Source organism: Girardinichthys multiradiatus, chromosome 19 (assembly GCF_021462225.1).
Source record: "Girardinichthys multiradiatus isolate DD_20200921_A chromosome 19, DD_fGirMul_XY1, whole genome shotgun sequence".
NCBI lineage: Eukaryota > Metazoa > Chordata > Actinopteri > Cyprinodontiformes > Goodeidae > Girardinichthys > Girardinichthys multiradiatus.
In genome coordinates, this window is record NC_061811.1 from 9,404,133 (window position 1) to 9,545,350 (window position 141,218).

Here is a 141,218-nt window from a genome sequence, read left to right on the forward strand (position 1 = left end):
CAACCTTATAGGCACAGTAGGAATCATAAAGGGAACAGAAATTAGATCTATGACTAACCCATGAGGAGTGGCACAGGAATGGATCTGCCTATGAATGAGAGAAACTGAGACATATGAAGGCTTGGAAGGTGATTAGTGGAACCAGGACCAGGCGAGTCAACACATTGAATGGCAACGGTGAGCAGGACCAGGTAATAACTGATAGTAAAACATAGTGGTGGTAGCATTGTGCTTTGGGGATTGTTATCAGAAGATGACCCGAGCTGGTCGGAGTTGATGGGAAGATGGATGGAGGTAAAAAACAGTCTACTACTGAAAGAAAACCTGCTAGAGGCTGCAAAAGACATAAGACTGGGTCAAAACGTCATCTTCACAGTAGGACAATTACCCCAAACATACAGCAAGAGATACAATAGAATGGTTCATATGCTTATTCTTGTGTTTGAATCCAGAAGTCAAAGCCCAGACCTAAATATGTCATAGTTTTTTAAGGCCGATTTGGCGCACATGCAGAGAACACTCAAAGAGAGAAACGTTTAAAGAATTTATTAACAATTTGTGAAATGTACAAGGAGCGAAGTTTCCAGGAAGGCCGTCTGACTGGAAGGGAAAACAACAAGGTGAGTTCAGATCGGGATACAGACTTGCATGCTAATTCTGTGGATAGGCTTACTATTCGGGTGGGGCGATCCGCCAGAGGGAAATGGTTGCGAGTCTGGGACAGTGAGCTAGTGCTAATTCTGTTGGGGCTTCTTGATGATCCAGGAGGAACTGTAGGAGGGTGGACAGGGTTCGCTTAACCAGACAGAGAGGCATGGAATGAATCCAGAGTCCAGACTGTGATCAGAGGTTTTCTTGAGATCTCCAACAAGGAGCAAGGCTGAGGTGCCTAAGACAAGGTAAACAGACTGTTAGTAAAAATCCTCATAAAACAATCACAAGATACAAGGTATATGGACAGGGAGTACTACCACAAAGGGCAAAAACACTCAGGCGCAGAAGTGCAGGTGAGCCGTCCTCATAGAGTCCTCTGAACTGATGACTCAATGAAGAACACCTGTCACACCTTTGGTCCTCCAGCTCCGCGGCCCCTAGAGGTGGAAAAAGGAAGCAGCAGGCACGGAGACAACCAGACTCTGACAAAATACAATTGATAATCTGTGGAACTTGATGTTCATAGAAGTAACCCATCCAATCTGACTAATCTTGAGATAGATTTGCCTAGATTTACAAAGCTACACAGAGCCCAAAACACTTGCAGCTGTATAACTGAAGCAAATGGTTTTTCCAACTGAAACATTTTTGTCTATCACACGAAATCCAAATAAAACACATTAAAGTTGTACCAAATGTGGAAAAAGTGCAAGGGGCATGAATACTTTTGCAAGGTAATGTAAGTACAGATGGAAAACAGTCTGTAACATTTGGCTGGTGGGTTATTGGTGCCCGCGGCCCCAGAGAGTCTCTTTCTGCCCCTGCAAAGGTTGAGAATGTTGCAACCCTCCCCGTTTTGATGATGTTGAGGAGCCATAATCTGAATAATCCCAGAGTGGGCGTGTGCGCCAGCTCTGGTGTGTGTTCACAGATGCTGAGAGACATCACACCGTGACGGAGACCATGACGGGGTCCGAGTGCGGAGGAGGATGATGTTCCTGCAGGGATTCACCTGTGGATGGACGCCGTCAGGATGCCTTACCTGAACAGAACTCTTCTCCTCCTCCTCTTCCTGCTGCTGTTCCTGCTGCTGGGTCAGATCCGAACCGCGGAGGCGCGCAAACACGGACAGCGAGTGCGCAGATGGACGGGAACCGAAGAGACCCAGAAGCACGGCGCGTAAGTGCGGAGAACTGATGTTGATGAATGATGGAGATGAATGAGAGATGGAGCGCTGCCAGGTTTTAATCAGCTATTAAAGAGAAAATGTTTACCTAAAAATCACTATATAAATCTGATGCATTCGGTTTAACTAGATTTTGAGCATTATTGTTATTACATTTATTAAGTTATCCTATCATGTTTGAAGATGCATAATAAATTAATTACTAAAAAAGAATACATTTTTTTTTTTCTGTTTTTGGAAGTGATCAGCTTGCTTGAGATATAATTAGCTCCCTAACTTCCTAACCTTAAACATCTGGTTGGCGGCAGATCGGAACATCAGGAATTCTTGCATCAGACTCTAGACTTTTGGACTCTAGAGGAAATTAGATGTTTAGACTTTGAGTTTTTCGAGACGACGTCTCAGTGAATGTGATGCATTTCAGTTGCATATGTGGTGTGCTCATACTCGTTCCGACCAAATGATCCAGAACCTCTGAACGATTCTGTCAGAAGCTTTTACAAATCTGCTATAGGGAGGAAAATGCACCTGTTCTCCCGGATTAAAACATCAACCAGTTAGCTGAGTGGGAGAAACGCCCTGCAGCCTTGTGCAGGTGACACAGTGGACTCAGTCAGCTTCCCTTTCCTCAGATAAAATAGCTTCTTATGTATTTAAACCAGAACTTTTCTGGATGCATACATTTACATCACAGAGTTTCAGAATAAAAAACCTGATGAGCCTGAACAACATCAACCAAAACGTCAGCATCTCAGATAAATGTGCACCCAAATATATAAACCTATTGATTGGTAATAATAAAGACAAACCCAGAGTCATTGAAAAATCTCAAATAAAGTATACCTGATTTTAACATTATAAAATGCTCTGTTGAGAACACAGTTTGGTTTTTACTGTACTGATAAAAACGGTTTGATCTGCCCAGTTTGAAATGAAATGTTGCATTTAATATTTGTATGATTTTTTTGCAGCATTTTCTGTTTTATGTTGCAACAGGTTTTACACAGGTCTGTCTTGAAACTGACCTCATGTGTAAATAAGGAATATGAACGAATGAATGAATGAGTGAATGAATGCATGAATGAATGAATGAATGAATGAATGAATGAATGAATGAATTAATTAATTAATTAATTAATGGTACAGTTCATGAACCCATCATTTTCTTGATCAGGTGCACATCTTAAGGTGAGAGAAGCTGGATCGAGCAGTTTGAATCACAGCCTTTGATTTTGTAGTGTAATGTTCATTTTCACATCTTATACTTTGATAAGATGTGAAACCAACATGGCCGTCTGTTTCTCCCATTGCTGAATGTTGAATTAATTGTGAAAGCCTGCAGTTTTGGGACAGCTGTGTTCAGTTTCACAACTCTCACCCAGGCCTGATTACTGCCTGACCTGTGAAATCAAGAAATCACTTAAATAGAACATGTCTGACAACATGAAGTAGGCTCAGAGATGTCAAAAAGCAAAACTTCATGCGCTGATTGAAAGACATTCAAGGACAGATGTCTCGAAAGGGTTACAAAGCCATTTCTAAAAATTTGGGACTCCAGTGAACCAATCAGATTCTGAGGGCCATGATCCATAAATGGAGAAAACATGGAACAGGGGTGAACCTTGCCAGGAGTGGTAGCTTAATTTCTCAAATTATCCATGATGTACTCCATCTTTCTGTAAAAACCTTTGTGGACTCTCAACCCACAAGTTGAACTTCTTGCAACGTTTGCATCATGTTAAACTTAGAAAAATAACATAACACTGGCAATCAAATATGGTGGTGGAAGTGTGATGGTATGGGGCTGCTTTACTGCAGACCTGCAAACCTGAAGTTATATAAACAGAACCATGAATTCTGTGCTCTATCAGAAAAACCTGAAAGACAATGTTCAGTTGTTTAACCTGTAGCAGAAACATGTCATATCAGCATTAAACTTGTTGGAAAGTGAATAAATCCATGAAGTGGTGGAAGCTACTTTCCAGGTCTCATAACATAAAAAACAATAAAAATCATCCAGACAGACTTACAGTCAGTTGACTCAACAGATCAGCTGTTAATTGATACAGGATATATCTATCTAGCTTGTTAGCTTCCACCACTCAGAGGACCTGAGTGGTTTGATCTGAGAATTTATTTCACACAGATTTCATATCTCAAACAGATTCTGGACTACAGAGTCCAGACCATGAAAATATGGGATCCTTTCCACACATCTGATCCTGTAAAGGTTAAACAACATATTTCTAACAAAATAAAATAAAAATGTTTTTTTGTTGTTTCTTTTAATCATTTGGATATTACAGCACGTGTGGGAAAAACAACCGGTGCTTGAGCTCATTTAAAATCTGTAATCTTCAGAGATTATTTCAGAGGAACTTTCCAGAGTTGATGTTTATGCTGAAATACTTTGAGGCATTGATGTTTTGAACTTGCTGCTTCAACTCTTCGGGGAATCTTTAGTTGTTTTCTGTTTTTCAAACCAGCAGCTCCAGCAGAGGTTCTGGTTTCCTGCTGATAAACTATTTGCTGACTGCATATGATGTGTGAAACAGTAACCTTATTTATGAGGAAACTCTGTATAAATCTGATGTAATTTTACAATGAAGTAGTTCACCCTGCTGGAGATTGGGCTTCCTGTGATTTCCTCTGAGCCCAGAACTGCTGAATGTGAGCTGGAGATCCATCCTGAGAGAAAACAGTTGGTGTTTTTGTTGGGATCAGAGTAGCTGTAATAGCAGCAGATTTTGTTTCCTGAACATCTTTGTTGTTTTTTCAGCTCTTTGATTCTGATGTTTTCTTCCTGCAGCTCTCTGCCAAAGAAACCTCCAGATGTGACCAAGTCCAGAAAAACCAAGACGGAGCATCTTCTCAAAGTAGATGATCATGACTTCACCATGAGGCCAGCATTTGGAGGTAAGAGGGTCTGCAGCACCTGGAGATGTACCTGATGGTGCACTGCAAGTTTTTTTTAAATCATATTTGGATCTTTGAACCACCTGCCTAGCATTGTGAGCAGATCCTTCAGAGGTTCGAGACCCTGTACGTGGGAAATACCAGATTAAGTAGATTATGTTTTCCGAAACTAAGGTTAGACTTCACAGGGACTATCAAACGACCATACAGGCCAAAAAGCAACAACACAGAACAGATGGGCTCAATTAAACACAAGTCGCTGTAATATAAAAAAAAATCCTGACTTTTAAAACAAACTTTTGTCAGATCACAACCACAAAACTTCGGTGGATTTTACTGCGATCTTGTGCAATACGGCAATACAAAGTAGAGCATAACTCTGAGGTGGAAATTAAGGTATACATGGTTTTCAAATTATTTTACAGCTAAAAATCTGAAAAGTTTAGTTTAGTATTCATTCCCCCTGGATCAATACCTTGTGGTGTCACCTGTTACTGCAGTTACAGCTGTGATTTAGGGCATGTCTCTGCAGGCTCTGCAGTAGGACCAAAATGCAGGCAGAAACTTGGGATGAGCATGGTTGAGGTTTAATAATTTAAACTGAAAAATGAACAATGACAACCAGAGAGCTTATTTCCAGAGGGAAGGGTGGAGAATGACATTGGACGCAGGTGAGCTAATCAGGGGGGTTTGGAACAGATGGGGAGGAGAGCAAAACAAGGAAACTGAGGAAAGGTGAATAATTACCACAAATGAAACTACAAACCAAGGGGGGAAACACTGTTCTAGAGGATGAACTAAAATACACAGAGAGCAGAACACCAGAAATAAGAATCTAAACATAAAAGAATGAAATTTTATGGCAACATCTTCCTAACAATAATGAACAAAGAGAAATGAACTAAATATGCCAAGATCTTTTGAATATAAACAAGGAAATTATCAAACAAACACAAACACCCGAGGATAACATCTATAGACTGCTAAAGAGTTTTTTTTTTGCCTATTCTTCACTGCAGAAAGCTCAGACCCTATCAGATTAAAAGGCTGTATGTTTGGGGTCGTTCCTATTAGAAGATAAAACCTTCACCACAGTTTCAAGTCTTTTGAAGCTAAGATTGCCCTCTTTTTAGGTCCACCTATCTTCAGATCAGTTCTGATCTGCTTCTCTGTCCCAGTTTATAAGATGTCTATGGGGTAAGAACGCTGTCAAAAACAATGTGTATGTAAAGACGGAAATGTGTACATATTACTCAATAGTTGTGCATAAGTAAAATCCAAAAGAGGTATTGTATATTTTCTCTATAAGAATACAAAATAAAATGTTACAGCTTCAAGAAATTACAAACACAAAGTTCAAGTTTACAGTCGTGGTTTATTCTTTATGAATACAATATGCTATAACAGTTTGTGAATACGATTTCTTTTCTTTGAGAATACGAATTTACATCAGCGACTTGGCGTCACGTGATCTCAGGCTGGTTAGTGGAGCACAGTTAGTCGATTCGCGTTGTGCATGCGCTGTCACACTCCTCACCGCCAGTAAACGTAGTGCCGGAATGGGAGATAATTCAGTCTAAAAGAAATATTAGGAACAGAGGGGAGATAGGGGGGGATCAAGAGTATTATAAATAAAGCGTTGTTCTTATTTTTATGAAATACAAAACTAAAACATAGAATATAGTGGGTGGAGTTATACAATAATGTACAGTAGGTTGCAGAACGGACCAAGAAACTACGGTACAAAGCCAGGTAATGTTAAAAAGTTTATATATGTCTTAATGTCGTTAATATATGCTCTTGGTCCGTCATCTTGGCGCTAGTGCTGCTGCTTCTTCTTCTTCTGCTGGCGGTTCGCAACAAATTCAGAGGTGCATACTGCCACCTACTGTACATCATTGTATAACTCCACCCACTATATTCTATGTTTTAGTTTTGTATTTCATAAAAATAAGAACAATGCTTTATTTATAATACTCTTGATCCCCCCCTATCTCCCCTCTGTTCCTAATATTTCTTTTAGACTGAATTGTCTCCCATTCCGGCACTACGTTTACTGGCGGTGAAGAGTGTGACAGCGCATGCGCAATGCGAATTGACTATCTCTGTGCTCCACTAACCAGCCTGAGATCACGTGACACCAAGTCGCTGATGTAAATTAATATTCTCAGAGAAAATAAATTGTATTCATAAACTGTTATAGCATATTGTATTCATAAAGAATAAACCACAACTGTAAACTTGAACTTTGTGTTTGTAATTTCTTGAAGCTGTAACATTTTATTTTGTATTCTTATAGAGAAAATATACAATACCTCTTTTGGATTTTACTTATGCACAACTATTGACTAATATGCACACATTTCCGTCTTTACATACACATTGTTTTTGACAGCGTTCTTACCCCATGGACGTCTTCCCATAGCATGTTTTAACCAAACCGGAGGTTGGCTTGGTCCCAGACAGTCCAAACGAACATCTATGTAGGACAGAACCAGCAGATCCACATGGTGAACACAAAAGCACAGCAAAGACTTAGGCTGAATTGATCCTAATGAATCCCAGCTATTTCAAAGAGCAAATTGAATATATAACAGCTGGAGCGACTGGTAATTGATCATGTTTGACTGTTGGACAGAAATTAGATGCTGATCCAGTCAGAAGTTCTGGCTGGTAGGAAGGAAGGCAAACGTGACTCCTGTCAAGACTCTGCATGTATTCATGTTTATGCAGAAAAACATGAATAAAATAAACCATTTTGGGAGACATATATGGCATTGTTTTGATTCGATTTGACCCCCTACTCAGATACTATCAACTGCTCGGCAGGAGTTCTGATGGTTCGAACCTAAACTGACCCGTTCTCAGCCTCTCAGATTACTATGTGCTACTCCGACCTTTTCCCTGATGCTAATCCGCCATCTGTCTGCGCCGCTGCAGCTGATCTCAGTTTTATGTTCAGCTCTGATGATCCAAATCACATCTAAGCCGGTCTGCAATGAAACAGCGACAGTCCTGTTGCTCACACAGAAACAAAGTAAATGCTTTATTTCCAGCTCATGACAGAACCTGATTTCTGTCCTAGAGAACTGTGGACAGTTTTTATCGTAAATAAATAGAATTCAAACCTGATAGTTACAAAAACTATATAATTCAATTCAATTCAATTCAAAGATACTTTATTGATCCCTGAACGGAAATTAGAATTCCAGTACAACCCATCCAAACATACATCAAAGGGGGGGACGGGTCACCGAGGCTTTGCTGCCAACTCACAGGAGCTGCCCTTGCTAGATGAGAAAAGAGGCCACATTAGGTAAATAGAGGGAAAAAAATTATATTTCACACTTTATCCTTAGCAGGATTCAGTTTGAAATTGCAAAAAACCTCAGAACAAAGAAGGAACAAGTTTACAAAACAACATTATGTCGGGAACGGTGAAGGTGGTGTGAGGGGCTGCATACAGGTCCTTCTCAAAATATTAGCATATTGTGATAAAGTTCATTATTTTCCATAATGTAATGATGAAAATTTAACATTCATATATTTTAGATTCATTGCACACTAACTGAAATATTTCAGGTCTTTTATTGTCTTAATACGGATGATTTTGGCATACAGCTCATGAAAACCCAAAATTCCTATCTCACAAAATTAGCATATTTCATCCGACCAATAAAAGAAAAGTGTTTTTAATACAAAAAACGTCAACCTTCAAATAATCATGTACAGTTATGCACTCAATACTTGGTCGGGAATCCTTTTGCAGAAATGACTGCTTCAATGCAGCGTGGCGTGGAGGCAATCAGCCTGTGGCACTGCTGAGGTCTTATGGAGGCCCAGGATGCTTCGATAGCGGCCTTTAGCTCATCCAGAGTGTTGGGTCTTGAGTCTCTCAACGTTCTCTTCACAATATCCCAAAGATTCTCTATGGGGTTCAGGTCAGAAGAGTTGGCAGGCCAATTGAGCACAGTGATACCATGGTCAGTAAACCATTTACCAGTGGTTTTGGCACTGTGAGCAGGTGCCAGGTCGTGCTGAAAAATGAAATCTTCATCTCCATAAAGCTTTTCAGCAGATGGAAGCATGAAGTGCTCCAAAATCTCCTGATAGCTAGCTGCATTGACCCTGCCCTTGATAAAACACAGTGGACCAACACCAGCAGCTGACACGGCACCCCAGACCATCACTGACTGTGGGTACTTGACACTGGACTTCTGGCATTTTGGCATTTCCTTCTCCCCAGTCTTCCTCCAGACTCTGGCACCTTGATTTCCGAATGACATGCAGAATTTGCTTTCATCCGAAAAAAGGACTTTGGACCACTGAGCAACAGTCCAGTGCTGCTTCTCTGTAGCCCAGGTCAGGCGCTTCTGCCACTGTTTCTGGTTCAAAAGTGGCTTGACCTGGGGAATGCGGCACCACGGAGTCTGGAGTAGAAACATCCAGAGCCACCGTGCACAGGCGTGTGCAGGAAATGGGCTACAGGTGCCGCATTCCCCAGGTCAAGCCACTTTTGAACCAGAAACAGTGGCAGAAGCGCCTGACCTGGGCTACAGAGAAGCAGCACTGGACTGTTGCTCAGTGGTCCAAAGTCCTTTTTTCGGATGAAAGCAAATTCTGCATGTCATTCGGAAATCAAGGTGCCAGAGTCTGGAGGAAGACTGGGGAGGAGGAAATGCCAAAATGCCAGAAGTCCAGTGTCAAGTACCCACAGTCAGTGATGGTCTGGGGTGCCGTGTCAGCTGCTGGTGTTGGTCCACTGTGTTTTATCAAGGGCAGGGTCAATGCAGCTAGCTATCAGGAGATTTTGGAGCACTTCATGCTTCCATCTGCTGAAAAGCTTTATGGAAATGAAGATTTCATTTTTCAGCACGACCTGACACCTGCTCACAGTGCCAAAACCACTGGTAAATGGTTTACTGACCATGGTATCACTGTGCTCAATTGGCCTGCCAACTCTCCTGACCTGAACCCCATAGAGAATCTGTGGGATATTGTGAAGAGAACGTTGAGAGACTCAAGACCCAACACTCTGGATGAGCTAAAGGCCGCTATCGAAGCATCCTGGGCCTCCATAAGACCTCAGCAGTGCCACAGGCTGATTGCCTCCATGCCACGCCGCATTGAAGCAGTCATTTCTGCCAAAGGATTCCCGACCAAGTATTGAGTGCATAACTGTACATGATTATTTGAAGGTTGACGTTTTTTGTATTAAGAACACTTTTCTTTTATTGGTCAGATGAAATGTGCTAATTTTGTGAAATAGGAATTTTGGGTTTTCATGAGCTGTATGCCAAAATCATCCGTATTAAGACAATAAAAGACCTGAAATATTTCAGTTAGTGTGCAATGAATCCAAAATATATTAATGTTAAATTTTCATCATGACATTATGGAAAATAATGAACTTTAACACAATATGCTAATATTTTGAGAAGGACCTGTATGTTTATTTTGAGCATGTGTGTGTGTGCAAGTGAGTGTGTGCAAGTAAGTCCATGAAGCACTGTCCCAGAGGCCATTGTCTTTGATGGTACGTTGGAATGTTCATCAACCGGCCACAAAGTTCTGAGCAGGTCAACAGATGTCCTCAGGGAAGGGAGGGGGCAGAGGGAGCAGAGCGTCATGTTTACATAACTTCCAGGAGAAGTTGAAGATGGCCGGCCATCAAGGCCGTGCAGGGGAGCCAGATTCAGAAAAACAATAATTATTCGAGTTAGGCTGACTCTTAATTTTCTGTCAGCCTTGAGAGTCTCGCTTGTGCTTCTCAAAGGCAAATCCAAACAGCCAAATTTCTGGTCTTTCGCCAGATCCGAGCGAACAACTTTCTCCAAGATTTATCCTATTTCACCCCTGAGTCCAGGAACCGCAACCTGCCTGCGATCCTGTGTAAGGATCACATCCAGTCTGTGATTCAGCTCACGTAACATCTCAGTCTGAGTGTTGATCGCTCTGAAGATCCCATCATACATGCCAGGCAGCCTTACAATGGCCAGAACAGCTGCTGACATTCTCCGAATTTCTCGATATGCCAGGTAACCGCTGACTCCAAAAAGCAGAAATCCTGATATCAAACATCCAATTATATACACATCTTCCACATCCTCGACTGACATTATCGACAAACACACAATCCTCCACTTCTGTCAGGAGTCCATTGTGTATCCAGAGAAAAACGTCCTGTCCGGACAAGTTGGGCTCTCCTTCACCCTGTCTTCTCGTCGAGAAAAATTGATCAATTGCATTGAGAGACCAGCTGACCAAATCCATAACTAAGAATTTGGAAGATATGCAAAAAGAGGCTCCTAAAAGAAGACAAGACAGAGCTGAAGCTGGGCAGATATGAGAGGGGTGCGGGAAACAGAGAAAAAACATCCTCCTCCACCGAGTGTCAAGATGTGAGATTTTGGACTTTGTTTGTGGTTTGGTGTTTTTGTTTTACTAGATGCTCTTGTTTGAAGTTTTGTATTCTTGTACCGTTAGGAAAGAGATGGGTTCTGTTTCCCAGAGAACGATGTGTTTTGGTGTGACTTTCATGGATTTACACCAGGACAAAAGAAAAGGTCCTCATGAATGTGGTAAGAAAATATCATTATATACAGAGAAACAAGTCCTGTATTGACATGGACAGGTAAGCCACTTGGTGAGGAAGAAGCTGTCCGAGCTACCGCACCCTGTTGGCGGTCAGATGCCTCGGAGCCCCTCCGGTCCTTTGGAACCCCGGAAACAGTCACCACTTCTATCTAAAGACTCTTAAAGGAACAACTCTCAACCAGTTTCTAACTTTTACCTCTTTTAATCTAAATTAAGGCAGAGGAATTATTCCAGAGATCAGCGCTGAGGCTCCCGTCTCGGACCGTCGCAGTCTGTTAGAGGATGACAAAGAGCCTCGATAGAAGGTCACATGTAGTTTTATATCTGGCACTCCAATGCAATGGATGTGCCCTCCCTCAGTGATTATCAGTAGACTATGTGTCACCATTGTGGTGTCTATCTGTTAGATTGTGTAGTAGCGGGTGTCCAAACTTAATCTAAGTGTGCTGTAGGTTTCTAATCAACCCAGTTATACCAGCTGCTCCATTATCAAACCCAGTGCCCCAGCTTCAGGTCATTTATGACAATCCTTGGGCCATTTATCCTCGTACTGTATGTCTATGAGCATTCTTATCCTATTGTAACAAAAGGGAAACATTAGAACTTATACTTTACTTCACTATTGTATAAAAGGGAAACACAGCTATGAGCATATTAATAAAGGTTATTCCTAACAAAGCCATTACTCCAAAAGCAGCATCAAAACCCAGATTACAGTTTACAAATCTACTCTCAGAGTAAGACCTCATTTTTGGAGACATAATCTGTGTTCTGATAAAACTAAAATTAAAGCTTTTGTTGGTAATGACCTTAATTACATTTGGAGAAAAAAGAGGAAAGGCTTGAAACACCATCCCAACTGAGAAGTATGGAGGCAGCATCATGCCGTGCCTTGTTTTTCAACTGGAGGGTCTGGTGTACTTCACAAAACAGATGGCAACATGAAGAAAGAACATGAAATAGGAATAATGATGCAACATCTGTAGACATAAGCCAGGAAGTTAAAGCTTGGAAACAAATGGTTCTTCTAGAAGGTTAATGACCTAAAACATGCCTCCAAGTTAGTTACTAAGTGGCTTAAGGACAGCAACATCAATATTTTAGAGCAGGGGCTACTGAACATTTCAGCTTGTGACCCCCAAAATAACATTACCAGAGACTGGTGACCCCCTATTGGAGAACTGGAAACCCCCTAAAAACACATATAACTATTTCACTAATTTGTTTCACTAAATATTAAAAAATTATTAAAATATTATAAAGTTATTAAATAAATAAATGGTATAATTAAATTATTTTATGGGATATATAATGGTACATTTATTTATTTATTAAATGTTGTCCCTTTTGGCCCTCCTAACTACTCAGGGGTCACATCACAATGATTCTGAAAATCATCTCACGCCCCCCACTTGGTGTCTCGCAACCCCTGGTGGAGTCCTGACCCCCACTTTTGGATTCCTTGCTTTAGTGTGGCCATCACAAAGCTCTGATCTCAGTCCTATCGAAAAATTGTGGGCAGTGCTAAAAAGGTGTGTGAGGAAGGAGGCCTACAAACCTGAGTCACTCACATCAGTTCTATCAGAAGGAATGCCCCCAATTTCCCAGGATACTATGTGAGAAGCTTGTGGGAAGATCCCCGAAATGTTCAGCCTAAGTCATACAGTTCAAAATGCCTTTCTGCTAAAAACTAAGAAAATGAGTCTAAACTTCTGACTTGGAAAGAATAAAAATAATCTAAAAAAGGAAAAATACCTGTCATTATTTTGGCAATTATCAAAAAGAAAAGAAAACGTTATTCCTAGCTGACTTAATGGTAATGTAATGTAATGTCATGAAGTGAGAAAAAATGGTTGGCATCTTTTTTACAGTTTGTGGAAATATCTGGTTTCAATGGTATGATGATATGAAAAAATCATGTCTGAGAGTTTAGAGAACATTTCTGCTCCTCAGTCTAAACTCTGCAAAGTCTCCAGAGCTTCAATAAAAAACAGCTCCATAATTCTTCCATAAAGAAGATTAATCAAACCTTAAATTGAACCCATCACATAGCCCTTTAGCCCTTCAGCTGCATCAGAGAAGACCAGCATGAAGGAGTGACTTTTAAACTGGGTTAGGACTCGTGGTGACCTGCAGGTGTCAATAAACCACAACCTGATGTAAGGCGGCCCGCGGGTCCTCTCTTCCCAGAACCTATGATATGTTGGCCTCTTTGATGTTTCCACGTCTCTCTCCTTCTCCTGGTCTTTCCTCTCTCCCTCCCGTCAGTGTTGTTGTTGTTATCACCAGGAAAACAGACTCGGAGCTTCTTTTTCCAGCTGAAACTGTCACTAACCTCGATCCGTTGCGCCTTTAAACTCCAGTTTCAGACGCTTTCAGAACATCCCACTGGTGTTGTTCTGAGTGTGATCTGAAGATGCATCATGCACTCCAGTTTAATCTGCGTTTCTTTAGATTTAAAGGGCTGAGTTGAATCTAAACATAGTTCATCTTTGAGGAACTTCAGAGGACTTGTTCAGTGTTTTTCAGCTCAGAAGTCAGCGCCTCTTGTCAGTCTGCGGAGCAATCAAAGGAGGCTTGTTTGATCTGCTCCGAGGAAAAAGTTTGGACTCTTAGACACGCCCACATGTCGGACAAGCAAAGTGTAGTCCTCCTTCTGAAGTGTGTGAACCTTGGTGATGAAGGAAACCTTCTCATTGCTGATACAGATGCTTCAAAGCATAAAAAAGGAGGTAACAGAGAAAATGGGCCTATAATAACTCAGAACTCCATTAGAATCCATTAGAAGACCCAAACCTTCACAACTGCATTACTACAAAGAAATGCTTTTACAGATCAGCCCTGCATCTCTGCTGCAGTTTATCACCAGAAAAGGTTCTCTTTATGATAATTTTGTTTTGCTGCTGTGTCTCACCAAACACAGATTAAACAAAATCAAATCTTGGGCTTCAGGGTTTAGGGGTGCAGAAGGACAAGGTGCTTGCCGACATTCACACAGGAACTGCTACAGCGGAACAGATTTCTGAATCTGAACAGATTATTTACTGTAAAACAATTAAATGCGTTCTTCAGACTTCTGATCCTAAGCAGATTCCCACCTCTGAATGGATTGCAGATGTTGAACATGTTCTAGACTCTCAACAAAGGTGTCATTATGATCAGATACCAACCAGACTCTCAGATTTATTATTTTAGCATATTGCATTATTTTTGTTAAACTCTGACCTCTGAATAATTCAGAGAGGAAAGGTTCATGACCTCAAGAGATGAACCAGTCTACACATATCATATGGCTTTGCACACTGTAGTGAGATGTCCCATTATGCAAGTGAAGAGATAATCCTCATCATCTCTGCATGTAACTCAGGACTGTTGCACATGTATGTAGGTGGACACAGACGGACATATTTAACGAGCTCTGCGTCTCATGGACGGTACATGTGGGAGGTATTACTGCTCTTAATCCTGAGTAAAATAACACATTAAGCTTGTTGTTAATCCCAGTTGAAAGGAACCAGATGAAACCCCCTCAGCTATGTCTCTCCATGTCTGTCCTTGTCCAAACTCGAATTCTGTTAAGTGACTGCAGAGTTTCAGATGTCTGCTGCTCAGTGTCGAGGATTTACTGGAGGTTAGAGGTGGATTCATGTTTCCTGTTAGTTTAATGGATCTGTCTATTATCAAACGACATTTATCCATCATCCATCGTATCTATGCACGTCCACCGTCTATGAATTCATTACTTTTACCCATCCTAACTTTCGATACAATACCTATCTATCCATCAGTTTATGACCTTCAGTCCTCTGCCATACATTTACTTCCATCTACCATAGATATGAACATCTATCAACTATTTGTCATACACAGGATGGCAGACATGGGTGGAAAGGAGGTTAAAGGAATAAAAGGCAGAGACCAAACTAAACATACTAAACCACAACAGCAGATACTAATAGGAACAAACAAATAAACTGAAAACCAGAAGGTTGACACACTCTGAGGGTAACATTACTAACAGAGGACAGAAGACAAGTGTAATGGTTTGCAAACAAGAACCAGTAGAAGCAGGTACAAAATACACTGCCTGGCCAAAACGAAAGGTCACACACTCTAATATTTCATTGGACCGCCTTTAGCTTTGATTACGACACGCATTCGCTGTGGCATTGTTTTGATAAGCTTCTGCAATGTCACAAGATTTATTTTCACCCAGGTTTGCATTCATTTTTCACCAAGATCTTGCATTGATGATGGTAGAGTCTGACCGCTGCGCAATGCCTTCTCCAGCACATCCCAACGATTCTCAATGGGGTTAAGGTCTGGACTCTTTGGTGGCCATCCATGTGTGAGAATGATGTGTCATGCTCCCTGAACCACTCTTTCACAATTTGAGCCCGATGAATCCTCGCATTGTCATCTTGGAATATGTGCGGGCCATCAGGGAAGAAAAACTCCATTGATGGAATAACCTGGTCATTCAGTATATTCAGGTAGTCAGCTGACCTCATTCTTTAAACACATACTGTTGCTGAACCCAGACCTGACCAACTGCAACAACCCCAGATCATAGCACTGCCCCCACAGGCTGGTACAGTAGACACTTGGCATGATGGGTGCATCACTTCACCTGCCTTTCTTCTTACCCTGATGCTACCATCACTCTGGAACAGGGTAAATCTGGACTCATCAGACCATATGACCTTCTTCCATTGCTCCAGAGTCCAATCTTTATGCTCCCTAGCCAATTGAAGCCTTTTTTTCCGGTTAGCCTCACTGATTAGTGGTTTTCTTAAGGCTACACAGCTGTTCACTCCCAATCCCTTGAGTTCCCTTCACATTGTGCATGTGGATATGCTCTTACTTTCACTATTAAACATAGCCCGGAGTACTACTGTTGTTTTTCTTCGATTTGATTTCACCAAACGTTTAAGTGATCACCGATCACAATCATTCAGGATTTTTTTCCGGCCACATTTCTTCCTCAAAGATGATGGGTCGCCACTATCCTTCCAGTTTTTAATAATGCGTTCCACAGTTCTTAACCCAGTTTTGATAGTTTCTGCAATCTCCTTAGATGTTTTCTCTGCTTGATGCATGCCAATTATTTGCCCCTTCTGAAAAAGACTGACATCTCTCCCATGACCACGGGATGTGTCTTTTGACATGGTTGTTTACGAAATGAGAAGCAACTCATTCTCCTAATTACACAAAATCATCCATCCATCCATCCATCAGATCCATCCATCCATCCATCCATCCATCCACTGTGGGATAACCCTCAGATAATCTTTGGGTTTAAATCAATTGTCTTTGTCCGTTTTGTGTAACTGGCTCACCAACGACCACTTTGGCACTCTGATGTCTTATTGTTGTCCAATAATGAGCGCTTCCTCAACTGCCTCCTTTTTCTTCTTCTTATTTGTAGCGTCTGAGTCTAATAATTGGAGCATTAACGTCTGTACTTGCTTGCTATTCATTGTTGGACTGATGTCTCTGTTACAGTACGAAACTGTGCAGTGTGACCTTTGTTAAATCTTAAATCAGATAGCGTGGAACTGGTTACTATCAATATTTTATAGTATTGAGCTCACACAGTGCGAAATGTAGTGACATGTCCTTTTGTCTCTTTTTTGTCTTTCTGGTGTGGATGAAAATATTTGTGGTGGAGGAAAATTCTGCCTGGTTTTACTCCTACTCTGTTATTTTCTCATTCTTGTTGGAAACTAGTCCAACAGCAGCACAGCTTCTGTTGGTGTTTTAAGCAGCTTAGTGTTCAGGTTTGGGGGATGCATACAGACAAAGGTTTAGATATCAGTTTTGTGTTTGGGTTTGTGCAGCATTTTATTGAATTAAGAGACCATAAAATATATTTTTGAGCAAGGAAACCTATGAATTCTGAAAGTGTTAAGCACAAATAAATCATAATTGGGTCTCCATTGTTTTCCAAAGCACCTCAGTAATCGTAAATCATTCTACTTAATGGAAAATGCATTGTCATATGTCAGACAGATTTGTGGCCACCTTCAGCAACAGTAAAAAGGATGACATGAGCAGTCATATTTTCCCCAAAGGTCCTTGACTCATAAGACATAGCTTCAAGAAAGTAAAAACATGATTCCCTCCCACCTACCAAAAACATTTGCTCCTTGTAAAACAGTTTTTACGTCGGGATTATAAAACCATTGTAATTTATGCTTTAATGGAAGTAACAACTTCAAGCATAGGGAAGAGGACAAAAAACTGTTTGTGCAACAATTACAACAGATAACCCTAAGGGAATCAGCAGCCAGGCCATTGATGTGACCGTGACTGTTTGTGAGCATAAAGTTTTTCAGAAAACATAGTGTTTGTTTTTTGCCCCCCCTGTCAGTACAAAATGTCTGCTGATGTTCACAGCTTGTTCTGTTGAATTAAATAAATACTGACTCTGTGTTGTTTTACCTAGAATAATTAACCAGAGCAGAAATGCGTGCAGCATTAGTTTGAAGTGACTTTTTAGGACCAAATATGTTGTGAGAAAGCTAAATGCAAACAAACTTATAGAGTTTGAGCTGCTGGACCGATGTGACCTTAGAATGACTTTTATAAACTACAATTCTACTGTGCAAGTAAACACTCATAAGTAAAACACCGACTGATTGTATGTGGAAAAGTGAAACTTTCAGTTGCTACCATTCACTGTCTCTATGTTTTAAATAGCTGCAGCACTGCTGACTCAAATAAGTGTTCTTGTGACACTTATTTAAAGAAATCGGACTGTTGATGGTCATGCTTATCCGAGCAACGATGGTGGTCCTCCTCTTCAGGTGACGAATCACCTCAAGAACTCACATCGGAGCTGAAGATTTTTCTGCCACTAATTTGTTCTTGTTTGGACTTTTTCTTCCACACTGATTCCTGACTTTGTAGTCCGGCACATAACTTCCCCACTTCTTCAAAAACTTTCAGCTGCTTTCTCGCCTGCCTTGAGTTTGCTTTCTCATTCACACTTCTTTTTTTTTACTTATTTCCAGATTTCAGACATGGACATGAATATAACTATTGTGAGCAACACAGCGAAATCTGACTGAAAAGGAAAGTTTAGAAAAATACTGTCCTTTAATTAAGTCCGTCTCCAGTAGTTAACGTTGGCCAGCTGGTAGAAACTGCAATCAGGTTTGAAGTTTCTTAGCTTTGGCATTCCTCCTATGGATGAAAGGGAGATTTTGTTGCGTCACAACTGAAGTTGTAGTTTCTGATATTCTGTTTCCGTTTTGTCAGCTCAGGTTTCTAATTATCTCGGCTGATGATACAACAGTAACATATATCTCCTGGAGGAGTGGCCAGCTGCTGCGCCACCATCCTAATCTGGGGAGCTGGAGGTTAGCCATGGTTCTAGTTGAGCTGCAGTTGTTCCACATCAGTAATCACATGCGCCAATAGGAAGGTGGAGATTCCTGTTCACACTATGACTTGTGCTTTTACAGAGAGAAGATGGGAGTCTGACTGTCGAGAAGGCTGCTGAAAGTGTTAAACAATTTGCTGTGTAACATAAAAAAAAATCATCCAGAAAGGAGGACACTGTGACAATCGATGGCTGCAGTCATGATGCTACGTAATGCTGCTGTTCTCTCTAACCAGGCGGTTAAATGAGATGAGCTCAGGCGGGAACTTTACTGGCAGTAAAACTGCTGTTAATTCTAAAAGTTTGGATTAAAATCTACTGTAGATAAAGGTTAAAATTACCTGGATGATGAGAATTTACACCAACGATCCCCTATTTTCCAATTCTCATTTTAGTTTGTTCTGTAATGTCAGAATCTCCAAGTTCCAAATCGCAGAAATAATCAGGAATGTCTTCTAAAGGAAGACTTAGAAAGTTGGAGGTTTCCCACTAACTCTGACATCAAAATCCAGCATAGCTAAAACATAATGATAACTGCAGGTTCTTTATCCTTATCACCAACTGTATCTAAATAAATTGTTCCCACAAATGTTCTCATTTAATCTTTAGTTCATCAGCATAAAGTCCCATTGGGATTAAAAATCTCCTTTTCAAGGGAGTCCTGGCCAAGAAGCAGCAACAAGTAAAACACAATTATTGTTACACTGTTAAATAGAAACAGCAAACTATAAAAACAGGTACATGGTATTGAATCAGCCTCAAGATGCTTAAGCCTTAATTTGGATTTAAAAGCACTGGGTGAAATAAATTAATTTAGTTTCCAGGACTTCTGTAGCAAGTTGCAAGTGAAGGCCTTTTTACCTAATTCAGTCAGAGTATCAGGGACAGAAAGAAACAGCAGATTATGTGAGCCAAAATAATCCCGCCTAGCCTGTCTAAGTGAACACGTTGCTGTAGTGCTTGGGTAGATTAAAGTTTTTTATGATTTCTAAGGTAAAATATAGCATTTTCTTTAAGGAAACACCTCATCCAATCAACAGAACACCCTGAGAGTGAACACATCTTTAAAAAGATATACCCTAATTTATAGTAAACCATTTTTTGCCATCACATACACATTGTTCACATAAAGTAACTCTAACTCAAAAGGTTTTGGAGTGCCCTAGTCAAAGTGCAGACTTAAATCTGATTGATGTGCTGCAGTATGACTTCAAATAGAGCTTTCATGCTCAATAAACCCTCCAAAGTGGCTGAATTAAAACTATGCTGCAAAGAAGATTGAGACACAATTCTTCTAGAGTGATTTAATAGACTCAAGGCCAGTTGTAACAAATGCTTTCTGATAGTTGTTGCTGCCAAGGGTGCCGCAATCAGTTAAAAGGTTTTTGGGACAAACACTTTCTTTACATATTGTCAGGTTGTTTTGGATAACTATTTTACTATTTTGTATTTACTCAGGTTATGCTTCCATTGCAGTAGTTTGATGATCTGAAACATTTAAGTTTGACAAAGAAGCAAGAGCAGAAGGAATCTGTAAGGGGGCAAAAACCTTTTCGCAACAGTGTTTATTCAGTCAACATGAGTGTGAAAGAGGAAAATATTCCGATTATCTTACTGCTAACAAAAAACTACTACATCCAATAATCTTACTATAACTGCCCAAAAAATAAATGTAATTATTATTATTTTTTTATTTACTGAATTCCTGTCAAGTTGATTGTTTTTTAACTGATGCCGTTTAAGGGCTTTTGGTAGTGTTACCAGAGAGACCAGGGCCCCGCTTCCGGAGCGGAGTTAACAAGCTCTGAATGGAAAGCAGATCCTCTGAGTAGACCTGCTCAGCTCTATCATACCCAGGGTTTTCAGTTTCAGAGCAGATGGTAACAATTAGAATTTTGACTCTGAGTCAAAGTCAACGAGAGCGAGTAAATAAGAAGCCCTCATCAATGGAAAGCAGATAACATGAATCACCATGGCAACGGGAGGAAATAAAGAAGCCTCGAAGTGTTTATTTCTTGCAGATGGAATTATAAATATTAATGACGGCATATGAAGAATATCATCACATATTTAAGAAAAAAAGTGATACTGTTACATCTGCAAAATAGTGAGAGTTTGACAGAAAATTATTGTTGCATCCTCGATACTACACTTATTCAACGTCCAAAGAAATAATAAAGCGTGTGTGTAATAAATATGTATCTAGGTGCAACCCAGCAGGCACAAAAAAGACGTGGCAGCAAAAAAATATGAAATATAAAAATCCAGTTAAATCAGGTAAGGTTCAGTTAGCAGCTATTGTTGTTTAACCTTTACCAACTGAAATACACAGCATTCATTGGCTATATTCAACACATGCAATTAATGATGTGTAAGAAGTTAAAGATTGGCTCATGACTTAATATGAAAAAGAGTAGACCTGCAACTGAAACTGATATTTTTCTGTCCCTAAAGCTCCAGCTGTACAAGGTGTACTTTCAACAAAACATAGAAGCATGGAATCAGAAAGGAATACCAAAAAATGGAGTTGCAGAAAACACAGATTGAAATTCAACTGCTGAAGTATCACTTAAATGTGGATTAGGTGCCGGCAGAGGTGGATGCTTTTATTTGTGTTTAGAAAATATCAATAACTACTGGATTTTCACTTGCACGCAATAAATAAATGAAAGGACTGTTGTTTTTAGTTTGAGAAAAAAAACATTTATTGTCCCACAATGTGGAAATTCAAGTGTGTCAGCAACAGAGCAAAAGGCATTAAAAGCATACAGATTCATACAGCACTAAAACCATAGAAGAAGATACCAGATTAAAGACTATAAGAACCAATCAGGAAAAACACAGTAAAGGAGAATAAAACCCAGAATAAATGACATTTATTTATGTTGAACATACTGTGTGGCTATCAACAAGGCATACTCACATAAATTAAATTAGAGGTGCTGCACAGTCAGGTGACATTGGTGACAGCATCAGTGTAAACACTTGTATAATACTTGTATAATATAAAACATAAAACAAATAAAACATAATCTCCTTTATTTAGTGAAAGAGCAGTGAATGTTAACTGTCATGTATGCAACCAATTAAGCCTGGAAACCCAGATATATGTGAATAGATAATGCTTGATCATGAAAACGTGATACTGACTAAATTATTGCTTTCACTGATACCAGCAATTCTGTGAAATTCTTCTTTTATTACTTGCCCACAGTTTTTAAGATTGCAAAACTACTTATAAATGTCCATGTCACAAAGGTTTACTGTCAGATGAGGGTGGGGGGCTTTGGGAGTGCTGGCGAATCCTGTTTAAAATACAATTTAACTAAACCTAAGCTATTTGTGCCTGATGAGAATAAAATAAAACAGAATTACACTATAATTTCTGTCAGGGATTGAACACCAGTGTCCTGCATAACAGGCAGGGACATGAACCTCTCCGCTAAAGAGGGCAATCTGACTTCACCAGATGTTTGCAATCTACATCATGGGCTGTTTAGGTGCAATAGTAACATTCCTGACAGCAAGACATACAGTTGCCTTTGAACGATTTTCTGTGCCACCTGTTATACAAAAAGCTGCTGTTGGCATAAAAATTAACTACTGTTGTCATGTCATTATGACATTACTCTGGAACTTACTCTTAGTTTTCACCAGCCCCATTTTCTGAAACGGAGTCCAGATGGATGTTATTGGAAACAAGGAGATAATTGACAATACTGGCTTAAACGTCAATCAGTCAATAATTATATTATGACTGGGTCCAGAGACCACAACAAGAAGGGAGAACCCCCATTTGTTCTGCAATATAAATTTGTTAAACACAAACCAAGGTCCTGTCCAGGGTGAACCCCGCCTTTTGCCCATAGACTGCTGGAGATAGGCACCAGCTTCCCAGTGACCCACTATGGAATAAGGGTAGAAAATGACTGACTGACTGACAAACCAAGGTTAAAATCAAAATTTTCAATATGAAAGTGAAAGTCAGTGAAATCAGTGGAGGATGTGTAAGTGTTGTAATGTGCAAGTAAAATAATCTTCAAAGCAAAAGGTGGCAGCATACCTGTGGAGGAGAGCAGAGACAAGTTAGTCACCAATCTTAAAAATCAACATTATGGGCAAAATCATGTTTAGAAGTGCCACCTCTCCTTCCCAAGTGGATATTGGCTGCTGTGTTATAGGAATGGGCAAAGATAGTGATAAAATCAGTTATTGATTACTGAACTGGAAGAAGAAACCAAAGGAGTTTTGACAGAATTTTCAATCACCTATTTCTACTACTGAGGTTTGCCTGAACTCTCAGCCTAGCCCTTTAACATCTCTCCATGGTTTTCGATTAGTGAGTCACAGATTTCCTTTGAAGTTAGTCATGTTTTCTCTGCACGACTCTCTATACCTCAGGTCTCGGTATCATAGTCTTCAAGCCCTTTCTGTCTTTATTCATAATACTTATACAAGACCGGTGTGTCTTAAACTAGGCTCTGGTCCATAGGAATGGTCTTTTGAAAAGCAAAGGAAGAAACATTGAGATATGTTGCATGCTTAAAGAAGATAAATGTGCAGATCTGTGTTGCTGTTTTGATGCTTGAGTGTAAGGTTTAGCTATTTGAGGAAAGCTTTCTGTTTTAGCGTGTGAGCAATCATTAAAAGAAAAAAAGTGGAATGGAGAGAAATACTTTGCCAGATCCCTGAGCCCATCAAGTCCCGCTGGTTTTACAACATGCAACTGAAACACAGTTAAGTGGGAATGACGTCATTCCCAGATCAGTCATGACTTGTCTGTTTAATGGAATGCATCATTTGTGCTCTGATTGATCCATTAAATGTGTTTCGCACGTCATTAATGTTCCTTTTTTATTGCATAAAAACAGAGACATGCATCAGAATGTTTATATTTTAAATGAAGTTAAGTAATGAAAGATCTGCTGTTCTTCTGTATTAATCCGTTTGGTGTTAAAATCTGATATTCAGCTTCTAATCTTGTTTTACATCAGTTTCTTTGAGTTGAGCTTCGTGATGCGGTGCTTTATCCTGCAGTGTTAGCCATCAGAAGATGTGTAGACTGTTGTCATAAAGAAACAGACAGGATCAGCAGCTATACTCAGGTAGGCGTTAGCATGCAGGTGATGGTCAATTTGTATATTTAGTGAAGCAACAATATATCCCGGCTACCATTTTTAACCACTGATGAAATCAAAGATGAATCCATGCTTTCATATTCTTCAAGCTAAATTCAGACACTAACATCTAAATGTTGCGGTTAAAATCAAAGGTCATCAGACCCCATAACATTTTTCCAACCTCTAATTTTCCAATATTGGAGAGCCTGTGTGAATCGTAGCCTCAATTTCCTTTCTTTTCCATTTTCATAGCTGACAGGAGTGGCACCTGTTGTGCTCTACGGCTGCTGTTGCCCATACGCTTCAAGGTTTAACTTATTGTGTGTGCAGAAAATGGTTTTCAGGATGTTGTCTTTGTTTTAATGAGTAGTTATTGAAGCTACTGATGTCTTTCTTTCATTTCAACCGGGTCCGCCCATTTTCTCTGTTGTCCTGCTTTTAGTTATTCAGAAACACTCAGCAGAGCCCATCAGTCACAGTCGCTGTGGGAGCGATGCCACTGAACACTTTCTAATCTCTTAGTCTTCATAAAAAGGTTAGAGGGCCATGAATGCATCACTGAAATGCACAAATTCCCACCTATTTTTATCTGCTCTTGGAGGCTCATTTTAGAAATGATGCAAGGGAATGAGACAGCTGCAGCTTCACCCTGAAGACTTAATTACATCAAACATCAAATAAAACAATCATTTTGTAATCAATTATTTCAGTACAGATTAACACTCATTAACAGTGTGAATACAGACTGGAGAGTTTGAGCTAAAAGCTGCCAGAAGAGCTCTTTGGTGAGGTTGTAAAACCCATTACCTACAATCAGTTCTGTCTTCCCTCTCCTGTTTGTGCAGCTGAAACAGTGGTTTTCAGTGATGCATGTCAACGAGTCTTTTTCATCGAAAAACATTCTGCAGAGGTCTGTTTTGCAGAGACTGTCAGCTTCAGTCGGTGTGGCTGATCGCAGCTCTGCCAGGCTACATGCAAGGCCCAGCGGCTGCAGATTAAAGCTGGAGGCGGTTCGTTCTGTTTACAGCTCAGATTAGCACCAATCTGTTCCGCCATCCCACAGCTGTCACCCCACAAACTCCAGAGCAGACGGAAAAATGAGACTGGGACCCAGAAACTGTCTGTAACACAACATCCAGTCTGTCTGAGGGAGATTTAAGCTCAGCGTAATCAGACTGAATGTTTCTCATTGTTCAAAGGACTGCCCTTTTTACACTCATTGTTCATTCGGTAATCTATTGTTTCAGCTACATGAGGATTTCTGGAACCAACTCTGACTGAGGCTCTGAGACTTTCTAAATGAAATGGGCTGGAGAGCTTGAGCAGGAGTATAAGGTGGTTAAATCATCTAAAAGACATACATGTCTGCTACGATTACCCTGCTTTTTTCCAATGTTTTGTAACCTCTTTGTCTGTTATAAAATGCAGTGACAAAGCCACTGACTGCTAGTCATTGGAAGAAACTTCCCTGACTAGTACACTGCCCTGAACCCCAAGTTGTCTACCAGTTGCAAATGGGCAAATGTAAGTCGGAGTGTACAAGTGCTTTGTGCAGTCACTACGACTAACAAACACTAAGAGACTTCAGTCTATTTAACCATTTAAAATGTCAGAGTCTACAGAATAATTCTACAAATACTGGAGGTTTCTTTGCCTCGACCCTCACGTCCGGTCTTATTGTGGAGGAGGAAACATCATGAATATATTTATCAGTTTAGCAGCAGAATAATCAAGGGGTTTCCTGTACTGAATGAAGCATTGCCAACCAAGGAGTAGCACTCAGTGTGCATATCTCAGTAAGCACAGTAAAAGGAATCATGTACACAAAATTCAAAAGCTGCATGTTTTTCAATTATCACTGATCACACTGAGGCTGTGAAGTCTAAGGTCGGTTTATATGAGTCAAGCCACAACTTTTGTAAAATATCATAAACCCTGTCACCCTCTTGGTGGTCACATGTGTTTGGATCCCATCAATTAGAACATTTTTCATGTACCATGGTTTGATTACATTGCTAACTTTGGTCCTTTGCAGGTCCTCCAATCCCTGTTGGTGTGGACGTTCAGGTGGAGAGCTTAGACAGCATCTCGGAGGTTGACATGGTAAGAAACTTTTAACCTTCTAAAGGGTTGCTTACTGGATTACACAGATTATCAGGAATGTTTGTGAATGTTAGATGGATTTGTAAACAGGATGATAGTGTTTGAATAACAGACTGAAGGAAGTAGAAGTTAGAATTCAGGGACTGGACCGTTGGGGACATAAATCTCTAATCTCCACCATGGTCCCTCATGTTGGCTCTGTAATCCCACTCTGTGATCCCAATAGGACTTCACCATGACACTGTACCTCAGACACTACTGGAAGGACGAGCGTCTGTCGTTCTCCAGCAGCACCAACAAAAGCATGACCTTTGATGGCCGCCTGGTGAAGAAGATCTGGGTCCCTGACGTCTTCTTCGTCCACTCCAAGAGGTCCTTCATCCACGATACAACAACGGACAACATTATGCTTCGTGTCTTTCCTGACGGACATGTCCTCTATAGTCTAAGGTCAGTAAAGTCACAATTTGGAGAACAGAAAGTGGTTCTGTTGAGGAGGAGGTCTGCTTAAGATTTGCAGATGTTCAGCTTTTATCAGAACTAGTTTTAAGTTTAGTTAACACAGACTAAAGCTAAATTATTTCATACGTTGACATCTACAGAGGACTGTGTCACTGCATTACTGCATTTTTACTTACAGTTATTTCTCTCATGTGCTAATTATTTTTATATTCTAAACGGTTGTTTTAACTTTAACTTTTTAATTGTTTCTGGACTGAGCTATTTTAAATTCAAGTTCTTCGGTAGTTCATCAATATAAAACATTTCATTTCTGCATGACACAGTGCCATTTTCTGGATTTTTATTTTAGATTGTGTTACTCACAGTTGAAGAGTACCTGTGATAAAAATGAAAGACTTGTTCATGCTTTGCAAGTTTGAAAACCTGCAAAATCAGCAGGGTATCAAATACTTGTTCTCCCCACTGTAAATAGAAAATAAAATTCAATAATCCCTTTTTCTGCATATAAATCTTCCTGCTCCGTATATTTGTTTTGCTATTGTAGCTTGGCAAAGCTGTGTTCAGGACTTTGTGGTCTGAGTGTTTAAAATGATTTCTGGTACCCAAACTTTACAACTTCTGACCCATAGAATACCAGTGAAAGAAAACCAGACCCAGATTACTGGTAATTCAGTTAAACAGGGATATAATAACAGCATCAACAGCAAATATTTTGCTTTTATCTAGTCGTAGGCAAGGGTTTTTTATTGTTTCTAACATTTACAACATACATCTGCTATATTTACTGTTATATGTTTTTATTTAGGCTTCTTTGATTTCAGAAAAGCATTTGTAGACTCTTCAGTGATTGATTCACACCCCTTCAGGGCATCACAAACCCAGCTTTGGGAACCATGTTTCTAAATGTTTAATACAAATACAATGTGATGTGATACAGATAGTTAAATATTTTCAGTTCAGAATATTTATTTACAAGTCAGATTTCCTTAACTATTGGCTAGCTCTGTGTAGACCCCCGGTACGCCTTCATGACCCATATGACCCATCAGAATGAGGTTGGATTATTAAGAAAACCATCTCCAATTTTAGGGCAATCATGATGTTGCTATGCTTTTAGTGCTCACTGAACAGGTTTTTCCAGCTGTTTTCCTAATTTCTGAGACTCTCATGTGCACTCTCACTACATCCCACAGAAATTGTGCTAGATAGGCTGCTGGTTGCATTACCACCATGGAAACTACCATGCTGCAGAAATAAAAATTAATCTCCGAACCTTTACTGCAGAAATGTATTTGTATTCTATAACCTTCCCACCACTGATCGTATCCATCAGGCCAGCTCACAGCCTTGCCTGGGCTCGGGAAAAGATTATCTTAGATGGGCCTTCACCCATGACATTCTGTAACTAGTAGAAAATTATCTAATATTTACCATTTCAAAACAGATACTGCATTTTAACTCATCTTCCATCTTCTCTGTTACTTTCTTCTTCCCCTTTTCCCCCTCATATCTGCTCCATACTTATGATTTATTAGTTTTCCTCTTTTGAACAGATGATATTCCTGCCATACAAGTCTAACAGTGACACAAATTCCCCCAAATTAAAAAGTTATTAAATACACTGCTGCAATGCCTCACTTAAGAAGAACCCTAACATCTGATTGGTTAGCCTGGACAGCAACTATCTGCAGACCAATCACGCTTTCTATAGTAATGTTAGCCCTGCTAATTGATTTGATTTGTTATGTGGAGAGATAAAGTAATATCTTTATTTATTTAAGATAAAGATAGATCAGATTTTTTAAGTTTTTATTTATTTCCCATGTATGAATATCAATTTCGAGACATTGTAATATATTGAATTGTGGCACCTTTGGCTTTCCATACAGGTTGGGTGGTCCAAATGGTTCTTATTTTAAGCTTCTGCATGACTTGTTTATGTTTAAGCTCCAAATGTAATGGTCTGAACCTTCCTTTGTTGAGGTTCTACAGCAGTATCTTCATGACATTCAGAGCCGCTCACCTCCAGCCACAAATCCTTCCTGTGTGCAGGTACAGTGGTGAGAACATGCCTGGTGGTAACCTCGATCTGGAGCAAGTTACAGAGCAGCCATTAACATTTACCAGCATCCAAGCATTCTCCATCAGACCTGTTCTGATTATAACTTCTACTGGCAGAGATACAGAGCAGGTTCCTGACAGAAACTGCTGAGCCCTGTTAGAGCAGAGGACACAGAGATGAGAGGTCCAGCCTCTACGCTGTACCTGCACCGTAAGGTGTGTTCCTCAGGTGACAGACCCGGTATTGTTTCCGTATATCAAAGTGATGGAGAAGCTGCCTGACCCAGAGAAAAGGTTTTATGTAACTTTAATATAAGGTTGAAATTGTTTTTCACAGAGTTATTTCGGAAAAAGGTTCTTGACCACAATTTGATGGTCCCCATGATCCCCGCTTGTCTGCAGTTGTGATCTCTATCAGAAATTATGACCATCCATGATTTGGCAACATCATAGTTTCCATCCAGTGTAAAGTGGTTTAAATCAAAGAGATAGTTCTAAACCTCAAAGAGAGAAGAATTTGACCATTTAACATTCAGATTTAATGTTTTTTAAGGGAAGCCCAATCGAACTGAACTCTTAATGTTCAGTAAGTCTTCCCAACTTCTTGTTTAATCATATTTGAGATGTTCTGGAACTTATCTTTAGGCATCATCAGAAGAGTTTTGTGCATGAGCTGTCTCTCATTCTCAACTTTCCAAATAAAATAATAAAATAATCAGGAGATGGGAGCGTAACAAAGCCCTGCAACATGATTAAGACCCACTTCTTCACTGGGAACTTGTTGCAGAAGCAAACTGTAACACGTCTCAGAAATCAGAGCTGATGGAGTGCAAACGATTTCACTTTAATCTGAGAACGTGCTGTAACCAACATCTGTCTCCTTAACTCTGGCGGAAAACTTTAGATCTGAGAGCAGCTGTGGGTGTTTTTAGTGCAACTGGATCCACCTACATGAACCAGGGCTGTAGCTGGTGCTGAACATTAATATTCACAATTTAATGAATTAAATAATACGGCAGATGTCACAACAAAACAGGTTGTTAGAAAGTATTATAAATTGGCTGTAACCCTGAAAAGATTACCTGCTCACTCAGCAGCAACCAAAACTTTTATTTAATATTTCACCGACATAAAACATCTGCAGACGAGGAGGTGAGTCACGTCCAGACTCAGATGTATGAGGAGTTATAGCCTCAGATTCTCCCACCAGGCTATAATGAGCTGTGGATGTTAACATTGTCAAGCTCCAGCAGTGCACAGTGCATGTCTAATAATTTATGTAAAAATCCTAAGAACTGTGATTTTCTGGTGCATGAATGGCTTTTACGCATAAAAAAACAGTCTTCTGAGGGAGGAGTTCATACTTGTTGTTCTGAGATCCTGTGAATATACACTCACCGGCCACTTTATCCTAGACATACCCGTTGAATTGCTCGTTAACACAAACAGCAAATCAGCCAATCACATTGCAGCAACTCAGTACATTCAGGCACTTAGAATTGGTGAAGATGACTTGCTAAACTTCAAAATGAGCCTCACAATGGGGAAGAATGAAGGTTTAAGAGACTTTGATCCTATAATTGTTTAAGGTGCCAGACAGGCTGGTCAGAGTATTTCAGAAACAGTTGACCTGCATAATTAACCACTTGTTACAACCAAGATTTCCAGAAGACCATCTCTGAATTAAATCAAGTATTGATTTCTGGTGCAACATTCACATTGGTCTGGTCAGAATTAGTTAAAAACAGCATTTAAGTATTGATTCATCATTCATTAACTGGACAAGTGTCTTTAACGAATTTCAGGGTGTCACAAATTGGACCACAAAATGAGCAAAATTCAAAGAATCATCACGAATCCTAAAATTTAGCATTTTGTATTATTTGTGCTCTGTGTGGAAAAGTGGCTATAACAGGAGTTAAAATATGCTGATATCTTGGAGTTTTGTCTGCAGTAATTAGGGTGTTGCTCTGGTCTTTTATTTTAAAAAAGGAGCTGAGCTGAAGGTGATCTATAGCTTTATAGGCTTATCTAAATTTAAACATTCATCTATGCTTTTAGAACATTATTATGATTGAAAGAACAAGATCCCAGATGCAAGAAACTGAACAAGTTTTCTCTGAGAAGTGGCAAAAATAAGCCTTAGAGATAAAGAAAAAGGTGCTTTGTAATCTGGAGGTGTTTGGAGTAGATCTGCTGCTCCTCTACGAGGTACTTCATATGATCAAGGTGTCTTCCTTTGTTTGTTTTCAAGACACTTTCCACCGGGACGAGACCTAGAACTGAGTCAAGGGACAATATATGACAATAAAGGAAGTCTTGTATGAACTCACAACTTTCTGGACACAAACTAATCTCAAGTGGAGATGTCTTCTGTAGAGAGATTATTCAGCTGAATATCTGGAGCTCAGTGTTTATCTCAGACCTCATTCTGCAGGACCTCCAGCAGAAGAACTGTTTGGAGACTCTGGAGTAGTTTTCATCTGTTGATGGTCCTGCATGGCTCTGCTCCACAGACTTTCTTTAACAACCTACCAAACGTATTAAACTTGCTGAAGTTTCTACTGACAATAACTCAGAAAGACAGCTGCTCCAGGTTCAGCAGGAGAAAAGAGCCAGTATTCAGCTTTACAGTTGCCATCGTAACAGTTGCCATGGGAACAGATCCACAGGTTAATCACCTATGAGGAGTGGAGATATGTGACTGATTCATGGGAAAACTGAGTTGTAAATGGAAGCTCTGATGATGTTGATGGCTTCAGAAGAGCTGCCCAGCTTCGTTTCAGATCCCTCAGCAGCTCGGGCCTCAGAAACTCCATGCCTCCACCATTTCAGATTCATTGAAATCTTCCAGTTTCCCCGCTGCGTATCGGGAAATCTGCCCCAGTTTCACTCTGACCCTATCGGGTCCCGAAAGGCAACAGAAATCAGATGAGTTAAAAATCAATAAATGGCAACGTGATGATCTGAGTGTGTTTACAGTCTGCAGAAGAAATCTGTTGAATATTTATTTCATCCTGTTAGGATTTAACTTCAGAGAAACGGGCCGCAGGACTCCATCAGAGAGTCCGTTAACTGTTATTCTGTCTGAATGTTGCTGCTGAGAGTTTTATTAACTGAACTTGTTTCCTGCTGAGAGGGATCTGCTGCGTAGTAAATGACTGGGAGGAAGCGCCCCCTATAGGACGATGGGAATATTGCAATAAATGGTTTTGAAAGTATCATATATTAAGTAAAAACAAATATTCGTATCATTTCACATCAGTTCATATGGACTCAGTTCTTTCCAATAGTGTTCATACCCGTTTTAAAGATAAAATCCAATTTTTTTGGATTTTAGGTGATAGACCATCATAAGGTTGCATAGAAATGTCAATTGGAAGGAGAATAATATAAGAAGTCCAGTGCACTCAAGTGATTTCTGATGCAATTAAATTAGGAAATGCAGTCCACCTGTGTGTAATTTGATATCACTGTAAATACATCTGTTCTCTGAAGGCCTCAGAGGTTTGATAGAGAACATTATTGAACAGTCTCATTAGGAGTCAAAGTCCAAACCAAAATTAATTTGTGCCAAAACTTGCAAATTGACGTTCACAGACACTATCCATCCAAATTTTCTGAATTTTGCATAAAAGAATGGGCAAGAATCTTAATCTTTATGTGCAAACCTGGTAGAGACCAAAAGACCTGCTGCTGGAACTGCAGCCAAATAGTTGGGAACTGAATACCAGCACACTTTGTCTTGGAATATCACAAATAATCATAACAAACATAAAATGTGTGGTTGGGATGTGACAAAATATAAAACAAAACTACAACAATATGAATGTTTTGTGTATGGTAGTGTATATTCTGACATCTGCAGCTGAAAATAAAGTTTCTCAGTGACTTTGTCTCCTAAGTGACTTTCTCCTGCTTTTTGTGTCTGAACAGAGTGACGGTGACGGCGGCCTGCAACATGGACTTCAGCCGGTTCCCGCTGGACTCTCAGACCTGCTCGCTGGAACTGGAGAGCTGTGAGTAAACTGGTTAAGCTTCTGTCACTCTGAAGATAAAAACATGTCTTAAGTAATTTAGAACGCAGTGATGATGCGAGGGTGCTAGAGGAAAAATGTCCTTCATTTCATGATCAACAACACAGTTTAAAACTGCTGAACTACTGCTGAATTACTGAGACAGAAAACTGTGGAACCTCTGATTACAGGTTTAATTTGTTCCAACAGGTAATTTATATTTCCAATATGCACATGGAAACGGTTCTCTCCATTAAAAACAAACAGAAATTGATAAGATTTATTCCAACTCCTCACCCACTCACCTTCAAAACATGCACAAGAATCAAAATTTGTCACTTTTAGCACAATAGAGGCATTGTTTTTTATAATAACATTGCTGTGAGTGTTTTGGTGAAATGTTATTGAAACAATAAATAATAAAGACAATGAGATTTGAATCGCTCACCTGTTAGTGGCCAAGATGATGGAGATGATTGAGAGGTGGAAGGGGTTTGTTTGTGGAAGGAGAAACTATATTCATTTTGACCACCCAGGTTTAGAAGGTGTAGAGGTGCTTCTGGTGCTATATTAAGAGCCTTTTGTTTCTAATCACTTTCTAATTAAAGTGCTGCTTTAACGAACCTTTTTGTTATTTTTTTCCAACTCCTGCTCAGCTTTCCTAAAGTTTCATAAGATTCTTGCTTCGAGTAAAATGTCAAAGTCAATAAAAATCAACCTTCCTTTTAATGAGACCGTGTGACTTAACGAACTTTGACTTGTCGTTGTTCTGCCACTATCTAACCACGGGAGCAGATCTAAACCATTTTGCTCTGAAAGCAAAGTGATACCCTCATCACACTGGTGACACATGCATGCACAAATCCCTGTGTGTGCACATTCTCACAAATGATTTATTGCTTTTACTTGGCTGGTGTGAATTATACCAGTCTGTTTTTTTGAAAATGTTGTGCTGTATGACTGCCTTCTAAATTTCTAGCACCTGCCTCTCAGCACATCTCTGATTAAGACTTCAGGGATTCATCTTGGCTTTTCTCCATATTAGGGGATTTTGCTCTGAGCCCTTCGCCCAACACAACGGCCACAAATTTCAGCAGCACTGGCATCCCTCTCATCGCTGTGGATAGAAGAACCGGCAGATCTTGTGTCACAGTCTCTAGGCTTCCAATTAGGAAGAAATCTGTTCATAGACATTTCTGCCTGCGTTTCAGAATGTCATCGAAATGTGCCATAACATTGTCATTGTACAGAGTAATGTGTGGGACAACAGCTTTGTTTTGCTGATGCTTCTCACTGAAGCTGTGCACCTTTCACCTGCATTGCACACACCTCTCCAGAGGTGAACACCTACAATGATGTAAAAAAGTGTTTGCTCCCTTACATATTTCCTGTTTAGGTTTACTTTTTATCACACCTGAATAATTTTTATTTCAGGCAAAAAGAACCTGAGTTGATACAAACCTTTTTCAGTAGATTTAATTTATTAAAGAATAAAAGCTAAACCCTCATCCTATGAAAAAAGTAATTGCCCCTTAAACCTTATAATGGGTTGTGCCCCTTTTGGTGGAAACATCGTCCATCAAGCTTTTACAAGAACTGATACATTCTTTTACATCTCTGTGGAGAAAACTGGAGGGTTGAAGCATGGACAACCCGTTCAAGTTCATTATCCTCCATCCCAATCATATATATTTCCAGACTTTGACTAGGCCACTTCAAAATCTTGTTTATTGAAGTGTTAGTGTGCTCTGGATCATAATAAACCAGTTGTGTTTAAATTTAGGATCACAAACCAGTGGCCAGGATTCAGGATTTTCTGCTAAAGAGCAGAATTCATGGGTCCAGGTAGTCACGGAAGGTCGTCCAGGTCCTGAAGCTGCAAGAGAGCCCAGACCATCACACTACCTCTATTATGTTTGACTGATAGAATGATGTTCTCTTTCCTAGGATGCTATGTTAGATTGACATAGATGTTACGGGAAAAACACCTTCCAAAATTCCACTTTTACCTTGTCAATCCACAGAATATTTGACCAAAACTCTCGGGGAAGATGTTTCAATGCGGGACTGGTCTTTGTGTTGTTTTTTGGTCAGCAATAATATTGGTCTTTAACTCTCACGGATGCCATTTTTGGCTAGTCTCTTTCACATTGCTGAATCATGATCTTATCTGAGACAGATGAGACCTGCAGATGTTCTTCTGGATTTTTTGTGACCATTTGGATGTGTCATCAGTCTGCTCTTGGAGTAATTTTTGGTAGGTCAGCCCCTGCTGTTAAGGTTCCTGACTATACCATGTTTTCTGCATTTGTGGATAATGACTCTTTCTGTGGTCTAAACGCATTAGAAATGACTTTGTAACCTTTTCCAGACTAATAGGTGTGAATTACTTATCTTTAATCTTTTCATACATTTCTTTAAATTGGAACATAATTGTTTTTGATATCTTGTGCTTGCTTCATGTTGTCAGACAGGTTCTATCTCACTGATGTGTCAATTCTCCAGGTCCGAATTCAGCTTTCCAACAAAATGTGCTTCCTCACAATTATTCCAAAATGGGGGATCCACCAGGGTGGATCTATGGGGTTGAAAGTCAAACTGAAGCTGATCTGCAGTTCTGAACTGATGCTAATGAAGGGTGTAGTCAATCTAACGGAGTTTCAACGAGATAAACTCTCCATCTTTATCTCCCAGTATTTATTTCCAACCATTAGACTGATTCAGTCAGAAAGAGGAAGGTGGCAGGTACTTTACACCTGAAAACTGAACACGAAGCACAAACTTTCATGAGTTTCATGTCTTTATTTCTGAGACATCAAAACTTTCCCAGCAGCCACCAGGGGCCGTTTCACTGAGGACCCCCACCCCACCCTTATTCTCCCCTCCTCCAGTCTAAGCTCTTTGCAGCATCAGAACATCAACAGAAGTTGGAAAGCTGTAAAATTAGCAGAAGCAGAGATAAAAGCCCAAATTCACAGAGTGTCTGCAGCAGCTGGGGTTCAGAGCAGCTCACAGCAGGAGGCACACTCTCACGCTCCTAATGAGTTCCAGAGCAGAGAAGAAGAAGATGGCTGCAGGAGCATATTTATTACTAACAAACAAGCTTTTGAGAACATCACTGTCACTGCGGTGAGCTGCTGGAGACCCTGCAGTTCATCTCTGCTGGACCTACAGCATGTAACATGAATGGGCCTGCGGGCTGTGGGGCCGAGGGTTGAAGCTGTTCCTAACATCTCAGTGGGTCTGTAACAGTCTGAACTATGGAGATCAGAGCATACACAGCTCTGCTCATGTCATCACATCATGTTAGACAGTCTGAACTGTCAGAGACATTCTAGACCAAACAGCTGCATGTTCATGTAGAGTGGACAGCTGAAGTTACATAATGCTCAGCAGGTGGTCGATGATTTATAATCAGATCCTCAGCTTCCTCGGCCTCATTAATCTCTGGGTTTTACTGTCTTCAGTCCTAAAAACTCAAGCTCAGTCTGTCCCTCCCTCTTTCATCAGATATGTAAGCGGCAGCCGATAAAAGATTGAGAAGACGAGTGTTTGGCTGCAAGAATGATCTCTAATGAATCATTTATGAACGGTCTGTAGAATTTGGTCGACTTTTTGTTTGGTTGTTTAAATTCCTTGGTTAAAGTTTGAATGAAAGAAAAAGCTGAAAACTCTTGGAAAAATTCCCAAAGCAGCACAATCTCCTCTATTCTTTGCAGCTGTTTTGCTATCTGCTGTATTTCTGCACCGGATTCAGGACTCAGATCGCACCAAATGCATGCAAACTCAGACACGCCCATCAAGCACTAGATAGAAGCAGTTTGCATCTATTTTTCCATCAGCTCAGCCACAAACAAAGCACATTGTGATTTTAACAACCAGAGAACTCCAGGTCCTGACCTTTTGAGGACTTCCAGCAACATCTGACTGCATGGAGGAATCACATTGAGAACAACATTTCTAAATAAAAACGGTGTTGGTGCTTATTGCAAAATACAGTGGAGTGATGCAGACCTTTAACGGATTCATCGGGAGACAAAAATCTTTGGCTGAAGTAAATAATGTATTAAACATGTAGCCTGTACAAATAATTATTAGATCTTGTTTACTATTTCACCAAGTAAAGAAAATAAAGGTCATAACAGCTGGTCATGGATTTGTCTCACGTACAAAAAACAGTTTGGAATTTTTTTGTGGTAATTGTAAAAAAGAAAACAATAGGCAAACCTCACTAAAACAGCAAATAACCTTACCTTCTGAAATCTTTTATCTTTTTGTAAAGCTCGCAGTGCAACCACTTCCTGTTGTCTCTTTTTCAGTCTGCTTTATACAAATGGCTCTGGTCTTTTAAGCTATTTATTATGGTATTATGCTAAGTTTATGCTTAAATGAATAACTTAATAGAGCTACTTAAGGAGCATTTAAGTGCTGATTCAGTGGATGCATAGATGGATTCGTAAAATCCTGTTGTTCTTTTTTTTTAATTCTTTATTAAGACCTTTTTACTGTAGAGCATTGAAGCAAATAGTGCTTTACATCCAGTACTGAGTAAACTGAAGTCAAATAAGACAGATGCTTTAAAGTCCAGTGGGCCTTGGATACACTGAAGGTGAGGGAAGACCTGCAGATCCTTGCAGGGGGAGATAATTTTTCCATAAGAGAAACTAAATACAGGTCCTTCTCAAAATATTAGCATATTGTGATAAAGTTCATTATTTTCCATAATGTAATGATGAAAATTTAACATTCATATATTTTAGATTCATTGCACACTAACTGAAATATTTCGGGTCTTTTATTGTCTTAATACGGATGATTTTGGCATACAGCTCATGAAAACCCAAAATTCCTATCTCACAAAATTAGCATATCATTAAAAGGGTCTCTAAACGAGCTATGAACCTAATCATCTGAATCAACGAGTTAACTCTAAACACCTGCAAAAGATTCCTGAGGCCTTTAAAACTCCCAGCCTGGTTCATCACTCAAAACCCCAATCATGGGTAAGACGAATAGGCTGTTCCCAGAGTGCTGTATCAAGGCACCTCAGTGGGAAGTCTGTGGGAAGGAAAAAGTGTGGCAGAAAACGCTGCACAACGAGAAGAGGTGACCGGACCCTGAGGAAGATTGTGGAGAAGGGCCGATTCCAGACCTTGGGGGACCTGCGGAAGCAGTGGACTGAGTCTGGAGTAGAAACATCCAGAGCCACCGTGCACAGGCGTGTGCAGGAAATGGGCTACAGGTGCCGCATTCCCCAGGTCAAGCCACTTTTGAACCAGAAACAGTGGCAGAAGCGCCTGACCTGGGCTACAGAGAAGCAGCACTGGACTGTTGCTCAGTGGTCCAAAGTCCTTTTTTCGGATGAAAGCAAATTCTGCATGTCATTCGGAAATCAAGGTGCCAGAGTCTGGAGGAAGACTGGGGAGGAGGAAATGCCAAAATGCCAGAAGTCCAGTGTCAAGTACCCACAGTCAGTGATGGTCTGGGGTACCGTGTCAGCTGCTGGTGTTGGTCCACTGTGTTTTATCAAGGGCAGGGTCAATGCAGCTAGCTATCAGAAGATTTTGGAGCACTTCATGCTTCCATCTGCTGAAAAGCTTTATGGAGATGAAGATTTCATTTTTCAGCACGACCTGACACCTGCTCACAGTGCCAAAACCACTGGTAAATGGTTTACTGACCATGGTATCACTGTGCTCAATTGGCCTGCCAACTCTCCTGACCTGAACCCCATAGAGAATCTGTGGGATATTGTGAAGAGAACGTTGAGAGACTCAAGACCCAACACTCTGGATGAGCTAAAGGCCGCTATCGAAGCATCCTGGGCCTCCATAAGACCTCAGCAGTGCCACAGGCTGATTGCCTCCATGCCACGCCGCATTGAAGCAGTCATTTCTGCAAAAGGATTCCTGACCAAGTATTGAGTGCATAACTGTACATGATTATTTGAAGGTTGACGTTTTTTGTATTAAAAACACTTTTCTTTTATTGGTCGGATGAAATATGCTAATTTTGTGAGATAGGAATTTTGGGGTTTCATGAGCTGTATGCCAAAATCATCCGTATTAAGACAATAAAAGACCTGAAATATTTCAGTTAGTGTGCAATGAATCTAAAATATATGAATGTTAAATTTTCATCATAACATTATGGAAAATAATGAACTTTATCACAATATGCTAATATTTTGAGAAGGACCTGTATTCTTTTTAATTTAACTTTCATTTGATTCAGGCGTGCTGGAGAAGGGGCGCTTCTTAAAGTTGCAGGATGGTAGCTTTTGAGGAATAAACTTTGGCACCCCTGGTGTACATGCTGTATAAATTCCTATTAATGGCAGAATCTGATGCTTTTTTATGTTGGATTGATTACGTTTCACAGTTTTAAACAGCTTCCTGGTTATAACAAGAGCTCACTGACAAATTTACCTGCTGTGTTTGTAGGAGAAAGTCACGTTTATATATTTTTAAGGAGGGTCGCTGTAGCCTGATGCAAAGCAAGCATGAATTATTCTCAGCTGTTAAAATAATTGACATGCTTGCACCAGTGTGTAATCAGTGTGGTTTGCTTTGTGAATCTGAGCTGATACCATGTCTAGGTGGATTCTGACCTGAACCATAGAGCAAAATCATCCTTGAACCAAAGTGGAGATGAAGTTTGGAGTAAACTTCTAACTTTTACATTGGAGAATGAACAACAGCTTATCCAGAGAGTGGGTACTAACTCTTTGTTTGCACAGGAAACAGTTTGTTTCTGTTTTCAGACATAATAAAATTACTACAGACAAGAGTCCGAGAATTGTCACAAACCGAATCTTCTTAAAGTTCAATACCCTTTGAATTTAGCTGTTGTATTGTTTTTCTGACACAGTTTATAATTTCTGTCTGATCTGTAGCTTCATTGTTTTTACCGCTGCAGATAAATGCTGTCTAATGTGCCTGAAGAGAAATGTTCTGTACGTGTTGTTTTCCAGACGCGTACACGGACGAGGACCTGATGCTTTACTGGAAGAGCGGGGATGAGTCTCTGAGCACCGATGACAGGATCTCTTTGTCTCAGTTCCTCATCCAGAAGTTCCACACCACGTCCCGTCTGGCCTTCTACAGCAGCACGGGTACGGCTCTAATTATCACCTCTGCTGGATCTCTCCTGGCGATGATAGCTCAGTCCTGGGAGGAATCACATGAAAATTACTTTTATCACATTCTGCATGCATGTTTAATCTTGAAACTAGAACAGCTAGAGCTGATTTTTCTTTATTACCTGCTGTTAAAGTGGCTGACAATGACAAAGATGCTGTTGAAAGAAGAAGGATTTTGTTCTTTCTCTAAAGTTAAGGAGATTATAGCTTGCATGTGTGAAAGATCTTGTTCAAATTATAATTACTTAGCAGGATTTTCTGTGTGCACCTTAGTTAGTTTTCCTTCCTGTTGGTTTCCCTTCCTTGTTTCTCACCTGAGCTCTGTTCTGTTTATCCTTGTGTACCCTTTGTTGGATCATGCTGTTTGCAGTAATATTCCCTATTTCTACAATTCTATTTCTTGCCAAACAGCATCTTTACTTATTAAAGTTGTTATTTTAGCTTCACCTTTCTGTTTTAGTTTATTTTTCAGTTTGACAGAGTCCTTCAGCAGGACGAGTTCTGCCAGTTAGACTGTGCAATGGGAAAGAGGAGTGTTAAAAGAAACGAATAAATTTTTTTATTGCTGTTAGATAATCAGGTTTTAATCCCATCTGAAAACCTTCCTCGACCCAACTTGCAGAAATAAAAACTAAGGTTTAAGAACAAAACGTATAAAAATCTTAAATTATTGATCTGTGGTCCTGATTCTGACACCATCACATCAGTAAGAGCAGACACATGTCAAACTTTAACACATGGTAAAGTTTCAGTAACTAAAACTAACCTAGTTGGAGTCACATCCGGTCAAGAAATTCAGATTTAAACAATGTAAACTGATGCAGAGACGTTCAGCTGAGAAAAACAGAAAGTTCCAGTCAGTCAGTGATGAAGAGCAGGGCAGACAGCTTCTGATAGGTTGCGATGAATATTTAATCATTTCGTGTCATGCTGAGGATAAAACAGAACAAGGTAAATTAAAGCTCCTGACATCTTTCAAAACAAACTCTGAGGATTGGAGTCAATGTGTTGTTAACACATGTGTAGAAAGAGGTTTATTGTCAGGAAACAAATGGACCGGCCTGACCTGTAACCTATCACTGTGTGTTTGCAGGCTGGTACAACCGTCTCTACATCAACTTCACGCTGCGGCGCCACATCTTCTTTTTCCTTCTGCAAACATATTTCCCCGCCACGCTAATGGTGATGCTGTCCTGGGTTTCATTCTGGATCGACAGACGGGCTGTGCCAGCTAGAGTCTCGTTAGGTAAAAACGCACTTTCTGACAGAACCCTGCAGATCTGAGAAGTTGTCTGAGAATTTTTTCTGGGAATACTCTCTGTTCAGAAGCTGTTGGTGGTGTCATTGTTTGTGTCTCCTCTGAGATCTTCCTTAGTTGTTTGGTGGTCAGATTGAACAGGTGCGCATGTGTGCAGGTATCACCACGGTGCTGACCATGTCCACCATCATCACCGGGGTCAACGCCTCCATGCCACGAGTGTCCTACATTAAAGCCGTGGACATCTACCTGTGGGTCAGCTTCGTCTTTGTCTTCCTCTCCGTGCTGGAGTACGCCGCCGTCAACTACCTGTCCACCGTCCAGGACCGCCGCGAGCGCAAGATGAGGGAGAGGGCCCGCTCTCAGGTGAGTTATACCTGCTCTAACGTCGGTTTTACCTGTTCTAAGATCAGTTTTAACCATTGTCAGATGGGCTACAGCTGCTCTCTGGTTAGTTTGACCTGCTATTAAGTAGGTCACACTTCTCAGGTGAGTTATACCTGCTCTTATGTCAGTTTTATCTGTTCTCAGATAGGTTACAGCTGCTCTCTAATCAGTTTGACCTTCCCCGAGTTCAGTTATACTTGTTCTCAGGTGGATTACTCTTGTTGTCAGGTTAGTTTTACCTGCCCTATAAGTGTCAGGTTTAAGAGGAATTATACCTGCATTCAGATCAGTTTCTACTTCTCAGAGGTCAGTTTTACTTGCTTTCAGGTGGGCTTAACCCTCCCCCAGATCAGTTTTTACCCACTGTCATTTCAGTTCTACTTGCTCTAAGGCCAGTTTTACCTACTTTCAGTTATACCTGCTTGTGGGTCAGTTTTATCTGCTCTCAGGTCCTTTCTATTTGACTTCATGAGTAAGATGTATCAGTGTGTGTAATGTAAAGTAGATTTTGTTGGCAGTTGTCCTAATGTTCTGTGTGTCTGTCCTCTCCCAGTCATTACCATGCACCTGCAGCATCTCCCAAACACAGACCATGACCATGATGGATGGCACCTACAGTGAGGCGGACACCAACAGCCTGGCTGGTTACACCGAGGAGCCCATGGTTCCCGAGGACGAGCCCGAGGAGAAGCAGAAGGCGCCAGAGAAGTCAGAGCACATGGTGGTCCACCTGTCCATGAGCAGCGAGTCTGCCGGCATCAAGAAGAGGAAGAGTCTGCGCGCCCTAAACATCATTCAGAATACACATGCCATTGATAAATATTCCCGGATGATTTTCCCCGGATCATACATCTTCTTCAACCTCATCTACTGGTCGGTTTACTGCTGATTGGCAGCTGGGTATCAGGGTGAGGCGGACAGGGTGGAAACCAACCGTTGTGATGAACCTGAGGAGGATGAGGAGTCCTTCAACAGTTAATGTTAGTGTGAGCATCTTACATGAAACACAAGGAATCCAGCAGTACCTGAGGAGATTCAAAGGTTCTGAAATGATCTCTAGAGTTCTGCTTCCAGGTTTAATTTTTCTCCTACAGAAGCTTGAATGTTCATAAATAATCTACAGTTAAAGCAAGGAAACCCATAAGCGGTGTCTGATGTTACCTCTTATGGTCAATTATGAATGTTTGGGTTCAGAAGTTTTAAACCAGTACAGCTACAATCTGAACCTGAAATTTAATTTACAGGAAAAAAAAAAAACATATCAGGTCAGAACAAAGAAAATTAACTGGTTATATTCAAATTCCAAGTTTTAATTCAACTGAATGTAATACACTCAGATTAAGTTTGTGGGCTTTGGTTTCCGTGAACATGTTGTGTTCAACAGATGTCATCTCAGGAAATTTAAACATCTTAGTCTAATTACTTGTTAAAAAAATCAGATATGAAGCAGCAGGTACAGAGCACCTGGTGAAGTTTGTCATGGTAACATGTTTATTCTGATGGAAGTGATGGAGATGTTGTTTTTTGTTAGTTCCCCACAGCTGATGGTATTTATAACAGAAGATATTTAACTAAAAACAGAACTTGACATTTAATGACATTTAACCCTGAAGAGATTTTCACACGTCATTAGATGTAATGGGCCATTAAGGAAACAGATGCAGTAACAAGTTTAATATGTTTCTAAATAAATGTTTTCACAGATTGCAAATATTTGCAGCAATCATGACGTTTTGCTGCTTGTGTAAAAGCTCAACTCTCATCTTTATAACTGGAGAACATGCCAGCCAATCATCACGCAGGTGTGCATGAAGCCTGAGCACTGAAACCAGCTCACAGAAAGGCTTGGGTTCAGATGAGGTTCAGTAAAACCTGACCTGGTCCACAACCCTCTGGTGGCTGCAGCAGACTTGTTTCTGAAAAGATGTCTCTTTCAAACCTGACAAAACATTATTGTGTTTATTTAATAAAATACAGTTGGCCTGATTTACTCAACTGAAACTCTGTGTATTATAAAATAACAAACTTTGTATTTGTATAGATTAAAGATTAATTGTGAGCGTGTTTTGAAAGTTTGTATTTGATCAGAAATGACTGTTAATGAAATGATGGCAGCACAAACAAAGAGAGCACGAGGAGCTTCTTGATGAGAAGAAGATAATGTTTTATCTCTGACATCTGCAGCTCTGCCTCCATCTGCAGAGACTGCACATCTGTATCTGTTTGTGCATCTGTCTAACTCTGGACCTGTCTGCAGAAGCTGCACGTTTCTGCAGCTTCAAATCAGTCTACAATTCAACATCTATCGCAGTTCTACACCCATCTGCAGCTTCACCTCCGTCTGCAGATGCTGCAGATCTGTCATCATCTGTTTGCTGCTGCACGTGTTACTGCATCTGTCTGCGGGTTTGCACCTGTCTGCAGCAGCTGCGGATATTACTTTGGCTACACATCTGGTTGCATCTGTCAACAATACACCTCTCGGCAGTGGTAGCACATGTTTCTGCAGCTCTACATCTAGCTGCCCATCTGTCTGGCGCTTACACTCATCTGGGGCTGGACATCGGGGTGCATTTGTCTGCAGCAGCTGCACATCGGGTGTCTCTGACTACAATGCCACACCTGTCTGCGGTGGATGCACATCTGTGCGCAGCTTCACATCTCTCAGCTGTGAGTAAAGCTGCTGGCAGGTTGTCTTGTTTCACTCTCTGACTTGGCTGCTTTTCCACCAAATGTATGAGTCTACTGTTGGAGGGTGCTTAAGCATGAAACAAGAATATTTTTGGTTTATCATCTCCATAGATGATAAAATGTGTTTGAATTGTTCAGATGATGTGTGGACACTGTCAGAGGACATAGTTTATTGAAATTCATCCTGTTGCAGAGCCTCAGATCACCAGCTGATGAAGTGTTTAGGTTTTATGCTCTGCTCTGTCTTTAGGTTTGTTGGTGAAATGTTTCTGCTGGGTAAATCTGACATAAAGAATGTTTCTGTGTTGGTTAAGATGTATTAAATATAACTGTAATAAACTGACTCTGTCTCTGATTCATCGAGATTAGAACCTTCTGTGCTTACTTTAACTTGGGGTCGATGACACTGAGGCTGACAGGCTCTCAGTTTGCCTCTTAGTCTGAATCTGTCTCCACAGAGAAACATGACAATTTCATAATAGTTTGTCAGATATCAGACCTTTGAGGCTGCCAGTGATCAGCTCTAGGAACATGATAAACTGCTCTATTTTTAAATAAAACATTTTTTATTTTTAAATAAAAAATACTTTTTTCCTAAATCATACTGATTTCTACAGAACAGTTATATTTCAACCTAAAATTAACATTGTCAACCTTTACAATATTCATGTATCCAGTTAAAAAAGGAAGTTAACATAGCAAATGTATTAGTCTACATTTCTGAGACAAAGTGCTTGCCCATTTGCTGATCTCTGCTGTTTTTGCTTTTTTGACATACTTAAATGTTTCAGATCACAAAAAACAATTTTATTGGATTTGAAATGATAAATTGATCTATTAAGAGAATCAAGTTTCTAGACATGGTCCTATGTAGAAAAGCAATAGCTCCCTAAATCTAAGGGGTTGTGATGTCAGTCAGTTTTTTACATTGCTGTGGAGGATTTTTAAAATTTAGCCACACTGGATGGTGGATTTTCGTGCATGAATTGCCTGTTTAAGATCATACCACAAAATATTAATCTTAATCTATTTGTTGACAGTAGTTGTTCAGTGCAGCATAAAATAATTTAGAAAGTAGCCTAAGTGGTGGTAATGTGGTACCGTCATTTAGAAACTACATCTTACTTATGTCAATACCAAAACAGCAGAAGTGGGCCAGAAATATGTTTTTTATGGTGGAGACCTAATGTACATACACTGCTCAAAAAAATAAAGGGAACACTCAAATAACAAATCCTAGATCTGAATGAAAGAAATATTCTCATTAAATACTTTGTTCTGTACAAAGTTGAATCTGCTGACAATAAAATCCCACAAAAAACATCAATGGAAATCAAATTTATTAACCAATGGAGGCCTGGATTTGGAGTCACACACAAAATTAAAGTGGAAAAACACACTACAGGCTGATCCAACGTTGATGTAATGTCCTTAAAACAAGTCAAAATGAGGCTCAGTATTGTGTGTGGCCTCCATGTGTCTGTATGACCTCCCTACAACGCCTGGACATGCTCCTGATGAGATGGCGGATGGTCTCCTAAGGGATCTCCTCCCAGACCTGGACTAAAGCATCCACCAACTCCTGGACAGTCTGTGATGCAACATGATGTTGGTGGATGGAGCGAGACATGATGTCCCAGATGTGCTCAATCAGATTCAGGTCTGGGGAACGGGCGGGCCAGTCCATAGCTTCAATGTCTTCATCTTGCAGGAACTGCTGACACACTCCAGCCACATGAGGTCTAGCATTGTCCTGCATTAGGAGGAACCCAGGGCCAACCACACCAGCATATGGTCTCACAAGGGGTCTGAGGATCTCATCTCTGTACCTAATGGCAGTCAGGCTACCTCTGGCGAGCACATGGAGGGCCAAATGCCACCCCACACCAATACTGACCCACTGCCAAACCTGTCATGCTGAAGGATGTTGCAGGCAGCAGATCGCTCTCCATGGTGTCTCCAGACTCTGTCACGTCTGTCACATGTGCTCAGTGTGAACCTGCTTTCATCTGTGAAGAGCACAGGGCACCAGTGGTGAATTTGCAAATCCTGTTGTTCTCTGGCAAATGCCAAGCGTCCTGCACGGTGTTGGGCTGTGAGCACAACCCCCATTTGTGGACGTTGGGCCCTCATACCATCCTCATAGGGTCAGTTTCTAACCGTTTGTGCAGACACATGCACATTTGTGGCCTGCTGGAGGTCATTGTGCAGGGCTCTGGCAGTGCTCCTCCTGTTCCTCCGTGCACAAAGGCGGAGGTAGCGGTGCTGCTGCTGGGTTGTTGTCCTCCTACGGCCTCCTTCACGTCTCCTGGTGTACTGGCCTGTCTCCTGGTAGCGCCTCCAGGCTCTGGACACTACGCTGACAGACACAGCAAACCTTCTTGCCACAGCTCGCATTGATGTGCCATCCTGGATGATCTGCACTACCTCAGCCACTTGTGTGGGTTGTAGAGTCCGTCTCATGCTACCACAAGTGTGAAAGCACCACCAACATTCAAAAGTGACCAAAACATCAGCCAGAAAGCATCGGTACTGAGAAGTGGTCTGTGGTCTCCACCTGCAGAACCACTCCTTTATTGAGTGTGTCTTGTTAATCGTCAAAGATTTCCCCCTGTTGTCTTTTCCATTTGCACAACAGCTGTGAAATTGATTGTTAATCAGTGTTGCTTCCTAAGTGCACAGTTTGATTTCACAGAAGTTTGATTTACTTGAAGTTATATTGGGTTGTTTAAGTGTTCCCTTTATTTTTTTGAGCGGTGTATAATAGAAACTGCCGTCGATAAAAAAACAAAACAGAAGGTGTGTGTACATAAATGATGAAAAATAATTGAAAACATTTCTAAATTCCACATTCAGCGCTTTGAGTACCTTGTTGCTGAAAAGCGCTATATAAATAAATTTGACTTGACTTAAAACGGATCATTATTCTTTAATTTCCTTATTTATTGATTGATGTTGCTATCTATCATAAACTTTATTTTTTTATTTAGCCGTTTAATCTTTGAGGAGCATAATCAAATCATCAACATTGTTTTGTTCCACTTTAATTACTCTGTGTTTAATAACACCTGATGCATTTATGAACCACGGCTTCCTCCGTGAATCAGAATCTGAATTATATTTGTCTTTCTTAAATGAACAGCGAAGTGAAGTTGTTTCCCTACATATTTTTTTTAGATTTTTAAACATTTTTGCTGGCAACTATCTTTAAATTTTTAGTAAGTATTTGTGTAATTATCAGTAAGAACGACAGCTTCTCTGTAATTTCCGCGTGGTCGGTGAACGCAGCGCAGAGCTCCACTTCCTGTCAGCAGGAAGTTTTCCGTCCTCACCGACCCAGAGTGATTTTATAACTCTGCACCAACCGGACAGAACCGCTCGGAACCTGAAGCTGTGAGTGTCTGTGGTTTGTTTGGACCTGTTTACACACTGTTTGTTTATTGTTCGTTTACCAAACAGATAGAGTTCCGGCTACAGCGGCAGCAGCTGCTTGTTGTGTTCCGGGTCTCTAGAGAGAAATCAGCGCTTTGTTTCCTGTCAGAGTCTCTGTTGCACCCGATCAGCTGAGATCAGAGCTCACCTGTCCGTCAGGCTCAGCTGGCTTAATGTCAAAACACACCTGACGTCACAGAGCTGCGTCACTCTAACGGTTGGCCGACAAACTATGGTTTCCAGATGGACTTCCGGTTCTTCCTGCAAACCGAGGAAGGTCAAGATAGAGCTGATGTGCTTCCTGCACAGTTCACTGTTTCCTCTGATCTTCTGGACAGCTCAGGTAACTCTGTTCCGACCTTTCGGTAACAGAACCGGTCCTCATGTAGTCTCCACAGAGAACGGAGGAGGTCAGGATGGGTCTGATTTGCCCCAGGAGGTCCGACAGGCCCTGGAATCAGGAGGAGTGACCAGATACAGAACCTGAACAAAGTTCCTGCTTTTTGTCCTTAGACTGCGTCACACATAGATAACAGTTCAGAGCAGTCATAAAGATTCCGAGTTATAACTCCTTGTCAGATATGGACCCTGCTTCATCTGATTTCAGCAGTTTAGAAATAAATTAAGCTGAAAATGTTCAACCTGGTATGAATCAATACGATATTGAAGGATATTAACGGTCCACACCAGTGGTTTAAGTTTCTCAAACAGCTAAATGAGGTCAAAGGTTCAGCTCAGTTTTTCCATAAATACATGTAACAATAAACTGTAAATGATTTACTGATTTGGCTGCTGCTATCACTAGTGAATACAACTGAACAATAAAATTCAACAAAGTTTGCTGACAGCTAAAACGTCATCTTAAAAACAAATAATTACCCTTTCAGAAAAAGTTGAAAACATTAAAAATGTCCAACTTTTTGTTTTTCACTGTATTAGTCTGTTAATGTTAATTCGAGCTGCAGTCCCGTAGAACAGCCATGTGTTCTCCACAAACAACCACTGTACCTTTTTAATATTAAGTTATTTGACTCAGCCAGAGATTAAATACTTTCATCTGCCCTGATCAGTGATCTGTTAGTCAAAATAGTATTTCTTTTATTTGTTTTTATTTAATGTATTATAACTCCCACTATTTTTGGGCCATAAACACATGAACTAGTGTACTTTGATGCGTTTGTTTGAATTTAATATTGTAATTCCGATTGGATTTAAAACTGCTCCCTAAATAAAAATACATGCAACTTATGTTTTTTATTTGGATTAGATTTGTTAGAAGAAAAAAAAACAACAAGTTGAAATCAGCAAATAAGAGCTCAAAAAATATGAAAATCAGGAAAAGAAGTGTTAATGGATGTAAGTCCTTTAGTCGTTTCACCTAGAAAGAAAGAACAGATAAACTCTGAGCCAGTTTTCAAGGTTAGAGTCTAAAAGAGACCACATAGAGTTAGTCACAGTAAAAGCTCAGCCATGTCTAGGCTGAGGTAGGAGAGAGAAAGGGTTAAACACTAAAATACAGGGCTATGTGGATCATCGGTAGAGGGTGAGCATTAAGTTGTTGCCAGCAGAAGCTCGGACGATGCCCCTCTCCAGAAAGGTGTCACAAGTAGACACAGAGTCAGGCCAGGTGCAGCTTCTGGGAAGAGAAAAGAGAGAACATAAAGTTAAAAACTGAAATAACAGCAAATAATGCAATATTGGAGAGTAGTGTGAGAATGTAGCAAAGAGGGTGAAAGTGGTCATTATGTCCTCCAGCAGCCTAAGCCTATAGCAGCATAACTACACAGATAGTTTCAGTTCAGATTATTTAGTTAAACGGAGCTTATTTACAACAATGTCGTCTCAAGGAACCCCACAAAGGGTCCCACTGATGGTCATTGTTATACTAAAAACCACAAGGATTAGGATACCTCCCTCTGTCAGACTGATTATAACCATTGGAAAAGAGAAGGGGTCATACAGGTAGCAGAAATGGAGGGTGTGTTTGCACCTCAACCATAACTGAGCCGGTTTAGGCTAAACCTGACTCCCCCTTACTCCAACCAACAGGGAGGGAGGAAGGCGGAGGTAAAAAATAAGGAAGATAGCTCAGGATAACCTAAGCCACTCTAACTATAAGCTTTATCAAAAAGGAAAGTTTTAAGCCTAGCCTTAAAAGTCGACAGGGTGTCTGCCTCACGGACCAAAACTGAGAGCTGGTTCCACAGGAGAGGAGCCTGATAACTAAAGGATCTGCCTCCCATTCTACTTCTAGAGACTCTAGGAACCACCAGTAAACCTGCAGTCTGAGAACGAAGTGCTCTGTTAGGAACATATGGAACAATCAGATCTCTGATGTATGATGGAGCTAGATCATTAAGGGCTTTATATGTGAGGAGGAGAATTTTAAATTTTATTCTGGATTTAACAGGGAGCCAATGAAGGGAAGCTAAAGTAGGAGAAATATGATCTCTCTTTTTAATTTTCATCAGAACTCTTGCTGCAGCATTTTGAATCAGCTGAAGGCTTTTAACTGCATTTTGTGGACATCCTGATAGTAAAGAATTACAATAGTCCTGCTTTGAAGTAACAAATACATGGACTAGTTTTTCAGCGTCACTCCTCGACAGGATATTTCTAATTTTGGCAATGTTCCGGAGATGAAAGAAAGAAATCCTAGAAACCTGTTTAATATGGGATTTAAATGACATGTCCTGGTCAAAAATAACACCAAGGTTTTTTACTTTATTATCGGAGGTCAATTTAATGCCATCCAGCTTAAGTGATTGACTAAGCAGTTTCTTTTTTAAAGACTCCGGTCCAAAGACAACAACTTCTGTCTCGTCTGAATTTAGAAGAGAAAAATGTAAAGTCATCCATGTTTTTATGTCTTCAAAACATGCTTGTAGTCTATCTAACTGGTTGGGCTCATCAGGATTTATGGATAAGTAAAGCTGAGTATCATCAGCGTAACAGTGAAAATTGATCCTATGCTGCCTGATAATTTTACCTATTTTAAGCATATATATAGTAAAGAGAATTGGCCCAAGTACTGAACCCTGTGGTACTCCACAATTAACCCTGGAGTTTAAAGATGATTTATCATTTACATGAACAAACTGGAATCTGTCAGACAGATAAGATTTAAACCAGCCTAGCACTGTTCCCCTGATCCCTACAGCATATTCCAGCCTTTCTAAGAGAATATTATGGTCGACTGGATCAAATGCAGCACTGAGATCTAACAGAACCAGAACAGACACAAGTCCATTATCTGAGGCCATAAGAATATCATTAGTGACTTTCAGCAGAGCTGTTTCAGTGCTATGATGAGCTATGAAGCCTGACTGAAACTCTTCAAACAGGTCATTGCTGTATAAATGTTCACACATTTGATTAACAACTATTTTCTCAAGAATGTTAGATAAGAATGGAAGATTGGATATAGGTCTGTAATTTTTCAAGTCATCTCGATCAAGCGAAGGTTTCTTAAGTAAAGGTTTAATTACAACTACCTTAAAAGCCTGTGGTACATATCCATTTACTAAGGATAGATTAATCATATCTAAAATGGAGCTGGTAATCAGAGGGAACACTTCCTTAAATAATTTGGTTGGGATTGGGTCTAACATACAAGTTGAAGGTTTAGATGAAGCTAATATTTCTGATAACTCAGGAAGCTCCACAGGATCAAAACAGTCCAAACACAAATCAGGTTCTACAGTTATTTCCAATGTTGTCTCACTTGCTGAGGATGAAGTAATCATCTTCGGGAGTATGTCAAAGATTTTCAGGTTCTCTTTTTAGCACGAGAAATAAGATGCCAGAGAGAGGCTGACTTGACTGCAGCTTTCCCCAGATGAGTGAAGCATAGAGTCGCATGGTGCATCCCCTCCCTCACCTGTTGCTGCACACTGCCAGTCAGCTGGCTGAAAGACGGCTTCCACTCAAGAAAGTCAAATTCAGGTGTTTGGAAACATTTCCAGCAATGAAAAACAAAGACCTTAAAAAAGCGTAACCCATCACTCTAATGTAGGTAACACTGTTTTAAAACTACAGTTAGAAAGCTACAAACGGCATGTCTGTTAAACAGCCGACTGCAGACAGATAGCCCAACTAAACATCCAGCTAATATCCATTCAGTGTCACTAAGAAGAGCAACACACCAAAAACTGTTTAATATTATGAGAAATTAAAATAAAAGACAAAAACAAATCATTTTAGCAAATGATTCATTTTATCTGTGCTTACGTCTATATCAGAATAATGTAAATAATAACATACAAGAATATGTAACATTTTATCTGTAATATACAGTTTGGTCTCATAATTTTGCAGTAGTTGGAATATTTGTTGCTATTTTGTTTGAAATAAAGCAATTAGATCATGGTATAAATTTGAATTTACATTCTTATTTTGTAACACACCAGATTATCACACCATGAGAATCTCAAACTGGTATAAACCTTCTTAAAGGTTTGATTTAACTGGAGAAGCAGGTTAATATTTAGGTTTGAAAGCATTTTCTTGTGGTGAAGATATAAACATTTTATTTTATTAGTTTGATTCGGTTTGACAGATTTGAATCTGAAAGTACGGTGGCTCTGGAAGGACAAATGTCTGTCAAAGTGCATTTGATGGATGAATTTTTTTCTGTGATGATTCAGAAATACCTGAAGACCAAAATAAACTTTGAGCGGAAACTTTTAGATTGTTTTTAAAGAGTTAAAACACATTTCCATCCTGTGATGTTTAACTGTGAGGTAGCAACAATAAAACAGCTGAATTAATAAGAAGCAGCTGAGTTCAGAAACTGATCTGGTTGGTTTTTTAGAGCCACAGAAGATGATGTTCGGTGTGTTGGAGCTCTGACTGAAACAGATTGACCATCTGAACCATATTTAAGTCTTAGACTGAGAAACTCTACAGTTGTGGAGTGAAAATGGGCAGGAGGAATGCTGCTGGGGTTAAAATGAGTCATTCAGTAAACCCGCTAACAGTCTGTTCCCTCTGAAAGGAGAAGTAGTTTTGTTGGCTCCTCCCAGCTTCGTGTTTCACTGCAGTTTAACTTTTAACGTTCGAGCTGCAGCTCCTGAGGGAACAACGAGTTCCTCAACAGATCTTAACGTCTCTCAGAGCATTCCTGGGATATTTTTTCATCCCAGCTCAACAAACTGCAGGAGAATTAATTAAGTTTTTACTCGGAAACAAACAAAAAGAAGAAGAAGAACAATGCAGCCCTCTGGCTCAAAACCTGAAGGTCTCATCTTCCTGCTTTCACTGCTGCAGCAGCACCACAGCTTCATGTTCTTACTGAATCTAATCTGTTCCCTTTCTGCAGGTTCTGGTCCGGCCATGACCCAGCAGGAGCAGCAGAAGTTCGTAGACCGCTTCCGGGAGGCCCTTGCTTGGATGCAGGACATCCAGGAGCAGCTGAGGGCCAACGACAACACGGCAGGGCCCCGAGATGCCCTGGAGGCCCGACTCAGGGAGACTGAGGTGAGATGGGTTTTCTTTGATGGGGTTATGCTTTCTGAGTTTATTCCGGAGGATTTATTTGGATATGTGAGAAGAGAAACATGTTTATTTATCAAACCCGACCTGTTCTCAGTCATTAAAGGGGGTAGAGATGCAGTTTCATCTGTGTTAATTAGAAATCTCAACTCAGTTTGAATCAGTATTCCTAAATCAGCCATAGAAACAGTCTGACAGCTTGTTGCATCGCTGCATGCAGCCACTCCCGCTGTGGGCGGTGTTCTAGTTGGTGCTGTAGTTAGTAGACGTGTTGCTGCTCCTGCATATTTCAAGTTTCTGATGATGAGCTGCAGGCTGTGGATAATCACCATACAGATCTGCTCCTGCAGCTGAGGAGAACATCAACACTATTTTTGTTGTTGAGTCACGGCACCTCCTGTTTTCTGCTCCCGCTGTCACTTCAAGGCCTCGCCCTGCTGAAAACTGCAGTCAGTCGGCTGTTCTACAGAAACCAGGCAGCAGAACCAGTTTTAATGGCAGAGATGTTCTTGTGTCTGAAGAGAGATTATCACAAAGAACTCTTCTTTCTCTATGTTCATCTCAGCAAACATCCAACACACACAGGGATGAAACCTCTTCCCTAAACTTGCTGCAGATGATCTTCCTTTTCTTTACCTTTAAAGTAAACTCAAAAAATAATTTAAATAATTCTCCGGGCCTCCTGAAGTTCTGTCAATGTTTTTCGTTGCACTTAATGAATCCGAGGAAGGACATAGAGGGCAGAATAATTGTGAAGTCTAAAAAGCTCTCCAGCAGATGCACCTTAAGTTTGCGTTTACAGATTGCTCATCCAGCTGCCCTCTGCTGCAGACGTCCCTTATCTCTAATTGTATCTAAACAAAACTCTGCATGTGTTCTGTTGTGCTCAGGTCCACTATTATCTCAGCAGAATCACCGGTTTAATTTCTGGATCTTTATTATACAGGAATATACCAGCATTACAGAGCTGTTATTCCTGAATGTCGTGATGCATCCCAGCATCACCATAATCCCACCACTGCGTTTCACGGTGTAGTTTATGTCCTGGATCCATGTGAGCTGAACTTATGTATCTGGTTTAAGCAGAAAAGGTTCTCCACCTCTAATCAGGAATAAGAAACTGAATGTCATCACTGAGGTTTATATAGTTTCAAGTTCTTGAAGCTGTCTGAAAAATCGGACGTTTTATGGATCTTTCAGGGTGATGAATCCTGAACATCTGATCAGGTCATGGCTGAAGTTCAGTTTCTGTCATGCTTTCTAACAGCTCTGTTTAAGGTGGATGGTTGGTGGATGACCGATATACGGTGAAAAGTAGTAGTGTGGCTTCTAGTGTGTTGTGTTTTATCACCTTTTAGAGGAGATGTCATAGCTATAGCAACATAAAAACAGGAAGAAGGTGGTTAGCTTTCTGTAATACATGAAGAAGATCTGTTGCTCTTGCAAAGAAAACTTAGTGTAGAAAGGTGTTTGGATTTTAACATTTTCTCCTGTTTTATATGTAGAAAATCTATCATTCGAAGGATGAAGGTCAGATGATTGTGGACCAGGTGGTGATGGCAGCAGAGAAGCTTCTGCAGACTGGAGATAAGGAGCTGAGGAACAGCACTAACAGTAAACTGAAGGAGCTAAAGAGCCAGTGGGAGGAGACCACCACTTCAATCGTCTACTGTCACAGGTAACCTTTGGTGCTTTAGAGGCTACCTTCACTGTGTGATAACATTTTTTTGTAATTCATCTTCAGTGTGTTGGAGGTACCTTCAGAGTGTTGGAGGGGAGGTTCAGTGTGTTGGAGGTACCTTCAGAGTGTTGGAGATGAGATTCAGTGTTTTGGAGGTACCTTCGGTGTGTTGGATGTACCTTCAGAGTGTTGGAGGTACCTTCAGAATGCTGAAGGGGAGGTTCAGTGTGTTGGAGGTACCTTCAGTGTGTTGGAGGTACCTTCAGAGTGTTGGATGTACCTTCAGAGTGTTGGAGATGAGATTCAGTGTGTTGGAGGTGAGGTTCAGTGTGTTGGAGGTGATGTTCAGTATGTTGGAGGTGATGTTCAGTGTGTTGGAGGTGAGGTTCAGTGTGTTGGAGGTAACGTTCAGAGTGTTGGAGGTAACGTTCAGAGTGTTGGAGGTACCTTCGGTTTGTTGGAGGTACCTTCGGTGTGTTGGAGGTACCTTCGATATGTTGGATGTACCTTCAGAGTGTTGGAGGTGAGATTCAGTGTTTTGGAGGTACCTTCGGTGTGTTGGTAGTACCTTCGATGTGTTGGAGGCACCTTCAGAATGCTGAAGGGGAGGTTCACTGTGTTGGAGGTACCTTCAGAGTGTTGGAGATGAGATTCAGTGTTTTGGAGGTACCTTCGGTGTGTTGGTGGTACCTTCGGTGTGTTGGAGGTGAGGTTCAGTGTGTTGGAGGTACCTTCAGAATGCTGGAGATGAGGTTCAGTGTGTTGGATGTACCTTGAGTGTTGCAGGTACCTTCGGTGTGTTGAAAGGGAGGTTCAGTATGTTGGAGGTACCTTCGATGTGTCTGAGGTGACGTTCAGTGTGTTGGAGGTACCTTCAGAGTGTTGGAGGTGAGGTACCTTCAGAGTGTTGGAGATGAGATTCAGTGTGTTGGAGGTACCTCCAGAATGCTGAAGGGGAGGTTGAGTGTGTTGAAGGTACCTTCAGAGCATTGGAGATGAGATTCAGTGTGTTGGAGGTGAGGATCAGTGTGTTGGAAGTGAGGTTCAGTGTGTTGGAGGTGATGTTCAGTATGTTGGAGTTGAGGTTCAGTATGTTGGAGGTGAAGTTCAGTGTGTTGGAGGTGAGGTTCAGTATGTTGGAGGTGAGGTTCAATGTGTTGGAGGTGAGGTTCAGTGTGTTGGAGGTACCTTCAGAGTGTTGGATGTACCTTCAGAATGCTGGAGGTGAGGTTCAGTGTGTTGGAGGTACCTTCAGAATGCTGGAGGTGAGGTTCAGTGTGTTGGAGGTGATGTTCAGTATGTTGGAGGTGAGGTTCAATGTGTTGGAGGTGAGGTTCAGTGTGTTGGAGGTGATGTTCAGTATGTTGGAAGTGAGGTTCAGTGTGTTGGAGGTGAGGTTCAGTGTGTTGGAGGTACCTTCAGAGTGTTGGAGGTATTTTCAGAATGCTGGAGGTGAACTTCAGTGTGTTGGAGGTACCTACGGTGTGTTGGAGGTACCTTCAGAATGCTGGAGGTGAGGTTCAGTGTGTTGGAGGTGATGTTCAGTATGTTGGAGTTGAGGTTCAGTATGTTGGAGGTGAAGTTCAGTGTTTTGGAGGTGAGGTTCAGTATGTTGGAGGTGAGGTTCAATGTGTTGGAGATGAGGTTCAGTGTGTTGGAGGTGATGTTCAGTATGTTGGAGGTGAGGTTCAGTGTGTTGGAGGTGAGGTTCAGTGTGTTGGAGGTACCTTCAGAGTGTTGGATGTACCTTCAGAATGCTGGAGGTGAGGTTCAGTGTGTTGGAGGTACCTTCAGTGTGTTGGAGATGAGATTCAGTGTGTTGGAGGTGAGGTTCTGTGTGTTGGAGGTGATGTCCAGTGTGTTGGAGGTGAGGTTCAGTGTGTTGGAGGTGAGGTTCAGTGTGTTGGAGGTACCTTCAGAGTGTTGGAGGTAACGTTCAGAGTGTTGGAGGTACCTTCGGTTTGTTGAAGGTACCTTGGGTGTGTTGGAGGTACCTTCGGTATGTTGGATGTACCCTCAGAGTGTTGGAGATGAGATTCAGTGTGTTGGAGGTACCTTCAGAATGCTGGAGGTGAGGTTCAGTGTGTTGGAGGTGATGTTCAGTATGTTGGAGGTGAGGTTCAGTATGTTGGAGGTGAGGTTCAGTATGTTGGAGGTGAGGTTCAGTATGTTGGAGGTGAGGTTCAGTATGTTGGAGGTGAGGTTCAGTGTGTTGGAGGTGAGGTTCAGTGTGTTGGAGGTACCTTCAGAATGCTGGAGGTGAGGTTCAGTGTGTTGGAGGTGATGTTCAGTATGTTGGAGGTGAGGTTCAGTATGTTGGAGGTGAGGTTCAGTATGTTGGAGGTGAGGTTCAGTATGTTGGAGGTGAGGTTCAGTGTGTTGGAGGTGAGGTTCAGTGTGTTGGAGGTGAGGTTCAGTGTGTTGGAGGTACCTTCAGAGTGTTGGAGGTAACGTTCAGAGTGTTGGAGGTACCTTCAGAGTGTTGGAGGTAACGTTCAGAGTGTTGGAGGTACCTTCGGTTTGTTGAAGGTACCTTGGGTGTGTTGGAGGTACCTTCGGTATGTTGGATGTACCTTCAGAGTGTTGGAGGTGAGGTACCTTCAGAGTGTTGGAGATGAGATTCAGTGTGTTGTAGGTACCTTCAGAATGCTGGAGGTGAGGTTCAGTGTGTTGGAGGTGAGGTTCAGTGTGTTGGAAGTGAGGTTCAGTGTGTTGGAGGTGATGTTCAGTATGTTGGGGTCGAGGTTCAGTATGTTGGAGGTGAGGTTCAGTGTGTTGGAGGTGAGGTTCAATGTGTTGGAGGTACCTTTGATGTGTTGGAGGTATTTTCAGAATGCTGGAGGTGAGCTTCAGTGTGCTGGAGGTACCTATGGTGTGTTGGAGGTACCTTCAGAGTGCTGAAGGGGAGTGTTAGGTATTATTTAGTCAACTCAGAGGTAAGAACGATACAGTCATAGTTACTTGTGACAAGGGTAGCCCACTTTGCAGTGAAACTACAAAGTTTTGACACCCTATCTCTTTATTTATATACACAGTTCAACAGACAGTTCAGACAGGGTGTGTGTGTGTGAGACGGAAAGGAGGCTGGTTCACACAGAGATAACAATGATCTCACACACACAGGGAGGAAGGCATAGTGCAGGTGCCTTGCAACACAAGGTTTTTACATGAGTGATAACAAGTTTTTGCACCCATCCAACAGTCCCTCCTTTTATCACAAGTAAAAACATTTAATATAAAAACGAGTAAGAAAAATACTTTGTATGAGCGAAAACCCACGGACGGTAAACAGATTATATTTTGTGGGAAATACTCATACGGTCCCGCCGCCCTCGGCGACCATTAAAAGTTAAATGTTGATTAATACTTGAAATCATAAAAATAAAATAATGATACTTGAAATCATAAAAATAAAATAATGATACTTGAAATCATAAAAATAAAAGAATGATACTTGAAATCATAAAAATAAAAGAATAATACTTGAAATCATAAAAATAAAAGAATAATACTTGAAATCATAAAAATAAAAGAATAATACTTGAAATCATAAAAATAAAAGAATTAAAAAATCTGCCCTGTTTATGTCATCATTGTACTTTTTCTCATTTCACTTAAGCAACAACTTCTTTCGATTTTCTGCTGTAAGGTCATTTTATGAAATACAATGTATGAGTACACTCAGGCTTTTGATGTGATTTATTTACAACATGTCATCATAATCGTCCCCTTCATTTTCGTGCATTTCTACCTGGTTCAGTGTTGCATATGCCACCATGAACAATACCAGAAATTCTGTAGGAATGGATGTGCGTCATGTTCTTCTGTCAGTGTTCTGAGATGGGTCCCGTCTGATGTCCATCTCTTCTGGTTCGGTATCACCTCCTGTGGATCCTGCTTTAGATAGAGAAAGAGTCCTGCTACCAGAATTAAGCTCAGGCTTATCAGTCCTGTCCACAAGTTACAGAGAGCCATTTTATAATTGGGCGCAGATCAGCTGTTTTCTTCACCGGTTTGAGACGCTGGGCCATCTTTGAACCCGGACTTCCTCTGCTACCCCGTCGGTTGGTTTGGCTCCTGTAACGGCAAAACTGGCTTACAGTGGCTTTTATGGATCCAGGAAGGCCTCTCTGCTATTTTCAGAACTGTGGGCGTTGTCAGGAGTATTTGAAACGGCCCTTTCCACCAAGGAGTGCTCCAATCCTTCCGGTGGAGTGTCTTAATCAGGACCAGGTCTCCAGGCCTCATTCTGTGGGATAGGAGCAGAGATTATCGGCAGACCACTGGACATTTGTTCTTCTTTTGTCTGCAACATTTTATTCATCCACTCAGCTAATGAAGGTTCCTGTTGTGCTTTCTCTATTTCATTCATGTCAGAGGGCAGAGAAAACGGTCTGCCATGTACTATTTCTTTGAGAATACAAATTCACATCAGCAACTTGGTGTCATGTGATCTCAGGCTCAGAACACAGTGGGTGGAGTTATACAATGATGTACAGTAGGTGGCAAATGGAGTAAGACCAGTTTGATTTGGAGTTATTCTCATCCATAATTTAACCAGGGATAGGCATCCGGGCCATGGCCTCCCTGTTTCTTCCATTGTTTTCCTTAATCTTTAACTGAAACCCTAATGCATTAGAACTTAGTTCTATTAATTTATTTACAAAATGAGTTCCATTATCTGACCTTATAATCTGTGGGATACCATATGTGGGGAAGAAATGTGTCACTAGGTTCATCTATTACAACTAGGCAATATTTCTTCCCCCGTGTTTGCAACAAATTATGCATGATCTGCAAAAATGATTTGCATAGTCAGAAATATTTATAGTGTAGCATTAATGCTTTACCAGATGTGACATATTCCCCCCTTGACACGTGGGTCTTCCCAATGTGTCACTGTAGCCGCTGTGTTGTATAAATGTTTTGGGAGGATTGGTTTATCTTCTATCTGATAGATGTCATCTTTTCTCTGTGCTCCTCTCTTTAGCCAGGCCTTTATTTCTGTCTTGGGTGCTGACTGTTGGGCGTCTTTCAGCACGTCTGTGTCTATAAATAGCAGATCTGACATTTTCTCTTTAATAGGTTGAAATGAGTTAGTTCTGTCCCTGATGATGTTTTAAAACCTCTATTTTGCCAAATCTTAGCATGGTGATGTACTGATCTGAAAACGTATTGGCTGTCTCTGTATATAGTAAGTATTTGTCCCTCATGTAATTCACATGCTCTTACTACAGCATATAATTCTGCTGTTTGGGCTGAGCATGTATTGGGTAGAGATTTAGCTTCTATTATCCTATCGATGGTTGTTACTGCATAACCAACTCTATTCTTTCCATATTCATCTTTAGATGCTGAGCCATCTACAAACACAACACATGAATCTGGTATAAGGATTTGAGAAATGTCTTGTCTGGGTTTTGTGTCTTCTTCAACTTTTGCTTTATAAGAATGTGGTTTTCCATCTTCTGCAGTAGGTATTAGAGTACTTGGATTTAAAGGGCACATCTTTTTAGAGTTATGTTTGGCTGTGATAATAATAGTGATGTCAGTGTGATATGTCTTGCATGTAGCGTCAGGTGCTTCTCTTAATATTCCTGACTTCAACATATCTTGTATTACTGGCTTAGTACCTTCTTCAGCTTCTGGCTTTAAGGGGTATTGGCGGACTAATGGCCTTTTTTCAGATATTAGTTTAACCTTGTATGGTGGGAACCCCTTTATAAGCCCTACATCAGTTGATGATTGGGACCACAGTTCAGGTGGGACAGCAGCTAGGGCAGGATGCATGTTGCTCTCTTTGCTCTCAGCTAAGCCCTGTATTTGTCCCTCTGCCTCATCTAAATGTATCCTTGGATGGACTTTTACTGTCCACGCCAGATTGAGCTTCCAGATTCCTGTATTAGGATCTACTTTTGACAGTGTCAGTGCTGTTCCTGCAGAGGTTTAAAGCCTCTGTTTTTCCAAATTCTTATTATTCTTTTTTATCATATTTTATAAAGTAAGTCCTTATTACATTTAAAAATGAGATCAATATTTTTGGTATTTGCTATTATTATAAATAATGCTTGGTTTAGTTCTTATTAAAAATAAAAAATAAAAACTCACTCACTGATGAACACAAAAAATGAAGGGCATATTATATCTTATAATCTTAGTTTGTTTTACCCAGTTTTATAGATACAACATACACTTTCAGTCAGCTTTGTATTTAATTCAAGTAACTAAAGTTTGTTTCAATTAACTAAAGTTTTATCTATTTCAGTCCAGTCCAGTAATTCTGTTAAGGTTAATTTAATCTTATGTTAAGTTTGAGTCTAATTCAATCATTTTGAACCTGACTGGAAAACGTCTAAACATCTGTTAAAATCTTTTTGTTTTACTATAGAGAACTGACCTAATATTATTATGGTAATGTTGAGGACTCTAATTTTTACATAACATGAAACAGACATTTATTTCACAAAAACAGAAAGTCAAACACAGACATTTGGCCACATGAAAGTTTAAATAACCTGTTTGTACAAGAATTGTGAAAAATTGAAGACAGATCTATGAACTTTCCTATTGTTATCAGTATTTTCAATACAGGTAGAACCTTTGCCATCTTTATATGATTTTTCGAAAAAGATTCTGGAAACCTTATTAAGATATAAATTTGGCAAAGATCATCAGAACATCAGACCTTTATTAGCGCTTTTAAGGTCCCTCAAAGATGCATTACAATGAAATCAGTCATTCCCATTCACACACATTCACACACTACTTACTTATTTCTCTGTCAGAGTCATTTTATTTGCAAAAATTTGAACATAATTTGACTTCTATTATTCTTAAAATGCACATCGTTTCCTCATAACCCCTTTTGTTTCCACTAGGTCTGTTTTGAACGCTTCAATTCTTTTTTTTTTTTATTCACCAAGAATCAATAAGGTGGTCTTAGTGGGTCCACCTTAAAGGTGTTATCTGTTGGGTGTCATGTTATCATTGTCAGGTCAGTGAGGTTCATAAGTCAGTAAAACCTTGGTCATTTGTTCTGTGCTCATAATGTTTCATAGATCCAGCCTATGATTAGTCAGCAAAACTTCCACCTATAGAAGAAAAATTGATTGTTAATGAATGAGCTGCATTTCCTAGAAACATTGTCTTCCTCCTGGATGAGCATCACCTGTTGAAAAACTTTCATCATTGTTTGTTTCACATATTCAATCAGATCTTTATATTATACCAGTAGGTGAAGTTGTTAGTATCTCATGTAGACTGACATATACTGTTGCATTTGGAGAAGATCTCAGATTAAATAAACTTAGTTAGAGCTTCAATCCAGGTTCATTTTGTGTCTGCAGACTTTAGCCAATTTTTCTTTTCTTTCTTTTTTTTTTTATACATAAAGAGCAAGATTCAAAACATTTTCAAAAGGCAGATTGTGGCAGAATGTAGACAAAACTGCTTATTGATTGACAAAATAACATTCAAGCACACAATCACCATATTAAAAGGCTCTACTTCTAGAGAATCACTAAACTTCTGGGGTCCGGTTTTGGCCCGCGGACCTTGAGTTTGACACATGCAGGGTAGAGTTACAATTTTTTTTTTTTTTTTTCAGACCTTTCAGCAGAGACAGACTTCTGCTGTTTGCAGAAGTTTTATCTTTGTTTTCAGGCAGCTGCATCTCTTTGTCAAGGTCGTTTCACAGAGCTGAAATTTAACTTCTCTCAAAGAGGAAAAATCAAGAATGCAAACAATCTGAGCCAAATATGGAATTATTTCCCTGTAAAATGAATCTTTTGCATTTTATCATGATATTGTTAGTAGTATAACACCATAGAATGATTTTTAAAGCACCTGTTTCTCACTAATGCTTGCCTACAAAATCTTTTACTCTCAGATTACGTCTTTAACAACATTCTGTTCTCTCTTCTCTAGTCATTGTTCACTGGGTTGTCCAGTTGGACAGTTTCCATGTTGTCCACATTGTCACCTCCTCTTTTAACTTCTTTTACCACGTCCTCTAAAACCACCTCTTAGTCTTTATAATTTGGGGCTACCTTGGTATTCTAAACTGGGATGGGTGGCAGTCCGCCCCCCTTTATTTGTTTTCAGTTAAGCTGAAAGTTTTTTCCTGTGCTTTTCTTAAGGCCTCAGTATTATGGCTATGTCAGTTAAAAGCTGCTCTTATTGTTGTTTTTTTAATTCATCTTTTTGTTTTAATCTGTTTATCAACTGTGAGCACTCAGGGACTGAAAAGTCCCCTTTGAAATTATAATCTGGCAAGGTTTTTTATTGTCTCTTGAATCTTTTGAATGCATAATCTCCAGTTTAAGATCCCCGTGTAGTTTTAGGATTTCAGTGATTATTAAGTTACCTGAAAATCCGTATTTTTATGCCATCGTGCACATATTTCTGTTAAATCAGAGCTTTTTCTCTGTTCTTCCCCCATTGTTCTTTGTTATTTTTCTCTTTTTAGTTTTCATTATTGCTAATTTTAGATCCCCTTGTAATTTTAAGACATCCTTTGTATCTAATTTGCCCAAAAACCCATGTTTTTTATTTTTTATTCCATCTATGACAGATCATACCTGCTCCTTTTACATAGTTCTCCATAAACTTTACCTCCCCTTCTAAGTCAATTAGTTTACTTGGTTTCTTCCCCATTATGTTTTATGTTAGTTTAATTATAGTATAAATGTCCCAGATAAAAGGTCACTGGCATGAGACTTATGGAGAGGACATTAACACGGCCTTCTACTGCGACTAATTCGCAGCGGTGTTAATTTTCTGGAATGAAATCCGACCTGAATCTCCAAAGTCACCAGTACGTAGTTTTAATCTGGGCAAAAGAAAACACAGGACTAGCAGAATCCTGCTGATTCTATTAAAATGCTTAGTCCTCCATACACACACAACACAGTCACACAGTTAGTTTCAGGTACCTTGTAATTTTTCTAAGTTAACTTGGTGTTATTTTATGAGCTCAATTTACTCCGTTCTTTTTACTTGTATAGCGCTTATTCTATTCCCTCGCAGGGGAATAACCCTTAGTCGTTTTATTTGGCCCCCTTCTTGGCGGGGCCCTACCTTAATTTGTCACTATTCCTTTCACGGTGGAATAAAACCATCCCAATGCAGCGTCCTTACCGGCGACGCACTACCAACGACTTTTAAGTACTTTTCTTCTTTTATTTATATAGCGCTTACTCTATTCCCTCACAAGGGAATAATCCTCAGTCGTTTTCTTTAATCCCCTTCACGGCGGGATTGTACCAAATTTGTCACTATTCCTTTCACGGTGGAATAAAACCATTCGAATGCAGCGTCCTTACCGGCGACGCACTACCAACGACTGTTAAGTACTTTTCCTATGAACTGTATTTTAAAACTGTCTCACCTCGGAGTTGACTTCTTGGTGACTCTTTGGACCCTGTGAGAGTCACCCCGTGCAGAGGAAGGCAATAACCCACTGGCCAGGTGTGAATTCACACACACCGGGACTTTCAGCCACTCCGGCTAAAGGAGGCTGTGCAGCGGTGCTTCGCTCGACGTCAGGCTTCCCCCACGGATCCCAGAGTCACTGTTAAAGCAAAGAGAAATAAGGTTATTGAATTAATCTGGCTCGAAGGACCAATAAATGTTAGGTATTATTTAGTCAACTCAGAGGTAAGAACGATACAGTCATAGTTACTTGTGACAAGGGTAGCCCACTTTGCAGTGAAACTACAAAGTTTTGACACCCTATCTCTTTATTTATATACACAGTTCAACAGACAGTTCAGACAGGGTGTATGTGTGTGAGACGGAAAGGAGGCTGGTTCACACAGAGATAACAATGATCTCACACACAAAGGGAGGAAGGCATAGTGCAGGTGCCTTCCAACCCAAGGTTTTTACATGAGTGATAACAAGTTTTTGCACCCATCCAACAGGGAGGTTCAGTGTGTTGGAGGTGAGGTTCAGTGTGTTGGAGGTGAGGTTCAGTGTGTTGGAGGTGATGTTCAGTATGTTGGAGTTGAGGTTCAGTATGTTGGAGGTGAAGTTCAGTGTGTTGGAGGTGAGGTTCAGTATGTTGGAGGTGAGGTTCAATGTGTTGGAGGTGAGGTTCAGTGTGTTGGAGGTACCTTCAGAGTGTTGGATGTACCTTCAGAATGCTGGAGGTGAGGTTCAGTGTGTTGGAGGTGATGTTCAGTATGTTGGAGGTGAGGTTCAATGTGTTGGAGGTGAGGTTCAGTGTGTTGGAGGTGATGTTCAGTATGTTGGAAGTGAGGTTCAGTGTGTTGGAGGTGAGGTTCAGTGTGTTGGAGGTACCTTCAGAGTGTTGGAGGTATTTTCAGAATGCTGGAGGTGAACTTCAGTGTGTTGGAGGTACCTACGGTGTGTTGGAGGTACCTTCAGAATGCTGGAGGTGAGGTTCAGTGTGTTGGAGGTGATGTTCAGTATGTTGGAGTTGAGGTTCAGTATGTTGGAGGTGAAGTTCAGTGTTTTGGAGGTGAGGTTCAGTATGTTGGAGGTGAGGTTCAATGTGTTGGAGGTGAGGTTCAGTGTGTTGGAGGTGATGTTCAGTATGTTGGAGGTGAGGTTCAGTGTGTTGGAGGTGAGGTTCAGTGTGTTGGAGGTACCTTCAGAGTGTTGGATGTACCTTCAGAATGCTGGAGGTGAGGTTCAGTGTGTTGGAGGTACCTTCAGTGTGTTGGAGATGAGATTCAGTGTGTTGGAGATGAGATTCAGTGTGTTGGAGGTGAGGTTCTGTGTGTTGGAGGTGATGTCCAGTATGTTGGAGGTGAGGTTCAGTGTGTTGGAGGTGAGGTTCAGTGTGTTGGAGGTACCTTCAGAGTGTTGGAGGTAACGTTCAGAGTGTTGGAGGTAACGTTCAGAGTGTTGGAGGTACCTTCGGTTTGTTGGAGGTACCTTCGGTGTGTTGGAGGTACCTTCGGTATGTTGGATGTACCTTCAGAGTGTTGGAGGTGAGGTACCTTCAGAGTGTTGGAGATGAGATTCAGTGTGTTGGAGGTACCTTCAGAATGCTGGAGGTGAGGTTCAGTGTGTTGGAGGTGAGGTTCAGTGTGTTGGAAGTGAGGTTCAGTGTGTTGGAGGTGATGTTCAGTATGTTGGGGTCGAGGTTCAGTATGTTGGAGGTGAGGTTCAGTGTGTTGGAGGTGAGGTTCAGTATGTCGGAGGTGAGGTTCAGTGTGTTGGAGGTGAGGTTCAATGTGTTGGAGGTACCTTTGATGTGTTGGAGGTATTTTCAGAATGCTGGAGGTGAGCTTCAGTGTGTTGGAGGTACCTACGGTGTGTTGGAGGTATTTTCAGAATGCTGGAGGTGAGCTTCAGTGTGTTGGAGGTACCTACGGTGTGTTGGAGGTACCTTCAGAGTGTTGGAGGTACCTTCAGAGTGTCGGAGATGAGATTCAGTGTGTTGGAGGTACCTTCAGAATGCTGGAGGTGAGGTTCAGTGTGTTGGAAGTGAGGTTCAGTGTGTTGGAGGTGATGTTCAGTATGTTGGAGGTGAGGTTCAGTATGTTGGAGGTGAGGTTCAGTGTGTTGGAGGTGAGGTTCAGTGTGTTGGAGGTGAGGTTCAGTGTGTTGGAGGTACCTTCAGAGTGTTGGAGGTAACGTTCAGAGTGTTGGAGGTACCTTCAGAGTGTTGGAGGTAACGTTCAGAGTGTTGGAGGTACCTTGGGTGTGTTGGAGGTACCTTCGGTATGTTGGATGTACCCTCAGAGTGTTGGAGATGAGATTCAGTGTGTTGGAGGTACCTTCAGAATGCTGGAGGTGAGGTTCAGTGTGTTGGAGGTGAGGTTCAGTGTGTTGGAAGTGAGGTTCAGTGTGTTGGAGGTGATGTTCAGTATGTTGGAGTCGAGGTTCAGTATGTTGGAGGTGAGGTTCAGTGTGTTGGAGGTACCTTCAGAATGCTGAAGGGGAGGTTCAGTGTGTTGGAGGTAACGTTCAGAGTTTTGGAGGTAACGTTCAAAGTGTTGGAGGTACCTTCGGTTTGTTGGAGGTACCTTCGGTGTGTTGGAGGTACCTTCAGTGTGTTGGAGGTGAGGTTCAGTGTGTTGTAGGTACCTTCGGTATGTTGGATGTACCTTCAGAATGCTGGAGGTGAGGTTCAGTGTGTTGGAGGTACTTTCAGATTGTTGGAGGTAACGTTCAGAGTGTTGGAGGTACCTTCAGAGTGTTGGAGGTAACATTCAGAGTGTTGGATGTACCTTCGGTTTTTTGGAGGTACCTTCTTTTGTTGGAGGTACCTTCGGTATGTTGGATGTACCTTCAGAGTGTTGGAGGTGAGGTTCAGTGTGTTGGAAGTGAGGTTCAGTGTGTTGGAAGTGAGGTTCAGTGTGATGGAGGTGAGGTTCAGTATGTTGGAGGTGAGCTTCAGTGTGTTGGAGGTACCTTCAGAATGCTGAAAGGGAGGTCCAGTGTGTTGGAGGTAACGTTCAGAGTGTTGGAGGTAACGTTCAGAGTGTTGGAGGTGAGGTTCAGTGTGTTGGAGGTACCTTCGGTATGTTGGATGCACCTTCAGAGTGTTGGAGGTGAGGTTCAGTGAGTTGGAGGTACCTTCAGAATGCTGAAGGGGATGTTCAGTGTGTTGGAGGTACCTTCAGAATGCTGAAAGGGAAGTTCAGTGTGTTGGAGGTAACGTTCAGAGTGTTGGAGGTAACGTTTAGAGTGTTGGAGGTGAGGTTCAGTGTGTTGGAAGTGAGGTTCAGTGTACCTTCGGTGTGTTGGATGTGTGTTGGAGGTGATGTTCAGTATGTTGGAGGTGAGGTTCAGTGTGTTGGAGGTGAGGTTCAGTGTGTTGGAGGTACCTTCAGAGTGTTGGATGTACCTTCAGAATGCTGGAGGTGAGGTTCAGTGTGTTGGAGGTGAGGTTCTGTGTGTTGGAGGTGATGTTCAGTGTGTTGGAGGTGAGGTTCAGTGTGTTGGAGGTACCTTCAGAGTGTTGGATGTACCTTCAGAATGCTGGAGGTGAGGTTCAGTGTGTTGGAAGTGAGGTTCAGTATGCGGGAGGTGAGCTTCAGTGTGTTGTAGGTACCTTCAGAATGTTGAAGGGGAGGTTCAGTGTGTTGGAGGTACCTTCAGAGTGTTGGAGGTACCTTCGGTATGTTGGATGTACCTTCAGAGTGTTGGAGGTGAGGTACCTTCAGAGTGTTGGAGATGAGATTCAGTGTGTTGGAGGTACCTTCTGAATGCTGGAGGTGAGGTTCAGTGTGTTGGAGTTGAGGTTCAGTGTGTTGGAAGTAAGGTTCAGTGTGTTGGAGGTGATGTTCAGTATGTTGGAGTCGAGGTTCAGTATGTTGGAGGTGAGGTTCAGTGTGTTGGAGGTGAGGTTCAATGTGTTGGAGGTACCTTTGATGTGTTGGAGGTATTTTCAGAATGCTGGAGGCGAGCTTCAGTGTGTTGGAGGTACCTACGGTGTGTTGGAGGTACCTTCAGAATGCTGGAGGTGAGGTTCAGTGTGTTGGAGGTACCTTCAGTGTGTTGGAGGTACCTTCAGAGTGTTGGATGTACCTTCAGAGTGTTGGAGATGAGATTCGGTGTGTTGGAGGTACCTTCAGAATGCTGGGGGTGAGGTTCAGTGTGTTGGAAGTGAGGTTCAGTGTGTTGGAGGTGATGTTCAGTATGTTGGAGGTGAGGTTCAGTGTGTTGGAGGTGAGGTTCAGTGTGTTGGAAGTGAGGTTCAGTGTGATGGAGGTGAGGTTCAGTGTGTTGGAAGTGAGGTTCAGTGTGATGGAGGTGAGGTTCAGTATGTTAGAGGTGAGCTTCAGTGTGTTGGAGGTACCTTCAGAATGCTGAAAGGGAGGTCCAGTGTGTTGGAGGTAACGTTCAGAGTGTTGGAGGTAACGTTCAGAGTGTTGGAGGTGAGGTTCAGTGTGTTGGAGGTACCTTCGGTATGTTGGATGCACCTTCAGAGTGTTGGAGGTGAGGTTCAGTGAGTTGGAGGTACCTTCAGAATGCTGAAGGGGATGTTCAGTGTGTTGGAGGTACCTTCAGAATGCTGAAAGGTACCTTCAGTGTGTTGGAGGTGAGGTTCAGTGTGTTGGAGGTACCTTCGGTATGTTGGATGCACCTTCAGAGTGTTGGAGGTGAGATTCAGTGTGTTGGAGGTACCTTCAGAATGCTGAAGGGGAGGTTTAGTGTGTTGGAGGTAACGTTCAGAGTGTTGGAGGTACCTTCGGTTTGTTGGAGGTACCTTTGGTGTGTTGGAGGTACCTTCAGTGTGTTGGAGGTGAGGTTCAGTGTGTTGGAGGTACCTTTGGTATGTTGGATGCACCTTCAGAGTGTTGGAGGTGAGGTTCAGTGAGTTGGAGGTGCCTTCGGTGTGTTGGATGTACCTTCAGAGTGTTGGGGGTACCTTCAGAGTGTTGGAGGTGAGGTTCAGTGAGTTGGAGGTACCTTCGGTGTGTTGGATGTACCTTCAGAGTGTTGGAGATGAGATTCAGTGTGTTGGAGGTACCTTCAGAATGCTGAAGGGGAGGTTCAGTGTGTTGGAGGTAACATTCAGAGTGTTGGAGGTACCTTCGGTGTGTTGGAGGTACCTTCAGTGTGTTGGAGGTGAGGTTCAGTGTGTTGTAGGTACCTTCGGTATGTTGGATGTACCTTCAGAATGCTGGAGGTGAGGTTCAGTGTGTTGGAGGTACCTTCAAATTGTTGGAGGTAACGTTCAGAGTGTTGGAGGTACCTTCAGAGTGTTGGAGGTAACATTCAGAGTGTTGGAGGTACCTTCGGTATGTTGGATGTACCTTCAGAGTGTTGGAGGTGAGGTACCTTTAGAGTGTTGGAGATGAGATTCAGTGTGTTGGAGGTACCTTCAGAATGCTGGAGGAGAGGTTCAGTGTGTTGCAGGTGAGGTTCAGTGTGTTGGAAGTGAGGTTCAGTGTGTTGGAGGTGATGTTCAGTATGTTGGAGTTGAGGTTCAGTATGTTGGAGGTGAGGTTCAGTGTGTTGGAGGTGAGGTTCAGTATGTTGGAGGTGAGGTTCAGTGTGTTGGACGTGAGGTTCAGTGTGTTGGACGTGAGGTTCAGTGTGATGGAGGTTAGGTTAAGTATTTTGGAGGTGAGGTTCAGTGTGTTGGAGGTGAGGTTCAGTGTGTTGGAAGTGAGGTTCAGTGTGATGGAGGTGAGGTTCAGTATGTTGGAGGTGAGCTTCAGTGTGTTGGAGGTACCTTCAGAATGCTGAAGGGGAGGTTCAGTGTGTTGGAGGTAACGTTCAGAGTGTTGGAGGTACCTTCGGTGTGTTGGAGGTACCTTCAGTGTGTTGGCGGTGAGGTTCAGTGAGTTGGAGGTACCTTCAGAATGCTGAAGGGGAGGTTCAGTGTGTTGGAGGTAACGTTCAGAGTGTTGGAGGTAACGTTCAGAGTTTTGGAGGTACCTTCGGTTTGTTGGAGGTACCTTCGGGTGTTGGAGGTACCTTCAGTGTGTTGGAGGTGAGGTTCAGTGTGTTGGAGGTATTTTCAGAATGCTGGAGGTGAGCTTCAGTGTGTTGTAGGTACCTTCGGTATGTTGGATGTACCTTCAGAATGCTGAAGGGGAGGTTCAGTGTGTTGGAGGTAACGTTCAGAGTGTTGGAGGTACCTTCGGTGTGTTGGAGGTACCTTCAGTGTGTTGGCGGTGAGGTTCAGTGTGTTGGAGGTACCTTCAGAATGCTGAAGGGGAGGTTCAGTGTGTTGGAGGTAACGTTCAGAGTGTTGGAGGTAACGTTCAGAGTGTTGGAGGTACCTTCGGTTTGTTGGAGGTACATTCGGTGTGTTGGTGGTACCTTCAGTGTGTTGGAGGTGAGGTTCAGTGAGTTGGAGGTACCTTCGGTGTGTTGGATGTACCTTCAGAGTGTTGGAGGTACCTTCAGAGTGTTGGAGGTGAGGTTCAGTGTGTTGGAGGTACCTTCGGTATGTTGGATGTACCTTCAGAGTGTTGGAGGTGAGGTTCAGTGAGTTGGAGGTACCTTCGGTGTGTTGGATGTACCTTCAGAGTGTTGGAGGTACATTCGGTGTGTTCGAGGTGAGGTTCAGTGTGTTGGAGGTACCTTCAGAGTGTTAGAGGTACCTTCGGTGTGTTGGAGGTACCTTCGATGTGTTGGAGGTGAGGTTCAGTGTGTTAGAAGTACCTTCAGAGTGTTGGAGGTACGTTCAGAATGCTAGAGGTGAGGTTCAGTGTGTTGGAGGTACCTTCGGTGTGTTGGATGTACCTTCAGAATGTTGGATGTACCTTCAGAGTGTTGGAGATGAGATTCAGTGTGTTGGAGGTACCTTCAAAATGCTGGAGATGAGGTTCAGTGTGTTGGTGGTACCTTTGGTGTGTTTGATGGACCTTCAGAATGTTGCAGGTACTTTCGGTGTGTTGAAAGTGAGGTTCAGTATGTTGGAGGTGACGTTCTGTTTGTTGGAGGTACCTTCAGAGTGTTGGAGGTGACGTTCAGTGTGTTGGAGGTACCTTCGGTGTGTTGGAGGTACCTCCAGAATGCTGAATGGGAGGTTGAGTGTGTTGGAGGTAACGTTCAGAGTGTTGGAGGTAACGTTCAGAGTGTTGGAGGTACCTTTGGTTTGTTGGAGGTACCTTCGGTGTGTTGGTGGTACCTTCAGTGTGTTGGAGGTGAGGTTCAGTGAGTTGGAGGTACCTTCGGTGTGTTGGATGTACCTTCAGAGTGTTGGAGGTACCTTCAGAGTGTTGGAGGTGAGGTTCAGTGTGTTGGAGGTACCTTCGGTATGTTGGATGTACCTTCAGAGTGTTGGAGGTGAGGTTCAGTGAGTTGGAGGTACCTTCGGTGTGTTGGATGTACCTTCAGAGTGTTGGAGGTACATTCGGTGTGTTCGAGGTGAGGTTCAGTGTGTTGGAGGTACCTTCAGAGTGTTAGAGGTACCTTCGGTGTGTTGGAGGTACCTTCGGTGTGTTGGAGGTACCTCCAGAATGCTGAATGGGAGGTTGAGTGTGTTGGAGGTACCTTCAGAGTGTTGGAGGTACCTTCGGTTTGTTGGAGGTACCTTCAGAGTGTTGGAGGTACCTTCAGATTGTTGGAGGTGAGGTTCAGTGTGTTGGAGGTACCTTCGGTATGTTGGATGTACCTTCAGAGTGTTGGAGGTACCTTCAGAGTGTTGGAGGTGAGGTTCAGTGAGTTGGAGGTACCTTTGGTATGTTGGAGGTACCTTCAGAGTGTTGGAGGTGAGGTTCAGTGTGTTGGAGGTACCTTCAGAGTGTTGGAGGTACGTTCAGAATACTGGAGGTGAGGTTCAGTGTGTTGGAGGTACCTTCGGTGTTTTGGATGTACCTTCAGAGTGTTGGATGTACCTTCAGAGTGTTGGAGATGAGATTCAGTGTGTTGGAGGTACCTCCAGAATGCTGAAGGTGTGGTTGAGTGTGTTGGAGGTACCTTCAGAGTGTTGGAGGTGACGTTCAGTGTGTTGGAGGTACCTTCAGAGTTTTGGAGGTAACGTTCAGTGTGTTGGAGGTATTTTCAGAATGCTGGAGGTGAGGTTCAGAGTGTTGGAAGTGAGGTTCAGTGTGTTGGAGGTACCTTCGTCCACACAGAAATAGACAGCTATTAGGTTGAGCCCATCGACCAATCAGAGACACAGGACTGCAGCTTCACATCTCTCAGAGGAAGAAGACACACTGGCTCATAAACGTAGAAAAATATGAGAAGCAGACATGTACAGATTTAAATTACTGATGTTTAGGCCGCCGTTTGCCTCAGACATTATTTCTTACAGTAGATGTGTATCTGCAGAACTGTTTAAATCCTGATAAAAGTGTTCATTAGAACAATTTTCCTGGAAACCGGACAAATGTTTCCTCCTGGAACTGCATGTTCTCCTGTAAACCTGTCAGAAATGGGCTTATTTTCTCACTCCAGCAATTAAGAAACAATTTAGAAAAGAGGAAAATGCCAGGAAGACATCATGAGAGGTTGATATCTGCACAGTGGGAAGCATAAATATCTCAAAGGGCTTTACATGTGAAACAGACAGATAACAAACAGAGGCGACTGCTAAAGAGTCTGTAATGTCATGTTGTCCGCATGGAGTCCAGCTAAATGTCAAATCAGTTAAAGATTTCTCCCTAAATGTCACATCAACATTTAGGTTAAACGAGGAGCTGCATGAAAAACATCTGCATTAAATGGAAAATCTGACCCCTGCTGAGAACAAGGATGATGTGAGAACGGAGCTGTTGGTTACATTACACAGTGCAAGTTTAAGTTGAGTAAAACAACATTCCCATCTCTGTCTCTGTAGCCGGATTGAGTGGGTGTGGCTCCACTGGACCGAGTACCTGAAGGCATATGGAGAGTTTGAGCAGTGGCTCACTAAGCAACGCTGTCTCCTGGACCTCAAAGTGGAGCTGCAACTGGGCTTGAAAGAGAAGCTGTGGCAGCTGGACCAGCAGAGGGTGATGGTTAGTGATGTCAAAAGCCAGGCGCCACTTTTGGAGAGGCTGCTGGATGAGGCGGATGTGCTACACGGCAGGACAGAGGACCCCAGTGTGAATGCTCAGGCCCAGCAGAGGCTGCAGGAGGACTATAATGATGTTCGAGACCAGGCCAAGGTGGGAAACGATCAGATTTATCCTGGTTCAGATTGACCGGGTCCAGTCCTGCTGAATCAGGTCATAAAACGGATCATGCTAGCCGTTTTTCCTGTCCTGTTAGGAGCGTCTGATGCTGCTGCAGAAGATCAGCGATGACCACCAGATGTTTAACAGCCATGCTCAGAAATTCCAGTCCTGGCTGGTGTCTAAAACCAGACAGCTGACGGAGCTGATGAAGCGGGACCAAACGCCTGAGAACCAACTGAAAGATTTAAAGGTCAGTCAAACTGCTACCAAACATCATGTTAGAATCTGGTGGTTGGTTCCAGGGTAAGCAGAGTGAGGCGAGATGATTTTAAAAATGTCTGCTTGCTTCTCCTCGTAACGTCTTGCTTTGTCAGACTCTGGATGAAAGCGTGGCCTGTGAGGAGGAGACCCTGCAGCAGATCGAAGTCATGGCAGAGGCCGTCAGAGCCAACACGTCTCCTGCTGGAGCCGAGGCTGTGCAGGAGGGGGCAGAGGAGCTGCGTCTGGGCTGGCAGCGCCTCCGACAGGGTCTCTGTGTGGCTGAGGAGGGTCTGCACTGCAGCTTGGACTCCCACAGTCAGTACCAGACCCGGTGCCACAACCTGGGGGAGGAGATAGGCCGGATCAGGGTGCTGCTGCAGGAACTGGATCAGGAGTTGGAGGACACCCAGGAGTCCAAGAGCTGTTCAGAGACTACTGAAGAGCAGATGGAGGGACAGTGGAGGAAATACTCGGTAGGTTGGGGGAAGGACAGGGTCCTGAACAGGATTATGTGAGACTCAGGGAATCAGTTCCAGGAACCTTAAGAACCATCCCAACCTGTGCTGATCTCATTGTGCTAATCTGTGTGTGTGTTTCAGGGTGTGAGGAATACTCTGGCAGGGAAGGAGTCTCAGGTGGAGCTGCTGAAGTCTCAACTGAAGGAGCTCTTCAGGTTCTCTAAGGACTCTCGTCACCTTTCAGACGACGTCCTGGCTGTTGTTAAAGAACATCAGAGGTGGGAGGAATCTGGGGTTAAACCTTCAGCTGGTCTCACCTGGCAGACTCAGCGTAGAGGAGTTTCATCACAGTTAGTGTGTTTACTCCAGGAGTTTCCATGGAAACAGATGTTTTCTCAACTAGGAAAACATCTGTTTTCAGCTCACATGCTGAAACCATGAAATGTAAGTAATAACAGTAATAAAGGAGAGTAAAATAATGTTTGAGGATCTGAGCCTCCAGAACTGAGCTAAAACTGAGCTAAAACAACCACCGATCAGCCGATCCAGTTTTGATTTACTGATTGTGTTTCAGAGCCAGAAAGTTACCCAGTAAATATTTCGATGCGGGTGATTGTTCAGCTATTTCAGACAAATTAACAAAATGTCAGAAGAAAACCTGAAAGCATACAAAAATCAAACCAAATCGGTATCAGCAGGACAAACCTGTACTAAAATCAGAAATCTGTTCTGATTGGTGCATTTCTTAGTTGTAGTAGCTGTTATCCCTAAAAGGAATTTTAGGGTTTGTGAAACCAGGCTATAAAATTAACAGAAAACCCTCAGGTTAAAGGAACACAAACTCCCCCTGCTGTCAGAAAACACGGTTGAGAATAAACCTGCTGCTATTGTATGGAGTAAGAACGCTGTCAAAAACAATGTGTATGTAAAGATGGAAATGTGTGCATATTAGTCAATAGTTGTGCATAAGTAAAATCCAAAAGAGGTATTGTATATTTTCTCTATAAGAATACAAAATAAAATGTTACAGCTTCAAGAAATTACAAACACAAAGTTCAAGTTTACAGTTGTGGTTTATTCTTTATGAATACAATATGCTATAACAGTTGGTGAATACGATTTCTTTTCTTTGAGAATACGACTTTACATCAGCGACTTGGTGTCACGTGATCTCAGGCTGGTTAGTGGAGCACATAGTTAGTCGATTCGCGTTGCGCATGCGTTGTCACACTCCTCACCGCCAGTAAACGTAGTGCCGGAATGGGAGATAATTCAGTCTAAAAGAAATATTAGGAACAGAGGGGAGATAGGGGGGGATCAAGAGTATTATAAATAAAGCGTTGTTCTTATTTTTATGAAATACAAAACTAATACATAGAATATAGTGGGTGGAGTTATACAATAATGTACAGTAGGTTGCAGAACGGACCAAGAAACTACGGTACAAAGCCAGGTAATGTTAAAATGTTTATATGTCTTAATGTCGTTAATATATGCTCTTGGTCCGTTCTTTTGGCGCTGTACAGTACAATGTACAATGATGTACAGTAGGTGGCGCATACTGCCACCTACTGTACATCATTGTATAACTCCACCCACTATATTCTGAGCCTGAGATCACGTGACACCAAGTCGCTGATGTAAATTCGTATTCTCAAAGAAAAGAAATCGTATTCACAAACTGTTATAGCATATTGTATTCATAAAGAATAAACCACAAGTGTAAACTTGAACTTTGTGTTTGTAATTTCTTGAAGCTGTAACATTTTATTTTGTATTCTTATAGAGAAAATATACAATACCTCTTTTGGATTTTACTTATGCACAACTATTGACTAATATGCACACATTTCCGTCTTTACATACACATTGTTTTTGACAGAGTTCTTACCCCACACTATTGTTACTAACTGCTGAGGTGACACCTGCAGCTGCTGCACAAAAATCCATAACATATTATTAATTTAATGCAAACTACTAAAGAAATTAGCTGCAAAATGATTAAAATACTGAGAAAATACTTTAAATTACTTCGGGTTACGGGTTTTCTTTCGCAACATGTATTTGCAGTTTAAGGGATTCTGCAACATGATGTTTTTTTACCTTTCTGTGGAAAGCAAAAGTTGAGGGTGTGAACACAAACATGCTGTCAGACTGAGGTGGTTTATATTCAGGAGTGTTTGTGTTTACCTCTGCAGCAGCATCATTATTTCCACAGTTTACATCATTCACCAGGGGGAGCTACTCACCCAAAAAATGGAACATCTTTGAAAAATGTCGCACACGTCTTTAGGAAGGTGAGGCATTCGATTATAACCTGTTAATAAGCTCCACTAGCAGGGAAATTATTTCTGAAGCATGCTGGTTTGTTGGAAGTGATTCCCAGTTCACATTTCCTGCTTTGAAGCTTCAGATTATCAGAGAGGTTGAGGGATTTTTAATAAGATCCTGAAACCAGAGCAAAGATGAGGAGCTTCAAACAGGTCCAGGATCTCTGAGGGAACCGAGGACTTGGCTCGGTCATTACCCGATACAGTGTGGACCAATTATTATCCATCAGGAATTTTATCTCTGAGATATTGAACTGCGTTGGTTTTTCAATAACAGCACAGTGAGCTATATAAGTTTTCCTTTCAAATGCTGTTTCATCATGAATAACGTAGAATATGTGAATTTGGTCTAACAACTGGGAGTTCACCCTTTAGACTGATGTTCCCAGTGAGGGTCAGGCCACTGCTGCTTCCTGCTGCCATCTGGGAGAGACCTGAGCAGAGCCCTGCAAGCTGCTGAAATACTAGAGTTTTGTTATTTATACCCCTAGCAGATTTTCAGTCAACCAAGAAGTTTGTTTCTGATTGAAAATGAGACAGGCGTCCATCAAAAGTCAATACAACAATACAAAAGGTGGATCATGTTTGAATCAAATAGTTAGTTTTATCAACATTTCATTAAAACAACCCATTAGAATTACTTAATGATGACTTCAGACCTAAAACTGCCAGGGGTATGAATAATTGTGAGCCTTACTGTAAATATTACTGCGCTCAATGCAAAGTGCTTATTTTTATCTCTTAGTTAAGTCTGTTAGGAGCTGAATTATCAACGAGTCATTTCATAGTCAAGTCAGTAAGTTTACTTTCTGCCAAGTCATTAAGTCCTTTAGGTATAAATAACTACTGAATGATAAGGCTACCAGTGTGAGATGTTAGAGCATTATGGTAGCGCTCAAAAACTCAGTAAACAACACAGGGTCTCCTACGAGAGGTCCTGTGTGGGCAAAATATAAATATTTATCAAAAAGGCAAAAAATCATCATGGATCTAATACTAGTATGAATATTAGGTTCATTTCTGGCAAAAACGACTGTTTCTCCAATCCCATATTCCACATTTCTGCTGCTTTCTTTTACAAAACTGACAAGTACAATTAAATAAATTATTAATCACAGTAATTTATTATATTTAATAATCAGTCAATCAGTCCTCAGACTCTCCTCCTCCTCATCCTCCTCCTGTCTCTGTGTCCTAGTGTGAAGTGCAGAGCTTCCAGACTCTGTTCGGAGTCACAGCTGGAGCTGAGGAGCATCCTCCAGGACCCCCTACTGAACTTCTCTCAGTGGAAGAACTCCGTCTCTCAGGTGATGGAGGCCTCCAGCAATGTCAGTGACTTCTCCCACAAGGTCATGCTAATGCAGAGGATACAGGTATAACACACACACACACACACACACACGCACTGATTTGTGGCATTCAGTAGTAGCTTGCTGTACAGGGTTTAATATGATTGTTTTCTAAGTCTGGATAAGTGTAAAAAAATATAAACTGAGAAATGGAAAACAGTTTAAGTTCTTTGATCCTATTCTTTGTTTCATCATTGGAAAACAAATCTAAGGGCTTTTTACAATTATTTATATTTATTATATGTGCTTAATCTTTAATTTGCCCTATCACAATGTAAGTTTATCGATGGTCTTAGCTATTTAATTGCTCCCTGATGAGGTAATCCTATATACACACAGACTGATATATTTTAAGTGTATCCATTCCTTGTGTAACATTTTCCTTCCACTGAACTTTCCCTTAATATGCTTGAATAAAGTAGTCTGTGAACAGCTAGCTTCTTTAAAAATGACCTTTTGTGGCTTAACCTTCTCTTGGAAGGTGTCAGTCAAGTCTCGGCCATAATTGTTAGGTCCTTATATAACACTTTCAACATCTTAACATAAAAAACTGTCTTTCATTGATATTACCTAATATTGTCCTCGGAAAGTGAATTTAGGGATTTTCTTAGCTGTATACCATAATCATCAAAATAAACTGAAATAAACACTTGACATATGTTTTACACTCTGTGATATAAGCTTTACTTTTAAAATTTTTTTACTGAAAGATTTAATCAAATTTATTGAGATGCACCTGTATAGAGGAACATGTTCAGGATTGTCCCTTCCTGTTGCAGCACGCCTGTAAGATCTATAAAGATGAGTGAGTTTTTTGTGGAGAAACTTCACTGACTAATAGAGCCCGATAGAGAACCTTTGGGAAAGAATAAAGCGACCAACATCAATGTCTGACCTCACAAATGCTTCCCTAGAAGAATGGTTAAATGTTTCCATAAACACACTCTGAAATTGAAGCTCTTATACCTGCAAGCGATGCGTGTGTAAAAAGCGAGCATTTGAGTGCTTTTGGTAATATAATGTATGTGAAAATGATGAAATTTGAATGTTTCTCACCAGAAATTAGCATAAACACTCAGGCCCTTCATGTTTCACAGCAGCATCAGATGAAAACTAAAGCATATTGGAAAAGAAATTCTGCACATCTTTACTCTGATGATGTGTTTTAGTCCAGAGTAGCAGAAATATTTAACATGTTTTCAGGGGATCGTCCGTGCAGCTGCTCTGTCAGACACTCAAAGCCTCCCTATTAGGTGGTTTTTCTGTCTGAAATCAGCTTCAGCCCAAAGATTCTCCCAGCTTCTCTGTGTCACACCTCCAACACTGCGTCATTTATGTTGTCTCCTTCAGGGTCTCCTGCAGAACAGCGTCCAGCTGCAGGAGCGTCTCAGTCTGCTGCAGGTGAAAGGGGACCTGCTGGACTCAGTGTTTGGTCCTGAGGGGTCTGACAGCCTTCAGGAGGACCTGAGCAGCGCCGTCAAGACCAGAGAGCTGCTGCACAATAAGCTGTTGGAGCGGGAGAGCAGACTGCAGGTACCTGAGCTCATCTGGGGGTTATTTCAGACTCTGCACTTGTTTCTGGTGATGGCTGATTGAAGTTTCAAAAAAACTTTGGTCTTTACTTTAAAAAATTTAGACTAATGCAATTCAGTCAGAAAGGTCCTATTACATACATTGATACATTTGCTTTACGAGCTATCCCACATGTGTCAGAGCTTCAGGTTTAGAGGATCATCACTAGCGGTTTCCTCTGTCCTGGCTCCTCATGTGTGCGTCTCTGTTGGGAGGAGAGGCATCAATCTGTTGATCAAAGATCAGAATTAGCAAATTTCCCATAATCTCTGATCGTTGGTTGACAAGTCAAATACTGACAAAAAAATATTTTTTTTTCCCAAATCAATAAAAGTAACAAAATTTAGATTTCCCACCATTTTGAGTGTATGAACCACCAGCATGTTCTTTGCTGCACTTTTTTGATTTGAATTAAACTCAGAGTTTAGTGACATATGCTTTAATTCATAAATAAGATAATCCTGTAGCTGCTTCAATTTGTTTTCGAAACTACTCCCTCCGTCTTTCTCATTTAAACTGGAATTATGAGGTCTCAGCCATCTCTAAAGATTGATGAATATCTGCCAGCTTGCTGCCCTCTTTCTTTATCCTCAGCATCTAAACTTCCTTCGCCAACAGCCTGGGAACTTTACCTGCAGTTTCCCACCACAGCAGCTCTATCTATCAACTTTCTCCTGCTGTGCTTCGAGGATGGAGCCCTCCTGTCTCTCAGCTGGAAACTCATCCTGTATTCTTTCCTCTGTCTCTGTCAAAGTTGCATCAGAAAGCTGATGTTTGGTTTTCAGAGCTGGAATCAGCCTGCAGCTTCTGTTTCTCGCTGAGGAAACACCTCTGATATTCGCTCTGTTTGTGTTCTGCTGCGACTCACACGGAGAACTCTGACAGCACTCTGTTGTCTGCATGAGCAAACATCATCAAACGGGAAGCAATGTTTCAGCCAAACAGGTTAGCTTCTCTGATTGGTTGTTTCTGACCCATAGAGTCACTTCAATAACCAGCCTGGAGATCCAGAAACATGCAGTGAAGAGCAGCTGCTGTTATTCAGCTGTTTCTCAGAGTCTGAATTTACATTCTGAGTTGAGGAGTTTTTCTCCAACTGTCAGTGAGCTATACACAAAACCACGCAGATCTCACTGCAGAGTTTAATCTGACGTCAGACCAGACAGTAGCTGCAAAAAACATCTATAAATCAGATCTTATCCTCCCAGAATGATCAGATTCAACAAATAACCTGGGTTCAAGTTAAACTTTACAGGAAGTAGAGTCCAGGTTGTGCTGAAGACTCTGTCCTCTGTGATATTTAGATCCCTCCAGTGTGTGCTCATGTTCCTTTTATGTCTCAGAGTTTAATATCCAGAACCAAAGACTTTGACAAAGCGTTACAGCTGATCCTCACCAAGTCGTCGGCGTACAGGGAGCGACTGCTGGCTGCTGATGTTCTTCAGCCAGACATCCTGGCCAAGAGGAGCCAGCTGGACCAGATGCTGGTGAGTTACATCAAACTGACTCACAGGAGATGCTTTAATATCATCCCACATATTCTAGAAGCGTTTAGCTGCTTTGACTTTAGGTATATTTTAAAAATATCTCCAGATTTTGAGAAAGCTATCACTGCAGTCGCTAATATTCATGCATCTGTTGAACATATCGGAGTATCTCCTCACTATTTGGTGTCACAAATATTCAGTATCAGATCAGTTGTTAGTTTTTTGATGCATCGGCACCTGCTGCAGATTGATGGACAGATTCAACAGTCTGATTATCTGTACAGGCGGATCTTAATAAGGAAGAATGTTTAAAAAGTTTATTTATTCCAATTCAGGTCAAAAAGTATAACTCATATAGATTAATTACACATTTGATAGATTATAGTATTTATTTTTGTACATTTTTATGATTTTTTTGATTATTTATTATTTACAACTATTGAAAACCCAAAGTTCAGTTTCTTGAAAGTTAAAATAATAATATAACAGACCAATAAAATAGTAATTCTCATACAGAGATTTTCAAAATCATGGTGACGACTAGTGACTTGACACTAATGCAAAATGAAGGTAAGCCACTGGCAAGCTGGCGGCTCGCAGTGTGCTGTATCAAAGCATATTAATGGACAGTTGGGTGGAAAGAAAAAGTGTGGTAGAAAAAAAGTTTATTGAACCAGAGATTGCATCAGAAGCATCTAACCTGGGATGAAATGAGAAAACGATTGGACTGTTTCTCAGTGGTCCTCTTTTAAGATGAAGTAAATTTTGCTTTTCATCTGGAAATTAAAGCCTCAGAGCACTGGAGGAGTGGAGAGGCACAATCCAAGCTGCCTGAGGTCAAGCGTGATGTTCTCTCAATCAGCGGAGATTTGGGGGAGCCATGTTCTGCTGGTGTTGGTTCCATATGTTTTATCTAGTCCAACGTCGGTGCCGGCATCTACCAGGAAATATTAGAGCTCTTCATTGTTCTCTCTGCTGACAAGCTTTATGGAGGTGCTACTTTCATTTTCCAGCAGGACTTCTTACTGCTCCCACTGCCAAACACACGTAGCAAAAACTGCTTTAATGCTTTTACAGACCTGATTGGCCAGCACACTGGCCTAACCTAAACCCCGTACAGAATATTTGAAGTGTTGTTAGGAGAAAGATGAGAGCCCAGACCCAACAATGCAGATGAGCTGAAGGCCGCTCTCAAGCAACCTGGGGTTCCTGAACCCCTCAGCTGAACCACAGGTTGATCTCCTTCATGCCACGCTGCAGTGGTGCAGTAATTCATGTTAACGGAGCCTCGACCAAACACTGAGTGCATGTACCGTGCAGTACATGGACATACATGTCATTAGGCCCACATTTCTGTAATAAAAATTCAGTTTTACCGGTCTTATGTGATAGTCTTTCATTAGTTATAGTCATTAATACTACCAGAAACGCACACAATATATTTGAATGTAATGAATCCGTATAACATCTGTTTCACTATTTTAAACTTAATTACATTAATTAAAGCATGCCATTAGTTTAAAAGAAACATTGTTATTTAGGTGTGCAATTAAAAACGATTTTGCTAATCAATTAATCTGTTGAATAAATTTTTTTAATTTAACTAATTAATAATTGGACAGCTAAAGGTGCTTAATAGGAGAGTTTCTGCAGAATTTGAACCAGGTGAAGCTAAAGCTATGCAACTGGAGGAGGTCTGGATAGAAAATATTTACAGACTAAGAAGGTTTTTCATCTTAAATGCTAAATTTAAATATTTTTGGACAGTTTTGCTTAATTACTGCTCTGAGTGGTTCTTTCATCAAATGGCATGTTTTACTCTGTATAGTCAGGTAACGATTATTTGATTACTAAATTAATTGACAATCATTTCAATATTTGATTAATCACGATTAATTGTTTCAGCCCTGCAACATGTTCTCTTTCCTGTAACAGAAACTTTAAAACTCAGAACCGTACTTGTTGATCCAGACTCATCTGGAACCAGTCTGAGGTATCTGATCGCTCTGCTGTTGTTTATTCGTGTTCAGGTTCTTCAGAAAGAGCTGGAGGACGGTGAGGCCCAGCTGACGGCTCTGAAGACGCTGGTTTCTTCCAGTCAGAGCAGCGGGGCTCAGTACGAGCAGCTGTGTGCTGATTGGACCGAGCTTCACAGGAGAGTCATGGTGAGAAAACATTCCTCATATCTGAGAGGGTTCCTTCCTTCTTTCCTCCCTTCCTTCCCTCCTTCCTCCCTCCCTGTGTGAGTGATGTTCCTTCAGTCCAGAAATCGACTCTGAGATAGAACAATTTGTCAGAAAATCAAAAACTGAAACAGTTTTTAATAAGCATGTTTTGTTCATCTGAGGACACAGCTGCTGTTTCCTTTGTGTCCAGGCCAAAGTTCAGGACTGTGCAGAGATCGTCTCGGACCATGAGAGTTTCCACAGTGACCTTCTGAACACGGAGAAGTGGATGATGGTCATGAGCCAGAAGCTGGAGTCGTTCCGCAGCTCGACAGGAGGATGGAGTGTGGAGGGACGCCAACCCGAGGCCCAGGTTGGTTTTCTGATTCTTCGGAGATTGATTGGTTCTGAAGGATCCAGGTCGGCTGGAGGGGGAAACACTACATTCTGCTTTTCTGTTGGAGTTTAAATCCATCAGCTGTTTATCTGTTTCTATGGCAGCATGGTTCACCATCAGACCTTTACCTTCTCTCTTATCCTTTTGATTTTTATCCAAACAGAACCAAAAGAAATGGGTAACCATGGTAACGGCACAGCTATCCAACCCAACATGATGAACCCTAATATTTTCTGGCATGCAGTTTTTATGGTGGAAGAATTAAAGTCCAGCAGTGATGTTTTATAGAAAGCCTCCAGATTTACGAACCAGTGAGATATTTTCTTTGAGTCTTCAGCTGAGTTTTAACATTTAAACAGCTGGATGTCGTAACTGAGGACATAGAAGCATTTTCTCTGTTTATTTGCAGGCTTTAGAGGAGAAACGGTTAATATTTTACACCTCCATGACTGCCTCACAGACTCATCAGTAGAGACGAATCTCAATAAATTATATAATTGAATATTTTCAGTAATTCATTTTAAAAAGGGAAACTCATTTAAAGATTCATTATGCACATTGTGAAATATTTCCACCATTTTTTTCTGGTTATTTTGATGATTACGACTTGTGGTCTCTCCACTCTTCCTCGAAACTTTGGGACCATGAATTCTGAAGAAAAGGTAAAATGTATTTTATTCAGAATAAATTACTTTAGACCACTTAGTAAGAGGCCGGTCCTTTTCTCCTTAGCCCAGAAGAGATGCTTTAGAGGTCTTTGATTAAGGACTGGCTTAACATAAGGAATGGGTAAGTTCTGGTGACTCTTGAACCTCTGACTCCAGCTTAATTGTGAATCTCTCAAAAACTCTTTAATGGGCTTAGCTTCACAATCTGTGTTATCTAAGATGTTACCATTGGTACTGGTGCATCTTTTTTTTACCTAACTTTTTCCTTCCACTGAATGTTCCTTTTTTTTTAAAACATTGACCCTTTGTGGCTTACCCTCCTTGTGTAGGATGAATGCTGCTGGACCAATGTCAAGTCAGCAGTCTTCACTATGATTGTGTGGACCGATGGTTCCCAAAGATGGGGTTCGGACCCCACTTGTGGTCATGAATTATCAAGTTTAGGGTTCTGAGATCCTCTCCACAAATTAAACTAAATAACAGGAATGATGACGATAAACCATATTCATGCTAGAAAGGTTGAGATAAAAACATTATTTACTAATAGGTAAAAGCAATACATGTAACATTTTAGTAATAAAAAATAATGTTTTTTTGGTTTTATGTAGTATTTAAATTTTCTAAGAAACTGAATTTCGGGCTTTTATTAGCTGTCACAATCATGAAAAATTAACAGACAAGAGTTTTAATCCTTGAATTGAATTACATACTCAAATAAAGGAACTTTTTAATCATATTCTAACATAACGAGATGCATCTGCTTGTAAAAAAACTGGTGACTGAGTCACAAATTCACTGGAAGACAACCAAGTACAAAGCAGAATATTTATTTGGCCAAAAAACAAAGTTACAGGCAGAACAAAGCAGTGAGACAACCCAGGGCCTGGATAACCTGGGGATGGGAGACCAGTCCTTATATATTTTCAAAGTGGTACCTCCTCTCCTTAGTGCATCTCCTACTGCCAACCCTCTGGGGGTCACTCACAGGGCAGCCAGCATTTAGCTCCGCAGAGCAGAACATTAGATGAAGTAGCAGAGTAAGCACAGATTTACACACATGCATACAGCAGTCTGGTAGCATCGTTTCCAGAGAAATGACCTCTACAGAGTCGAGATGATTCTTCATGATGAAAACCTGAGTTCTGATCTCTCTGAATGCTCGCTGTGTCTCCTCAGAGACTTCTGGGAGAGTTTCCTGAGAAGGAGCTCCACCTGCAACAGATGGAGGTTCAGAGTGAAAAGGTTCTGAGCAGAACCTCAACGGACGGGCAGGTCCACATTCTGAATGACATGGAGCGGGTCAAAGAGCGCTGGTATGACCTGCAAACATTGAGCCTGAATCTGAACAGGTAACTGATTCAACCCAAAACCAAGCTGTGGTACTGATCAAGTTCTGTATCAGAGTTTCAGACTCTGTTTCTGTTCTGACAGGCTGCTGGACGGCTCCTCTGAGACGCAGTTTGGATCAGCAAAGAGTAGTAAACAATTTAAACCAGAACTTCTTCCTCCAGCACAGACCGTCATCAGACCTGATTCTAAACCACAAGTACAGGATAGTTCTGGTTCTTGCCAAACAGACGGGCCTACAGGAGGAGGTGAAGCAGACAGTTTGGAGACGGCAGCGTCTTCAAGAGACGATGCCAGCAGGGTAAACATTCTCCTTTGGCTCCGTCTAAGAACATTCACCCCATCAGTTCTAGTTGGCCCTTTTTGCATGTATAGAACATTTCAGAATCACATAGAAATTTTCTCAATAATGCCTAAAAATGTAAGAACGGAAAAAGTTTGTGTCTGCTCACAAGTCAGGAACAGCTCCAGTTCAAATGTTCTGATTACAAACACGGGATCAGCCAACCCAGTTCAATACAAACCACAGGTTGGTGGGTCTGATCCCTGCTGTCAGAACATCAGTCTGGATGTTTTCACCTCTCGGGTTTTATTTTTAAGGTTTCACTCGCTTTAATCAGATCTGTTTGGATCTTCACATAAAACCAGCGTTTTTCTCTATGTGACCTAAAGATGGTCCACACCAACAGCAGGACCTAAGGTTATGGTTCTGGTTCAGTCTGAGGGTGTCTTTGGTCTCTGCAGGACAGCAGAGGACTCAGCAAAATCAATTGGAGTCAGTTTGAGGCCTGGCTGTCCAGGGAGTATGAAGTTCTGACAAAAATAACGAAAACGGACAAGCAGGGCCTGAGTGCTGAGGAGGTCCAAACCAGACGGGGATCCTTGCAGGTAACAGATCGAAATGGAGTGAGATCTTCAAGAAGGGTGAAATGAATTTGACTGGAAATCAATGATGCCAAATAAACACAAGAAACAGGTGGAAAATGGAGTTGGTGATTATTTCATGATGGAATGATAATGTGTCAGGCTGACCTTCCCTCCGTCCAGGACTTATACAAGTCTACGGTCAGGAAAAAGGGCAGCTAAAATCTCTGCAGACCCCTCACACCCTGCACACAAACTGTTTAGGCTTTTACCTTCAGGTGGCGCTATAGAGCACTGTCTGCTAAAACCATTTGCCACAAAGACAGTTTCTTCCTCCAGGCTGTTTCTCTGAGGTCAGAGCAAACGTGTTATAATAATTAGGACTGAAACAATTATTCGTGACTAATCGATTATTGAAATAATCGTCAACTAATTTAGTAATTGAATAATCGTTAACTTGCCATTGGCTAAAAGAACATCTCAGAGCAGTAATTAGGCCTGTACAAAAAAAACTGTACAAAACAATTATTTTTTTCACTGTGTGAACTGAACCTTAAGTGTGGTTCTATTTTATCTGGATAACATTATGCTTTCTGATGTAGAAAAACTGCAATATGCTAGTGACACTTTATGCACTTTTTTTTGTTTGTGACCATTTTCATTACAGCTAGCACTGTATTGGTCAACCAGAATGGGCTGAACCTGTGAAATGTCGATGTTAGAACCTTTTGTTTTAGCTGCTGATATTATCTTAATTTTTTGTCTTTAAAAAAGGAATCAAATTAGTTTTCTACTAAATAAAAAAATCTGCAGTGTGCCAATTTTTTTTATCTGATTACAGGATTAATCATCAGAATAATCGATAGAATACTGTATGACTAAAATAATCATTAGCTGCAGCCCTAATAATAATGTTAACATGGTAATTATTTGCTAATGATGTAAAGAACTCTTGTGTTCTGCTGCAGGCTTTAATATCCAGACTGCCTGAAGGTCAGCAGATGTTTCAGCTGTTGCTCCAGCAGACCCAGAACAATCAGGGTGTTGATGAAACTCTGGAGGCCCTTCGATACCGTTGGATGCTCTACAAAACCACACTAAAGGAGGAGTACAACAACTTGACAATTACACCAACTACCAAGGTGAGAAGAGAACTAGACTCACAATAAATGCCAGCATCTCAAGGCACATTACAAGACAAGTAGGTCCAATTCATAATCCTGTTTTTACATAGAATCCAAATAAAGCCAAATTCACTTCAGATCAATACCGTTCATTCCCATACAATGCAAACTGATAGATTTATATCCAAATACATACATTGCAAATTTTAATTAATTTTAGTGCAACCTATCAGAAGATCATACAATAGACAATATTATGCATCTACTGATGCCCTCCAGTGGTATTATAGAGTTCTGTTATAGTATGAATTATTATTAACAGTTAGTTACATTTTTGCTGGTTGAGTGAGCTCTAGTTGTAAGTGCACTGCTTTAGTGCAACCACCAGGAGGCAGTGCAGCCTTATTTCTGCTGCTGCAGGGAGGTTGGTATTGGAACTATTTCCCAAATCTCAACCATAGGCTGCCAGGTTTACCTTGTAGCTCTGAGTCTGCAGCAGACAGACTACAGTTTGGTCAGACTGGGTTTGTGTTGCTTCTGAGTCATAGCGTCAAGATAAACTATCTAATAACTGATGATCTGACTGTCTGCAGAGAGATCCAGACTATGGGAATGGGGCAGTCCCTGAAACAAGAACAGAAAAGGTAAAGCTACCATGGTAACATTCTCCTACATCACTTAAACAGCTGAACACATGATCCAAAACACTTCCAAACAGGACATTTGCTGCTTTATGATCTGGGAACCTTCTCCATCTTCTTTCTGTGTTTTCTCAGAAACCCGGGCTGCTGCATAGGATTTGTCGCTTGGCTCTTCTTTTGTGGCTCCTCTTCCTTGCTCTGCTGCTCCTCGCCTTCCTGCTGCCGCTCCTGGACGACGGAAACAGCTGCTCGCTGTCCAACAACTTCGCTCGATCCTTTAACATCATGCTGCGCTATGACGGGCCTCCTCCTACATAAGAACCAGAACAATGACGAGTGTCTGAGCGGGTCTGAGCAAAGACCTGAGCTCCGACTGGAGAACTTCACCTTTACTCAGCATAAGTCTCTGCTGTCTTTCGCCATTTGCTCTTGATTTTACTTTAATACCAGACATATGCTGATTCAGCCTGCAGCAGCTTACAGTTTTACAGCTTGGTAACTCCGTGTCAGTCTGGCCACACCAACCACAGCCCACCTGGCTGCAGGTGTTCATGCTGATGATGACGTGTAGGCGGCTACAGCGCCCCCATATGGAAGCCTGATCATTTGATGCAGGAGGCCATCAGAGCAGCAACACATCAATCATGTGAACACTTTAAGTAACACAACTTAACATCAAATGAAGTTTTAGTTCATTTTCTGTTTTATAATAATCTCTACCAGCGGAAGGCTTTATGTTGCTCCATTGTTTATTTAACATGTTTCTGATTCAGTAATAAATACATATTCTGACCTGGGATGATCTGTTTCTGACTAATTTCTAATGGTAATGTGACTAATGGAGCCCAAATCAGGATGTCCACCTGACAGGCTACAAGGAGAGATCAAACAGGTAAAGGAGGAGGAAGTTTGATGGTGGAGATGTTCGTATTCTCTGTAAGCCTACCTGGTAACATCACGAGTCAACTGTTTGTATCATCAGAATTACCTTAAGCTATTTTCTGAACAAAAAACATTTGAAACCTTTTTTGCTCCTTTCTGCTTCAGTAAAGTATGTGAGAAGAGAGTTTCCCTGTTTTTTGGAGAACAAACAACCTCAAGAACAAAGTCTCATCAGCATCTTTTAATTCAATAACTAAACATCACTAACATTTCCATCTGGAACAGAAACAAATTAGATCACTGAGTATAGGAGAGTTATGATGCTGTTCAACATATTCAGATTACGGTGGCCGGGGGGTGCAAAACACTTTTACAAGTACCGAAACAAATTTACATTTCAGAAAATAAACCGGAAAGGGAATGTACCAACGCCGGGGCTGACCCGGAAGTCAGCCTCAGGGCTGCATCCTTCGAAGGCCGTATTTGTTGGCCGATTACGTTACAGCGCGGCGACGAAGGCTGTCCCAATTCATGAATCATTCCGAGCAAATGCGGCCGACAAATGTGTCCTTATTTTGCCCGATTTGAAGGATGGGTCATGAGTATCCTTTGCGGCCCATCATTTCCCATCATTCATTGCGGGTCGAAGCGGATTGGTCAAGCAGGGGAAGCCATGGCGAACCACAGCAACAAAAGCTGTGAGTAAATTGTGGAAAATTACACTTTCTGTGACACAAATTAACTTCTACAATGTTTTTAGTGCGGGAATATAACTATGTAGACGTGAAATATCTGCTTGATTTATCTAGACATCGCTTAATTTCAAATGTGCTCCGACGTGTTCGGAGTTTTCCGTTCCCGGCGTAGTAACCGGCTCGCCTCGCCAGCCCTACCGACGGTGAGGTGAGCTAGCCCGGTAGAGATCTGACCGGACTATCGGCACTGAGCTCCCGCTGGCAGTCATCACAGTGAACGTTTAACACAAGTGATTTCTAACAGTTTATGTTATTATTTTAATTGTTACTGAAAATCGATTTAATATTTCAGGTGATATTAAGGTTAACCAGAATAAATGGACAGTTTTATGTAATCCAACTGTATCGCTGGAGAGTGTGATTGAGAATAAATAAGCTTTACAATATGAATTTTTAATGAAGAAATGTGCTATATGTTTTAAAAGTTTATTTATAATTCAGTTAGCATTATAATTTCTGATTCCAGGTACAGCTGAAGAGAAATACACTTTCAAATGTAAGTGAATCTCAGTAAAGAAGTGAAAAGTTTGAAAGAGCTTGTTTTAGGCATTTGCATAGAAATATTTTAATATTTTCTTCAAATTAAGACAAATGTGAAATTAAAAAAGGCTTTATTTTTGCTCTGATATTAAGCAAGATGTTGTTTTTTTTTGTTGGTATTTTCATATTTGTTTTAGGTACAAAGCAGCAGACGGGCCAGTTTATTAAGCTCAGGGGTGAGAAGCACCACCTTTTTACTGGAGCTAAAAACTCAGCCACCGTGGCTTGGAGGTACAATAACAACATTCTTTGCAGTCAGTTTCTGTCCAGTTTCAATAACTCCTATCTTTCTAACTTTCATAAATATCCATCCAGTGATTAACATACTTCTTTGGGTTTAGGACAATTCTGGAGAAGATGGACCAACAGGGGAAGGTCAGCCCCTTTGCAGGCCAAAACAATGTGGGACAATTTGAAAAACAAAAAATAAAGAATTTAGAGTATGTTCAGAAGTTCTCATGTCACACACAAATAAAAAAATATTTCTAAAAGTCTTGTTGGTTTCTCTGTTTAGTCAATTTTCTTTATTTTTTTTATTCCATCTAACTTTAAGATTGTAAGTATCCAGGTCAGGAGAGGGAGTCAGTGAAAAGCCCACTGCTGCTACTTGGCCCTGGTTTGTCCTTATGGATGAGGTGTTGGGACCAAGGTCTTCCACAACACCTCCTGTCCTAATCGCCTCCATCCCTGAGGACACTCCAGGGCCAAGCGGAGTGGTGGGCAACCAGATGGAGAAGGAAGACAGAGAGCCAGCAGAAAGGGATCAGAAAAGAAAGAGGGACAGAGATGATGGAGTTGATCAGGGAGGACAAATCTCTCACAAGGTCAGAGACTTGGATGGGATGCTGCAACTGAGACCTGTGGTTTGTCTTTCTGGATGGTGAGCGAAGCATCACACAGGTGGTCTGCAGATGTTTGTGATTCCTCTCTCCGCTGTCCACGTCATCGTCCATCAAGTGGGTTTAAAGGGCTGGCTGAATTGACGGCTGCCACATCACTAAGAGGTAATCGGAAAAATGCAGAATTAGAAGATGGTGCTCACAAAATATTACAATTAGTTATACCCCTCAAACATTAATCACATCTATAATATTATACTTGGCTGCACACAGTAGTCATGTTCTGGTGGTACCTCCTCCAGGGCAGACACCTCAGCTGAAAGCTGGTCCCGCCAGAGAGCAACGCTGACAGCCTCAGTCCAAACCTCACCTTCATCCTCTTCTACAGCCTCCTCTGGGGCCATGACATCCCCAGCACCAAGGCAGATGTTGTGGAGGATGGCGCATGCTGTTATGACCTGAAAACAATTTAAAAGAGGGTGCATATATGTGTGTATATTATGTATAATGTATATATAAAATGGATCTAGGTCAAAACCTGAGGTACAAAAGTGTCATGCACCTCCAGCGCTTGCAGGAAGATGGTCCTGAATCTGGTTTTCATCATTCCAAAAACATGCTCTATTATAGAGCGTGTTTTTGGAATGATGGCTGTTAAAGCGCTGGGCTCCCACACCTTGTCTTGTCCTCTTGTAGGGAGTGATGAGGGGGAGTGGATATTGGAGGCATGGGTACCCTCCATCAGCAAGGATAAAATGCCCTGGAGGAGGATAAACTGTACAGTGGACTGTGGCGGAGCACCCTAGAGTCATGCACTGACCCAGGCCAGCCCACATACGTGTCAATAAAATGGCTCTCAGAAACTGCCAGCAGGATTATGGAAAGGGAGAGTTTCCTGTTCCTGTAGCACTGACCATCAAGGCTGCTTGGACACCTGAAGCGGATATGGCAGCCGTCAATTGCACCCACAGCTTTAAGAAAAGCTCTGTGGCGTGCCAGCCCTGCAAACTCACGGGACACTGCCTTAAGTCCTCAGGGGTCTTTAGAAGGTAGATGACCTGGTGACGAATAGCCACGATCTCCTCTGTAACTCTGTGGACGATGCGATGGACAGTAGAGCGATGCATCCCAAACACTCTGCAGACCAATCTGTAGGATGTGCCACTTGCCAGCCTGAAAAAAAAAACAAGGTCTCAATAGTAGCACCCATCCATGTCGCCTATCCTGGTGCAAAAGATTAAGCAGCACTGCCAGAGACTCCCTGCTCAGCCGAAAATCAGGCCTGGTGTCCTCCTGGTTGAAGAAGCGTTTCAGGACTGGGACACTCAGGTTGATCCTGCAGTAAAGGGGTCTGGTCTAGAAAAGGGAAGAATGGAGATGGAAAAACACTTTATTTTTAAGGCATGCTTCTGGATATTTTAAGTGATCAAAGCAAGTAGATACTAATACACCAAAAACACTGCATTATTATATAATTATCTAAGAACAGCCAGAGGGGATCAAATACTTTATAATTCCCATCTATCTTAAAATTGAAAGTTGTTGTTTTTATATATATATATATATAAAATATGTCGACATACATTAGCAATAAAGTTGCTATCTCTTTGTTTATTGGCTAGTTAAATCAAACATCTTTTTTACCTGAACATGATTGTCTCTGGATTGTACCTGGAATCAGAAATTATAATGCTAACTGAATTATAAATAAACTTTTAAAACATGTAGCACATTTCTTCATTAAAAATTCATATTGAAAAGCTTATTTATTCTCAATCACACTCTCCAGCGATACAGTTGGATTACATAAAACTGTCCATTTATTCTGGTTAACCTTAATATCACCTGAAATATTAAATCGATTTTCAGTAACAATTAAAATAATAACATAAACTGTTAGAAATCACTTGTGTTAAACATTCACTGTGATGACTGCCAGCGGGAGCTCAGTGCCGATAGTCCGGTCAGATCTCTACCGGGCTAGCTCACCTCACCGCCGGTAGGGCTGGCGAGGCGAGCCAGTCACTACGCCGGGAACGGAAAACTCCGAACACGTCGGAGCACGTTTGAAATTAAGCGATGTCTAGATAAATCAAGCAGATATTTCACGTCTACATAGTTATATTCCCGCACTAAAAACATTGTAGAAGTTAATTTGTGTCACAGAAAGTGTAATTTTCCACAATTTACTCACAGCTTTTGTTGCTGTGGTTCGCCATGGCTTCCCCTGCTTGACCAATCCGCTTCGACCCGCAATGAATGATGGGAAATGATGGGCCGCGAAGGATACTCACGACCCATCCTTCAAATCGGGCAAAATAAGGACACATTTGTTGGCCGCATTTGAGGGAGTCATGATTCATGAATTGGGACAGCCTTCGTCGCCGCGCTGTAACGTAATCGGCCTACAAATACGGCCTTCGAAGGATGCAGCCCCTGAGGAGGTACGGCCGAGCGGAGGTCGACATCTTCGCATCAGGGGAAAACGCTCAGTGTCCGATGTTTTTCTCACTGACAGAGCGACAGGCTCCGCTTAGACTGGATGCGCTAGCGCACAAATGGCCGCCGGTCCCACCGTACACCTGGAACTGATCATTCCTACTCTCGCCAGGGTGTGAGAGGGAAAATATTCACTCATTTTGATAGCTCCCCGCTGGCCAGGGAAACACTGGCTAGCGAAGATTTTTCAGATGCTACACAGCGAGCCATGGCGGCTTCCCCTCCGCAGAGATCTCCTGACGCAGGCACGCTGAGAAATATTTCATCCGCATCCGGAGCGCATGGCCCTATGGGCCTGGCCTGTGAGGGGTTAAATCTGGCTGCCAGTGGGCTTCCCCAGAACATTATTGACACAATTCAAAATGCAAGGGCCGTTTCCACGCGTAGCGTGCGTGAGGGTAAATGGCAGGCATTCGTGGGTTGGTGCGCAAAACCTATGGTGAACGTAATGCAAAGCCCTGTGTCGGACGTTTTAACTTTTCTGCAGGCACTGTTGGATAAAGGCTTGGCTTTTTCCACTGTGAAGGTGTACCTGGCTGCTATTTCAGCCTGTCACGTTGGCTTTGGTGACAAAACAGTGGGGCAGCACCCCCTGGTGTGTCAATTCATGAAAGGTGCACGACGGCTCCGTCCAGTGTCAAGGAGCCTCACTCCTTCATGGTATTTGCTGCAGGTTGAGCTCAAAGTGCTTTCCTTTAAAACGGCCTTACTGATTGCTCTGGTTTCTGCTAAGCGTGTGAGTGACATTCAAGCGCTTTCAGTTAACCCGTCCTGCATGCAGTTTCTGGGTGAGTCAAGGGTTTTACTGAAACCTAATCCTACCTTTATACCTAAGGTTGCTACGGCTCTGCCATGCCGTGCCCTTGAATTAATGGCTTTCTATCCACCACCATTCTCCTCTCAGGAGCATGAATGACTGCATACGTTCTGCCCAGTAGAGCTCTGCGGTTATATGTGGAAAAAGCGGATTTTCGCAAATCAGAGCAGCTGTTTGTGTTGTGGGCTTCATCACATAAAGGAAATCCTCTCACAAAGCCAGGTCTTTCGCATTGGGTAGTGGGAGCTATTATTATGGCTTATGAGAGCAGAGGCCTTGCACCCCTGCAGGTGTGCGGGCTCACTCCACTCGTGGTGTGGCCTCATCCTGGGCATTGTTCCAGGGTATACCTGTAGAGGAAATATGTGAGGCTGCCAGCTGGACGACCCCTAACACCTTCACTAGGTTCTATAAACTGGATGTCACCAGGCCCACACTGGCTCACACGGTTGTGGGTGTGGGTTCCACATTGCCATGAATGCAGGATGAATATGTTGGTCTTCGAGTGAGCTTATCTGGAAATACGGGAGCAGAAATATTCCATAGTGAGATACCGAAACGAATGTTGAAAGAAAACTTTAGGTTAAGGATTTAACCCCGGTTCTCTGAAACATGAGTGAGGTATCTCACCAGATCACCCTCCTTGCAGGGAGCGAGGAGGGTGCTTACTAAACTGAAAATCACCTATGTGACGTCGGCTTCTATACTGGGAGGAAGTCCCTCCCATGGGAGCAGACGTCACTTCTGCCTGCCAGTCACGACTGGCGTAATGTAATAGAGCTTCTGGGGGACAGGTGCTGGAGGCGTGTCCCATAGTGAGATACCTCACTCATATTTCAGAGAACCGGGGTTAAATCCTTAACCTAAAGTTTTCTCTCAATTGCAAAGAATTGGGTGGTAGCGCAGTTGGTAGCACAGTTGCCTTGCAGCAAGAAGGTCCCGGGTTTGATTCCCGGCCTGGGGTCTTTCTGCATGGAGTTTGCATGTTCTCCCTGTGCATGCGTGGGTTCTCACTGGGTACTCTGGCTTCCTCCCACAGTCCAAAGACGTGCCTGTTAGGTTAATTGGTCACTCTAAATTGCCCTTAGGTGTATGAATGAGTGTGTGGTTGTTTGTGTGTTGCCCTGCGATGGACTGGCGACCTGTCCAGGGTGTATCCCGCCTCTCGCCCATTGACTGCTGGAGATAGGCACCAGCTCCCTGTGACCCACTATGGAATAAGCGGTAGAAAATGACTGACTGCAAAGAATTGGCTCATCTAAACCAGCCACCAGAGGGCAGTCATGGCGCATAAGGAGTGGATGAATGGAGTTATTGGCCAATTAGTGGAGTGATTGACAGTGGGGCAAAACAGTGATTAAAGTCAACCAACCCAGTTGTAGAGAGACTGAGCAGCATTACCAGCACTCAACTGAGTTCAATAGGTGTTGTGGGTTTGCATGGCCAGTATTTGTGGTATACAGATGTTACATTGGTTAGATCCTGGACATTACTTGTACATAAGGGTTCACACACATGCTGCATTTACCATGTTGTAAAGAGTGCCCTCTAAAACCAAACTGCTGCATGCAAGTTTTTCCACCTACGTGTCACCTACCCTCTTAACCTCCAACTAGTTGAGGCAGTTACAGCGCCTTGCGAAAGTATTCGGCCCCCTTGAACTGGTCAACCTCTTGCCACATTTCAGGCTTCAAACATAAAGATATAAAATTCTAATTCTTTGTGAAGAATCAACAACAAGTGGAACACAATCGTGAAGTGGAATGAAATTTATTGAATGTGTCAAACTTGTTTAACAAATAAAAAACTGAAAAGTGGGGCGTGCAATATTATTTGGCCCCCTTGCGTTAATACTTTGTAGCGCCACCCTTTGCTGCAATTACAGCTGCAAGTCGCTTGGGGTTTGTCTCTATCAGTTTTGCACATCGAGAGACTGAAATTCTTGCCCATTCTTCCTTGCAAAACAGCTGGAGCTCAGTGAGGTTGGATGGAGAGCGTTCATGAACAGCAGTCTTCAGCTCTTTCCACAGATTCTCGATTGGATTCAGGTCTGGACTTTGACTTGGCCATTCCGCACATGGATATGTTTATTTGTGAACCATTCCATTGTAGATTTGGCTTTATGTTTTGGATCATTGTCTTGTTGGAAGATAAATCTCCGTCCCAGTCTCAGGTCTCTTGCAGACTCCAACAGGTTTTCTTCCAGAATGGTCCTGTATTTGGCCCCATCCATCTTCCCATCAATTTTGACCATCTTCCCTGTCCCTCCTGACAAAAAGTAGGCCCAAACCATGATGCTGCCACCACCATGTTTGACAGTGGGGATGGTGTGTTCAGGGTGATGAGCTGTGTTGCTTTTACGCCAAACATATCGTTTTGCATTGAGGCCAAACAGTTCGATTTTGGTTTCATCTGACCAGAGCACCTTCTTCCACATGTTCACTAAAACCAGCCGCCACGGAGACAGTTTCTTCCCCCAGGCTGTTTCTCTGTTGAACATTCAATAGAGTACCAAACAACAGCATACAGATGTTGCAAATGCACCTTTTTATTATATATGTGTATATTGTACATTGTAAATTTGTATATTCTGTAATGCAAAAACAGAACAAAAGAGCAAAGTGTACTGGAGTCAAATTCCTTGTTTGTATGTACGAACTTGGCAATAAAGCTGATTCTGACTCTGATTCTGATGTTTGGTGTGTCTCCTAGGTGGCTTGTGGCAAACTTTAAACGAGACTTTTTATGGATATCTTAGAGAAATGGCTTTCTTCTTCCCACTCTTCCATAAAGGCCAGATTTGTGCAGTGTACGACTGATTGTTGTCCTATGAACAGACTCTCCCACATCAGCTGTAGATCTCTGCAGTTCATCCAGAGTGATCATGGGCCTCTTGGCTGCATCTCTGATCAGTCTTCTCCTTGTTCGAGATGAAAGTTTAGCGGGACGGCCGGGTCTTTTTAGATTTGCAGTGGTCTGATACTCCTTCCATTTAAATATGATTGCTTGCACAGTGCTCCTTGGGATGTTTAAAGCTTGATAAATCTTTTGTATCCAAATCCAGCTTTAAATTTCTCCACAACAGTATCTCAGACCTGCCTGGTGTGTTCCTTGGTCTTCATGATGCTCTCTGTGCTTTGAACAGAACCCTGAGACTATCACAGAGCAGGTGCATTTATATGGAGACTTGATTACACACAGGTGGATTCTATTTATCATCATCAGTCATTTGGGACAACATTGGATCATTCAGAGATCCTCACTGAACTTCTGGAGTGAGTTTGCTGCACTGAAAGTAAAGGGGCCAAATAATATTGCACGCCCACTTTTCAGTTTTTTATTTCTTAAACAAGTTTGACACATCCAATAAATTTCATTCCACTTGACGATTGTGTCCCACTTGTTGTTGATTCTTCACAAAAAATTTGAATTTTATATCTTTAAGTTTGAAGCCTGAAATGTGGCAAGAGGTTGAAAAGTTCAAGGTGGCCAAATACTTTTGCAAGGCACTGTAGTGTTTCACACTGAATCTGGTTCTGCTGGACGTTTAATCAAACTGGCCTTACCATGAAGAAGCAGAGATTAGTCGTATTTTAGTAGTCTTGTTTTTCACAGTTTTTCTTTCGTTTTTTTGTACATTTCATAATTTAATTCCCTATCACTATTCGCAATCAGTCATTTAATTGTGAGTCTGATTCTCAGTTAGTCAGTCATTTTCTACCGCTTATTCCATAGTGGGTCGCAGGGGAGCTGGTGCCTATCTCCAGCAGTCTATGGGCAAAAGGCAGGGTACGCCCTGGACAAGTCGCCAGTCCATCGCAGGGCAACACACAAACAACCATGCACACACTCATTCATACACCTAAGGGCAATTTAGAGTGACCAATTAACCTAACATGCATGTCTTTGGACTGTGGGAGGAAGCTGGAGTACCTGGTGAGAACCCACGCATGCACGGGGAGAACATGCAAACTCCATGCAGAAAGACCCCTGGTTGGGAATTGAACCCAGGACCTTCTTGCTGCAAGGCAACAGTGCTACCAACTGCGCCACCATGCAGTCTGATTGTGTTCTTATAAAATATCAGTCCTCTGCTAGATTGTTCTTAATCCATATGAATTAGGAGGTTTATTCAATCTCACAAACTGAAGTATTTTTGATGGAATGAAAGAAAATAATTATTTCCTAGATTTCCTTCCAGTAATACCCAAAAATGTGTTTCATTTAGTGATTCTAACTTGAATTTATGAAGGTAATTATAAGCAAAGAGGGTGAGACACTTTCTTTTTTTAAATGATCAGCATTGAAGAGGAAGTCAATATTCTATTATTCTAATTATAGGATACATCTTGTTATAGGATCACAGTTTATGACGCATTTGTTTCCATATATTTGTATACCTTTTAAATATGTTATTTTGCTGTGAAGTATCATCCCAGCTGAATTTGATTTACTTACTGTTGCCTGTTGTAATCTTTTCTGATGCTTTTAATTGTTTGTTTTTATCATAAAACATTAAAATCCTCAGTCTTAGAGCTTTTATCAAGTTTATATCAATCAATCAATCACATTTTAATTGAAAAATGTAAAAAGCACCCTACACAAACAAAATAACACAAGTAATAAAAACAAACCCCCTTTTATAGACAAGGATACAGACTGTGCAACAGTAACTATGGAAACTGCAAAACACTTCACTTTAACCATACGTCTGTAAACCTCACTGACTATAATCATGATGAAAGTTAGCGAGCTAAAAGTGTTCCTGTGTTTGATTTTGCGACTTGATTGTAGTATTTTGACCAGCCTCCCCCTTGTTCACTACGTCGTATTTTGTAGCTCTCTAGTTGTGTATGTGATAGGTTGGAAGACTACCATTATACCCCCAATACTTAAATATTCTATACAGCTGTTATTCTTAAGTTGATTTCATACTTTAAATTTGACAGTAAAAAGGTTTGCAATAAATTCTAATTCATATTAGTTCAGAGAAGCCTAAACTACAACAGTATATTAGTGCCAGGCTAGGAGGTTTTTTTTAAATTACGAGAATAAAGCCGCAACATTGCCAGAATAAATTTGTAGGCTAATATTACGAGAATAAAGTCATACAAAGTACCATGACAACTACAGTACAAATAAAAGACAGTGAGCTAATTCTACTCAAGTACTGCAGATTTAAGGGAAATTTGTCGGAGCCTGGGAGTTTTGTCATGTATTGTTTTTGCCTGTTGCTTACATTTACTCACCACTAGATGCCGCCGGGATCCTCCGGTGTGGAGGGTAGCAGGTGTTCCTCATTTCTACTCATCTGGAGGAGTATAACAAGAAGGAGCTGTCAGCACTCCAACGCCTGAGTGTTTGCCTTTGTGGTAACTTAATCTGGCCAAGCTTTAAGTATTGTGTTCTTGCTAAAGCTTGCAGTAATTTACCTCTTCGTGTGCTCCTTTCTAGGTGAATTCTAGTCCAAGCCTCAAAGCTCCTGCAACTTTCCCCCCTGGCTCAAAGTCTCTGCTTTGAATCCTGCCAAAGTCAAAGTTCCCAAGCTTCCAAGAAATCTACCTTGATCAAGTACTAGCTGACAGCTCAAATTCTTCGTCCTCCAACAAGCGAACCCTGCCCACCCTCCACCTATTTAAATCTACATCAAGCCTCCGGAAATCTAACCAGACTCAGCAGCTGCCTCAACCGTTCTCCCTGGCTCCACATCATCCTCCCTCGTCTAAACCCATCTGCATCTCCAGTAAGCAAGATTCTCAGTCATTCTCTATTGCTTCCCAACCAAACTGCAAAGTTACTTACCCCTTTCATCTCTCCCGTACAGTTTGGTGTCTCTAGACTCGGTTCCGGTTCTATATTCACTACAGTAAAAGTAAAACTTGTTAAACTTTTCTCCTGCCTCCTGAGTGTCTCTCTGCATGTGGGTCAAAACAATTAAACAGACAATGACAAACTTTTATGATAAGAGAACAAATATTTGTTCTCTTGTCATAAAACATTTACCAATTAAGTATAAAGAAGGCAAGGTATGTTTATTTTTATAGCACCTGTAGAAAGTTTATTTTTTGCCAAGACAGGGACCAATGATTGTCACTCAGAATCAGCTTTATTAATATCTTGCAAGAGAGAGCTTTCAAGGTGATTCTCATGGGACCCAGACTCACAGTGGAGGGAGATGAGGTAAAACCTGTTGTAATTCTCTCCTAGACATGTTGACAAAAGAAATTGAATCTTACACAGTGTGGCGTACATGTTATCTCATATAAATGCTTTGGAGAAGGCTGAGGAGCCATCTCTCTAAGACTAAACAGAACCATTTGTCCTAATCCTTGCCATAGATCAAGTCTGTAATGTAACAACACAGTAGGGGTTTGAATACTTTTATCAGATCCTGCAAAGTATTAGGTAGAAAGCAAGGCACTAAAATTGTCTTTAACACACTATTTATACACATGGTAATTAAATGTTCTTTCCAGGAAAACAAAGAAAACACAAAATACTTGATAGAAACACAAAGCATCACATGGAAGCACAACATGTCTCAATGGTAGGACAGGTGTACAATATGCAGAGGTTATGGTCCTCAATGCAGTTGTCCCTGCTTCAATTACTGGCCCTGTGCCAATTGCTGCAGGTCTTCCCCCTTTCTCTCTGCCCTTCTACCTGTCCAGCTGCTAATAAATAAACGCTGCTAGTGTCACAAAATCTAAAATAAAAACATATGCATAAAATAAAGTTATGACAAATGTAAATGGACTGAGTTTATATAAGACTTTTCTAATCATACCGACCTTCACACTAGAGCCACATTCACCCTATCACACTCACATTCATACGACGCGCAGATTGGTAGGCAACATGAGGTTAAGTGCCTTGACCAGGGGCATAACAACATAAACAGGAGGAAGCTGGAATCAAACCCACAACTTTCAGATTTCAAGACAACTACTCTTCCCACTAAGCCACAGTCGCCTGTTTAAGCAAATAAAAAGCTCAGACATGATACAAATTAAATGATGGCAATTTAATGGATCAGCTTTGTGTTCTAATACCTACTTTATTCTAAGAGGGGAAGGTAAAACAGGGAGGATTAATTCAAAGTGTCAGAATCACCTGGATCCATCACCTTTCATCACCAGTACTACCACAAAGGAGCAGGAAATGCACCCTATTTTGTCTGGAAACAAACCATTCACCATTCAAGGAACTGACAAAACTTTTGCAGGTGTGCGGGGAAGCTCTGAGCTGACAGATCAGCTTTTTTTAATTAGCAAAAGGTCGCTCTGAGCAAGCAGGCTCTCCGTTCTGGACAAGTATGTTGATATGACGAGGAAATAAATAAACTTTTCTAAAATATTCTAATTTATTGAATGGGTCTGTAAAACCATGAATACACTGTATATTAGCTTGTTTTGCACCAGCATTTAGGAATGTCGTCCAGGAACTTTTCTCCTGCTCCTCCTACCCGTCTTCTCTGGGTGAAGAGCTGCATGATTCCAGGGAGCAATTCAACTGCATTGCAGTCTCTCTGATGTCAAAATAAGAGCTTCTTCCTCTTCTTCAACATTTCAGATTGTTTGAACAAACTGTAAGTTTGCTTTGTTTTAGTTTAATTTTTTATCTCTTTCTGTTCTCTAATGCAGGGAGAACATGTTCTCTTCTTATTTTAACGCAATGTATCGTTTTTCTATTCTGAAGACTAATCTAGAGGATTGTTTGAGTATGAAAAAAGTCAATGACTTGTGGGTATTTGTTTTCTTCGCAAAAACCGCTTCATGTTTTTAGTGTCTTGAAGTCAACCCTTAGTTTCACCACAAAACTCAGTAACATAAACTTCCTGTTGACTCTGTTGAACTGGATTTGATTCTAGTTAAGTTATATTTAGATGGAGGATATAACTGATTTTTTTAAAGGCTTCCTTAAAATGTACTGGATATGCTCAAAATTTATTATGTTTTTATTTAGGACAAAAACCTCATGATTTCAGTTTATGTCTCTGTAAGAAAAATGACGGCAATAGATTTCTGGAAGCAGTCAAGAACAGAATCCAGCAGAACAGGAGAATCATGTTCTAGACGGATACATTCCTCTGCTGCAGCTATTTCCCAACCTACAACAATTATGTTGTATGGCGAGCCTGACGTTCTGCTCAAAGCACCAATAAGCAACTTTATAGCCAGGACCTGACGACAGAGATAGTAGGCTGTGATGTGTTTATTCATAAAGTTCTATAAAGTGTATATTCTCAATTAATGTTCTGATGAATAGTCTTTGCATGGTGCTGTGTTGGTAAACACCGACACTTTTGGGGAACAAACAGCAACATATTCTGGTGAGGTTGAGCCTCTCACAACCCAGGGTTCAGACCAGGAAGCAGGGTCATAGTTTAACACTCCTCTCTGCAACTTCTGTACTGCTACCCACCCATTACCCTATTAAGACAGTGTCTTGCCCACAGCCAAAATTGAATAGATTAAAAAATTATCTAAAAGGAGGAAATCAGGAAAATCTAATAAGAATAAACACAACTCAGACCAAAAAGAAAAATAAAACAATTAAATGTGGCTTACTGAACATAAGATCTCTCTCTTCAAAGACATTGCTAGTTAGTGACCTGATTTGTGACAATCAGATTGATTTATTTTGCCTCACAGAAACCTGGCTGCAGCAAGAGGATTATGTTACTATAAATGAGTCAACTCCTACTAATTATTTAAATTTTCACATTCCTCGAATTACTGGGCGAGGAGGAGGAGTAGCAACCATCTTTCAGTCCGATTTATTGATTAGCCCCAGACCAATCAATAGCTACAACTCTTTTGAATATTTAATCCTTAGTTTTCCTCATCCAAATTGCAAAGCACTAAAACCTCTTCTGTTTTTTGTTTTGTACCGTCCACCAGGCCCTTACTCTCTATTTTTAGATCAGTTTTCAGACCTTTTATCTGATTTAGTGTTAAATACAGATAAAGTTGTTATAGTGGGGGATTTTAACATTCATGTAGACGCTGAAAGTGATAGCTTAAATATAGCGTTTAATGCTATCTTAGACTCATTTGGCTTTTATCAAAACATTAACAAACCTACCCACCTTTAAAGACTCTGTTCCACTTTTAATTTCCTCATTATCACTGAAAAACACAATGGAGGGCAATAATTCTGTTTCTGCCCCTTCACAAATTGAATCTTTTGTTCATAGTGTTTCTTCATCATTGCGTGATGCATTAGACAATGCAGCCCCCTTGAAAAAGAAGGTAATCATTAATAGGAGGCTAGCTCCTTGGTTTAATTCAGAGCTGCGTACTTTAAAGCACAATGTTAGAAAATTGGAGAGAAAATGGCACTCTACACACCTAGAGGATTCCTACTTAATCTGGAAAAATAGCCTACTGTTTTTTTTTTTAAAACTTCACCAAGCTAGAACAGCTTATTTCTCATCATTAATAGAAGAGAACAAGAATAATCTTAGGTTTCTCTTTAATACAGTTGCTAAACTTACACAGAGTCATAACTCTGTTGAGCCATCCATTCCCTTAGCTCTTAGCAGTCATGACTTTATGGGATTCTTCTTAAATAAAATTGATTCTATTAAAAAGAAAATCTTTGACATACTCCCGAAGATGATTACTTCATCCTCAGCAAGCGAGACAACATTGGAAATAATTGCAGAACTTGATTTGTGTTTGGACTGTTTTGATCCCGTGGAGCTTCCTGAGTTATCAGAAATATTAGCTTCATCTAAACCTTCAACTTGTATGTTAGACCCAATCCCAACCAAATTATTTAAGGAAGTGTTCCCTCTGATTACCAGCCCCATTTTAGATATGATTCATTTATCCTTAGTAAATGGAAATGTACAACAAGCTTTTAAGTTAGCTGTAATTAAACCTTTACTTAAGAAACCTTCGCTTGATCAAGATGACTTGAAAAATTACAGACCTATATCCAATCTTCCATTCTTATCTAACATTCTTGAGAAAATAGTTGTTAATCAAATGTGTGAGCATTTACACAGCAATGACCTGTTTGAAGAGTTTCAGTCAGGCTTCAGAGCTCATCATAGCACTGAAACAGCTCTGCTGAAAGTCACTAATGATATTCTTATGGCCTCAGATAATGGACTTGTGTCTGTTCTGGTTCTGTTAGATCTCAGTGCTGCATTTGATACAGTCGACCATAATATTCTCTTAGAAAGGCTGGAATATGCTTTAGGGATCAGGGGAACAGCGCTAGGCTGGTTTAAATCTTATCTGTGTGACAGATTCCAGTTTGTTCATGTAAATGATAAATCATCTTTAAACTCCAGGGTTAATTGTGGAGTACCACAGGGTTCAGTACTTGGGGCAATTCTCTTTACTATATATATATGCTTCCAATAGGTCAAATTATTAGGCAGCATGGAATAAATTTTCACTATTACGCTGATAATACTCAGCTTTACTTATCCATAAATCCTGATGAGCCCAACCAGTTAGATTGACTACAAGCATGTCTTGAAGATATAAAAACTTGGATGACGTTAAATGTTTTGCTTCTAAATTCAGACAAAACAGAAGTTGTCGTCTTTGGACCAGAGTCTTTAAAAAATGAAACTGCTTAGTCAATCACTTAACCTGGATGGCATTAAATTGACCTCTGATAATAAAGTAAAAAACCTTGGTGTTATTTTTGACCAGGACATGTCATTTAAATCCCATATTAAACAGGTTTCTAGGATTTCCTTCTTTCACCTCCGGAACATTGCCAAAATTAGAAATATTCTATCTAGGAGTGACGCTGAAAAACTAGTCCATGCATTTGTTACTTCAAAGCTGGACTATTGTAATTCTTTACTATCAGGATGTCCACAAAATGCAGTTAAAAGTCTTCAGCTGATTCAAAATGCTGCAGAAAGAGTTCTGATGAAAATTAGAAAGAGAGATCGTATTTCTCCTGTTTTAGCTTCCCTTCATTGGCTCCCTGTTAAATCCAGAATAAAATTTAAAATTCTCCTCCTCACATATAAGCCCTTAATGATCTAGCTCCATCATACATCAGAGATCTGATTGTTCCATATGTTCCTAACAGAGCACTTCGTTCTCAGACTGCAGGTTTACTGGTGGTTCCTAGAGTCTCTAGAAGTAGAATGGGAGGCAGATCCTTTAGTTATCAGGCTCCTCTCCTGTGGAACCAGCTACCAGCTTTAGTCCGTGAGGCAGACACCCTGTCTTCTTTTAAGGCTAGGCTTAAAACTTTCCTTTTTGATAAAGCTTATAGTTAGAGTGGCTTAGGTTATCCTGAGCTATCTTCCTTATTTTTTACCTCCGTCTTCTTCCCTCCTTGTTGGTTGGAGTAAGGGGGAGTCAGGTTTAGCCTAAACCGGCTCAGTTATGGTTGAGGTGCAAACACACCCTCCGTTTCTGCTACCTGTATGACCCCTTCGCGTTTCCAATGGTTATAATCAGTCTGACAGAGAGAGGTATCCCAATCCTTGTGGTTTTTAGAATAACAATGACCATCAGTGGGACCCTTTGTGAGGTGCCTTGAGACGACATTGTTGTAAATAAGCGCCGTTTAACTAAATAATCTGAACGGTAACTATCTGTGTAGTTATGCTGCTATAGGCTTAGGCTGCTGGAGGACATAACGACCACTTTCACCCTCTTCGCTACATTCTCACACTACTCTCCAATTTTGCATTATTTGCTGTTATTTCAGCTTTTAACCTTGTTCTCTCTTTTCTCTTCCTAGAAGCTACACCTGGCCTGACTGTGTCTACCTGTGACACCTTTCTGGAGAAGGGCATTGTCCAAGCTTCTGCTGGCAACAACTTAATGCTCACCCTCTACCGATGATCCACATAGCCCTGTCTTTTAGTGTTTAACCCTTTCTCTCTCCTAGACATGGAAATTGATTGAGCTTCTACTGTGACTAATTATATGTGCTCTCTTTCAGACTCTAACCTTGAAAACTGGCTCAGAGTTTATCTGTTCTTTCTTTCTAAGTGAAACGACTAAAGGAGCTACATCCATTAACATTTACTTTTCCTTCCCATAGAAAGTACTCCTGGATCAGTGCTTCTTTGTTCTCTTTGTGTCTCTGCTCTGTTCTCTCAAACCCCCAGTCGGTCGTGGCAGATGGCTGCTCACACTGAGCCTGGTTCTGCTGGAGGTTTCTTCCTGTTAAAAGGGAGTTTTTCCTCTCCGCTGTCGCTACATGCATGCTCAGTATGAGGGATTGCTGCAAAGTCAACGCCAGTGACTGTCCACTGTCTACATGCTCATCCAGGAGGAGTGAATGCTGCAAGTCACTGACTGGATGCAATCTGCTGGGTTTCCTTAGATAGAAAAACTTTTTATCCAATTTGAATAAAAAGCCAACTCCGACTGCACTGTTCAATTGTTAGGATTAATTGGAATGTATGTACCTGACTGTTGTGAAGTGCCTTGACACAACATGTGTTGTGAATTGGCGCTATATAAATAAAACTGAATTGAATTGAATTGAATTGAAAATAGTGTAGTAATCCTGGATTTAAGTCAGGTGACAAAGTACCTTTCAAGGAGAGTATTTAGCCTGATTTGAAGGTATAATTGACTTATTTTTAAGTAAATTAGCTTACTTGAGACTAAGTCCTAGCTGCATAACAAACCTTTAGACGTTGGTATCCTCTTACTCCCTGAGATCTAACATGTAATCTGATAGGATTTTCTTTCCGAAAGTTGTCCAAAATCTAATGAGTAATATTGAGCCTTATGCTTTAAACACAGATCATTTTTCTCTGTAAGCTGAAATGCTTTCAGATGTTGAACCGAGTTAAAGTTTCTAGGTATTACAGTATATCTATGCTGGCAGCAGCTTCATGACTCCATCTAGTGGATTGATGGTAGAGGTACAGCAGCTTCCTCTGCCTCTTTCTTGTCTCTCTGAATTCAACTAAAGCAAAGAATAAAGCTATCAGCGAAGGAGCTGATGATCTTTCACGGCAAAGCTGACTCAAACAGTAATAAGAGATGATGTGTGGATGACTGATTTGTGTTTCCTCTTCAGATTAAAATGGAAACCATCTGAGCGGATGTGGATGTGAATTTGCCAGCATGGAGCAGAAAAGGAACAAAAGGTCAGATGTCTACAGCTTTTTTCACACATGGTTCATTTATATAAAGAAATAAGACAAAAACTATCAATTTCCAGTATGTTACAGTACCTGATCTCTGCAATAATGTTAGAAACAGCCACACATGTTAATTAGACTAAGGGTGAGATGAAAACCACCTATAGAACAGGGATATTATGGACGGATCAGGACATAGGAAATTACAGCTACTGGAAAACGTCTAGGTCTGAACAGCCAGCTTAAATAAACTAGCAGGTCACACAGCACAATATGTTCAGGTTTGCAGTTTATGACACCGATATTCATTTCCATTGTCTGAAATCATTAATGTGATCAGGATTCAATACACAACAACATAGCCACCCGAATAAATATTTGCATCAAAGTCTCCAGTATGAGTATGAGTTCAAAAAGTGATGATTTATTGGGTCTTATGTCCGGTGAGGAAGAGGAAGTTTGGAGAACTGTTGTTTGACATGTATTGACTTGGAGACCTATCAGACCAGCACCATACCCAGGGATTAATAGAGCTCTCTGTTTAATCAGATAATTACTTTTGAATTTTTACCAATTGTTTGACCAGTAAAAAAATATTTTAGAGTGAGATATTCTCTCATTTCATAAATGTGGGGCACTGTGTCTCTAGTTTTATCTTTCCATTCTACATTTCAAAAGACTGAATGTCACATTTCTATAGAATCTAGTTCAACATCTGTTTTTTGTGCAGGACCAAACAGCTTGAACCTGGACCCAGCAATGTATCCCTAAGCAGTGATTTTTCCAAGGACTGGGGTCCTAACTTTAGATCAGAGCCACCTTCATCCTCAGAGAGGTGAGCTGTTTGTGACTGTGTGATTATTATATATCTGTACGAAACTGTTCAATAGCATGAGGTTCAACTGATTAAAGGAACATTACAGATTAAACTTTGTGTACTTAAAACTAGCTGATCGATTGATTTAGTAAATGTTTGACACTTTCAAAACACTTTCATCTGACAAATTACCAATTATACAGTTTTTAAACTATATTAGATTATATGAAAACTAATTAAATTGCAGTCAGCGGAAATATTTGGTGGGTTCTGATAAGTTAAGTTAAACCAATACATTGTATCTTTGACTGATGCATGTCTGAATGTGATTGTATGACTGGATTGTTTTAGAATGAGTTGTGTTGATTTACATATAATTTGCACTCAACTGTAAAGTGCTTTGAGATGATGTTTGTTGAGAACTGCTGCTACATAATTAAATTGAAATAAGGTGAACAGTAAAATCTTTGAAGCATATTTAAGTATTTACGCAAACAGATTTACTGACTGTACGCCAATGTGTTCTTCTTTCAGGTCACTTCAGGGACTGAAACGTAAACATGAACCAGAATTTGAACCTAGCTGTCAGTCGACAGAGACGTTTTATTTTCCATCCGTCCAAACCTCTCCTTCAAAGAGGTGCGCTGTTTCTAACCGCTGTGCCTGTGTGAAATGATTTCATTTCTGCATGGCAGCATAGGTTCAGCAATGTTTTACACACATTTTACAAGAAAATAAGCCGTTTCATTGACACAGAAATGGTCATTGATGTATAGATTTATGGTGTTTGCACTAAAATATGTTGAAATATTGACGTAAAAGCATTGAAGATTACTGTGTTCTTGAAAGCCTGGCTTTTTCACTGACATTTCTGTTTATATTTAACAAAATTGGAAATCATACAAGGAGTAAAATATTCTGAGTTATAAACCAGGCTGAATGAATATGAAAAGGAAATTATTTCTGTTTGTAAATTATTTTACAGCTACACTGATTCTTATGCAAGCTAGGGCATCATGACCTTTTCTTTTGAGTGTTTAAAGATAATTACACTCATTCATTTTTCATTTCTCAGGCAAACAGAATTTTGCTGAATCTGTTTCAACAACTGCTTTTTTTATCAGGATGCACCAGGAATTCAATGCTGAACCAAATTATGATCCCAGCTGTCTGTCCTTTGCAAGTGATATTTCCAAGGACAGAGCTCCTAACTTTAGATCAGAGCAACCTTCATCCGCAGAGAGGTGAGCTGTTTGTGACTGTTTGAAAAGAAATGATTATATATCTGTATGGGACTGTTCAATAGCGTGTGGTTTGGTTTAATACCAGAACATCAGAGATTAAACAATGTACTAATTGACTGATTGATTTTATTTTATTTGTTTTGAATTTTTGACTCTTTCAAAACACCAATTGACCGATTGCCAATTATTCTGTTTTCAAATTATTTTACTGAATAAAGTGATTCATGATGTTTGCATTGAAATGTATTGAAATATTGATGTAAAAGCATCAATTCCAACAAAATTTTTTTTAATCAAGATGGACCAGGACTTCAATCCTGAACCTGATCATGAACTCAGCTGTCTGTCCTTCGCAAAAGATTTGTCCAAGGACTGAGATCCTAAATTTAACTTAGAGCATCCTTCTCCACCAGAGAGCAGAGCTGTCTTTAACTGACTCATGTATGCTGATTTAGTGGATGATTTTTTTTCAACATGTTTTTCACATGAGCTCACTGTTGTGAAACTGTGTGTAAGTTTTCTGCAAACAGTGAAAGCGTAAAGACTGACGGTTGTCGGATGTGTCATGGAAGCTGCAACATCACGGTTAACACCACCGATGGTTGATCTCAGGCCATCGGTAACTAATAAGTCTCTGACCCTAAAGATCTATTATTTTCAGTCAGACATTTATGTTCTCTAAGGCAACATGATCCACCAGCCACTATGAGCAGGAGCATTCAATGATTATGTTTGAATGAAAACTGAGAGGAAGAAGCCTATCAAGAAGAACATAAAGCCACCTTTGTAGCCACTGATCTACTCACACCATTCAACATTTTTGTAGAAAGACTAACTCTGACATGACCAAATTCATCGCTGCAAGACTACCTTGCTAAACCTGAGGAGATTTTAGCTGAATATTGCCTTGTTTCTATAAACAATGCATTTCAATGAGTTTCAAAGTCCAGAAAGTGCTGGGTGAAGACTTCAGATTTTCTGGATTTCTGTTTTAGATTCCTTCACTCACAGCTGAAGTGTACCTATGATAAAAATCAAAAGACTTCTACATGCTTTACAAGTGGGAAAACTTGCAAAATCAGCATTGTATCAAATATTTGTTCTTCCCACTGTAGATCTGGATACCTAATTGATAAACAGCATCATTCAACAGGTCACGTTGACTCCTTTTGAATTTAAGTTTCCCTTCACTGAAAATTTTTAGGATGCTGTTTCTTATGCCATGTGTGCTGGTGTACCTAAAACTGTGTGTTACACGGATCTAAACTTAGCTTCAGTCAGACAACATTTATGTAAATATTTAAATACATTGTTATTGGCCAATATTGTACGAGTGTTAGTTTGGTGTCTTTTATCATCTACTTCAGGCTTTCTTTCACTTGCACATTCAAATGAACTTTACATTAATGAACTTGTCTCTGTGTGGGCAGATAATGTGAGCTAATTTTGTATGATTCCTGCACAGAGTGGACCAGCAGAGCTCAAGGGTTCCCAGTGGCGAATCTGCAAAGCACCATGAACAACAGCTGGAGTATACATTTGAGGTCTATACATGTACAACAACTACTTTATGTTTGTCCTGTTCAGAAACATCTCCATCCTGTGCTTTGGAGACCACAGTTTTATCAGTCTTTCCAATCTAATATCTGGCACCGTGGAGTCTGTGGAGTCATTCATTTATTAATTTGTTCCAGCTGCTGGAGAAAGAGATTGTCTCTTATGTGAAGAGCGAGCTGAAGAGAATCCAGAAAGTTCTTGGTCCAGACCACACAGAATCTTTAGACAGTCAGTGGGAGGAGGAAGAGGTGCTGGGCAATGAGGATGAAGAGCAGAGGAGCAACCAAGAGGCACTTTTAAAGATCACACTGAACTTCCTAAAGACATTGAAAAAAAAAAAGCTGGCTGACCGTCTGCAGAACAGTAAGAGGATTTCTACAAATATTACACATGCTGAAGATGTTATTTCCTGAAGATGTTTCATCTCTTATCTGTACACAGTTAAAGAGAGAGAGTTTTGGACCTGATGTACAACATCTTTAGGAAACAAGGAAATCAGTTTTCCTTTTATTCAGCCACTTTAGACTATAGATGCAAAGTCCCAGGACATAGGATGCAAAGTTTATATACTTTTTATTTTTTAAATTAATAATTACAGAATACTTATGTTTGTGTTTATTTAGAACTTTTTACTGCAGTTTCCCAACGTCAACTTAAATCATCTCTGAAGAAGAAGTTCCAGTGTGTGTTTGAGGGGGTTGTTAAAGCAGGAAACCCAATTCTTCTGGAGCAGATCTACACAGAGCTCTACATCACAGAGGGAGGAAGTGGACACGTCAATGAAGAACATGAAGTCAGACTGATTGAAGCAGCTTCCAGGAAACCACACAGACCAGAAACAACAATCAGACAAGAAGACATCTTTAAACTCCCACCTGGAAGAGATCAACCAATCAGAACCGTGATGACCAAGGGAGTGGCCGGCATCGGGAAAACACTCTTAACCCAGAAGTTTGTACTAGACTGGGCTGAAGATAAGGTCAACCAGGACATCCACTTCATATTTCCATTCACATTCAGAGAGTTGAATCTGCTAAAAGATCAAAAGTTCAGCTTGGTGGAACTTGTTCATCACTTCTTTAGTGAAACAAAAAAAATCTGCACATTCGAAGACTTCCAGGTTCTGTTCATCTTTGATGGCCTGGATGAGTGTCGACTTCCTCTGGACTTCACCAACGAGAAGATCCTGACAGATGTTACAGAGTCCACCTCAGGGGAAGTTCTGCTGACAAACATCATCAGGGGGAATCTTCTTCCTTCTGCTCGCCTCTGGATAACTACAAGACCTGCAGCAGCCAATCAGATCCCTCCTGAGTGTGTTGGCATGGTAACAGAGGTCAGAGGGTTCACTGACCCACAGAAAGAGGAGTACTTCAGGAAGAGATTTACAGATGAGGAGCAGACCAGCAAGATTATCTCCCACATCAAGTTATCACGGAGCCTCCACATTATGTGCCACATCCCAATCTTCTGCTGGATCACTGCTACGGTTCTGGAGGATGTGCTGAAAACAAAACAGGGAGGACATTTGCCAAACAGTCTCACTGAGATGTACATCCAGTACCTGGTAGTTCATACCAAAGTAAAGACAGTAAAGTATGATGAGGGGAAAGAAACTGATCCACTTTGGAGTCCAGATAGCAAGATGATGATTGAGTCTCTGGGAAAACTGGCTTTTGAGCAATTGCAGAAAAGAAACCTGATCTTCTATGAAGCAGACCTTGCAGAGTGTGGCATCGATATCAGAGCAGCTTCAGTGTACTCAGGAGTTTTCACACAGTTGTTCAAAGAGGAGAGAGGACTATACCAGCACAAGGTGTTTTGCTTCGTCCATCTGAGTGTTCAGGAGTTTCTGGCTGCTCTCTATGTCCATCTGACCTTCATCAACTCCTGTCTTAATGTGATGGAAGAAAAACAAGTAACCTCTAAGATTTCTTCATTTTATAAGAAACCAAAACTAATAAATCTCCATCAGAGTGCCATTAAAAAGACCTTAAAAGATCCAAATGGACATCTGGACTTGTTCCTCCGCTTCCTCTTGGGTCTTTCAGTACAAACAAATCAGAATCTTCTACAGGGTTTGGTGACACAAACAGGAAGTAATTTACAGAACAATCAGGAAACAATCCAGTACATAAAGAAAAGTATCGGAGAGAATATGTCTCCAGAGAAAAGCATCAACCTGTTCCACTGTCTGAATGAACTGAATGATCATTCTCTAGTGGAGGAAATCCAACAATCTCTGAGTTCAGGGAGTCTATCTACAGAGAAGTTATCCCCTGCACAATGGTCAGCTCTGGTCTTCATCTTACTGTCATCAGAAGAAGATCTGGATGTGTTTGACCTGAGGAAGTTCTCAGCTTCAGAGAAGGTTCTTCTGAGGCTGCTGCCAGTGGTCAAAGCCTCCAACAAAGCTCTGTACGTATACTTGTAGTCAAACGTACACATTTTCAAAATACATTTATTTCTGGCTAACAAAGGAAATTTTATATTAAGACAATTTTAGTTTAATTTAATTAAAATCTGAATTTAAATGAAAATTTACTGGCATTATCATTTATTCATTATTTATGTTTAAATAAATTTTATCATTGCTGATACACAGCGGACCTTTCAGCTAGGTTTAGCTGCAACAAAATAAACTCTCAAAGAGCTGTTAGTATTTTCCCCAGTGGTCATATGATCATTATTAGTTTCTGGCTTAATGAGAAAAGTGTTCACTGGTAATCACAAGGTTATGAGTTTGATAACTTCCCCCACAACCGGTTAAAGTATTCTTGGGCAAGACATTAAACCTCAAGATGCCAACCAGTCTGTGCTTTGGTGTGTAAATGGTTGAATGTGTGTTGAATTGTAAAAGCACTTTCAGTGGGCAGTAGTGGGCAGTGACTAGAAAAGTGCTTTACAAGTTCAGTCAATTTACCATTTCAGTCACTTTGAATATTATCAACAATATGTTGTAGTAATGGAATATGCCACCACTTGTAGAAGGTAGCTAACAAAATGTGTTTAGGTTACTCGACAATTGCTGCACGTAATCTACAACTTTATACAAGCAATCAAAATACAGTATAATAAAAATGTGCAAATACAGAATTCACATTTTCCCTTGCAAGGTATATGTAGACCATTACCATTATGTCCCAGTTCACAAGAAAGACATCACAGCACTTTGCAACACCAACAACCAATCAACCAAATTAAGTTGGAGTTTGAACATTTATTTTACTGCTCAAGTTAATGTACATTTTTTTATTTTTTTTTATTTTACTTTTAGGCTTGGTGGCTGTAACCTCTCAGAAGAAAGCTGTAAATATTTGTCCACAGTTCTCAGCTCACAGTCCTCCAGTCTAAGAGAGTTGGACTTGAGTAACAACGACCTGTTCGATACAGGAGTGGAGTTTCTATCGGAAGGGCTGAAGAGTCCACAGTGCAAACTGGACATTCTAAGGTCAGGATCACAACTTGCCAGGAAACACTCTTCCATCTGTATCTCTCTTTAGTGATTCCTGCTTCTGGATACTCTAAACAGTTTATTAAACTAAAATTTAACCTTCTCTCGCATATTTTTCTTCTGCAAATGTAAAGCCCTGCTATGAAATTTTATCTAAACTACATTTACTCTGTCCATCTTATTCCTTTGACTTATGATGCTTTGCTTGATTTGCGCTCAACTTGGAGACCAGCATTCTTACATGTAAACAAATGATCTGCTGCAAAGCTCCTGCAAATATGTGGTAACATTAATCTTTACAGTTTAAATGGGATACTATACGCAGTGATCTTAAGATCACACCTCATTGGGCTTGGGTGAAAGAGTCATTGTCATTAAAATGCAAATGACAGGCTACTCATGTGTTGTGGGACCAGTCATGTAATTACAATAATATAAAGATAAAAATATAACTTACTTTGATATGGAGATTTCTATGCTTTTAATTCTACTAAGGCGAAGGTGCATTGGTATGTTTTAAAGGGACACTTTTCTGTATTAGGTTTTGGATACAGTCAATGATGGAAAACAGAATGTCATGCACTGATTAGTTTTTACCCAAATCATAAAAGGATGGTGCTACATTACTCTTGTATATTTAAACCTAAAATCAAACCAGATATCCACTAAGCAGTGCTGATAATATTCCTTAAAATCCAAAGTTTTTCTGTGGTGGTTGGTTCTAGCCCAACCAAAACACTGGGTTTAGAATTTTTCTCCAAGGGCTTTTAGTTGAAAAAGGGATACGACCTAACATCCAAGATCTTCAGTAGTCACTTCAGATTAAAAATTTTCAACCACATTTGTCTTTGTTCTTCTTGTGTTAGTAAACAATGGAAGCAGAACAAGGTTGTAGAAACAATTCTGTTTCACTTTGGATGCATGTTCACTACACACTTGAGGGCACAAATTAAATTTCGTCCAACTAAAGATCCAGCCCGGTACAGTGAAACAAGTACTGCAGCTCTGCAGCGGTGTGTGTGATTATGAAAACAGACAACAAAAAACATATTAAGCTCAACCTGTAAAGTGTTAACTTGAAAAAAGCAATCCAACAAAAACACAGCAAAATAAGGTGGATAAATCAATGCTAGCTAGGTGACACTCTCGCACCAACACCGACAATTTATATTTTAACTGGCTGTTCACTCTTCAGCAACTGTAAAGGCTTGTACATACTCTAAGAGAACAAAGAAATATGTTCTATTGAAGTAGTAAGAGCTAAGTGAATTGTGTCCTGAACATTTCATACACAATCAAAATCAGCAGGTGCTCTAGCCAAAAATAAGGGCCCCCATCGCCAAAGGTATTCATAAAATAAAAAAAATTAAACAAAACACTATAGGATATGTTTATGCTTTTGTAGCCTCGCTTTTATTGGCATTATCCTGCAAAATTAGCAAAGGAAACAAATCAATGTTGTGCTGTGCATAATAATCAAGAGTGACTCACTGAATCTCTATGAAGCGGAGAACACTGCTTTCTGACAGAATTGAAGCATTACACTAATAATATATCTTTACCAATATCATAATACACTATATTGCCAAAAATATTTGTCTGTCTACTTTTACATGTACATCACTTTGACAACATCCAAATCTTAATCTAGAAGGTCCAATTTGTTGCTGGACCCTCTGTTAACAATAGCAACTTTAACTATTCTGTAACCATCTTCCACTAGGTTTAGGGGTGTGTAGATGAGAAAATCAGAACTGAAGCCTGCACTCTAATTCATCCCAAAGGTTTTTAAAAAGGTTGAGGTCAGGAAAGCCATGGAAGTGATTAAAACATTAGAATTCATTGATTTGGTGGCGTGACCCAATACTTTTGGCAATATAGTTTACCTCACCACAGTGTCATGTAGTACTACTTAAGACCTACCTTTCATTTCAAATCAAAAACCCCTTTCGGGTGATGACAATTGGCCTTTTATTATGCTAATAAAATCCAATAGACAGCTAAGTAACAGCTTGCTATTTATTCATAACTTTTTGTGTGCTGCTCTATATCATAGAGCATTATAGTTAGCCTTCTACATATATTAGTTTGCAACGTTAATTACTTAGCAAAATGATTACTTAACTGTTAAAATAGAAATGTTCACATGAAAAGAACTCATTGACTGAAGGTGACATTTCCTACATGTTTTGGCCAGGATGCTATAATTCTAAAATATTGTAAATATTGTTTTTTTCTGGGAAACACTGGGCCAGAAGCCACATACTGTTTTCAGTGATGCTATGAGGATTGTGGTTAATTTTGCCAAAACGCTGCAGAATTCTCACAAGAACTCAGATAAATGCCCATCAAATATCAAAACACTTTTGGGGGTAATAGATGGCAGAAAGGGTCATCTTTATTTTTAAATATTGATGAATGAAGAAAAAAATTGGACTTCAGCAGAAAGGGCACTTTTTTCATCCAGGGCAAATGGGCAGGTGTTTGAGCATCTTTAGAGGTTTGTCTGTGCACATGCCCTTTCAAAGGTTATAATTTAAAAACATTAAGCATCATTCATAACCTACAGAGTGTTGGACTGTTTGTTTTGCTATTATACCTCCCAGTATCGTCTGCTACTACACCTCCCAGCATGCGTTGAGGTTAACAGGAAGTGGGTGTTGTAGGGGTTAAGCATGCGAACCATGTACGGAGGACTTAGTCCTCGACGTGGCTGTCCTGGGTTCGAGTCCCGGACCTGCCGACATTTGCTGTATGTCCCTAGCTTCACCATTGCTTTTTCTCCCGCCGGAAACTGAGAAGCGGTTACTACGCAACAGAGGCACGCATTGTTCTGGAGAAGAAACTCACAAGCCAACTGTTTTTGAGTTTGTTTCGGACATATAGCAAATCTCCAAGACGACACCAAGTAATTCCGTTCTGGTTTTATTTCTGTTAGTACGATAGAAATAGCTTGGACAGGATAGAGTAGGATTTTAGGGCTATTTAGAATAGCCACTTATTGAAGTCCAATGTGTTCTAATTTGTATGTGCATACAATGTCTTATTGAAGCTTTGACCGCTGTTGGACTCTGAAAGCCGCCGTGCTTTGAAGCTGTGTGTATCTCACTATGTTTTGAACACCTGAGCGCAGACTCAGGTGAACTTTAAAGTTGGACTGCTAGAACCTCATGGTGGAGCATTCAGTTCCATTGTCTTCACTCTTAGTGTTTTTCCACTGGTAGCCGCCTAAAAGTTTTACGACCCTTTGTGTTTCACTGAAGTCCAACATTTGGGGTTTTATGACTGTGATGTTGTTTTATCTTGTTTGGTTAATTATTTTACCCCTTTTTGTGTAGACGTTTGCATGCTTGATTAGGTGAAGATTATTGAATCAGAATAGCTATGTGGATCAGGGCTGTTTATTTAATAAATATTCACATAGATAAAGAGAAAGCATTTGTGTTTATTTTGAGCAAAAGCGATTTATCTGTAAAAATAAGGTCTAAGTTCCCCACCTTCGATGAAACGGTTGATTAAATAGTGACATTTAGCATGGTTTTTGGTTAATAATTATCAATTATTCAAAATAATTTACCAATTGTAATTATTAAAGGCTTTGAGCCCATAATCAAAACACCAGAGGAAATCTTTGATTTCTATTCGCAAGTAATGATTTTTGGTTAAGAAATTATTTTCTGAATTGTGATTTTAAATTATAGTTTTTGATAAACATTAATTAATCAATAATCATAATCCTTAAAAGAATATAATTTTTTTCTTTAATCTATCTTTAAATGACCAGTATAACTATGTTTTATCCCTGTTTGATCACACCTGAAGTACGGATTCTACTGTAATGTGATCATCTTTAAATAACTTGTATTTCTGCAGGTTGTCAGGCTGTCTAATAACAGAAGAGAGCTACCATTCTCTGGCCACAGCACTGAGCTCCAACTACTGCCATCTGAGAGAGTTGGACCTGAGCTTCAATCATTTAGGAGCCTCAGCAGAAAAACTTCTGTCAGATAACAGGGAAAATTCAGAATGGAGACTGGAAACACTCAGGTAGACCCATAGAGAGATCTATTGCAGACATAATATACAGTACAGGTGAAACAGCTTGCGATTCACTCAGCTCCTGTCCATATATAAATATCCTTAGGTTTTATCGAAAGCTAGTGGACACACTGAACATAAAACTTAGAGTGTTTGTTAAACACTAACAAAGACATACAGGAGTTGGACAATGAAACTGAAACACCTGTCATTTTAGTGTAGGAGGTTTCATGGCTAAATTGGACCAGCCTGGTAGCCAGTCTTCATTGATTGCACATTGCACCAGTAAGAGCAGAGTGTGAAGGTTCAATTAGCAGGGTAAGAGCACAGTTTTGCTCAAAATATTGAAATGCACACAACATTATGGGTGACATACCAGAGTTCAAAAGAGGACAAATTGTTGGTGCACGTCTTGCTGGCGCATCTGTGACCAAGACAGCAAGTCTTTGTGATGTATCAAGAGACACGGTATCCAGGGTAATGTCAGCATACCACCAAGAAGGACGAACCACATCCAACAGGATTAACTGTGGACGCAAGAGGAAGCTGTCTGAAAGGGATGTTCGGGTGCTAACCTGGATTGTGTCCAAAAAGCATAAAACCACGGCTGCCCAAATCACAGCAGAATTAAATGTGCACCTCAACTCTCCTGTTTCCACCAGAACTGTCCGTCAGGAGCTCCACAGGGTCAATATACACGGCCGGGCTGCTATAGCCAAACCTTTGGTCACTCATGCCAATGCCAAACGTCGGTTTCAATGGTGCAAGGAGCGCAAATCTTGGGCTGTGGACAATGTGAAACATGTATTGTTCTCTGATGAGTCCACCTTTACTGTTTTCCCCACATCCGGGAGAGTTACGGTGTGGAGAAGCCCCAAAGACGCGTACCACCCAGACTGTTGCATGCCCAGAGTGAAGCATGGGGGTGGATCAGTGATGGTTTGGGCTGCCATATCATGGCATTTCCTTGGCCCAATATTGTGCTAGATGGGCCCATCACTGCCAAGGACTACCGAACCATTCTTGAGGACCATGTGCATCCAATGGTTCAAACATTGTATCCTGAAGGCGGTGCCGTGTATCAGGATGACAATGCACCAATACACACATCAAGACTGGTGAAAGATTGGTTTGATGAACATGAAAGTGAAGTTGAACATCTCCCATGGCCTGCACAGTCACCAGATCTAAATATTATTGAGCCACTTTGGGGTGTTTTGGAGGAGCGAGTCAGGAAACGTTTTCCTCCACCAGTATCACGTAGTGACCTGGCCACTATCCTGCAAGAAGAATGGCTTAAAATCCCTCTGACCACTGTGCAGGACTTGTATATGTCATTCCCAAGACGAATTGATGCTGTATTGGCCGCAAAAGGAGGCCCTACACCATACTAATAAATTATTGCGGTCTAAAACCAGGTGTTTCAGTTTCATTGTCCAACCCCTGTATATGTCCATGTGTGATTCATTCTGACAAATGATTTTGTTATATTGTTATTGCATAAATTTCCCTGCATAATCGCCTCTGCAAATATCTTCTGCGTATTATTTATAGGAAATTGTGAAGTTGTGTTTACTCACAAACCCTTAGTAGTAATGGCTGTTCTTCACTTGAATTGGATCTTTGACAGCTTACGGTTTCCAAACAGAAGTTTATCAATTGTAGGTCATACTTCTTTTAGAAAACTCCACCACATCAAACTATGGTGTAATGTAATGTAAGTATGTAAGTAAATAGGTTTTATTTATATAGGATATTTCTCAGACTGCAGTCACAGTAAAAAGTGCTTCACAGTAAAAATACAGGTAAAGCAACATTTAAAAAAACAAATAAAGTTAATGCATCATAACAACAGTCTGTCATAAGAGCCCCCGCTAGGTTTAAATGCTTGTTTTTAACAAGTGAAGAGATTTTAGGACAGGGGTAATGTGGGGGGTAATGTGAGCTCTGGTGTTAGTGCACGTCAGGATCCTTGCAGCCGAGTTCTGGACCAGCTGGAAACGGGCCACCTCCTTCTTGTTTAGAAGTGAATATACTATTACAGTAGTCTAAACCTGATGAAACAAAAGCATGAATTAACATGTCAAGCTCGTTGTTGAGACAGTTGATCGGAGCTTGGCGATACTCCACAGCTGGAAGAAGCAGGTCTTTAAAAGTTGTTTAAGATGGTGTTCTAGAGACATTGCTTCTTTAAAAATGACTCCTAGATTTCTCACATTAGGTTTTGATGCCTGAGTAAGGCTGCCTAGGTGCTGCTTAATGCCAGGAATACCGCTATCTGTGGCAATAAAGAGACTCTCAGTTTTATGTTGCAACCACAGGACAGAGACTTGCTCCATTCAAACATTATATGCCTCTTTTCTCAGTGCAAACCAATTTGTGTCCAAGACCCTCCGTTAACATATTGTTTACCTGCTGAAAGAGACTGTTGGCCATACATTCACACTTTACCCCCTTCCCTCATCTTTTCTCATTTCAGACTGAAGCCTGCAGGAGGAAAATGGTTGTCAAAAGGTTTGAAAAAATGTAAGTATTGTTTTCATGACGGCAAAGCAACACAAAACCACATTCAAGATGTCCAATCATTCACTTCGGTGTTGTCCAAGAGTCAAAAATGATCAATAATTGCTGATGACTTGTGTTTGTTCTCTCTTCTTTAGATTCCTGTAACTTCACAATTGACACAAACACAGTAAGCAAAGATCTCATACTATCTGACCGAAACAGGAGGGCAACAAATGGGGAAGTGGACAATCCATATCCTGATGGTCCAGAGAGATTTGATGTTCCTCAGTTGCTTTGTCCAAATATAAAGGAAAACCGTTGTTACTGGGAGGTCAAATGGAAAGGCGAGGTTTTCATATCTGTGAGTTACAAAGGAATTAGCAGGAAAGGAGACAGTGATGACTGTGTATTAGGAGGGAATAATCAGTCCTGGAGTCTAAGCTGCTCTGATGATGATGGTTACTCTGTCTGGCACAATAATGAGAAAACACCCTGCACCTCCTCCTCTGTCTTTGAAAAAGTAGCAGTGTATGTGGATTGTGATGCTGGTATTCTGTCCTTCTATTGTGTCTCCTCTGACAAACTGTTCCACCTCCACACCTTCAACACATCGTTTACTGAACTTCTGCATCCTGGGTTTGCAGTATGGACTCCCGGTTCCACTGTGCTCCTGTGTTGAGAGTAAAAACCTCCTCCTGTCAGAGAAGTCTTTTGACACTTATCTAACGACAAAAAAGTCTGTCTTCAAGAGCTCGAAGGAAAAAAAAGATTTTTCCAGATGTGTGACTGTTTAATGGTATTTTTTACCATTGTTGACCAAAAAAGATAAGCAGTTCCTGGAAGATTAACAAGAGAACCCAGACAGCACCGTACTTTAATGACGATTGTTTAAAATTACAGATGTATTGCTTTCAGTGTTGAGAATAAATGTGTGTCACTAAACTATATCAACAGGTCATTTTTACATCAAACTGGATATTTTATGTAACATGTTTTATGTAAAAATGTCTAACAGGGAAAGAATTACTTTAGACATCTAGTTATACTATAAGTTTTGATTTTAACTGTGTAACTTACTATATATCTTATATTTTGATCACTATGTGGTGTCTTTACTTTTCTCTATAAGTGGTGTTTCCTAAAATGTCCTATGATTGTTGGTTAACTGAAATTATGTCTCATTAACAAATGTATAAAACAAAGAATGATGATCAGGTATTGTTCCAGTAGAAAAACTACTGTATAAGCTCGTTAAAATTGCAATATGTAAACTGAGCATGTTTCCTAATTACAATTTTGCAAATATTTTTATTATGTTTTTAGTTTTCTAACTGTCTTTTTATCTTTTCATACACACACATACATATACATAATTAGATTTTTTATTACTATTATTTCATTATGTTCTAAAACTTAAAAAAGTACACAGTTTAGGACTGGGTGGAGATTAGTTTAGATTTTTTTCAATTCGTAAAATAGTATAAGTAGGCAAAGTCAATCTCTAGATAGATAGAACACACAACAGTATAACTACTTGAAAATGTTCAAGAAATGTGTAAATGCGATTGTGCCCATATTTGAGAATAAAACATGTCTAAATCACTTCTGAGTATTTTTTTTTTTTGATATTCAGACAACCTAGTGTCCCACCTGTATCTGAATGGGCTGCTGTTGAGAGAATCATATCTCAGATTTCTTCAACAATGTATGGAGTTTGGGTTAATTAGATACTTTATGTAGCCATTTAGATGTCAGCTCATTTTTCTAGTAATGTTTACATTCGCTTGATGTAGTATCAGCTGAGTATTTCACTTAAGTGCAGAGAGTTGTGTACCATAATACTGTTGAGAGACTTGTACATTGACGTTTAGCTTGGGTTTGGTTCACCTCTTTGCAGCTGCATTAAAAACCTCAACGTTTTCAAATAGCATAGTTTAGTGATAGCTGGGAGTCCTCTCTGTTTTGTTTTGGTGTCACTTTTAAGTTGCATTCTGCTCCTAATTCTACCCATAAACATTCTGCATGTGTTCAGGTATAAAACAACACCTGTGTACCGAACTGACGGGACTGTATCTGATAGTGTCAGATCCTGGTCATCTTTTGCCTGCTACTAACCTTTTTCCACCAGTAGGAGCTGTAGGAGCTGAAGGATCAGGGTGGTCAGGTGTTTCGCATGTTATCATCAGCTGAAGGACTATAAGAGGGAGGCGAGCCAGTACTTCGATGCCTGAGTGTTTTGCCTCTTCGTGGTATTTCTACCTGGCCAATTTCATGGTTTAGAGAAATTTGTTTCTCTGAGAAAGTCTGGTATCTTGACTAATAGTCTGTTTTGTCTCAGGTTACCCAAGCCTCGTTCCAAATTAAGAGACCTCAGGAGAACCGTCTAACAGTGCGTGGACTCTGGATCTCTTGTTTCCCCGCTGGCTGCCGGATTGGACGATTCCTCACAGCTTCAGGCGAACCCTGTCCCCCCTCCTCCGGTCCTCCCAAGACTGCCCAGCTCTGGCGGCTCAGCGTAGCCCATTGCCTCCTCCAGGATCGTAATCTCTCTCCCTGGCGGACCAGCCCCAACCTGACCGTAAGCTCCCTTGCAGAGTACAGTTTAAGGGTTTCAGTTGTGGTGTCTTACCTGCGTCCGTTCCCTTGCAGCCGCTCAGCAGATTCTGTTTCCAATACCTGGTCCTGAAAATAAAGCTCCTGAAGCGCTTCTCTGTTTCTCGTGTTTTTCTGCATGTGGGTCAAGTCGGCCATCTCCAATATGACAGATAGTTTTGGTAGAATGTGGGAAATGAGAATTAATTACTTAAAAAATGCTAATTAATTACTTAAAAATAACACAATGTGATGTTCTGGATTTTTGTTTTAGATTCCGTCACTCACAGTTGAAGACTACCTATGATAACAATTAAAGACTTCTACATACTTTGCAGGTGGGAAACCTGCAAAATCTGCAGTGTATCAAATACTTTTTCTTCCCACTGTACCAGTGGACCCAGTTTGATAACATTTTCACTAGAAACGAACAAAGGTGAGGCTCTACAGACGATGAAGAATGAAGAAATGAAAAACAAAGATCTATTTTCCCATGAACAGTGAAAGGCTGCATAACAAGGTCGTTTAGGTTCAAAGTACTTCCTGAAACTCCTGATTAATCTGTCTTCATTACACTTAGTGGTTTAGGGATTTTTTTAAATGTTTGTGAAAACTGATTAGAGCAAACATCTTAGTGCTATCATTTTCAGATAAATGTTGACATTTGAATAATTATTAAAATGCTATTAAAATGTTTTAGCAGGCCAAATTTTTCATGAAGCGGGATATATTTTATTAAAAATGATTGTAGCAATCAGCAGATGCAGCCAGGTTTGAGTAATGTTTTATGTAAGTGATGAATCATGTTTATGCAGATTTAATGTTCTAGATGTTATTTATGATACATGCTGCTTTAAGGTGCCCAAGCTAGTTTTAGTGTTGTGTTCAGAATTAAATACAGCACACTCATCATTTTAAATGTCTCTCATAAACCCCAACCAAAGTTCTGTTGTTCTAGGAGGCATTTTTCTGACATTTCCTTGTCAAAACTAACAAAAAAAGCCTTAGTCCACAGACAGCTTCCAAAGCATCAGGAGATCCCACTGTCAAAAGGTATCAGTCAGATGAGGAATACAAAACAATTTCCAAAGCTTCAGATTGACCATTGAACATGCCCAAGAATGTCAGGCGGAGAAACTTGTGTGTACACTGGATGTCCCTCCACAATTGGTGAAAATACTGTCATGGTGTGTGGTGGTGAAGGACCAAAGCAGCAACAGGACATCGGCAGGCGCATAGTGGATGTATAAATGTTAATGAGAAACTTACTGACACGGATACGCTGAGGTGAGAAGAACTACATAAAAAGCAATGAGTGCGGTTAACAGAAACACAAACAGGTGCAGATCATGACAAAGACTTAAAGAAAACATGTCAGGAATGCTCCCAAGAGGCCCACAGCCAGGGGCCAGTACCAGCTGTGTACTACATGCAACAACCTCACATAGTCTTTATGTGTCTGGGCTAAAGGGTGAGGTGGCAAGATGGAAGCCTTTTCTTATGAAAAATGCAAGCACATCCAGGTTAGATAAATGTTTCCAAAATCAAGGAGAAATCAAGGAGAAAAATGATTGGACATAATTGTAAAAGGTACTGTATGTTTGGTGAAAGAACAACACAAATCCACACTGAAGCATGATGGTAGCAGCATCATATTTAGGGGCTTTTCTTCTTCACCCTGGTCAAATTCAAGTGAAATATAAACACTTTTAAAAACCAGTCACGTTGGCACAAAATCATCTGGGTTCTTTCAGCATTTACCCAATGCATACACCCAAATGAACTGGATAAAATTTTGGAACGGCCCAATCAGAGCACAGACCAAAATCTGACTGAATATCAGTAAATTGATGTGAAGAAGGCTGTGCACAAGAGACACCCCTGCAATCTAACATATTTAGACCATTTCTGATGCCCTTTTAGATAGAGATGCAATACCATCTCGAGGAATGTTCAACAACTTCCTCTGCTGTTCCCGTTGCTGCTCCTCCCACCTGATCTTCCTCCATCAGAGATGACACACCTATTCCTGTAAGCAGCTCACCTGAATCACAGTCTGGTGGACTCACTTCCATGCAGAGTTTCTTCTTCTTCTCTTTCAACATGTAAGATTGTTTGAACAAACTGTAGATTTTCTTTGTTTCACATTGAACTTGATTGATCAAAGATCATGAGCATCATAAAATTTAGACACAACATCTTCTTGTAGTTTAATAAAGCCATACTTAAACATTGCTTGATATTAGTTTGTGGTTTGAAATGAATATTTTCACTTCTGCATCTCTTTTATTCCAAAATAGATACAGACATTACAAATGTGCTGAAAGATTGAGAATCTTTTCAAGCTTCAGACAACATGGTGTTTGTAAAAGAATATCATCATCACAATGTCCTGGCAACAGCCTCTCAAAAATGATAGCCAGGGGAAAACCAGCCTGACAAAACAGGAAAAACACGTTTTAAACTGGTTGCAGGCCAATGACAGTATGTAGTGCTTAGCCTTTATTTTTTCAAACTGCTTTATATAGCTTCCTACAAGAATTGTCTCACGATGAGCCCCAGCTAGTAATAAGAATTAATAGGGCAGAATAAAAAGCTGAAGTTACCAAGCAAACATACAGGAAACATCCTAAGATGTAATGCTGTGTTTTAAATAATCTCTGTTCATTGTAGTTTAACTCAGTCCTGGTTTGAGCAATCTAAGTATTTCAGAGTTTAAACTAGAGCCGATTAACCAAATACAGCCCAGATTCATTAAAAAATCAGGGAAGCATCAGTGAAGCAAAAGCAGCTGTCGCTACTGCTTAGAAAATTGTCTTGTTAATAAGAAGAAACATAAGCCAGTATCCCATATTATTTCACATCATCACAAGACAACAAAATTAACTTTCTGATGAAAGCTTTTCTGGTTTAAAACAAATTTACAAAGCTTTCAGGATGGTGTATTTAAGTAGTCCTTGTAGCTACATAAATTTAAAAGGTAATCTCTTATTGAAATAAATAAACTTCATTAACTCTTGTTCAACAGCCTTAAAAAAGGCCAAGCAAGATTAACCCAGTCCATAACACAGATACTGAAGGATTAATCTGAAAGGAAGACAAAAACCACAAATGTCAGAGCCATAACCACTTTATGAGGTCAAAAATAAAGCCTTCTATCAGACAAATATCTTAATATTGCAGGGAAATATTGTTAATTTTGGTATTCTGCATCCAAATGCTTGCTGCTTGTACAATTTGATGGAAATCACTGACTACATTTGTCATCCTTTGTGTTTTTCTAAGCCAATGCCGCAGCAGTTTTTAAATTTCAAAAATACTTTATTTATCACAATGTCCTGATTTAATAAAGGGCAATAAAGCTTGTCCTTTAATTAAGTAAGAAACTGTCATGTTTTGCTATGGCTGTAGTTTGCATAAATGAGTGGATGTGCAGGTCAGTGAGTTATGTTTCCTCTGCAGGTGAAGCTAGAAAGTGTGTATGAGCTGATCTGCACTTCAGCCGCATGGATCAGTGTGAGGACAGAGAGGAGGGTGTCCCACCCACTACAACCAGCATGTGGGAAACAGGGGAGCCAGAGGTGGGACCATAACCTATAATTGTCTTTACACTGTGTGCACAATTATTAGTCAAGTTGTATGTATGAAGATCATTTATTATTGAACAAATACATCGCTCTTATTTCATTAAAAATGTCAATAATCCTCAGAACTGTTTGTGCTTTTTTCTACCTGCTATTAACTCTGCTTGGTCCGTAGAGGGCGCTGCTGCTCCTGGGAGTGGGTGAACAGGTGTTGACCATCTCCTGATTACTGATCGGGTGTATTTAAGCCTGAAGCTGCCAGCTCTCTCTAGACTGGATTTAAGCCTGTTTCAAGGTTCTGTAAGTGTACTTGACTTACTGCCTCGTGTCCTCCTCAGGTTCCAGACCTGTTTTCATCCAGCCTCCAGTTCTTGAGTTAAGCATACTCCTGACCTCTGGATCTAAGTAATCTTTGGTGCTCCTGGATTTCAAAATGGATTTCAAGTTTCCTTCTCGAATTACCTTCTGGCTGGGAGCTTCAGGATCGACAACAGACTGGCCCAAGTCAGCAGCATACCCTGTCCACCCTCCAATGTGCCCTCAGGCAAGCTTCTTAGAAGATTCTTTGTTCCTCAATGACCAAGCCATCTGGATAAACTTTACACTCCAAGACAACTCCCGTGCTGAACTCCACATCTCCATTCCCCAGGGTGGGTTCATCCCTCATCTCTGTAAGAAAGATCTTAGCAAACTATAATCATTTACCTCATTATCTTATACTCCCCTGTCTCCCTCTTGTCTGTGCAGTTGGCAGCTCCCAGTTCCAGATCATAGTCTGTTTCTCTGCGTAAAATAAATATCTTAAATTATTGTGAGTTCTCCTGAGTGTTCTTCTACATGTGGGTCAGATTTGTAACTAAAACCATGACAGAACTGAATGTTTAGGAAAGTAATTGGCAGCAATAGGGTGAGATTGAGGCAGATAAGAAAGAAGAAGAGGATGCTGTGTCATTGATGAGATATGTCTAGATTTTCTTCATCATAAAACATGAGGGTTTTTGTATGGAATAGCAATGAGATTTCTTGTTCTCAGTGAAAATTGAAAGATAGTCTATAAGATATTTTAACTTGTCATATTTTCATGTTTTAATAGAAACTGTATTTCATAAACATTTATTTTTTTTATTTATACATTTTCTGACAGAATCAGACAGTAAAACATGTCCACCAAGATGAACCTGGACCCAGATGTGCGTCCTTTAGGAGCAACAAGTCAAAGAACATGCTTATCAACTTTAACTCAGTGCTGCCTTCTTCATCAGAGAGGTAAGCTGTCTCTAACTGTTTTCTATACAGGTACATCTAAAAAATTTGAATATCGTGACAAGTTTTATATTGTCACTCATTTCAGGAGGTAAAAATTATATTTTATGTAGATTATCTTTCAAGCCTTTTTTTGCTGTTTGTGATTATGGTTTACAGATAATGAAAACCCTAAATTGTATATCTCAGAAAATTTGTATATTGTGAAAAAGTCAAATATGGCAAACTCATGGAAACACCCTAATCAGCTAATAAACTCAAAACACCTGCAAAGATTTCCTGAGGCTCTAAATGGTCTCAATCTGGGTCAGTAGGCCACACAATCGTGGGGAAAACTGTTGACTGGACAGAAGACAGTTATTAACACCCTTCACAAGGAGGGGAAGTTCATAACTAAAGCAGCTGGTTGTTCACATAATCTGTATCTAAACATATTGATAAAAAGTTGGATGGAAGGAAAAAGTGTGGTAGGATAAGGTGCACCAGGAACAGCGATAACAGCAGTCTGGAGAAAATTGTCAAGACGGATCCAATCAAGAATTTAGCGGAGTTTCAGAAAGAGTGAACTGAGGTTGGAGTCAGTGCATCAAGAGCGCAGGTAAATCCTTTTCTGAACCAAAGACGTCAGAAGGGTCTTGCGTAGGCTAAGGAGGAAAAAAAACTGGACTGTTGCTCAGTGCTCCAAAGTCCTCTCATCAGATTTAATTAAAGTTTGCCTTTCATTTGGAAATTTAGATCCCAGAGTCTGGAAGAAGAGGGGAGAGACACAGAATCCACATTGCTTGAAGTCCAGTGTGATTTTTTTCCACAGTCAGTGATGATTTCGGGTGCCATGTCATCGGCTGGTGTGGATCCACTGGGTTTCCCATTGTCAAAGGTACCAAAAGCTGCTTCAGTGACTGTGGTGTTACTGGTCTGAGCTGAACCCCATAGAGAATCTATAGAGTATTCTCAAGAGGAATATGAGAGACACCACACCCAACAATGCAGATGACCTGAAGGCCACTATCAAAGCAACCTGGACTTCCATTACATCTCACCAGAAGCACAGACTGATCTCCTCCATGCCACGCCACATTGATGCAGTAATTCATGCAAGGAGCCCCAACCAAGTATTGGGTGAGCAATAATCATCAAAATTACAATATATAAAGGCTTTAAATGTTTCACTCTGTGTAATGAATCTATATGAGTTTCATTTCTGAAATGAGCAACAAAAAATGTTTTTTATGGATGCACCTCTACGGGTGTATAAATATTTAAAAAAGTGATTATGACTACAAAACAGCTTCATAAGTTCAATCCATTTCAACCTAAAGGTAACAGAACTTGAAGGACTTCAGCATTATGAAGTGAGTATGACCAGACAGCTAAGAGTTAAACCAATTAAAAGATGTACAGTATAGCTTGACATTGTTTGGGAGGATTATGTGTGATCTAGAAGAATGAAGATGGTCAATGGTCCAGTTGTCATGAGCAGATCACGCACGTGTGACTAATTGGATTTGGAGAGGCATTAGCATTACAGGATACTAAGTAGAAGGTTCATAGCGAGGAAGACTAACTCCAGAACAACAAATCAGGTCAAGAGAAGTGTACTTTTGAGTGTGTATGGACATCCACATGTTGCTGCAGACTAACGCTATGTAAATATGTCCCCTTACTTTAAATGCATGGGGACATGGAGGACAAATGAGGTAAAAACCCTAAACGCATTTGCCGTGAGATTTAACATTTGGTCTGGTAAATATTAGAGGTTTCATTGTGTGTGCCAGAAGATAAACAGTTATATTTAATAAATCCCACAAATGTATTACAATGAATGTAATCTGAAGTAATTTTACAAGACAGAAAATCTGTTCATATCCAGAAATGTTTCATAACATCAATTGTATTCAATTCAGAAATAAATGCAGAATCAAATTAAACTTCATGCATTCCAGTTTGATCTTAGTTTTATTACAATGCACTGAAATCCGGCTTAAAATGGTAAAATGTTGTCCATCTAGGGAAACCCAGCCTATTGTACCAAGTCACTGACTTTGCAGCCATCCATCATCCTTAGCAAGGATATGGCAACTTTTAACAGGAAGAAAGTTCCTGCAAAAACAGGCTCAGTGTCAGCAGCCATCTGCCACGACAGACCTTTTATGTATTTGTATGTATTTATTTTTAATTATATGATAATAACAAAACACAATCTCATTAATACACTACAAATTAACACACTAAAAATCTCTCTAACAAAGAACTATAGAAAAAGATTTTGACAAGTGCAGTTTTTTTTTTTTTTAAAGAAACAGATAATGCCACTTATACACAAACTGATGTTCGAACCCTAGTACAGGACATCTGGGCAACTTTTTCAATTTAAAAATTGTCTGAGGTTTAGCAACAGAATATGGCTCTAGTAAGGTTAGATCAAGAACACAGTGAGGACATATTCGTGGTCTCTAATGGCCTTTTTCTGATGGTCTACCTGAAGTACTCTGGTGTTACAGCCGACCAAAAAAATAAGATCTAAGCTCATGTTAATGTTATGAATATTGCAGCAAAGTAAGCATTTGAGGCAATCAACATTGGGGCAGCAGCTCAAGGCTTGAACCTTTGCACATATCTCAACAACTGCTGAAACCTCAGAGCATTCAATTAAATAAAACACGCAGTGGACAATGTGACCTCCATTGCTCATTTGTGTTAATTACCCTCTCTCCTTCTGTAGCCTTCAGTCTCCCTTTCACCAGCTGCTCCAGATTTCTCCTGATTAGCTCCCTTTATTCATTGGTCCATTCTCCTCCCTACCTCCAGAATTTAAACTCTATGGTTTCCATTGCTCACCACTGGTTGCTACTGTTTGTCATGTCCGGCCTGTTTTCTACCTGCTCCATGTTTGTCACTTTGCCTGCGTTTTGAGTTCTGCATCAGACTTGTCAGTCTGCTTATTATTATTATTATTATTATTATTATTATTATTATTATTATTATTATTATTATTATTAAAGACGATCTTACTCACCTCGTGCCTCCATGGCCTCTGTCTGCAAATTGGTCCAACAACCGTTATTTGACAGTCTTGTTAATTAGGATTATATTATTACTTCCAAACTTTTGATTCAGTCTTTTTATTTAGAAAAAAGAACAGTGAGAATATGATCTTCATGATTCCTCTACAGTGTGGACTCCAGTGGACAGTCTGCCCAAAACTATCAATACAGCTGGACTCGATATTTATTGTCTGTATATGTGCAACTAGTTTTACATCAGTTCTGGTTAGTTATATTTATGCTGTAGATGTACTCTAAGATTTTCATGCTGTCCAATACAGATCTGATATTTTCCTAAATGGTTCCAGTCTTGAGTATCATTCTGATGATATTCTGTTACAGCTTCTGGAGAAAAGCATTACCACTTTTGTGAAAAATGAGCTGAAGAACATCCAAACGTTTCTGAGCTCAGGTTACGCAGAATGCTTAAAGGGTCAGAGGGAGGATGACAACATGCTGAGCCATGATGATGAAGAGCAGAGGAAAAGCAGAGGGGCATTATTTACCATCTCTCTGCACTTCATGAGGAAGATGAAGCAGTGGGAGCTAGCTGACAACCTGCAGAGAAGTGAGAGGGATTCTCTAACGGTTTACTATAACAAGTAAATGACAAATCTATTAATATGTGAGACTGTTATTCTTGGTATGTGATTATTAGAACTTTCTGGCACAATCTCCCAACGCTAATTTAAATCTTCTTTAAAGAAGAAGTTCCAGTGTGTGTTTGAGGGGAAAGATAAGGCAGGAAACCCAACTCTTCTGAACCAGATCTACACAGAGCTTTACATCACAGAGGGAGGAGCTAGAGAGATCAATGAAGAACATGAGGTCAGACAGACTGAAACATTATCCAGAGAACCACACAGACATGAAACAACAATCAGACATGAGTATATCTTTAAAGTCCCACCTGGAAGAGATGAACCTATCAGAACAGTGATCACACGGAGTGGCTGGCATTGAGAAAACAGTCTTAACCTAGAAGTTCAGTCTGAACTGGGCTGAAGACAAAACCAACCAGGACATCCACTTCATATTTCCATTAACATTCAGAGAGTTGAATCTGCTAAAAGATCAAAAGTTCAGCTTGGTGGAATTGGCTCATCGTTTCTTTACTCAACACCAAAGACATCTGCAGGTTTGAAAAGGTCCAGGTTCTGTTCATCTTTGATGGTCTGGATAAGTCTCAACTTCCTCTGGACTTCAACAACAAGGAGATCCTGACAGATGTTAGAGTCCACCTCAGTGGATGTTGTATTGACAAACATCATCAGGAGGAAATTTCTTCCTTCTGCTCACCTCTGGATAACTACAAGACCTGCAGCAGCCAATCAGATCCCTCCTTGGTATGTTGGCATGGTAACAGAGGTCAGAGAGTTCACTGGCCTACTGAAGGAGGAGTACTTCAGGAAGAGATTCACAGATGAGGAGCAGACCAGCAAGATAATCTCCCACATCAAGTTATCACGGAGCCTCCACATCATGTGCCACACCCCAATCTTCTGCTGGATTACTGCTACGGTTCTGGAGGATGTGCTGAAAACCAGAGGGGGAGGAAAGCTGCCCAAGACCCTGACTGAGATGTATATTCACTTCCTGGTGGTTCAGACCAAAGTAAAGACAGTAAAGTATGATGAAGGGAAAGAAAATGATCCACTTTGGAGTCCAGAAAGTGAGTCTGTCAAAATAAGGTGAGATCTTTCCATGTAATCCATGCAACATTTAGTAAATGCTCATAGTTAACTCCATAAAAGTTACAATAAATATCCTTATATCCTTATGTGTAATCTATGCAATAATTATTAAAATACACAGTTGAAGCAGTGGTGAGTGAAACAAGCATGTTGTCATATTCTAGAACTGAGAGACTGGAGAGGCCTGTGTGGAGCCACATATCTGCCACATGTTATCTGTCTTATCTTTTGCAAAAATATAAACAGGTATATCCAAAGAAATGATGTATGATGATTTTACATTATTTCACATGTATTAAATGAAATTAGTAACCTTTGATTAACAAGTTAAAAGATGTATGATTGAAATGTGGGTAAGAACTGAGAATTAGAGGGAAAAACAATAAGGTTTGGCATTCTCAATCAGCTTTATATGAAAGAGATATAACGTTAATCATTTGTAAAGCATGAATAAAAAGAATGAAGTGATGGTTTTGCAACGATGTTTTAAAGAGAATGCTGAAAGCTGAAGAATGGAATGTGTAATACTGTGTAAAGTTTAAAACTGAGCAGATTAGGGAAAGAACTGTAGGATGACAAGGAGTGACGAGAGCCGGCTGTATGCTGACATTTAACCTTTTGAAGGCTGAAGGGAGGATGCGACTACAGCCAGCTGCATGGCTATTACTGGCATCTCCAAGGCTGAGAAACACCATCAGTAGGTCACGATGACCATGACTAAAGTATTGACCAATAACCAAGAAGCTGAGCTGGATAGGTTGCGCAATAACTGAGAAGCCTAATAAGGGGCTGACTGGCAAAAGCATCAAGCACCATAAAAGCAATGCTGAAGGAGGGAACGGGGTTGTTTCCTCGCAGAAGACCAGCGAACAAGATCAGACGGAGAAAATAAGCTTGGATGGAAAAGGAACAGAGACACAGCCCCACTGATCGACTGCATTAAAAAGAGGATCAGCCCGTGGGCCCAGAAAGGACTGTGCCTCAAAATTAAGAATCTGATTTAATCTAAAGCCTTTTTATCCAGACAACAGAAGTGAACTTATCGGTGAACAGCTGATTGCTCTAAGTTTCAGGCTTCTGGAAGTCCTGAATCAACTTCATTTATGTCTCTGGGTTTCCTTCAACTCTTCAGCCTCTGGAAACTACTGTCTTCAGAGACATATAACAACAAAGTTTCTGTTTAACCATCAAAGCCTGGAGCATCAGTGCCTGCCACTTAAAGGAAGAAAACTGAAGATTAAGTCGTATTACCTTCAAGAAACCACTTGTTACCAGAAGAAACCTCTCCATCAGGTGCATGGATGAGCCTCTGTCTTCAAAGCCTCTCCAAACTCACCAGTTTCAGCATCAGGGAAAGACAGGTTGAGTTGATTGATTCATTTCTATAATTGAAATTATTATGTGTTGCCGAATTTAAGCTGTTACTGACCCCTGCAAAAGCATTACTAATTAAAGAACGCATATAAAATTCTAGTTAAATCGTGGACATTCAATTATTTGAGTCACCGTATTGTTGGTTTTTCATTGGTGGTAAAAAGTCTTGTTGCCTGGTCCTAAGATATTTTAGGAGGTTTTTATAGGTTGCCTTAGCCAATTTTGTTAAAACAGCGCCCTTGGGGCTCGTGCCGAGCCATTAAAATTAACCTAGCCTATATACCAAGAGCCAGTTGTAAAATTAGGGAATGAGCAGCCGTGAACAAAAGTGACTGTCGACGGTGTGGATGACGGCGATAGGCTACTTGGTCGCCTGGACCTCCAGTTGAAGAAGGGCGAGACTTTTGTATGAAGGCTGTCAGAGGCTAGGCGAGTCATTTCCCGACACCAGCTTAAACAGAACTTTCAGGAAACCTGCTTAGTAAGATCTTTCAGGTTTAGGGAAGTCCGGACCCGTTGGATGGAGAGCTGGATTGAGCAATCCCTTTAGACATAGGGAAGTAGGAGGGAGGGGTTAGCTCATCGGACAACAAAATGTCTCTGGGAAAACTGGCTTTTGAGCAGTTGCAGAAAAGAAACCTGATCTTCTATGAAGCAGACCTTGCAGAGTGTGGCATCAATATCAGAGCAGCTTCAGTGTACTCAGGCGTTTTCACACAGATATTTAAAGAGAACAGAGGACTATACCAGCACAAGGTTTTCTGCTTTGTCCATTTGAGTGTTCAGGAGTTTCTCGCTGCTCTTTATGTCCAGCTGACCTTCGTCAAATCTGGTGTCAATTTGATTGAAGAAAATCACAGCACTTTGGGTTGGTCTAAATTATTTAACAAACCGCATCTAAAATATCTTCACCACACTGCAACTGACAAGCTCTTACAGAGTCCAAATGGACATCTGGACTTGTTCCTCCACTTTCTCCTAGGTCTTTCCATGCAGAACAATCAGACCCATGGCACAGAGAGGGGGTAGCTCGCTAACCAACCATGGAACTCCTGAATATATCAAGAGGATCATAGAGGATCTGCCTGCAGAGAACAGCATCAATCTGTTCCACGGTTTGAATGAACTCAAAGATGATTCTCTAATTGAGGACATCCAGCAATTCCTGAGTTCAGGGTGGGTTTCCACAGATAAACTGTCTCCTGCTCAGAGGTCAGCTCTAGTCTTCATCTTACTGTCATCAGGAGAAGATCTAGATGTGTTTGACCTGAAGAAATATTCTGCTTCTGATGAGATTTTTCTGAGGTTGCTGCTGGTGATCAAGTCCTCTAATAAAGCTTTGTAAGTACAGTTCAAGTATAGTCAAAATTATTTTATTTTTTCAGTTTCAAACAAGTCATGTCGATAATAGCACCAATTACACGCAATCCCATTAAATCAACTTATGGTACAGTGAAAATAAACATCCTAAAATACCATACTTAAAAGTCTTCTAAGGTAGTCAGCCAATTGCATTGCGTCTTGACTGTTTAGGACTTCCTTATCTTGAGGTACTTTTCAAACAGAGGAGAGAAACTATTGTATTTGAAGATGAGGAAACCCACAGAAAAGCCAAAACCAGGCTACGAGCAGCCATTTCCTGTAACCGAGGCTTCAGAGGACAGGGCAGAGATGCAGAAAAACAAAGCACTGGGCTATGAATAGTTCTGCGGAGAAATAACAAAGGGAAAAAGCAAACTTTGTCTTTAATAATTGCAAATCCTGCATTAAAGGAAAGTATAAAGACAATGTTGTAGTGAAAAGTGATCGGTATGTCCTCCAGCAGCTTGAGATTATTGTAGCGTAACTACAGGGATAGCTCTGGAAAACCTAAAGTTATAATATTAACCTTTTTCAGAAAGGAATATTTCAAACTGTATCTCTCTGTATTTCAGATAGATACAGATGAGTGTTTGGTTCACTGACAAAAACTGGGAGCTGGCTACACAGAAGAAGTGGTTGGTCTGCCTCCCTTGCTACTTTTAGAAACTAGGAACTACCATTAAACCTGCAGTTTGAGAAATAGTATGTTGTTGGGACAATATGGAACAATCAAGTATTTAATACAACATGCTTCTGTAACAATTGTATGTCAAAAAATTAAATATAATTTTTCTAAGAACATGTGTGCTAGCATTTTCGATTAGTTAAAGGCTTGTTAATGGTTTTTGGGCTTTCCTGATAATGCAGTATTAAAGCAACATATTCATGTATTTTCTCTGCATTTCCATGGGACAGCAGATTTTCAAGACTTTTTAATGTGAAAGGAGGAGCTCCTGTAAGAATATATTTGATGTGGGATTTAAAGGACACGTCTGGTAAAAAATTATGCCAAGTCCTTTAAATTAGGACTGGAGGCCAAATTATTGCCTTCCAAAGGAAGTGACTAAACAAAGTTCTTCCAAAGCTCTTGTCTGAAGATGGCAGCATCTTGAATGTGAATAAAAGATTTTTGTCTCAATTAAAAAGCAAAAAGATGAAGTCCTAACAGAAGAAACTTACCCCATGGTGTCTGATAATTTACCAAATGTAGGGTCTGTAATGGGCTGGAACAAACTAAATGTATTGTGCATTTTGCTTTATTGTGACATTTAACAGATCATGGCAGAAAAGAAAGGGGATCTCTTATCATTTATAAAATTTATTTCTTAACTATTGTAGGCAGGAAGAACCAAATGCTATGACTGTTTAAAGTGAGTAATTCAATTTATTGGTTAGCTAAAAGAATATAATAAAACCACCCTATATCTATAGCAGCATGTTTTAGAGCAAGCCCCATTGATGTTACATTACATATGCTGTAATTATAGAAATAGTGTCCTGTATAAACTATTTAACGATACACATCTTTACCTAAAAATAGTATCACAAGCATTATACTGAATATGTAGAGATTCAGCTAAGGAATGAGCTCTTTTTGTGAACTTTGTCAGAAATGTTTTTTTCTTAAATGTACCTATAACATTGTTTTCTCTCAGGTTGAGTGGCTGTTATCTCTCATAGAAAATCTGTGAAGCTTTATCCTCACTTCTCAGCTCCCAGTCCTCCAGTCTCAGAGAGTTGGACTTAAGTAACAATGACCTAGAGGATTCAGGAGTGAATCTTCTATCTGCTGGACTGAGAAATCCAAGCTGCAAACTGGAAATTCTTTGGTAAGGCTTCAGTAAGGATTTATTCCTCAATCTTAAACCATCTAGACACTGTTTGTATTACAAGTATCATTTATTTTAAACATCTGTTACACCAAAGACTTCTAGTCTAGTTTTCTATTTTCCCTCTGTGAATACCAATACACACTATAATATTTATGTTCAACATTCAGTTTGTGTAGTTAAGTGACCAGTCTTTTTATTCTATACTGTAGTAACCTTAAAACTGACCTTTTCTTGTATCAGCTTTCACTGATCCCAGTCCCATTTGAGTCTCAATGCATCAATATATGTTGCTGATGATTTGGATACAGTACGATGTAACTGCTAACAGCATGTTGTGACTGTAACTGTGTGTGCTCTCTTTCATCCTATAGACTTGAAAACTGTCTGAGTTCATCTGCTTAGCTCTCTTTCTCTCCTTGATGAAGTCACTAAAGGAGCTACTACCATTAATGTTTTACTTTTCTTTCCAATAGAAAGTACTCCTGGTTCAATGCTCTTGTGTTCTTTTTGGGTCTCTGCTCTGTTCTCTCAAACCCCCAGTCAGCAATAAAGCTAATTCTGGTTTTGACACTGAGCCTGGTTTTGCAGCAGGTTTCTTCCTGTTTAAAGGGAGTTTTCATCTCCACTGACTCGATGCAATCTGCTAGGTTTCCTTAGATAGAAAACCTTTTAACAATTTGAATAATAAACTGAATCTGAAGTGCACTGTTTGATAACTAGGATCAATTGGAATGTATGTACCTGACTTAAAATCTGTATGATTTGATTGCATGAACATTTTAAAGTGCCTTGAGACAAAGTGTTGTGAATTGGTGCTATATAAATAAAACTGAATTGAATTTAATGCACAGACTGATATAATGTCACTAGTCAACTACCCAATGCCTGCCTCTTGCCCGGTGACCACTGGTGATGGGTACCAGCCCCCCGTGACCCTGGAAGAACAAGTGGGTATAGATAGATGAATGTTTACAATGTTTGTGTTGAAGAAAAGCTCAAGAATACATCATTCAGATTGTTTTGAGACTAACTGAAAAATCAACAGCATACAATTTAAGAGTTTTCACAGTGCTACATTGTTAAGATGGTGTCATTTAAATGAAACTCAGCGTTTGTTCAATGAAGTCTAAACGTTGCAGTGTGCTGAACTTCCACAGACTCCCACTAGAGGGCAGCCTCAGGCTGTGCCAGACTGATGTCAGGACAGACCTTCATGGTGTTCACACCCAATGAATTCATTTACAGAGATGTTAAGCGTTCTTCATTTCTATGTACAGTCTATGATGAGGAATATTTTGTATTTGTTTTTGATAACATTTATGTTGTATAAAGAAAGCAAACCAGTCACTGGTTTGAGTAGAGAAAGTTTCATCAGCACAGGAACAGGAGATCAGATGTTCTGACTGAGATTTAAACCCTCAGCTGCTAAACAGAGCCATCTGTTTTGTAGCCCCTCAGTAGCTGTGTTTTCCCAGAGTAACCTCTAAATTATTGTTTACCAGCTGCTGATTCTGTGTAAAAACTGTACAACAGAGATTCAACAAACATCTTCATGACAGAAACATCTGATGAAGAGGAGGGCCAATGAAGGTAAACAGCAGCAGCGCTTTCAGTCTGCAGGAACTGTGTGAACTGTGTCAGGAATGTTTGTGGCAGGGCCACATTCTTCAATCTCCCACTTAGAGTTTAATAAGTGAACTCTGGGCCGGGTCAGAGCTTTGATGAGCTGTGGTATCGGATCAGGTGTTCTGTGAAAGCTGTGTCTCGATTGATAAAACCTCAGAAATGACAGAAGGTGACGTTTTAGGAGCAGCCAAAGGAGATGAAGGCTGCATGTTTAACTAAAATATGGATACAGTATAAAGTTCTTTATATTTTGTTTTCACCCCAGATTCATTATTAAAATGTTGCCAATTTTGAATTATTTTATGTTCTGGTTTTAATTGAATACACTGAGGAACCAGGTAGTGGCTCTAAAGCTCAAGCTGTGTTAATACCTTGTTTTGGTGCCAACCAGAAACTCTCCAACATGATGTTATAGAATTGATCTCTACTTTTAATAGGGTCTAAGAGGTAAATTCTCCTTTTTTGTCACATCTTACAGGAGGAGGGAAGAAATATATTTATTTCAAAATGGATTAATTGAAGAGTCACCCTAACACTTCAACTGAGAGCAAATGCTTATTGGAGATCATTGGAGCTAGACATGACTAGGCTCAAAAACCTATTTGTAATCACAGTCATTTAATTTCTAAATAAACAAACATAAAACAAGCACAATAGCTAACTTTATTTAAAGAGGGATTTCTAGAGGGACTGTACATTCAGGGTTCTGTTCATTAAACTGATAAAAATGTAACTTTATAAGACTCTGTCATTTTAAGGAAAGTTGTTAGACCTGTGTTGAAAGTTTGGAAGAGGAATGGAGGCAACACAGTCCCATGAAGAGGATGCTCAGGGTTCTCCATAATGTTCTTCATTTTATGAAGAATCCTTCTTTGCACAATGACCTCCAGAGGTGCCAAAGGAGCCCCAGAGCAGAGCCAGGCTTCTTAATTAGCTTGTTGAGTGTTTTTAAGTCCCTGGCTCTGATGCTGCTACCCCAGCAGATGATGGCATAAGAGATCACAACAGACTTATAGAAGATATGCAGCATCTTGCTGCAAACACCGAAGGTCCTGAGCTTCCTCAAGAAGTACAATTTGCTCTGTCCCTTCTTGTAGATGGCTTCACAGTTGCATCTCCACTCTAGTCTGTTGTCCAGATGAACACTGAGGTATTTATACTCCTCCACAACCTCCACTTCTTTTCCCATGATGGAAATAGTCTCTGACCTATTCCTGTTTCTCTTAAAATCTACAATCATCTCCTTCGTTTTATTCATGTTCAAGATTAAACATTTGTTTCCACACCATCCCTCAAAGCGGTCCACCAGCTCCTTGTACTCAGCTTCTTGTCCATCTCTGATCCACCCCACGGCTGCAGAATCATCCGAGTATTTCTGCAGATGACAGGAGTCTGTCTTGTACTGGAAGTCTGAGGTGTACAGAGTGAAAAGGAATGGTGAGAGTACAGTCCCCTGTGGTGCTCCTGTGCTGCTGACTACCTGGTTAGACTCACAACCCTTCAGTCTCACAAACTGGGGTCTGTTTGTCAGGTAGTCTTTGATGCAGGAGATTGTTGAGGACTTGAGACTTAAGTCTTCTGGAGTTTCTGACAAAGCAGATCAGGTTGAATTGTTTTAAATGCACTGGATAAATCAAAGAAGATGATCCTCACAGTGCTGCTGGCTTTGTCCAGATGACAGTGGGTTTGTTGAAGCAGGTGTATGATGGCATCTTCAACTCCAACTCCACAGCGATAAGCAAACTGAAGGTGGTCCTGATGGTTCTAAGCATTGTTTGCTTATTCGGGTGGGCCAACAGCAGTTTCTCTAGGACCTTCATGATGTGGGATGTCAGGGCAACAGGCCTATAGTCATTGAGGACTGATAGGTGAGATCTCTTTGGTACCAGAACAAGATGGAACATCTTCCACAATACTGGAACCTTCTTCTGGGCCAGGCTAAGGTTGGTGCTGCAGAATCCCACAGAGCTGCTCTGCACAGGTCTTCGGGACACCAGTAAAAGATCTGGAGCTGCAG

The 141,218-nt window shown here is 40.6% G+C and overlaps 3 protein-coding genes and 1 long non-coding RNA gene across 7 annotated transcripts; all 4 read left to right on the plus strand.

Moving 5' to 3' along the window:
* The first annotated feature begins 1,446 nt into the window (after nt 1–1,446).
* On the plus strand, nt 1,447–44,322 carry gabrr2a (gamma-aminobutyric acid type A receptor subunit rho2a). Its single transcript, XM_047393018.1, has 9 exons — nt 1,447–1,833; nt 4,650–4,756; nt 25,896–25,963; nt 26,190–26,413; nt 32,423–32,505; nt 39,476–39,616; nt 40,737–40,889; nt 41,059–41,267; nt 41,842–44,322. Exons 1-9 carry the CDS (start codon nt 1,673–1,675, stop codon nt 42,175–42,177), a joined length of 1,482 nt encoding a protein of 493 aa, XP_047248974.1. The 5' UTR covers nt 1,447–1,672; the 3' UTR covers nt 42,178–44,322.
* Nucleotides 44,323–47,233: 2,911 nt separating this feature from the next.
* On the plus strand, nt 47,234–88,587 carry syne3 (spectrin repeat containing, nuclear envelope family member 3). 3 transcript variants are annotated; one of them, XM_047345302.1, is made up of 18 exons: nt 47,234–47,372; nt 52,732–52,889; nt 54,410–54,582; nt 72,809–73,118; nt 73,222–73,377; nt 73,502–73,861; nt 73,988–74,124; nt 77,375–77,549; nt 78,876–79,058; nt 80,441–80,584; nt 82,615–82,749; nt 82,961–83,122; nt 84,991–85,163; nt 85,246–85,462; nt 85,906–86,049; nt 86,994–87,167; nt 87,743–87,793; nt 87,926–88,587. In XM_047345302.1, exons 2-18 carry the CDS (start codon nt 52,746–52,748, stop codon nt 88,106–88,108), a joined length of 3,021 nt encoding a protein of 1,006 aa, XP_047201258.1. In that variant the 5' UTR covers nt 47,234–47,372; nt 52,732–52,745; the 3' UTR covers nt 88,109–88,587. The 3 variants fall into 3 exon arrangements, with proteins under 3 accessions (XP_047201258.1, XP_047201256.1, XP_047201257.1); XM_047345300.1 differs by lacking the exon at nt 47,234–47,372 and adding an exon at nt 47,466–47,754; XM_047345301.1 differs by lacking the exon at nt 47,234–47,372 and adding an exon at nt 52,485–52,650.
* A 10,796-nt stretch (nt 88,588–99,383) lies between these two features.
* On the plus strand, nt 99,384–122,432 carry LOC124885007 (NLR family CARD domain-containing protein 3-like). 2 transcript variants are annotated; one of them, XM_047393137.1, is made up of 13 exons: nt 99,384–99,494; nt 99,577–99,865; nt 107,152–107,221; nt 107,946–108,050; nt 108,567–108,671; nt 109,157–109,276; nt 110,742–110,820; nt 110,971–111,196; nt 111,457–113,251; nt 114,111–114,284; nt 118,161–118,334; nt 120,805–120,851; nt 120,986–122,432. In XM_047393137.1, exons 3-13 carry the CDS (start codon nt 107,199–107,201, stop codon nt 121,507–121,509), a joined length of 3,372 nt encoding a protein of 1,123 aa, XP_047249093.1. In that variant the 5' UTR covers nt 99,384–99,494; nt 99,577–99,865; nt 107,152–107,198; the 3' UTR covers nt 121,510–122,432. The 2 variants fall into 2 exon arrangements, with proteins under 2 accessions (XP_047249093.1, XP_047249092.1); XM_047393136.1 differs by lacking the exons at nt 99,384–99,494; nt 99,577–99,865 and adding an exon at nt 101,632–101,710.
* A 4,837-nt stretch (nt 122,433–127,269) lies between these two features.
* On the plus strand, nt 127,270–130,325 carry LOC124855870. The gene is made up of 4 exons (XR_007035174.1): nt 127,270–127,656; nt 127,754–127,817; nt 128,151–128,272; nt 129,005–130,325. It is a non-coding gene; the product is annotated as an uncharacterized LOC124855870 (long non-coding RNA).
* Nucleotides 130,326–141,218: the final 10,893 nt, after the last annotated feature.

Excerpts from the sequence above, each read along its gene's own strand:
- gabrr2a (XM_047393018.1), top strand. The coding sequence starts at position 1,673 with ATGGACGCCGTCAGGATGCCTTACCTGAACAGAACTCTTCTCCTCCTC. Across the intron at positions 4,757-25,895 it reads CATGAGGCCAGCATTTGGAG|GTCCTCCAATCCCTGTTGGT; the intron begins GTAAGAGGGTCT and ends GGTCCTTTGCAG. Across the intron at positions 32,506-39,475 it reads CTCGCTGGAACTGGAGAGCT|ACGCGTACACGGACGAGGAC; the intron begins GTGAGTAAACTG and ends GTTGTTTTCCAG.
- syne3 (XM_047345300.1), top strand. The coding sequence starts at position 47,655 with ATGGACTTCCGGTTCTTCCTGCAAACCGAGGAAGGTCAAGATAGAGCT. Across the intron at positions 54,583-72,808 it reads TCAATCGTCTACTGTCACAG|CCGGATTGAGTGGGTGTGGC; the intron begins GTAACCTTTGGT and ends CTGTCTCTGTAG. Across the intron at positions 85,463-85,905 it reads CAAGAGACGATGCCAGCAGG|GACAGCAGAGGACTCAGCAA; the intron begins GTAAACATTCTC and ends TGGTCTCTGCAG.
- LOC124885007 (XM_047393137.1), top strand. The coding sequence starts at position 107,199 with ATGGAGCAGAAAAGGAACAAAAG. Across the intron at positions 108,672-109,156 it reads CAAACCTCTCCTTCAAAGAG|GATGCACCAGGAATTCAATG; the intron begins GTGCGCTGTTTC and ends TTTTTTTATCAG. Across the intron at positions 118,335-120,804 it reads TGGAGACTGGAAACACTCAG|ACTGAAGCCTGCAGGAGGAA; the intron begins GTAGACCCATAG and ends TTCTCATTTCAG.